This window comes from Artemia franciscana, chromosome 13 (genome assembly GCF_032884065.1).
Source record: "Artemia franciscana chromosome 13, ASM3288406v1, whole genome shotgun sequence".
NCBI classification, from domain to species: domain Eukaryota; kingdom Metazoa; phylum Arthropoda; class Branchiopoda; order Anostraca; family Artemiidae; genus Artemia; species Artemia franciscana.
Window position 1 is genome coordinate 33,578,189 of NC_088875.1, and position 113,967 is coordinate 33,692,155.

The 113,967-nt window shown below is 35.4% G+C and overlaps 3 protein-coding genes across 5 annotated transcripts in view; 2 read left to right on the forward strand and 1 right to left on the reverse strand.

Moving 5' to 3' along the window:
• LOC136034834 (cyclin-G-associated kinase-like) overlaps nt 1-42,192 on the reverse strand; it is a 104,293-nt gene extending 62,101 nt beyond the window's left edge. The window contains exons 1-5 of one of the 3 annotated variants that reach the window (XM_065716287.1): nt 41,936-42,192; nt 28,021-28,082; nt 25,504-25,666; nt 18,457-18,596; nt 11,894-12,019 (exon numbers count right to left, since the gene is read on the reverse strand). In XM_065716287.1, the coding sequence (XP_065572359.1) occupies nt 11,894-12,019; nt 18,457-18,596; nt 25,504-25,666; nt 28,021-28,082; nt 41,936-42,077 (633 nt within the window). In that variant the 5' untranslated portion in view covers nt 42,078-42,192. Of the gene's footprint in view, nt 1-11,893; nt 12,020-18,456; nt 18,597-25,503; nt 25,667-28,020; nt 28,083-33,917; nt 34,034-41,935 lie in introns of those variants that run through there. The other 2 variants (XM_065716289.1, XM_065716288.1) reach the window with 2 other exon arrangements.
• Nucleotides 42,193-43,251: 1,059 nt separating this feature from the next.
• On the forward strand, nt 43,252-43,959 carry LOC136034302 (uncharacterized). Its single transcript, XM_065715439.1, has one exon. It carries the CDS (start codon nt 43,252-43,254, stop codon nt 43,957-43,959), a length of 708 nt encoding a protein of 235 aa, XP_065571511.1.
• Nucleotides 43,960-48,320: 4,361 nt separating this feature from the next.
• LOC136034836 (protein zyg-11 homolog B-like) lies at nt 48,321-103,936 on the forward strand. Its single transcript, XM_065716291.1, has 10 exons — nt 48,321-48,446; nt 76,690-77,618; nt 81,027-81,252; nt 81,911-82,087; nt 83,975-84,131; nt 88,206-88,355; nt 92,122-92,308; nt 93,891-94,020; nt 98,605-98,755; nt 100,817-103,936. Exons 2-10 carry the CDS (start codon nt 76,714-76,716, stop codon nt 100,969-100,971), a joined length of 2,238 nt encoding a protein of 745 aa, XP_065572363.1. The 5' UTR covers nt 48,321-48,446; nt 76,690-76,713; the 3' UTR covers nt 100,972-103,936.
• The last annotated feature ends 10,031 nt before the right edge of the window (nt 103,937-113,967 follow it).

The following is a 113,967-nucleotide window of genomic DNA, read 5'->3' on the forward strand; positions in this document are numbered from 1 at the left end:
TATGGGACGACAGATAGTGTGTTTATTTTAAAGGCATTAATAGATAAATATGGAAAGGGTAAAACTTGTCTTTATGTGGGATTTCTGGATCTCCATAAGGCTTTTGATAGTGTCGACAGAGAGTTATTGAAGGATGCCATGCTAAATATTGGCCTTCCCCATTCATTTGTTAGATTGATAGTGAGCATGTATACTTGTGTGAGTGGAATCATTCAAGTTGGTAATAGGTTTTCGAAGCTTTTTGATATTAAGCGGGGAGTAAAACAGGGCAGCACCCTTTCACCTAAGTTGTTTAATATTTTTATTAATGATGTTGTTAATTTTCTAGAGAATAGATGGGCTCCGAAAGTTAGCCTAGGGACTCAAAAACTATCTCTCTTATTATTTGCAGATGATATTGCTTTGGTGGCTAATAAACCGCAAGATCTACAGACTCTTTTGAATCTCATAGAAGAATATTTGCATATAAAAAAGTTAAGGCTGAATACTGAAAAGAGCGAAGTTGTTATTTTTAAAAAAAGGAAGGTTGGGGACGATGAAAAATATACGTTTAAATTTAATAATAAGGAACTATTTATAAGTAAAAGAATAAAATATTTAGGCTTTATCTTATCGGAAAATGGAAGCCTAAGGAGTCATGTTGATGAAATAATTAAGAGAGGTAGGGTGGCCATGTCAGCTATATTTAGAAACCCGACTATAATGGGGATCAAAAACCTAAAAATGCATAAAAGAATATTTAACACAAAAATTTTACCCGTAATAGAATATGGAGCAGAGATATGGGGTGGAGAAACGGTGCAGCAACTGGAGTCCCTTCAGCTCCAGTATTATAAAAGAGTGTTTGGTTTACATCAGACAACTCATTCACAGATTCTGAAAGGTGATATGGGCCTGTTTTCTTTAAAGCTACGTAGGTATATTTTAATGCTTAGATTCTGGTTGAAGTTAACTAAGAGTAATGAAGATAGACTAGTAAGAGTGGCATATGAAGAGATGTTGAAATGTGTTTAAAAACCTCGTGGCCATCCCAAATTAAATCATTACTAGAAAAAGTAGGAATGCCTTATTTATGGAATAATGGTCTTTGCTCTCGCGATGTACCAGCAAATTTAGAAAGCCAGGTACGATTTATATTAGAGAGTCAGGAAATTCAGCATTGGCAAGGGCTGGTTCTTGATTCTACAACCCTACAACATTATAATCAGGCAAAACCTAGTTTTGGGGAGGAAGTTTATTTTAAACTTAATTTACCGGCTATGATTCTACGTCGTTGGATTCAGCTTAGGGCAAATTGTCTTCCAATCCAGAACAGGCAAAAAACGTTCGACAAAAATAAAATGATAGTTGGTCCTGATAGGCGGTATCTTTGTCCTCTTTGTAAAGATGATGATGAAGACTTGGATCATTTTCTCCGGGAATGCCCGGTGCTCTTGGATTTACGGGAAATTTATTTGCATGGGATTAATTTGATGCTTCCGGGTATTCTACAAAATAGTAACCCAACCACAATATTTCGAGTGGGAGTATATATAGAAAAATCTTTAATAAGAAGAAAAAGTTTTATATGATTAATTTCTTTTGTAGTTAGATTAGGTACTTTTTGCGTTGAATTCTGTTTTTTTTTGTGCGTGTTCGTACTGTTGTTAATTTCCTTGCTTGTCTGTTATTTATTTATATTTTGTGTGTATATGGCCCACGGGTTTTTGAAATACACTTATCTATCTATCTATCTATATAGCAATCGCAAATTCTGTCGGTCTGTCGATCCCGATTTTGCTACTTTAGGCACTTCCAGGTAAGCTAGGACGATAAAATTTGGCAGGCATATCAGGGACCGGACCAGATTAAATTAGAAATAGTCGTTACCCGATTTGACCATCTGGGGAGAGTGGGGGGCCCATTAATTCGAAAAAAATAGAAAAATTGAAGTATTTTTAACTTACGAACGGTTAATCAGATCTTAATGAAATTTGATGTTTGGAAGGATATCGTGTCTCAGACCTGTTATTTTAAATCCCGATCGGATCTGGTAATATTGGGGGGAGTTGGGAGGGGGAAACCTAAAATCTTGGAAAACACTTAGAGTGGAGGGATCGGGATGAAACTTGGTGGGAAAAATAAGCACAAGTCCTAGATACATGATTGACATAACCGGAACGGATCCGATCTCTTTGGGGTAGTTTGGGGGGGGGGTAATTCTGAAAAATTAAAAAATTTAGGTATTTTTAACTTACGAAGGGGTGATCAGATCTCAAGGAAAATTGATATTTAGAAGGATATCGTGTCTCGGAGCTCTTATTTTAAATCAAGACATGATCTGGTGACATTGGGGGGGGGAGTTAGGAGGGGGAAACCTAAAATCTTGGAAAACACTTAGAGTGGAGGGATCGGGATGAAACTTGGTGGGGAAAATAAGCACAAGTCCTAGATAAATGATTGACATAACCGGAACGGATCCGCTCTCTTTGGGGTAGTTAGGAGGGGGGGGGGGGTTAATTCTAAAAAAATTGAAAAAATGCGGTATTTCTAAATTACGAACGGGTGATCGGATCTCAATGAAATTTGATATTTAGAAGGATATCGTGTCTCAGAGTTCTTATTTAAAATCCCGACCGGATCTGGTTACATTTGGGGGGGAAAACCTAAAACTTGGAAAACACTTAGAGTGGAGGGATCGGGATGAAACTTGGTGGGAAAAATAACCAAAAGTCCCAGATACATGATTGACATAACCGGAACGGATCCGCTCTCTTTGGGGTAGTTGGGGGGGGGGGGGGTAATTCTGAAAAATCAGAAAAAAATGAGGTATTTTTAACTTACGAACGGTTGATCGGATCTCAATGGAATTTCATATTTAGAAGGATATCGTGTCTCAAAGCTCTTATTTTAAGTCCCGACCGGATCTGGTGACATTGGGGGGGGGATTTGGGGGGGAACCTAAAATGATGGAAAACGCTTAGATTGGAGGGATAGGGATGAAACTTGGTGGAAAAAATAAGCAGAAGTCTTAGATACGTGATTTATATAATTGGAACGGATCCGCTCTATTGGGGGGGGGGGGGGTTAATTCTGAAAAATTAGAAAAAATGACGTATTTTTAACTTACGAAGGAGTGATCGGATCTTCATGAAACTTCATATTTAGAAGGACCCCGTAGCTCAGATCTCTTATTTTAAATCTCAACCGGATCCAGCGTAATTGGAAGGGGGGCAGTTGGGGGGTACCGGAAATCTTTAAAAATACTTAAAGGGGTGAGATCACGATGAAACTGGATGAGAAGAATAAACACATTTCTAAGATACGTGACTGACATAACCGGACTGGATCTTCTCTCTTTGGTGGAGCTGGGGGGGGGGGTAATTTTGAAAACTGAGGTATATCTAACTTACGAAAGAGTGACCAGATCTTAATGATATTTGATATTTAGAAGGATCTTGTGCTTTAAAGCTCTAATTTTAAATTCCGGCCAGATCCTGTGACATTGGGGGGATTGGAGGGGGGAAAGCGGAATTCTTGGAAATTGTGAAAATTGGGGTAATTTTATCTTACGAATAGGTGGTCGGATCTTAATGAGATTTGATATTTAGAACGAATTCATGTCTCAGAGCTCTTATTTCAAAATTCCGACCAGATCTTTTGACACTGGGGGGGAGTTGGAGGAGGAAATCTTGGGAAACACTTTGAGTGAAGGAATCGGGATGAAGCTTGGCGGATAGAATAAGAAAATGTCCTTGATACGTGACTGACGGAACCGTACTGGATTCGCTCTCTTTGGGGGAGTTGGGGGGAGGGGTTCAGTGATTTGGCGAGTTTGGTGCTTCTGGAGGTGCTAAGACGATGAAAATTGGTAGGCGTGTCAGCGAGCTGGACAAATTGACTTGATAAAGTCGTTTTCCCAGATTCGACCATATATATATATATATATATATATATATATATTAGCTGTTAGGGTGGCGCTTCGCGCCACCCCAACACCTAGTTGGTGGGGGCGCTTCACGCCCCCCCCCCCCAAGCCCCCCCGCGCGCGTAAGTCGTTACGCGCCATATTAGTTACGCGCCATTGTAGTTGTGTCCCTATGTCCCACCTGTGAATAGAGATAGATATAAATATATGTTTTTAACTACGTAAAACATGCGAATATACAACATTCTTCGCTGTCCCATTGTCTGTGCATATAAATAGATTGTCAGGTTTACTGACTCTTGAACATGCAACATATAATTGTCCATGGGAAAAACAATCCGTATTCAGATCTATACCTCATTATTCTAATGATGTGTCCCTGTGTCCCGGTCGTCATTTATATTCCCTGTGTCCCAGTCGTCATTTGTGTCCCGGTGTCCCAGTTTGTAATTTCTCTTTGAGAGTCCCGGTCGTCATTTATATTCCCTGTGTCCCGGTCGTCATTTGTGTCCCAGTGTCCCGGTCTGTAATTTCTATTCGAACAATCCCTGTGTCCCGGTCGTCATTTATATATCCCGCCTGTGCCCCCGGCGTCCCCGTTGTAGTTGTGTCCCTATGTCCCGGTCGTCATTTATATTCCCTGTGTCCCGGTCGTGATTTGTGTCCGGGTGTCCCAGTCTGTAATTTCTCTTTGAGGTTCCCGGTCGTCACTTATATTCCCTCTGTCTCGGTCGTCATTTGTGTCCCGGTCTGTAATTTCTCTTTGAGTGTTTTTTCTTTTTAGTTTTTTTTTTAGTTTTTTACCTTTTTTCTTTTTTCAGTTTTCTTTTTCTTCTTTATTTTTCAGCGTCACTATGAAGTACATATCGACGAACCTTTGTTTTTTTAACTTAAATCTGGTAGGCATTGATGACCTTATCCAAGTCAAAATCCCAAACCCAATCATCATCGCTATCATTTTCAGTTTTGATATGTTTTGACTCTCGCTGTCCAGGTGGATTTTCATCTAACTGCGCGGTTTTGCGTTCTTTAGCCGCAAGCCTGTTTTCTTGCTGTGCTTGTGATTCCCCGGCACGCTTTCTTTTCTTACTTTCTCTATCAGCTGCAAGCCTGTTTTCTTGCTGTTCTTGTGATTCCTCGGAACGCTTTCTTTTCTTACTTTCTCTATCAGCAGCAAGTTTTTTGGCATAAACTCTTTGAGCAGCTTCCTCGGCTGTTGCCATTGTAGGTTCTTCAGTCATTTTACAATTAAACATTTTTCCGTGAACAAATGTCTTAAATACCGCTAATGACGTCACCGTCATAGCAAAAATGACGACAACTAACTTCATGACGTCAGTCGACACAGAAACATGACGTCACCTGACAGATAGACAACTTATTTTTATATATATAGACTAGCTGTTGGGGTGGCGCTTCGCGCCAACCCAACACCTAGTTGGTGGGGGCGCTTCGCGCCCCCCCAAGCCCCCCCGCGCGCGTAAGTCGTTACGCGCCATATATATATATATGTTTTTAACTACGAAAAACTTGCGAATATACAACATTCTTTGCTGTCCCATTGTCTGTGCATATAAATAGAATGTCAGGTTTAACGACTCTTGAACATGCAACATATAATGGTCCATGGGAAAACAATCCGTATTCAGATCTATACCTCATGATTCTAATGATTGCCCTTGAGCTTTGTTGATGGTGATTGCTAATCGACGATTCCCTGTGTCGCCATCGTCATTTATATATCCCCCTGAGCCCCCCGGCGTCCCTGTTGTAGTTGTGTCCCTGTGTCGCGGTCGTCATTTGTGTCCCGGTCTGTATATACATTCGTTTTTGAATTGGTCTTTTTTTAGGTTTTAGTTTTTTACCTTTTTTTAGTTTTTTTTCTTTTTTTTAGTTTTGTTTTTCTCCTTTATTTTTCATTTTTTTTCCTTTTTCATTTTATTTTCTTTTTTAGTTTTTTTAGCTTTTTATCTTTTTTAGTTTTTTTAGTTTTTTTAGCTTTTTAGCTTTTTCAGTTTTTTATTAGTTTTTAGTTTTTTTTTTCTTTTTAGTTTTCTTGTAGTTTTTACCTTTTTTTTTAGTTTTTAATTTTTTTTACTTATGTCCTGGTCGTCATTTATACTCCCTGTGTCCCGGTCGTCATTTGTGTCCCGGTGCTTTGTTGATGGTGATTGCTAATCGAACATTCCTTGTGTCCCGGTCGTCATTTATATTCCCTATGTGCCGGTGTCCCGGTCGTCATTTGTGTCCCGATGTCCCGGTCTGTAATTTCGTCAGTCGAAAACATGACGTCAGTCGACACAGAAACATGACGTCACCTGACAGATCCACAGACAGACAACTTATTTATATATATATATAGATATATATATATAAATATATATATATATATATATATATATATATATCTTTTTAGTTTTTTTGTAGTTTTTACCTTTTTTAGTTTTTTTTTCTTTTGTATTAATGCTAAAGCCAAGGTTCAAACCTGGAGCCTCTCGGACCTAGAACCTGAAACATAACGCTTTACCAACTCAGCTACTTCGGCTTGAATACATTCGTTTTGAGCAGCTTCCTCGGGTGTTGCCATTGTAGGTTCTTCAGTCATTTTACAATTAGAAATTTCTCTTTCAACGGTCTTCTTACAATTAAAAATTTGTATTTGAACGATATTCTTAAATACCTGTGTCCTGGTCGTCATTTATATTCCCTGTGTCCCGGTCGTCATTTGTGTCCCGGTATCCCAGTCTGTAATTTCTCTTTGAGTGTCCCGGTCGTTATTTATATTCCCTCTGTCCCGGTCGTCATTTGTGTCCCGGTCTGTAATTTCTCTTTGAGTGTTTTTTCTTTTTAGTATTTTTTAGTTTTTTACATTTTTTCTTTTTTCAGTTTTCTTTTTCTTCTTTATTTTTCAGCTTTACTATGAAATACATATCGCCGAACCTTTGTTTTTTTAACTAAAATCTGGTAGGCATTGATGACCTTATCCAAGTCAAAATCCCAAACCCAATCATCATCGCTATCATTTTCAGTTTTGATATGTTTTGACTCTCGCTGTCCAGGTGGATCTTCATCTAACTGCGCGGTTTTGCGTTCTTTAGCCTCAAGCCTGTTTCCTTGCTGTTCTTTTGATTCCTCGGCACGCTTTCTTTTCTGACTTTCTCTATCAGCAGCAAGTTTTTTGGCATAGACTCTTTGAGCATCTTCATCGGCTTTTGCCATTGTAAGTTCATCAGTCATTGTAAACTTAAACATTAATAGATTTCTACGTGAACATATATGTCTTAAATATCTTTAATGACGTCACCGTCATAGCAAAAATGACGACAACTAACTTCATGACGTCAGTCGACACAGAAACATGACGTCACCTGACAGACAGACACACAGACAGACAACTTATTTTTATATATATAGACTAGCTGTTGGGGTGGCGCTTCGCGCCACCCCAACACCTAGTTGGTGGGGCGCTTCGCGCCCCCCCAAGCCCCCCCGCGCGCGTAAGTCGTTACGCGCCATATTAGTTACGCGCCATTGTAGTTGTGTCCCTGTGTCCCACCTGTGAATATAGATAGATTTATATATGTGTTTCAAACTACGTAAAAATTGCGAATATACAACATTCTTGGCTTTCCCACTACTGGGAGCTTTCCGTTTCCAATTGCCAGCAATTGATCTGAAAATGTTTGACCAGAGTCATCGTTTTGCAATCGGACACGCATATTTGTAGTTAATTTTAATATTTTTACGTGTGCCCATAAATTAGAATTTTTCAGGCAAGTATTCATTTCGTCTGCAGGAGATAAACTACGTAAAAATTGCGAATATACAACATTCTTGACTTTCCCATTGTCTGTGCATATACAAAGCCGTATGTACTAATAATGACGTCATATGCAAACGCTCTTTTTACAAACAAACAAACATGCATACACACAACTCGTTTTTATATAGATAGATAGATACAATACAAATTAACTGCGTAGTACTTGCGAATATACAACATTCTTCGCTGTCCAATTGTCGCTGCATATAAATAGATTGTCAGGTTTACCGACCCTCGAACATGCAACGTACAATTGTCCATGGGAAAAACAATCAGTATTAAGATCTATACCACATTTTTCTAATGATTGACCTTGAGCTTTGTTAATGGTGATTGCAAATGCTAATCGAATTGGGAATTGCAATCTTTTAAATTGAAAAGGCAGATCCGTTGGAATCATGGGAATGCGAGGAATAAGAACAGCCTCATCCTCAAAAGGCCTTGTCAAGATTGTGGCCTCTATTAGGTTTTCCATTGTTTTTTTTTTTTACGACAAGTCGCGTGCCATTGCAAAGCTTTGGTGGGTTGATATTTCTTAAAAGTATTATTGGTACGCCTATTTTTAGTAGTAGCACGTGTGGTGGAAACCCTGAAAGATCTATGGAATTTAAAAATTCAGATGGATAATTAACCGCTTCATTTGGTTCCAAAACTGTGTCGACTGACTTGTAAAGGACTGCCTGGTCTCGAATCTTGGTCAAAACAATATTGTTGATTTCGTAGACGTCTATATTTTTGGGTGCGAGAATCGCTCTTTCACTTAGCCATTTATTATTTTTATAATTTTTTAGAATATTCGGAAACACTTTTTCAATCAATTCATTTTTGGACGTCACTAAATTACAGAAATCAGCAGGTAGTTGTATACGTCCTGAAATTGAGTCTACTGGGAGCTTTCCGTTTCCAATTGCCAGCAATTGATCTGAAAATGTTTGACCAGAGTCATCGTTTTGCAATCGGACACGCAAATTTGTAGTTAATTTTAATATTTTTACGTGTGCCCATAAATTAGAATTTTTCAGGCAAGCATTCATTTCGTCTCCAGGGGTTGATCTAGGTATTATAGGTAATGTTTGCCTGAAATCTCCCGCAAGCAATATTAATGTGCTGCCAAAGGGTTTCGACTTCCCTCTCAAATCTTTCAAGCATTGATCCAGAGCTTCGAGCGATTTTTTGTGTGCCATTGTGCACTCATCCCAAATAATAAGTTTGCATTGCTGCAATACTTTACCCATCCCAGATGATTTGGAAATATTGCACGTGGAAGTTTCTGTAGAATGCAAATTCAGAGGCAATTTCAAAGCGGAATGAGCAGTTCTTCCACCAGGCAGCAATGTCGCGGCTATTCCGGACGACGCAATTGCCAACGCTATATCATTTTTTGATCGAATTGATGCCAGAATCAGTTTTATCACAAACGTTTTACCAGTACCTCCTGGCGCATCCAAAAAGAAAATTTATCCAACGTTGTTATCGACACAATGCATTATCGTATCACAAATGTCTTTTTGTTCCGACGTTAACTTGGAAATGTTATTTTGTACATACGACAATAGATCACTCGTACTGTAACTTTGTTCACGATCCAATTCTACACATGTCGAAACAGCAGCGATACGGTTAGGTGAAGGCATTCCCAAATCCTGAAGAGGTTTGTTTGCCATACGTACGCACAAATCTTCTATAATAACTAAAGTGTAGTTATAAATTTCTGATGTAAAATCAAAAGTCATATCTGACGTCTCTAACTGTTTTCGATGGAGTATATCTTCGGACATTTTTGACTTATATTTTTCCCATAACTCTGTAGGAGCTGATGGAGAGCAAGTTGTTAAAATGATGCCAAACAATGCACGAATTTGACTTGGGGTTGACGTTTCGCACGCGTCATTGATGCAGTTATCCCAGTGTTGGTCATTCTCCAATAAATTCAGAGCTTGGCATGCACTACGGTAAGTGTCATGTATAGTACCGTTTACAGTTCTCAAATACTCAAAGGATGTCGGACCGGGTACATTCACCAAAAGCAGGCGTAGAAAGAAGCATTCATGTTGATTGGGGTGAACGGTGTAGAGAAGAAGCATTCATGTTGATTGGGGTGAACGGTGTAGAGTCTTCCTATCGTGGTATCTTTGAAGATGGTAGGTTGGCCGTCGACTGACTGGCTTCACTATGAAATACATATCGCCGAACCTTTGTTTTTTTAACTAAAATCTGGTAGGCATTGATGACCTTATCCAAGTCAAAATCCCAAACCCAATCATCATCGCTATCATTTTCAGTTTTGATATGTTTTGACTCTCGCTGTCCAGGTGGATCTTCATCTAACTGCGCGGTTTTGCGTTCTTTAGCCTCAAGCCTGTTTCCTTGCTGTTCTTTTGATTCCTCGGCACGCTTTCTTTTCTGACTTTCTCTATCAGCAGCAAGTTTTTTGGCATAGACTCTTTGAGCATCTTCATCGGCTTTTGACATTGTAAGTTCATCAGTCATTTTAAACTTAAACATTAATAGATTTCTACGTGAACATATATGTCTTAAATATCTTTAATGACGTCACCGTCATAGCAAAAATGACGACAATAAAATGATGCCAAACAATGCACGAATTTGACTTGGGGTTGGCGTTTCGCACGCGTCATTGATGCAGTTATCCCAGTGTTGGTCATTCTCCAATAAATTCAGAGCTTGGCATGCACTACGGTAAGTGTCATGTATAGTACCGTTTACAGTTCTCAAATACTCAAAGGATGTCGGACCGGGTACATTCACCAAAAGCAGGCGTAGAAAGAAGCATTCATGTTGATTGGGGTGAACGGTGTAGAGAAGAAGCATTCATGTTGATTGGGGTGAACGGTGTAGAGTCTTCCTATCGTGGTATCTTTGAAGATGGTAGGTTGGCCGTCGACTGACTGGCTTCACTATGAAATACATATCGCCGAACCTTTGTTTTTTTAACTAAAATCTGGTAGGCATTGATGACCTTATCCAAGTCAAAATCCCAAACCCAATCATCATCGCTATCATTTTCAGTTTTGATATGTTTTGACTCTCGCTGTCCAGGTGGATCTTAATCTAACTGCGCGGTTTTGTGTTCTTTAGCCTCAAGCCTGTTTCCTTGCTGTTCTTTTGATTTCTCGGCACGCTTTCTTTTCTGACTTTCTCTATCAGCAGCAAGTTTTTTGGCATAGACTCTTTGAGCATCTTCATCGGCTTTTGACATTGTAAGTTCATCAGTCATTTTAAACTTAAACATTAATAGATTTCTACGTGAACATATATGTCTTAAATATCTTTAATGACGTCACCGTCATAGAAAAAATGACGACAACTAACTTCATGACGTCAGTCGACACAGAAACATGACGTCACCTGACAGACAGACACACAGACAGACAACTTATTTTTATATATATAGATGTGTCGGTGTCCCGGTCGTCATTTGTGTCCGGATGTCCCGGTCTGTAATTTCGTCAGTCGAAAACATGACGTCAGTCGACACACAAACATGACGTCACCCGACAGACAAACATGACAATCGCAGACAAACGGCAATTTATGGTTTTGAATTTTTCACCATATTGGACTTGTCAAAAATACATTCAAGTTCCAAAATAAGATTTCCACTACAAACAGATCGAAAAATCAAAACTGTGTAATACACAAGGCCGTATCCAGGAGGGGGGATTTACCCGTTTTGAACTCCACCCTCCGAAATCTCTTTCCAAATTGTACAAAAGTAACAAAAATGCATATAAACAAATTTCTGCAAACAGTAACCTTGATAATACTAGAAGTACACCTAAACAAATAAATGGAGAAACTCTAGAAGACTTACTTGGAAGTGCAAGAGGTGTTTGAATAAAAAGTTTCAGGATTCTTAGGGATTTATTTTTTAAAATAGGAATTGGCTTAATATAGCTTTTAAATATAGATAAATATACTAGAGAAGAATAGTTAATATTAGAATGAATCAGAGCAAAATGAATGCTTAGTAATGAAGAGTATTGTCAGTAATGGTTCAACCTTCACATTCAACCAACACACTTTGAAATCATTAAAGGTATTTTTTGAATGTGTGTTTTGAAAGATAAGCTTTAGTCAATTACAAGTCCAAGGAACTTGATTCTATCCATTTGCAGTCCCACCAAAGTCAACTAACTAACCTCATCTTCCAGAAGTGCTCTTTTTTGTGAGTTCCATGTCACGTCAGGTGTGTATGTTTCTGTCATAGCACTGCCAAAATCACACAATTTTACAAAACCATCAGCAGTTAGTAGCAAGTTTTCAACCTAGAACATAAATTCATAAGAAATATAAATTCCCAAAAGATGCGCGTTGTAGATACTTCTATTTATCTAAACTTCACAGAGTACAAGAAAACAAAAAGTTTATGTGAGGAGCTCATACCCACTGGAATTCAGGAATGATATCAGAAACTTGTCCCCTCCCTCCTCCAAAGCAAGTTAAGAGGCTTGCATTTAAATGTAACATAATTCAGGACGTTCGAGACTACGGTTTTAAAAAGATTTAATAGATTCATACCTTACAGATTTCCTGATCAAAGATACTATTTAAATACATCAGCACTAAGGGGGAGGGGGAGTACCATATTAAGATCTATCCAAAGCGTTTTAAAAGAAGAACTTAATATTTGGGAGTAGAAGCTAGTCTTGGGCGGATTCACCCATGTTTCCCCTTCCATGGAAATCCTTCAGTCCCCTTCCAAAAATATTTGCATAAGTATAACTGAATAAAGCAGGATTGAACATCAAAATCAGGAGCTTGCTCCCATTTTCAAGGACTGGGTTTGAAGTAGGTTTCAAGCGGGGTCGACAGAAATCGCTTTCAGATTCTCCGTTTTCAACCCTGCGAAATTAAAGCGTTTTCATCTAAGGGCTCGAAGCATGTTCGACATGGGTACTGAAAATTAGAAAGCCCCAGAATAGAATGGTTGGGAACGGGTTCTGAAAAACCTGAACGCTTCTACCCAAAATGATAGTCAGCACAACCCGTATCCAACTCCCTGTTGGATGTGGGCTCTTGTCTCATAGCTTCTGACTTACCTTACGAAAAATATCATCTCTAGATCAGCTGGATCCTTTACAAATTGATTGATGCAAATTTTTGGTAGTTTATATATGACTCAAACATGTCCATATACAGATGAACTACTAGATCAAAAAAGAACGAAACAAATTTGAACCGTTAGCTGTGAGGGGCCAACCAGTCAAGAGTCCAAAGAAAAGGGTGTAATGTCAAAATAGACTGGTCTATATCTATTAGGTTCCGCTACAACGGAGAACAAGTACGTTGTGCGCACAAATGTTAAATTAGACTTCTGTATGCAAAAGCCTAATTTAGACCAAAACACCAAAATTTCACTCTAAATAACGCCCAAATTTCATTTGTGTTAGGCACTTAAAAAAAAGTAATTATTAGAATTTTGCAAGAAGCTTTCGATACATCTTAGCAGTGTTCTTGATAGTAAAATCGTTTTGGAGAGCTTTAGTTAGACTCAAGATCATCAAAAATACAAGATACTTTTAGTTTTTTCTTTTTTTGTACAATCCTAATAAGGGGGTTAATGCCAGATTTGCCTCTCATTCAATCGGACTTGTCTTGGCTTTTTCTACAATTAACCATGGCTTGATGCCCACAACTATTCGATTTTAATTCAACGTAAGGAAAAATTACTCCAATTAAAAAAGAAACGTTTTCAATCAATGCATATTTAAAATATTAGATTTAATTTCGTGCACTATTAAGCAGAGATGAATGACAAGTAAAGGAAAATCCTGAGGTAGATAGTGATTTTAAATAAACAGTAAGACATATTTAGCAAGGCCAGAGACTGCACATTTGCTAATAAACATGATACAAAAGCACCTATTGGATGTCTTCTTTTTTCTTAGAAGAATTAGATATAAAAATTATCAACCAGATTAACTGTACTATATACAAAATGCCTTCTTCATCCATGAACAGCAAAATGATGCAAATGATGTTACGTAAGAGAGAGGGAACGAAAGAGAGAGCAGTTTTCTTAATTTGTTCTTGTGTTGCTCCCTGAAGGTTTTGGACAAGTTTATTGCAGTCAATAAACTATATATTGCACTAATATGTACTAATAAATCATATACTGCACTAATATATTGTAGTCAATGGGTCATACGCTGCGGAACTTGTAATTGTGAAACGGGAAACAGGAAACATAAACGGGTCACAAGACAGTTTATTTTGTCAGTTCAGTTCGACTTTGTTAAGAGAAGAGTGATTTGAAAAATGAAAAGAAAACGTGATATAACATAGTTTTCGCTCCTAAGCAAAGAAGGTTAGTTATTTCTAATAATGACGTTGGAGGGTCGTCTGCGGATTATTTATCTGCCCCTGCGGGCTTAAATAATATGGAAGTGGTTGATGATGCTTAGGTTAAACTCTAGGACGCTAGACGTGATTCACGTTCCAGTCCACTCGGAACACTTCAAAGCACAGTATTACCCAATCTGATTTGGTTCCAAACGACATCAGACGGTCGTCGTCCCTCGACACAGCGTCCAAACTTCGTCTGCTAAAGAATCCTTGGACTCCAGATATTGCATATACTTTTTAAATATCTGGGAAAAGGAAGTTTCAGTTGGGTCGACTAATTACTTTCAGCTGGTTGTCCTATTCGTCATCTGAGGACGGTGCTTTTGTCGATTCTGTCTTCTTTTTTCGTTCAAAACAACTCGCAAAGGCAGCCACCATCACTTAGGTAGCCTTGTCAGCAAACCCTTCAGAAACTTGAAGGGTGCAATTGAATGCTACACAAGTCACCAATAAACACAGTTTCACAAATATACTTTAACCGCAGACAACTTCATTTCTGTTGCGGAGAAAAGGCAGGGTAACATCATCAACCAGAAAGACACAGCAAGGGCAGTGAAGGTTCGGGAAAATCGTCAGAAACTGAGACTGATTGTAGAAACTGCAATATTTTGTGGAAGGCAACAGCTTCACCTTCGCTGTATGAACTGATCATCTCAAAACGATGACAATTTCTGAGCTCTTTTGCGATTAATAGAGGATACGGCGATGAAAGTCTGGTGAAACATCTTCTTCCGCTGCAGCAAATGCCACGTATGTTTCACCTACTACTACTACTACTAATAACTCACTGCAGCACCAAGCCGCCTGAGGCCAACACAGCTACGCACGCTCCTCCTCCAACCTAATCTATTTAAAGCCTCCCTCTTTACACCCTCCCAGGAAGTTCCCATTTCCTTTAAATCCTTATTTATGACATCCTCCCAACCCAGACAAGGACGACCTGCTTTCCGTGTAGCCCCAGACGGTTGGCCAAAAAGGACAATCTTCGGTAATCTGTCAACCTTCATCCGTAGAACGTGGCCTAGCCATCTCAACCTTTCTTTCATTATAGCCCCAGAAAGCGGGATTGAACCACACTTTTCGTACAACCTACTGTTTGAAATACGGTCAGTCAGCCGGGTACCCAGAACAATCCGTAGGCAATTTCTCTGGAAAACATCTAGTAAATTTTCATCTGCTTTTCGGAGTGTTCATGCTTCAGAGCCATATTTGACCACTGTCATCACTGTAGCTTCCAATATTCTAATCTTGGTTTGTAGGCTTATCTTTCTATTCTTCCAAACTTTTTTTAACTGTGAAAAAACACCCTGAGCTTTAGCTATTCTACTTTTAACATCTTCACTGCTCCCACCATCTTTACTAATAATACTACCAAGGTAACTGAAGCTCCCAACCTGATCAATCTTTTCGTTACCTAAGGTCACCTGTTCATCTTCACTTATTCCTAGCCTTAGTGACTTAGTCTTCTTAACATTAATTTTCAAGCCTATTTTAGCACCCTGAACTCGTAAAACCTCTAAAAATTCATTCATTTTGCTCACACTTTCATCTAATATGCTTAAATCATCAGCATAATCTAAGTCCAGGAGCGTTCTTCCTCCCCATTTGATTCCATGGTCTCCAAATGCCTTTCCTGTGCTCCTTAAGACGAAGTCCATCAAAATGATCCATATAAAGGGGGATAGAACACAACCCTGCTTAACTCCTGATTTAATACAAAACCAGTTGCTAACCTCATTTCCTACCTTAACCGCAGCAGTATTATTCTCGTACATAGCGCAAATCACTTTAATGTATTTTTCTGGTATACCATATAACGATAAGACCTTTGTTAACGCTGTTCTATCAACAGAATCGAAAGCTTGCTCATAATCGATAAAACTAAGGACCAAAGGTGTTTGACAACGAAGGGACTTCTCAATTATTAACCTAAGAGTGAAAACATGGTCGACACATCCTCTACCTTTTCTAAAACCGCATTGTTCTTCCCTTAAAACTTTGTCTACAGCATGTCTCAGTCTAAAAAGTATCATATTACTCAGTATTTTGCTACCTACAGAGACCAGACTAATGCCTCGATAATTACGACATTCACTCTTGTCACCTTTCTTATACAGTGGTTTAATTAAGGTTTTCCTAAAATCATTGGGTACTTCCCCTTTTTCAAAAATCATGTTCATAATCTTCAGTAGCTTATTCCTAACCTCAGAGCCACCATATTTAAGGAACTCATTAATCATACTATCAGCAGCTGGGGCCTTATTATTTTTTAATCCTTCTAGTACTGTCGCTAATTCTTCCTCACTAAACAAATCTTCCTTCACATCCAAGGTATCACAAACTTTTTCATTTTCATCTATATCTTTTCCTGCAACTGTATCTCGGTTTAGCACATTCTCAAAATGTTCCACCCATCTTTCTTTAACTTTTTCCTTATCACTAATTGTGGCCCCATTTCTATCTTTAACTGGGACTAGTCCGGATCGGCTACTCCCTTTCATTTTATTAACATGCCAGTATAATATTTTACTATTATGCCGTCTAGCCGCATCTTCCAGATCCTCAGCAATTTTATCCATCGCCTCCATTTCACATCTCCTTAGTTCATATTTTAATGCTTTCTCCACTTTCTTTACATTCATTTTGTTTTCATACGACCTATCGCTCAGATAATTCTTATACAAACCCCTTCTACTCTCTATTAAACCTAAAGCTTTTTCACTAATATTCCTAGTTGCTGTCTTAGCACTCTTCCCTAGGACACCATCAGCAACTTCACAAATTGTTTTTCTGAAATTATTCCATCCATCTTCCACATTGTCAAATTTTAAACCCTCAAGTTTAGTACTCAACTGTTCCTGGAATTTTTTTCTCAAATTTTCATCCTGAAGTCTACCAACATCATAACTTTCCGGGAGGGAGTTACTCTTCCGAAATTTCAGCTTCAAATTAACCTTAGACACTACTAGATGGTGATCTTTACTTTTAACATCAATAACGGCACTCCTATACACCCTAGTATCTTGTATTGATCCTGCTAGTCTTCTGTTTACAATAACATAATCAATAAGGTTTGCTGTCTTACCATCACGTGAATACCATGTCAACTTATGGGCCATTTTGTGACCAAACACCGTATTGGTTATAACTAGGTTGTTATACCTACAAAATTGCAAAAGCCTATAGCCATTACTGTTTTCTTTTCCTACACCAAAATTACCTAGGCTAGGATACCATCTATCCCTATTTCTACCAACCTGGGCATTAAAATCTCCTAGCAAAAACACCATATTTCTACCTGGTACCCTGTCTATTTGCTCCTGTAACTGTAAGTAAAATTCATCTGAGTCACTAGTATCTCCATCAGTTGGTTCAATGGGGGCATATACTACTATAACTGATATAACTGATATACTATAACTGAACTACAACTGATATACTATAACTGAACTACTATAACTGATATACTACTATAACTGATATAGGGTATAACTGATACCCTAAACTTTTTAGTCATAAACATTACATAAGTTAATAATCATTAACCTAACATTAAGAACTAAGGACTCTTGCCGGATTCACGAAAACAGAACCAAAGAATAGCAAAATGATACAAATGATGTTACGGAGGAGAGAGGGGTAGAGAGCACGAGAGAGAGAGCAGTTTTCTTAATTTTTTCGTGTGTTGTTCCCTGAAGGCTTTGGACAAGTTTAAAAGTATTAACGCATCTGTTGATCGATTTTTTCCTAAAACGCCACATTACCTCCAAAGTCGTAAAAAAAAAATACTTTTTGAGACTCCGTAATAATTCTTTTTCACCAAAATTCCAGGCTCCAAACTTAGTCTAAGAAGTAAGTAGCAAACCGGATTTGTGTGTTGATTTCAGCCAGCAAGCTGAACCCAAGAATCCTTTTCGCTACTGTACAAACCCATGAAAAGTCCCCTTACAACAGAGAATTATAAAAAAGAATCATTTTCATTTCTAGTGCTTTTAGAATAATAATAGCAAGTAAGTTTGACATAATTTTTTTTTAAATAATTATCGTATTATTTTTTATTAGTTTCTTACTTTTCTGTGCATGTACCTGACAACAAACTCTGACTATTTTTTTTTTTACATTATCATCATTTTTACATCAGCAGCGTTGATTAACAAGTAAAGAGACCTACGATTTTGGCTCATTCTACTAAAATGCGATGCTAAAAGCGTTATGTCATATATCATTTTAGCAAAAAGCGCTATACAAAATTTATACGAAGTTATCTAACCCTAATATCTCAAATTAACCTAACTTTTACAACTCCTCAGTCTTCCTTAGAAATCTCTCCTTTTTTACACACGCATAACTACATTACCTTTAAATCATAATGCACAACAGGAGGCGATAAAGAATGCATAGCCTTAACAGCTTTGCAAGTCTGAAAGAAGACTGAGCTCACTTCATCTGGATTAAGTGCACAGTTTCGCTGCCTTAGTCTTTCCATTAAACCTCCTCCTAAAATAGGTAAACGCTATTAATAACTTTCGGAAGACATCATTAGTGATAGGGCTAGAGATCTTTCCAAGGACAGAGCATATTATAGGCCTTCATTGGACCAAAAGATTCATAGACAGCAGAGTCATTCTTTGAGGAGAATGAGACCTCTCTTCAGCTCTAATACTATTTAGACTCGTGGTGATTACAATTCTTTGTAATTTCTTCAGACTCTTAGACGCAACCCCACTTCCTTTGATTAATACACAAATAATTATGATCCAAAAGGTTTGATAAACACTAAAAAAAGATGAAAAAATAATAATAAAATTAGGTCCAGATAATTTCAATTAATGGAAGCACTTCAATACATAATATCTCAACCTATACTAAATAACACTCCTTTGGGGAAAATTCCTTACCTTTAACAAAGCCAGTTCATTGGCAAAGCACAAGGAACACATCTGCTCATTACAAATACTTGAAAGAGATAAACCCAAGAAATAAAAATGACTCCATACCAATTGGAACAAAAAAAAAAACTGAATAATTTTTTTTAAATATGCTATCAGTCAACAGTACAAAAAAAGGGTTCAAACAGTTGCTTTAATGTTGTTGACGTATTGCTCGTCTTCTTTATACCTCGTTACATATTTTATAGCAATTTTTTATTTTACTTTAACAAGCGTGGATTTTTCTTTTTTGCATTAGCCCCAACCTGAGCTAAAAGGATACATCACCTTTTCTTCCGAAAATACGGTAAAAAAAAATTCATTTCCCCTGCCTAAATGAGAATCTGATATAATCTTGTTTGTTGTATACCAGGATAAAGTCATATTATTCAGGTAAGCACTCTAGTTTTTGAAGATTGACATGTATACACAAAATAAAAAACAGTCCTAAAAGGCTCATACTTTAATTCTAAAAATAAACACCGATCTCCCCATAAAGATCATTATACTCATTTTCACTCTTCTGTAACAGTATGAAAACTTGATAGACTTCTTTTGATTTTGAACATAACGAGTCCTTAAGTCCTCAAGAAAAGATCACTAAAGTTACTTTGTTAAAAAAAAGAACAAAATGAGGAGCTAAGGGCTGATAAGCTCAAATATCATCAGTCCAAGAGTTTTAACTTATTAAGCTACATTATTACAAACAATAAGTTAAAATTTTTAAGATAAAGTGTTGTCAATAACTCAAGAAAAAAATCGCGAGGCAAACAATCTAAAAATCACTAAAATAAAATAAAATTCTCCAGAATATCATGTTCCTTAGATCCTTAATAACGTTTTTTTAGGAGAAGACTCTAACATAAAACAGAATACTCTAGCGAAGCTTACCAGAATCAAGTGGAAAACGCCTTTTTCGTAACACTAAATTACGCTAGTCCAAGTGTATTGCGCAATAAGTGTAATGTTGAATTTGATTCAAATTATAAAAACACACAATAAAAACGATCCTTTTTTATAGAAAAGAATCCTTATCTTAAGTAGTGTTTTTTGGAAGAATAGACTAACAACAGAGAAAAACACTAAATACTCTAGCAAAGCTTACCAAAACTAGGCGGACTATCTCTTCTTTGTGACGTTATTCGAACTATAGGTTTATCAAACATAAAATTAACTTTTAGAGTCATTTCCCATCTTTCTATAGTAAAAAAAAACCCTCGCAGTCTGCAACTTATTGAAGGATAGATTTACGCATAAGATGTTAAATTTAAGCACACTATCTATACTTATAAATGGGTGTGAGTATAGATATCAAACAGTTCATGGTAACGAACTGTAGTAAAGAGCGACCCGGCTCAATAGTAAACAAAACTCTGAAAAATTTAATTTTGATATCAATAGCTACATCAAAAGAATCGCATTTTGATGCTGATTTTAAATATATAAGTTTCATCAAGTTTAGTCTTACCCATCAAAAGTTACGAGGCTGAAAAAATTTGCCTTAATTAAGAAAATAGGGGAAAACACACCCTAAAAGTCGTAGAATCTTAACAAAAATGACACCATCAGATTCAGCGTATCAGAGAACCATACTGTAGAAGTTTCAAGCTCCTATCTACAAAAAAGTGGAATTTTGTATTTTTTGCCAGAAGACAAATCACGGGTGCGTGTTTATTTTTTTTTCCAGGGGTCATTGTATCGACCAAGTGGTCCTAGAATGTCGCAAGAGGGCTCATTCTAACGGAAATGAAAAGTTCTAGTGCCCTTTTAAGTGGCCAAAAAAATTGGAGGGCATCTAGGCCCCCTCCGAAGCTCATTTTTTCCCAAAGTCAACGGATCAAAATTTTGAGATAGCCATTTTGTTCAGCGTAGACGAAAACCATAATAACTATGTCTTTGGGGATAACTTACTCCCCCACAATCCCTGGGGGAGGGGCTGCAAGTTACAAACTTTGACCAGTGTTTACATATAGTAATAGTTATTGGGAAGTGTACAGACGTTTTCAGGGGGATTTTATTTTGTTTGGGGGTGGGGCTGAGGGGAGGGGGCTATGTTGGAGGATCTTTCCTTGGAGGAATCTGTCATGGGGGAAGAAAAATTCAATCAAAAGGGCGCAGGATTTTCTAGCATTACTATAAGAAAACAATGAAAAATAAACATGAAAACGTTTTTTTCAAATGAAAGGAAGGAGTAGCATTGAAACTTAAAACGAACAGAGATTATTACACATATGAGGAGTTCTAAAAATACTTTAGCATAAAGAGCGAGGTATTTAGGAGGAGATATATACCTCGCTCTTTATGCTAAAGTATTTTTAGTAATTTCAACTATTTATTCTACGGCCTTTCTGATTCAGGGGTCATTCTTAAAGAATTGGGACAAAACTTACGATTTAGTGTAAAGAGCGAGGTATTAACGAGGGTAAAAACCCCCTCGTATACATAATAAAAATATAAGATTATAAAAGTTTGTTACGTAAGTTAATTCTTAAGTTACGTATATTTTTTACTAATAAAAACGTTCGTTAAAAATTAAAAGTTCTAGTTGCCTTTTTAAGTAACCGAAAAATTGGAGGGCAACTAGGCCTCCTTCTCCAACCCTTATTTCTCAAAATCGTCTGATCAAAACTAAGAGAAAGCCATTTAGCCAAAAAAAGAATTAATATACAAGTTTAATTTTAATAATTTATGTGCGGAGAGCCAAAACCAAACATGCATTAATTCAAAAACGTTCAGAAATTAAATAAAAAAAATAATTTTTTTAGCTGAAAGTAAGGAGCGACATTAAAACTTAAAACGAACAGAAATTACTCCACATATGAAATGGGTTGTCCCCTCCGCAATCCCTCACTCTTTACGCTAAAGTCATTGCCAATTGTGGCAGTCTTTGCCACAATTCTACTTTTTAAAACAATTAAAAGCTTTAGCGTAAAGAGCGAGGGATTGCAGAGGGGACAACCCATTTCATATACGGTGTGGGATGCCTGGTCACATAACTTCGTCGTTTTCCGAGTTTGTGCATTTTTTTTATTTAATTATTTATTACAAATACAAACTGTACAAATAGTAAACATCAGTAAAAAATCACGAGGTCAGTTTTTCTCTTTGCAAGAGAGTGCTCTATTCTCGCAGATTCCAAAATCTGCTCTCTTTCATTTGTTTTGGACTTCAGAGCTCCTTCGAGCAAACAGCTAGGGCCGTGTCTATGGACCTCTTGGACTCGGCAGCCTTCTTCATTCTGTCGGTCGCATCCTGAAGTAGAGTATCTGCTACTGTTCTCTTTTCTTACTCTTATGTTCTAAGTTTTTTCTTTTTGCTTTCCAGATCTTCTATTTCTTTTTTTTTGTCGTGGATCTCCTGCAACTTCTGCTTGTTGTCCTCTTCGAAAGCTTCTTCTTCTCAGATAGCTCTTCTTTTTTTCTTTTCGTCCAGATATTGCTGATACGGAGACCGTGCAGAGCGTGCAAGATTCAACAGCTCTTTTGTAATTACAAACCGTTCTGGTTTTCCTCCATATAGCCTCAACGTGTCATATACCATGAGTCTCGCATCCAGATGGCGTTCAGACATTAACACCTGGTCTTCACCAAGAATCCTATCAGAGCGCGATAACCCACACTTAACAGCTGCGCTTCTATGCGACAACGTCAGAACTGCTTTGATAAACTTGGTAATTTCCGGGAACTTGCTGTCCCCACGCTCATTCACGAATCCAAAATAATGGCTCCGAAAATGATCAATCCGAATAATGTCCTCAAGGGGTCCAGTTTCCGTTTGCAAAAGCATCCACTCAGCCAAGGAAACGTCTGAGCTTACTCCAAGCGTAATCTCGCGTGCCATAACCACTATGTCTGCAATGCTTCATGAATCATTCATGTTGATCGTGCAGCGTAACAGCGTAAAGCCTCTAGAAAATCATCTTTTTCTAGAGGACATTAGTTCAAAATATGACGAATACCCGCAATAAATGTTTTCGCATATTGACATAGAAAATGGCTTTGTCTTTCAGTGTTGCTTTTTCACGGAAAGCTTGTTCCACGTTTCTGAAACTATGGGCTTTTTTGTAAATTTTTCAGCAAGGTTCAACATTTCTGGTGAGAAATTTTCGGTCTCGGTTACGAAATCTGGAGTAAAGACCCGTCCGTAAAGCGTCACAACTAGTCTTTTGATCTCTGTGCAGAACATGAATGAGAAGCTCTTCTTTCCAGAACAGTTGGGCGAAACTCATGAACAGTTCTGCTGAGGCTAGAACAAACTCGAATTGGGGCTTCATCATTGCACTTCTGATATAAGCCACAATCTTCAGAAATTTGGGAGTGGACAGAAGATTCTTCAGTTTTTCTCTCTCGGCACGAAGTTCAGGAAGTCTCTAAGATTGCCAGTCACTGCTGCATGATCCTAGCAAGAGCATGTCCGATCGTCAGCCAGCGGCTTGGGACATGCTTTATGAAAGCATTCTCTAGCACTCTCACTTTCTTCTGGAACTTTCGATTGTCTCACAACGCTCAGGTCAGTCGTCAAAAAATAAATGCACAAGAATAACGAAGTCGAAAGTTTCTTCTCCGAACACCTGAAGACCTTTCAAGAAAGCTTTATGGTTCATACGGATGTTGCAAGTACCAACATTCAACATTCCCTTTCCCGTTTGGCATTGAACTTGTTCCAAACACTTCAGACATCCATATTCCAACATCCATACTTCAGTTCGTGGTCCGATACCATACAATTATCATTTCTTTATCAGATGTGGAATGGAAATTTTGTCAAACACTTTGAAAAAGTCAATATAAATACAATCAAACAAAATACCATTATCCGCCACCAATTGAAAATCACTAATCACCTCTAGAAGTTGCGTATTACAAGACGGAACCTATTCTGAGCTGAATACCATAAGTTATTTTCTTCAAAATATACCTGGATTTTGCTCACCAGAACTTTCTCCATTATACGTGAAAAGATAGAAGCATCTGAAATCGGTATGTAATTTTAAAAATGGGAACAATTCTTGTACAACGGCCTAATGATTGCTTTTCTCCACGGTGAAGGACATTCATCTGACAATAGGCAAAGATAAAGAGATATGTGAGTGGTTCAGCAAGCACAGATGCAAGTTCACGTAACATCGTATTTGAAAATCTATACATATTCAGCGTCTTTCCATGAACAAGATTTCGGAGTGTTTGATAAACCTGTTGGACCATAAAATCTGAATCATCAAATTCTTATGTTAAATCTAGAGGAGTAAATTGAGCACGCGTTTCTGTATTTGGGTAAAAATTGAACCAAATACCTTATTGAAAAGTTGTGATATTACATAATTATCATTTATATGTGAAAGAGTTTCAGGATCTATAAAGGAAGTGGATGATGAAGATTGTGAAACTCGATTCCTTCTTACATACTTCCTTTTTCAAAAATATTTTTGAGCAACTTTGGACTGATACAATAACATTCGCCTCAACCTCTAGACGATATAGACCAAAGGAACCTAAGGAACAAAGTTGCTCTATTTCTAGCTCTTTTATATTTTGACCAGGAATCAGAGGTTTTAATTTTTACGTGGTCACGCAGCCTATCACCTTTTTCTTTTAGCATCTGTACAACATATTGAAGAAGGATCTGTCTGTTTTTGGAAAACTGTTTGCTAGTAAATATTGGTACTTATCGTTCTTTTCCTTCTTTAAGGACCTGCTTAATAAATTCGGAGGACACATCAGTAGTAGCGTTACACTGCTGTAACTCCTCTAAGATAGAAAGAGGCAAAATATAATCAGAAAATGCAACGTAATTTCGCTCTACTATAATCATATTTGGGAGAACTATTTGGAATATCAGCAAAACACAAAAACCAATTTAGTGATATTACCAATACCGTATCATCGCTTTTTCCTAGTGGTGATAAAAACTCAACACTAGCAATATCATCACGTGATTTTGTAATTGCCCGATCTAATACTGAAGGGGTTGAATTAGCCCGCAAACGAGTAGGGTTTTGAATGTGCTGAAGCAAGTAATGCTTTTGTAACGTTTGTAGGATTTGATTTCCTACAACTTTATTTTCATCTTTTTGAAAGCTATTGTATTGAAAAACCAAATAACTTTTTGAAAGCCATTAAACTGAAATTTATTGTGGGTTTTCAACTTTTAAAAACTCTTATGCTTAAAAATCAGTCCAATTCCCTTTGTTTTCTCCTTTTGCATCGCGAGGTGGTGTGGAGTTTAACAGCTATAAAATTTTCAGCCTCTTGAAGGCTACTCTGTTGAAAAGTCAGTCTACTTCCTCTCACCCCCCCCCAAAAAAAAAAAATATTTTTCGTTATGAACAGGAACCTTGAACAGGTATTATGAGTCTTAAATACAGAAAAACAATGAAAAAAAGGGAACAGGTTTTAATTTCGTTACTTACTTTAGTTCCAGAATTGCTTTAGTTGTGCTAATAATTAGAAAAGGTAAGAAATAAAACTAGAACGAACCTTTGCACAATTCAATAAGAAGATAAAATTCTTTTCCACCAGAGACATCTATACAAGAAGCATTGATAAGTTCAACAACATTCTGATTTCCTTTGAGTAGTTTCATAAAATTCAGCTCTTGAATTATTTCTCGCTCTGCTTTTGAGTCAACAGCAATCAATCTCTAAAAAAAAATTCATTCAGCAAAGTACAGATGATATACTCCAATGGCAGTAGCAGAGAGGAGGCCAGAACACAACAAAATAGTTTAGGCCATAATTACAGTGGGAAAACTTTTAAACCAATATCTCGAGGAAGAATACCTCTCCCTTGTATGCAGGTATGGTGGAACTTGTAGATGCAGCTTTTGATTCATGCCAAAACTTAATATATTTTTCCATTTAATTTACCCGTTTCATATATTTCCCACCTGTTTGGCCGTTCTCTTTATATCCTCGCCCTATGTACTAACATCCCCCCCCAGAAAAAAACAATTGCAATATCCCAAGGGGAGATGGGTAGGTGAGGATTATACGTTAAATGTTATTTGAAGAATCAAGTATCTTAAATACTTGTGCATACTTGAATACAAGCATCTTGCAAAAGACACTTCAGCATATTCCTCAGTTTATGCCACCAATGTAAATCAGGATATTTATGTAGTTTAATCCTATTTCACGTGTTCCTTAAAATAAACTGTGTGTATTTGTGTCTTCAAGTCAATATTATATTCATTATCACTGAGTTTTTTTTTTAATCATTAAACTTTTTCGATGTTTGCATTAGTTTATCAATTAACTAAAGTACATCCATAACTAGAATATCAGTTGTAATGAGTCAAATGGCACTTGTGACGAGGTCAGAAGAGCCAAGAGCTCATATGGCATGAGCTCTAGCAAAATTCTAAGAATCAATACATTAACTTATAAGGAAAATCAGAGGCTTAATGCCGGTAGGGATTTAAAATAAGACCTCTGAGACACGAGGTCATTCTAAATATCAAAATTCATTAAGATCCAATCACCCACTCGCAAGTTCAAAACGCCTCATTTTTTCTAATTTTCCCTCTCCCTGCAGCCCCCCCCCCCAGATGGTCGAATCATGGAAAACGACTTTATCAAGTCAATTTGTGCAGGTTCCTGATACGTCTACTAATTTTCATCGTCCTAGCACGTCCAGAAGCACCAAACTTGCCAAAGCACTAGAGTCCCCTAGCTTCCCTAAAGAGAGCGATCCAGTCCGGTTACATCAATCACGTATCTACGATATTTGCTTATTCCACACAACAAGTTTCATCCCGATCTCTCCACTCTAAGCGTTTTTCAAGATTTCCAGTTTCCGCCTCCAACTCCCCCCAATATCACCAGATCTGGTCGGGATTTAAAATAAGAGCTCTGAGACATAAGTTACTTTTAAATATCAAATTTCATTAAGATCTGGTAACCTGTTCTTAAGTTAAAAATACCTCAATTTTTCTAATTATTCCGAATTAACACCCCCTCCAACTCCCCCAAAGAGAGCGGATTCACTCCGGTTATTTCAATCATGTAACTAGGACTTGTGCTTATTCTTCCCAAAAAGTTTCATTCTTATCTCTTCACTCTAAGCGTTTTCCAAGATTTCTGGTCCCTCCCCCAACCCCCCCCCATGACACTGGATCCGGTCGGGATTTAAAATAAAGTATCTGAGTTACGAACTCTTCTAAATATGAAATTTCATTAAGATCTTATCACTCCTTCATAAGTTAAAAAGACGTCATTTTTCTAATTTTCCAGAATTAACCCTCCCCCCCCCAACTCCCCCAAAGAGAGCGGATCCATTCTTTTTATGTCAATCACGTATTTAGGAATTGTGCTTATTTTTCCCACCAAGTTTAATCCTGATCCCTCCACTCTAAGCGTTTTCCAAGATATTAGGTTTCCCACTCCAACTCCCCCCAATGTCACCAGATCCGGTCGGGATTTCTAATAAGCTCTGAAACACGATATACTTCTAAATATCAAATTTTATTAAGATCCGATCACCTGTTCGTAAGTTAAAAATACCTCATTTTTTTTAATTTTTCCAAATTAACCATCCCCCCCACTCCCCCCAAGGTGGTCGAATCGGGAAAAAGATTATTTCTAATTTAATCTGGTCTAGTCCCTGATACCCCTGCCAAATTCCATCGTCCTAGCTTATCTGGAAATGCCTAAGCTAGCAAAACCAGGACCAACAGACCAGCCAACAGGCCAACAGAATTTGCGATTGCTGTATGTCACTTGCTAAATACCAAGTGCCATAAAAAGTAGTGAATTAATTGATTCACGAAAATGTACATTTGATGTAGGCTGCAAAACTTACAAGGATAATACCAAATCAACACACCATTAACAGGATTATTTGAGTGATGTATAGTTTGCACCTTAACAAATCAGATTGGTATTGTCCAGTCTTGAAACACTAGGCGTGTGTATATCAACATACCGAAAATTAGTTATTTAAACAGGAATACTTTGCGTGGAGAGAAAAATTTTTCTTAAAAATAAAATTACTTACTTTTAAAGCATATTCCTTTCCAGTTAAACTTTCAACTACCAGAAAAACATATGCAAATCCACCTAAAACAGATTAATCAAATTAAAAATATCATTTTACATGATGATTTTTAATAAAAAAAGGGGGGAAGAAATAAACAAGAGGTATGCATAAAATAAAATAAATAATATAGATAGGCATCTGCACACAAGGAAGGAATCTCTTGATACTGGTACAAAGAACACCCCAAACAATAAAAAATTGCTGCATGTAACATTCCCCATTTGATTGTGTACACCCCACCCCTCCAAAAAAAAAACCTCGTACCCACCCTTTTCCCCTAACAATTGGACTTAAGCATCTTTGTATATATGGATAAAAAATTTCAGTTCCATGGACAGCAGAAAAACAAAATACAGTAATCAGAGGCAATACTATAGTGTTGCCTATAGTAAAGGCCATATGGCTCAGATGTTTCAATATTTTTTTCCTGAGACATTTCATATGGAAGGGGTCATCATATAAGCCTCAAAGGGGCACATTCGATTGGAAAATGGGGGTTCTAGTGCCCTTTTTATAAGAGTCAAAATTGATTAGGGAGAAACTAGCCCCCTCCACGCCTATTTTCCTTAAATATATCTGATTTTGAGATAGCCATTTTATTAAAAACAATTCAAAGATCATAAACCAGAAACTTCGGGGTCAACACAACCCCCAGAGCTCGAGGGCAGGGGTTGTAATTTATTCCCTGGGGGCATACATGGTTCTTAAAGAAGGGATGCTTGTATAAACTTCAGAGAGGGCTCATTTGGTTGGAAATTACAAGTGATAATTCACTTTTTTCAGAATCAAAAGAGATTGGAGGGCAGCTTGCCTCCCACAAACGCTATAAACCAAAAACTTCGGGGTCAACAAGACCCCCCAGGGTTAGGCGGCAGGCGCTGTTAGTTATGCCCTTAGGGCATATATAGTTCTTAAAGAAGGGATGCTAGTAATAAACTTCAGCGAGGGCTCATTTGATTGGAAATTACAAGTTATAATTCACTTTTTCACAATCAAAAGATATTGGAGGGCAGCTTGCCCCCCCCCCCCCGAGCCGTTTTCCCCCAAAGCCGTCCCATGAAAATTTTGAGATAGCCATTTTGTTAAAAATAGTTTAAATATCATATAACTGAAACTCCAGAGTCAACAAAACCCTCAGGGCCTGGGGACAGTCATTGTAAGTTATGCCCAGGGGACATATATAGTTCTTATAGAAGGGATGCTTCAGAGAGGGCTCGTTTGATTGGAAATTAGAAGTTCTAGTTTACTTTTAAAGAGTCAAAAGAGATCAAAGGGCAATTAGCCCCCACATCCTTTTTTCCCCAAACCCATCCAATAAAATTTTGAGATAGCCATTTTGCTAAAAAAAATAGTTCAAACATCAGATAATAAAAACACCAGGGTCGACAGAAGCCCCAAAGCACAGGGGCAAGTTTTTTAAGTTATGCCCTGGGGGCATATAAGGTTTTTATATAAGGAGAGGTTATATAACTTCAGTGGTGGCTCATTTGATTGGAAATTGAAAGTTCTAGTTACCTTTTTATGAGTCAAGCAGGATCTGAGGGCATTTACCTCCCCCCACAAACACACCCTTTTTTTCCCAAATGCATCTGATTAAAATTTTGAGATTGTCAGTTAGATTGAAATAGTCAACATACCCCCCGCCAGAGTCTTGAGGAAGGGTTATGTCCTGGGGGCATATAAAGTTTTATGGAAGAAATGGTCATATTCACTTCAGAGGGGACTCAAATGATTAAAAATTGAAAGTTCCAATTCCATTTTTAAGAGTCAAACGGTATCCAATGGCAACTAGATTCAACCCCCTGCCAACCCTTTTTTCCCCAAATGCATCTGATCGACATTTTTATATAGACATTCTGTCAAAAACAAACCAAAGAATATATATCAAAGATTCCAGCATAACACAGCCCACCAGAACCTGGGGTAAGTGTTATAAATTATGCCCTGGGGTAATATAAGGTTTTTATGGAAGTGACGGTAGCATAAACTTTGAAGAGGGCCCATTTGATTGTAAATCAGAATTTATAGTACCCTTATTAAGAGCCAAATATGATCATTAGCCCCCCCCCAAGGCCAATTTTCTCCCAAATGCATCTGATCAAAATTTTGAAACAGCCATTTTGTTCAAAATAGTTTGAAGATCAAATAACAACAAGAGCTATGAGCTCATATGGCACTTGTGACGAGGCATGAAGAGCTAAGAGCCAAGAGATCATATGGTATGAGCTCTAACAAAATTCTATGAACCAATAGTTTGATTTAAAAGGAAAATAAGAGGCTTAATGCCGGTGAGGATTTAAAATAAGAGCTCTGAGTCACGGTGTCCTTCTAAATATCAAAATTCATTAAGATCCGATCACCCACTCGTATGTTAAAAATACCTAATTTTTTCTAAATTTTTCCTCTCCCTTTAGCCCCCCAAATGGTCAAATCTGGGAAAACGACTTCATCAAGTCAATTTCTGCAGCTCCATGACACGCCTACCAATTTTCATCGTCCTAGCACGTACAGAAGCACCAAACTCACCAAATCACTGAACCCCTCCCCCCCAACTCCCCCAAAGAGAGCAAATCCAGTATGGTTCTGTCAATCACGTATAAATGACATTTGCGTATTCTATCCACCAAGCTTCATCCCGATTCCTCCACTCAAAGTGTTTTCCAAGATTTACCCCTCCAACTCCCACCAATGTCAAAAGATCTGGTCGGGATTTGAAATAAGAGCTCTGAGACATGAATTCCTTCTAAATATCAAATTTTATTAAGATCTGATCATCTATTCGTAAGATAAAAATACCCCAATTTTCACGTTTTCCAAGAATTCCGGTTTCCCCCTCCAATCCCCCCGATGTCACAGGATCTGGTCGGAACTTGAAATTAGAGCTTTAAAGCACAAGATGCTTCTAAATATCAAATTTCATTAAGATCTAGTCACCCTTTCGTAAGTTATTAATACATCAATTTTCTAAATCCCCCCCCCCCAACTCCACCAAAGAGAGCAGATCTGGTCTGGTTATGTCAGTCATGTATCTCAGACAGGTTTTTATTCTTCCCGTCCAGTTTCATCCTGATCAGACCGCTTTAAGTATTTTCAAATATTTCCGGTACCCCCCCCCCCCAACTGCCCCACCCCAATTAAGCTGGATCCGGTTGAGATTTAACATAAGAGATCTGAGTTACGAGGTCCTTCTAAATATGAAATTTCATTAAGATCCGATCACTCCTTGGTAAGTTGAAAATACGTCATTTTTTCTAATTTTTCAGAATTACCCCCCCCCCCCCCCAATAGAGCGGACCCGTTCCAATTACGTCAATCACGACTGTAAGACTTGTGCTTATTTTTCCCACCAAGTTTCATCCCGATCCCTCCAATCTAAGCGTTTTCAATTATTTTAGGTTCCCCCACCCCAAACTCCCACAATGTCACCAGATCCGGTCAGGACTTAAAATAAGAGCTTTGAGACACGATATCCGTCTAAATATCAAATTTCATTGAGATCTGATTAGCGGTTCGTAAGTTAAAAATACCTCATTTTTTCTATTTTTTCAGAATTACCCCCCCCCCCCAAACTACCCCAAAGAGAGCGGATCCATTCCGGTTATGTCAATCACGTATCTAGGACTTGTGCTTATTTTTCCCACCAAGTTTCATCCCGATCCCTCCACTCGAGTGTTTTCCAAGTTTTAGGTTTCCCCAAGTTTTAGGTGACAATGTCACCAGATCCGATCGGATTTTAAATAAGAGCTCTGAGACACGGAATCCTTCTAAATGTCAAATTTCATTGAGATCCGATCACCCGTTCGTAAGTTAAAATTACCTCATTTTTTCTAATTTTTCAGAAATACCCCCCCCCCCCAACTACCCCAAAGAGAGCAGGTCCGGTCCGGTTCTGTTAGTCACGTATCTTAGACAGGTTTTTATTCTTCCCATCCAGTTTCATCCTGATCTCACCGCTTTAAGTATTTTCTAAGATTTCCGAATCCCCCCAACTACCCCCCAATTACGCTGGATCCGGTTAAGACTTAAAATAAGAGATCTGAGTTACGAGGTCCTTCTAAATAAGAAGTTTCATGAAGATCCGATCACTCCGAACGTTAAAAATACGCCATTTTTTCTAATTTTTCAGAATACCCCCCCTCCAATAGAGCGGATCCGTTCCAATTATGTAAATCACGTATCTAAGACTTCTGCTTATTTTTCCCACCAAGTTTCATCCCAATACCTCCAATCTAAGCATTTTCCATCATTTTAGGTTCCCCCACCCCAAACTTCCCCCAATGTCACCAGAAACGGTAGTGACTTAAAATAAGAGCTTTGAGGCACGATATCCTTCTAAATATCAAATTTCATTGAGATCCGATCACACGTTCGTAAGTTAAAAATACCTCATTTATTCTAATTTTTCAGAATTAAAGCCCCTCCCAACTACCCCAAAGAGAGCGGATCCGTTCCGGTTATGTCAATCATGTATCTAGGACTTGTACTTACTATTCCCACCAAGTTTCATCCCAATCCCTCCACTTTAAGCGTTTTCCAAGTTTTAGGTTTCCCCCTCCCAACTCCCCCCCCACTGTCACCAGATCTAGTCGGGATTTAAAATAAGAGCTCTGAGACACGATATCCTTCTAAATGTCAAATTTCATTGAGATCCGATCACCGTTCATAAGTTAAAAATACATGATTTTTTTTTCAGAATTACCCCCGCCTCCAACTACCCCGAAGAGAGTTGATCCATTCCGGTTATGTCAATCATATATCTAGGATTTGTGCTTATTTTTCGCACCAAGTTTCATCCCGATCCCTCCACTCTAAGTGTTTTCCAAGATTTTAGGTTTCCCCATCCCAGCCCCCCCCCCCAATTTCACCAGATCCGGTCGGTATTTAAAATAACAGCTCTGAGACACGATATCCTTCCCAACATCAGATTTCATTAAGATCTGATCAACTGTTCGTAAGTTAAAAATACTTCAATTTTTCTATTTTTTCTGAATTAACAGGCCCCCCACTCCCCCCAGATGGTCAAATCGGGAAAACGACTATTTCTAATTTAATCTGGTCCGGTCCCTGATACGCCTGCCAAATTTCATCGTCCTAGCTTACCTGGAAGTGCCTAAAGTAGCAAAACCTGGACCAACAGAGAGACAGACAGACAGACAGACCAACAGAATTTGCAATTGCTATATGTCACTTGGTTAATACTAAGTGCCATAAAAACTCAGGGATAAACACAGCCCCCAGAGCATAGGGGAAGTGTTGTGTTATGCCCCAGGGGCAGATAAGCTTTTATGTGAGCGATGGTCAATAAACAACCAAGTTGGATCATTTTATTGAAAACTGAAATTTCTATTTACCTTTTTAAGAGTCATCAAAAGTGATTGCCAGGCACCTTTTCCCCAAATGCAGCCAATCAAATTTTTAGATAGCCATTTTGTTTCAAATAGCCCAACGACCAGATGACAAAATTTCAGGGTCAACATACCCCTCCCCCCAAAAATACAGGGAAAGGGTTGTAACTTATGCCCCTGGGCCATATAAGGTTTTTACAGAAAAAAAAAACAGAAAAAGGGTTGTAACTTATGCCCCTGGGCCATATAAGGTTTTTAAGGAAAAGGTGGTCATATAAACTTCAGAGGGGACCCAAATAATTTAAACTTGAAAGTTCTAGTTCCTTTTTTAACAGTCGAAAATAGCGACGAAGACCACACTGCCTTTCCATAACAAACAAATACAACGTAGAAACAATAGGGAAAGTTTTTTCAAGACAATGGAAATTATTTATGTAGATATTTCGGCCCTATGTCCAAGGGCCGTCTTCAGCACAATACAATACTATATATATATATAAAAGAACTTACATCAAATTGTGAGAATTAAAACTGAATATAAAAACACTTATTAAAACAATTTTTTTTTTAAAAATATAGCCCTAGCATCCTTACTTCAGCGAAGTTCAACCAGGACTGGCGAAAAGAATGAAATGAAGAAATATAAACTCATTCAAACTAAAGAGAATAAAATGATTAGATGCAATTTCTTAAAGCTAATCTTGCTTGTTTAGCAGCCTGTCTCAAAGGCCTTTTCGTAGTTGGTTCAGTACTATTATAAATTGGTTTAGTAAAATATTTTGTTAGATCATTTTTAATTAAATTTGAGTATAAAGAATTTAGTGAGTATTCCCCCAAGTCCCTGTTCAAAGAAATATTTTTATTTATTTTGAGATTAATTTCAATTGATTCTCGAACCACCTGTTTTATTCCCAAATCATTACTAATAAGTGAAGAGTTTTCAAAAAGTATCATGTGGGACGGATTATTAAATATATGCCAACCTAGAGCAGAATCAAAGGAATTGTTGGAACCATTTGAAATTAAGGCCTTGTCTATGTCATTTTTATGCTGTTGTAACCTTTTGTCTAGATTCTGATGGGTCCTGCCGACATAGTATTTTCCGCAATCACAGGGTATTTGATAGACCCCTCTTTGGCGAGTAACTGGGGTCTTATCTTTACCCGAATTTAAGAAATTGATGATTTTAAAATTATTAGTAAAAACTACGTACAGATTACATCTTACAGATCATCTTAACACTTATGACCGAAATTTGCAGTTCACCCTTGAAGTTGAAATTGAAAATAAACTACCGTTTTTAGATGTATTAATTATTCGTAATGCTGATGAACTGGTTTTTACTATATATCGAAAGCCAACACAAAACAATAGATATCTTCACTTTAATTCAAATCACCCCCCACAAGTTAAAAGAGCAGTTGTAATTTCCCTCATTGATCGTGCCCTAAATATTTGCTCCCATTCATATATAAATGCAGAAATAAATTTTATCAGAGATATTCTTTTTGGTAATGGATCCCCCATTCCTTTTGTAAATAAAATAATTAGCCGTAGAATAAAAAGACATTCTTGTAAAATCGAAGAAGATACTTCACAATGTGAGGCTATTGATAAGCCCTCAAATATTGTCTATCTTCCGTATATCCCAAAGATTACAACAAAATTAAAAAATATTTGCACAAAAAATAAAATCCAAGATTCACTCCTGGGCCTGCTATCGTTAACCTCTCTTCTAAAACATTGGAACCCCAGGAAATCGAAACACTAGAAAAAGGTCCAAAATTTTCTTTTCTACCGAAACAGGTTCCTGTGGCAGATATAGTTTCCTCTCTAGAGTCCGCTTTGCATAAACACTATCCTTCTGTCTCTAACCCGGATGAAGTTAGATCTGGTCTAATAAATATCCTCTATAATAGCCAAAAAAAGTTTAAGCCTCCTACTAATTCCACACCGGAAAATTTGCATGACATAAAAATACTATCTAATCTCCGAAAAGATCCTTCTATTATAATAACTAAAGCAGACAAAAGCAATTCACTTGTTGTCATGAATACAACAGACTATGACAACAAAATTTTTTCGCATTTAAATGACACAATTACATATCAAACAATAACTCATGATCCTACTGATCAGTTCACTAATAATATTATAAATGAATTAAAGCAGCTAAAACAAAATGGTAAAATCACCCCACAACTATACAATAAATTTTTTCCCCGTGGTAGTTTCTGTCCTAAACTCTACGGTTTACCAAAAATACATAAACAGGGTATTCCCTTACGACCTATTGTAGCTTGTACTAAAGCTCCCGCTGCCAATATTGGAAAATGGCTTTGTGCAGCTTTCAAACCTTTATTGTATTCTCATTCCATGTATACAAATATAGATGTAACTATTTCAGAGGAATTATTAAAAAACAAAATAGAAGAAAATTACCACTTGATCGAGACTTCAGCGACAGGAATTGATTGTGAAGTTTTAATGACTCTTGTTAAAATTTGTAATAAGTTTTCTATGTATTTTCAATTTCGCCATTCTTTTTATCAGCAAAAAAATGGATTACCCATGGGGGCACCTTTATCCGGGCTACTAGCAAATATTTACGTCGAGAATCTTGAGAATTGGGCATTGAATTCTTATTTTCTAAAACATGTCTATTGGGGTCGTTATATGGATGACGTAATTTCACTTTGGAATTATGGGGAAGCTGAACTTCGGGGCTTCTTAGATCATCTTAACACTTATGACCGAAATTTGCAGTTCACCCTTGAAGTTGAAATTGAAAATAAACTACCGTTTTTAGATTTATTAATTATTCGTAATGCTGATGAACTGGTTTTTACTATATATCGAAAGCCAACACAAAACAATAGATATCTTCACTTTAATTCAAATCACCCCCCACAAGTTAAAAGAGCAGTTGTAATTTCCCTCATTGATCGTGCCCTAAATATTTGCTCCCATTCATATATAAATGCAGAAATAAATTTTATCAGAGATATTCTTTTTGGTAATGGATACCCCATTCCTTTTGTAAATAAAATAATTAGCCGTAGAATAAAAAGACATTCTTGTAAAATCGAAGAAGATACTTCACAATGTGAGGCTATTGATAAGCCCTCAAATATTGTCTATCTTCCGTATATCCCAAAGATTACAACAAAATTAAAAAATATTTGCACAAAAAATAATCTGTACGTAGTTTTTACTAATAATTTTAAAATCATCAATTTCTTAAATTCGGGTAAAGATAAGACCCCAGTTACTCGCCAAAGAGGGGTCTATCAAATACCCTGTGATTGCGGAAAATACTATGTCGGCAGGACCCATCAGAATCTAGACAAAAGCTTACAACAGCATAAAAATGACATAGACAAGGCCTTAATTTCAAATGGTTCCAACAATTCCTTTGATTCTGCTCTAGGTTGGCATATATTTAATAATCCGTCCCACATGATACTTTTTGAAAACTCTTCACTTATTAGTAATGATTTGGGAATAAAACAGGTGGTTCGAGAATCAATTGAAATTAATCTCAAAATAAATAAAAATATTTCTTTGAACAGGGACTTGGGGGAATACTCACTAAATTCTTTATACTCAAATTTAATTAAAAATGATCTAACAAAATATTTTACTAAACCAATTTATAATAGTACTGAACCAACTACGAAAAGGCCTTTGAGACAGGCTGCTAAACAAGCAAGATTAGCTTTAAGAAATTGCATCTAATCATTTTATTCTCTTTAGTTTGAATGAGTTTATATTTCTTCATTTCATTCTTTTCGCCAGTCCTGGTTGAACTTCGCTGAAGTAAGGATGCTAGGACTAAATTTTTTAAAAAAAAATTGTTTTAATAAGTGTTTTTATATTCAGTTTTAATTCTCACAATTTGATGTAAGTTCTTTTATATATATATATATAGTATTGTATTGTGCTGAAGACGGCCCTTGGACATAGGGCCGAAATATCTACATAAATAATTTCCATTGTCTTGAAAAAACTTTCCCTATTGTTTCTACGTTGTATTTGTTTGTTTTTAACAGTCAAGTGATCAAATGGCAACTAGCCTTCCCCCACCAAACTCAAGGTCACAAGGCTCTAGTTTTTTTTCCCCAGAGGTGCTTCATAATGAAGAGATGGCCGTATAATATTTGGAGGGCCTGGTTAAACAGGAAATCAGAAGTTAAAGCACCATTTTTAGGAGTTAAAATTGATTGGAAGGTAAATAGCCCCCACACACATTTTTCTCCAAATGCATTCAATAAAAATTTTAATCTTAGTTCAAGGATTAAATAACAAAAACTCTGGGGTGAACACAACCCCCTAGGGGCAGGTCTTGTAAGTTGTGCCCTGGGGGCATGTATGGTTTCAAACAGTTCATGGTAACGAACTGTAGTAAGGAGTGACCCGGCTCAATAGTCAACGAAAGTCTAAAAAAACGGAATTTTTATACTAATAAAAACATCAAAAGAATCGGATTTTCATGCTGATTTCAAATATATAAGTTTCATTAATTTAGTTTTACCCATCAAAAGATACCTACCTGAGAAAATTTGCCTTATTTTGGAAAATAGGGGAAAAACCTCCTAAGAGTCATAGCATCTTAACGAAAATCACACCATCGCATTCAGTATATCGGAGAACCCCACTGTAGAAATTTCAAGATCCTATCTACAAAATGTGGAACTTTGTATTTTTTGCCAGAAGACTGATTATGGGTGCATGTTTATTTATTTTTTTTTTCTTTTTCCCAAGGGTGATCGTATCAATCCAGTGGTCCTAGGGTGTCACGAGAGGGCTCATTGTAATGGAAATGAAAAGTTCAGTGCCTTTTTTAGGTGACCAAAAAAATTGGAGGGCACCTAGGCCCCTTCCCATGCTCATTTTTTCCCAAAGTCAATGGATCAAAATTTTGAGATAGCCATTTTGTTCAGCATAGTTGGAAAACCTAATAAGATATCATTGGGGACAACTTACTCCCCCCTAGTTCCCAGGGGGGGCTGTAAGTTACAAACTTTGACCATTGTTTATATACAGTAATGGTTATTGGGAAGCATACAGACGTTTTCAGTTGTTGTTTTTTTGGTTGAGGGGAGGCAGCTGCGTTGAAGGATCTTTACTTGGAGGAATTTGTCATGGGGAAAAAGAAATTCCATGAAGGGGGCACAGGATTTTCAAGCATTATCAAAAAAACCTGAAAAAATAATAATGAAAAAGTTTTTCAACTGTTTCCATGGAAATATGCACTGGGGGCATTTAAGGTTTTTTATGTAAGGAGTGGTTATATAAACTTCAGATGTGGCTCATCTGGTTGAAAATTGTAAGTTCTATTTACCTTATAAAGAGTCAAAAGTTAACCAAGGGCATCTACTACCTTCCTTCACACACACTCTTTTCCCCAAACATATTTCCAAACAAAAAGCCCAAATAGATACAACCAGTATATTAATGAAAATCAGATTTAGAGGTCAGGCACCTGTTTTGAAGTCAGATAAAGACATAAGGAAGAAAGGCAGAGGGTCAAATGTAGTGTTTTTAAAGAGGAAGAGAAGACAGAAAGCTTGCAATCACTGAATAGCATGATAGACAAATTGTGATCTTCAGATCAAATTGTAAGGCCACAGAAGAGGAGACAACATTGGATAGGTGGGACAAAAAGCAAAAGAAGAAGGGTTACTATTTCTTGCCCAAGAGCAGTAGGAGATTATAGCAAGTACACAAGTGAGTTCAACATGGCTGATCACATCATCATCAACGAAGACTTGCATCAAGGACTAGAAAAAGGACTTAAGTTCATTTGCCACATTTTAGTTTGCTCAAATGCATTCACAGAAATACAATCCCATGAAGAGAAAAGCATACCTAGCTTGAATAAGTTGATTCTTTACTCATTTCGTGTTGTCAAGTATCTTCTCTATAAGCCAAACCAAGGGCCTTATGTGGAAAAATATTGTGATGGTGACACTGAATGCTTTATTCAATTTGAAAAATGCTGACCACTCTGTCCAGAATACGTCAGAAAGGCAATTCATCTACCACAATACAATTCTCTTAAAATGCTAAAGGGTGCCACCTTTCTGGATGTTCAATGTAGACAATGAGGTGATATGGCAAATACAATGCTTTTTCTTTGCTTAGCTAATGATAACAACTGCTTTTTTTCATTTCACAAGTTGTTTTGTCATTCAATTCCTCTTATATTTGCTGCTAAATCAAAATGACATATAATTGAAGTCTCTGTCCAATTTAGATGGCTAAGAGCTACTGTCTACTGGGCTGGACATACACTTTTGGGGAGGGAAAAGGTTGTAAAAAAAATTGTTATATGGATTCTGCAAGTTTTTTCATGCACCAGGAGTAAACATTACACAAGTACACCAGCTTCATCCTTGCTGGCAGTCATGTTGATACAGAAAGGGAAAATTAGACCACTAGACTTGGGTAATTTTTTTTTCAATTTTCATAATATTTGTGTAAAATTAATTTTACTATCCAGACAGCATTCAATAAAGCATAATCATTGGACTTATTCAATAAATATTTACAATTAAGGTGCATACACATTAGTTAGCCACTTCTGAAGGAAATATGCTTAACACATATAAGTGTTGTTGCTAATCTTAAGCTGAAATTCTCAAACCAACAATTCTTGTCTGATTCCATTAACATTTTTCCTCTCCTCTACACAATGCACCACTTGAGATGGAAACTATTTCATTTACTGTTACAATGGTTGTAAAAGAACTTTCATTCATTAAATATAATAAATCTGCTAATCCTGACTGCATTCATCCTTATATCCTGGATGAATACTGAGCAGTCTGGTCCTAACCATGTCCCTTCCAATTCAAATTATTGTTGAATCTTTCCAAACTACTGTTTGACTATGAAACTGATTATATTACTTCTATTTTTAAGAAGGGTGGTACTGACTGTAAAGTTAGATTCAATTTAATGGTTTATTACTCTTCTAGTAAAAAATTGATGGATCTTTGATCTGGAGATTAATTTTGGTGGCTTCTTTGAATGTCCTCTTGTGATAATGGCTGGTACTGTGCTTGCCCCTTAAGATGGTGGAGTTTTCTTTTTGGAGTTTATAAGTCAGCATCATATCACTATGCATGTGTCTGTAGAAAAGGGTAGATTGCTTGGGATGTTCCTCACATAACTCCCAATACTTCTCAACTATATTCTAAACTACAAACTGATGGAAAACCAACACCCTCCCAGTATTCTTGCCTGTTGTTGGTTCTAATTAAAGAATCAATGTAGATCAATGCTTGATCAAAGTAGAATGTAATTCAGCTAGAATGAAAGTTAATACATCACTTGATACTTTATAATGCTTGATGGCTTTTTTACAATTAAGTAATTACTTTGGGGAGGGGGAATTACATTTTGAGTCCTTAATGTGGCCCTGAAAGATAAAACAGTCTGTAGCTACCAAAATTTTTAAAATATATTTATAAAAAAATGCCTAGTGAGATAAAAGTGTTGTTTGTAGCTGATTCAGGAATGGTAATTATTATTTTCCTTTATCTTAATAGTAAGATGTTAGTTTGAAAACAAGTTTTAGCTATTTATATAAAATTGGCTATTTTAGGTAAAACTTTACTTTCATCACAAGTTGTCTAAACTGGAAATTATGTTGCAAAGCAGCAAAGTTTCCACACTATAGTACTTTGAAATGCTAATTGTGGAAGCATATCCATTTCTGGTTGACCCTCCTCCTCCATGGGCAAACTAAAAATGCATAAAGTGGGCAGGATTTTCAATCTGAGGGAAAAGTCCCCCTCCAATCCTTCTCTCTCTAGAGTGCCCTGAAATTTGCCTACATGACAGGTCTATACCTATTTAAATTTTGACAAAACAACATTTTACCTTAATTTTCAGTCTTTAGTTCTGAAAATGCAATTTCTGCTATTTGAGTAGAATTTTGAGCCATATCAATGTTTTATTTCAAAATTTAGGAAATGTGTTTGCATATCATTAAAACCTTATAAAATGGAACTGAACAAAATTATGAAGTTGAAAACAATTTTGTTGTACTCCAATTAAGCAGAATATCTATTTTTCAAGGTTTCACTTTTATAACACACATATTTTTAAAGGTCATCAAAGGTCAGGGCCTAAGGTAAAGATATTTCCTTATTTACTGGAATTTCATGCAAAGATACCCCTAATACTTGATGTTTTTTCCTGCTTTTGCAGCCATCAACAATGCATTTCCCAAATGTAATTACCCTGTGATCTGATTGATTGCAAAGTAGCAACTGGAACTAAGGCTCTGACATATATATTCAGTCTAAATAGTCTAAACATGCTATGAAAAGTGTGTCATGTTTGGAGAAAGATTTTGCTACTGCTTTGTATCCTTGTAATGTGTTTCTAATGTAGACCTAAGCTAACAGTGCTTTTGAAAAGGAAGAATAGTGTGTTGAACTCTCTGTAGCTTCCAAATCAATTTTGTGCTAACTGCATATATCTGAGTAACAACATAATAAAAGAGACAAACTTACCTTCAGCAATTAATTTAGAGACTCTGTATGCTTGGTTGCCAACTGTAATTGTTTTCCCTACAAACCCTGTAGAATCAATTGTTGAACTTACAGATGATGGTGAAAACCAGCTATCTGTGGCTGACTTAAAGAGATCCACCATTCTAAAGTAGCTTTACCTTCTCAGTAGCCAAGGTTATATGCATTAAAAAAGAAGAAAGCCATCCATTTGAGGCTAATAAAAAATATTTCTTTTTTAAATGTAACACTGCTGAGAGAGACACCTAGGTTCTAATAATTGCTGATAGCGAACATATCCACCTCCTTATGCCTTAAGATCGCGTTTTCATCTGGCGTTTTCTGGAAAACTGGTGATTTGGATAGGGAAGACCTCTACTGCGGATCCGGTTTCATGTTTCTAGGCAGAGTAAAAAATCACACCAGAAAATTAACAGGGAGTGAAGATGGGGTCTTCCCTTTTTTTGAGTTTTATTGAGCAAAAATTTCAAAATGATTCAATGGGGCTCGAACCTTTTAAGACTTACTAGAGATGGTAACATGAAGGGACTTTCTCACTAATCAAACAGTTAGTAGTAATGAACTGTAGTATGGAGCGACCCGGCTTACTAGCAACCGAAACCCTAAATAATGGAATCTTGATACCAATTGTTACATCAATAGGATCATATTTTTACGCTGACTGAAAATATATAAGTTTCATCAAGTTTAGTTTTACCCATCGAAAGTTACGAGCCTGAGAAAATTTGCCTCATTTTAGAAAACAGGGGGAAAATCCCTAAAAGTCAAAGTATCTTAACTAAAATCCCACCATCAGATTCAGCGTATCAGAGAGCCCTATTGTAGAAGTTTCAAACTCGCATCTACAAAAATGTGGAATTTTGTATTTTCTCCCAGAAAACATATCACGGATGCGTGTTTATTAGTTTTTTTTTCTTTTCCCCAGGGATGATCGTATCAACCCATTGGTCCTAGATTGTAGCGAGAGAGCTCTTTCTAACGGAAATTAAAAGTTCTAGTGTCCTTTTCAAGTGACCAAAAAATTCAAGGGTACCTACTTTTCCCAAAGTCAACGGATCAAAATTTTGAGATAGTCATTTTGTTCGACATAGTCAAAAAACCTAATAATTTTGTCTTATAATTATGTCTTATAATTATGTCTAATAATTATGGCAAAAAAGATTTGCCATAAAACCGCCTAGTTTCGAGAGCCAACATGATACTGGCAATGTAAGCTGCTGACAAATATGGACCACCCTCGGACACGATTTTTCCGAGTGAATTGTCTTATGAAACTTGTTTTTTGGAACGTGAGAACCATGGCCCAACTTTCAAAAACAGAACAAGTTGTTAATGAGATGGACAGATATGGCATCGACATCGTTGTTCTTTCGGATGTCCGTTGGACAGGTGAAGGCGGTCAAATCCTAGAAAAGGGTGTGCACAGTGGCACCGAAAAAAAGAGAAAAGCAGGTGCTGCCATGATACTGTCCAAATCTTCGTCTAGAGTTTTAACTAGCTCGACACCCATAAATAAGAGGATCATCGAGGCACGGCTCACAGGTCAACAAGCCAAACTAACAGCAGTTACATGTTACACACCAATTAAGGACGCAGATAATAGCATAAAAGGCAGTTTCTACAACACCCTACAAGCTGTCGCCAAAGATATCCCCAGCCATGATCTCGTCTGTTTTGTTAGCACCTTCAATGCCAAAGTGAGGAGCGACGAGTCCTACTGTCCTGAAGTTCTTGGCAGTCATTACCTCAGTGAAGTCAATGAGAATGGTTCTCTGTTTGTTGACTTTGCTCTAACAAATGATGTCATCATCGGTGAAATTTTGTTTCAACATAAAAGAATCCACAAATACTTATGGAATTCAACGGATGGTCCAACTCATAATAAGATAGACCATATCCTAATCGGCAGAAAGTGCAAGTCGAGCCTCCATGATGTTAGGGGCCACAGAGGAGCTGATATCACCTCAGACTATGCCTTGATGATTGCAAACTCTCCCTCAAGCTGAAATCTCCACAGAAGTCAGAATCCAAAGAAAATCCCCCCTACGATTCAGAAAAATTCTCAAACGCAGTGGCTCGTAAAAATTTTAGTATCTAGCTTACAAATAAGTTTGAGACCTTACCCTTATATTTCAACTATTAAGGAAGTGTGGAGTCGTTCTGGAACATTTTAAAAGAAGCCTATAGCCAGACAGCACTAGAAACGCGTGGACACATAAAAAAGACCCAAAGATAAATAGCTATCTGATAAGACATGGATCCTTATTGAAGAACGTTGGAAATTAAAATAATTTCTTCTTAACAATGGAGATGACTGCGATAAAGTCTTGGGTAAAGTTTTGGTTGCGATAAAGAAAAAATCTTGGGGGGCCTAGGGCTCCCCCCCGGCCCCGCTAGTTCTGCCAGCGATCGTCATGTCTTAAATAGCTGTAAAACACTTGGCTTAGAAACTTATCTCGTAGGAAAAGGTATCGGTTACAATAATTGATTATAGCCCTTGCCAAAGACAAAATAGAATTAACTTTTCACGACGTCGCCAGGGAATCCAAATCAACGAATAGGCTGACAAAATGGCATGCCACGGCAATTCAATAGTCTTCCTAAATCGAGCGAAATTCTGCATTCACAATGCTTAAGAATAAAGTGAGACATTGAAATTACAAGGCACCTCGCTAAAAACCATTAAAGTACATCTTCATGGAGTGCAAGGATAACTTGATATATTTGAAGGTCAAGAGTCACGTGATGATTCTCAGGATGAAAGAACACCTTTAGACCTAGCACCCCAAACCTTCTTTTTCACCAATGCGCATCAACAGTAAAACTGTTCAGCATATCCTGTTAGAATGCTTAAAGTAAACAAATATCTACCAAGCTCACCAGGACCACCAAAAACGAAAATCCGGGAAGATATCAAAATACTGCTAGAAGAAGACCTCCCAGCTCATAAAGAGAGACTGAATTTTCAAAAAAAAATAGCTGAATTCTTGCAGTCTCAATATTTTAATATATATTCTTTAAAATTTTAACAAGAATGACTAAGAAGCCGAAGAAAGGGGGGACCTGTGGCAAAATATTAACAGTAGTAATCAGTATCATACTCTTAAATTGTGGGGGACAGGTAGTAGAACTTTACACTTCCCTTGTTTCCCCTTCACAGAGAACCAAAAGGTGTCTTCAAAGGCTCTAGAAGAACGAAAGACAAAACTCAGTGCCTTGGAATTAAATATGTGAAGACGGCAGAATTTTCATGCAATCAATTTTGAAGCGATAAGCGCCTTTTATGATGAGAGTTTGAGTGCTATTTGCTAATTGATTGATAGGCTTGAAAATTTCATAGATTTTTTGTTGGGCCAAGAAGACCTCAGGGCATCAAAAAAAAAAGCAGGTTAATATATATTGACCAAGTTAGAAAAAATATTTTTTTTTTTCGTTTCGAGTTTTACGGATAACACTCTGTCTCAATTTATCTCAAAGGTTTTTCAAAAAAATTTACCAGTCCTGATTTCTCTATCAATGCTATAAGAAATAAAACTAGTCGTTCTGTTTTGTTGCATAAATTAGTATTGATATCGAACTTAAAATTCACCAGCAATTTTTCCAAAAATAATTCTTTTTGATAGAAAAATTCTTTCAATCCTGGTCAACAGTTTTTGTTTTGACTGCAGTGTTAGAAACATTTTTAGTAATCGTTTTTTTTTTCTGGGTGGCAGAAAAATCCTTGCAAAAAGCAAAAGCTGAAGAAATAGAAGAAAGACAGATTATCCAAATTGGGTGTGTTCCAGCTGAGGGTTTTTCAGTAACTGCAGTAACTGCGCGGTAACTGCCCATTTCTAACTGCGGTAGAGCCAGTGGGAACGGCACAGTAAGCTGACTAGCAGTAGCGTCATTTTCGAATTAAATGTACGTGTTTAAATTTAAGGGGCAGTTTAATGCTGATTAGTATAATTTTTTTATTCCTTCTGTTTCATAGCATTTAGAGAGGTTCTAAGCCAACCATGGGCATTTGGCTGTCACAAATGATTTTGCTCAAATGAGCTAGTGAGAAATAAATAGATCATATACTTTTTCTCTTTTTTTATTATTTGAAGACTAGAATATCACATAACTAAGCATTCAAATAGCTTGATTGTATCTTGAGCATATACAATCCCTGATGGAGTTTTGTTGATACCTGTCTTAAATTGATTTGTCTAAATAAAATGGGCCTATAGCATTTACAGGATAGTAGTGGGACAACTATAGCAAGTTTTTTTTTCAATATTCTACTTTTTTTTAAATAATTATTATTCTCTGGTCAAATTTGTGTCCCTTGCTAAGTGGTAGGCACTCTGGACTGGAATGCTTTGTCCAAGGGGTACAGGTTTAATTCCTGGCATTGTCAGTTTATTTTGTTTTGGATAGGGGTTGGTGATATCTCAGCTAGAGTTGGCCTAACTTTAAATGAATACAAATGGAAATCTAGGGACAGTAAGAAGGAAGGGCATGCAAGAGCATAGGCTGACTGGTCCCTAGCTTCCTATTGCACTACCTGGCTAAAGGACCACCAGGTCCTTTACTGGCCTACTGACTTAGCCATAGAAACATTCTTTCAAACCCATTAAATATAAGTAAAAATGAAGAATACCAGTATGATGGTCCTTTTATTTCCCTGAAATGTGGATGTATGGACAAGAGTGTGGGTCATGAGAGATAGCTTGTGAATGTAATTGGGTTGAATATTCTGCAAGATTTAAAAAATTTATGACTGTTGCTCAGGTTGGCAACTGAACACAGAAGTATAATTTTGTTATTTGTTTTTCTTTGTGACTATCATGCTTATTTAATGTCCAGTATTTTAAAGTTAATCTTCATTAATTTGTCTTTAATTGCCATGGCCCTAGGGCTTAAATACAATAAAACCTACTTATATCCATTGATTTTCTTTAAATAGATAGTAGCTCTATGTTTCCTAGCTTCAGTAAATTTAAATGTAATTGTGAGACCAGGGATTACAAAGTAGGTGAAAACTTGCAAATGAGCCTCTGGTATCAATACAAATTTGTAAGAAATGGATATCGATTTGAAGATTAAAAAAATTGTTAGAAAACAAAGAAGACAAATGAATAAACAAAAGTAACCCCTTTACAACCATTTAATGAATTGTCACAAATATAGGTCACCCTTAAGATTGAAATGAACAAAGCTTCAATTATGAATCCATTTTCCTTTAAACAGACTGAAGGGGCAAACCTCCAAGCTTTGACAAATTCAATCTCACTTTTGGGCATTCTCACCTTTCCTTTTCAAAGAAAACTTTCTTTGGATGTTTCCCACCCAACTAAAAACAACACGGACAGAATCAGGTACAAGTGACCTTCTACTTAGCCTACATACACAAGGGAAAAGCATGCATCTCTATACTATAACTTACCTCCGACCTGCCTAATGTGCAAATATATAGCCAAAATTATGTAGTTCCAATGTATTCTGTCACCTGTTACCTTTTCCCCCATTGTTGCTTTGTTTACAGTTGCTTCAATTAACAGGGAGTTAAAGGTTGAGGGATAGATTGGCAGAATCAATGGGAAACATGTAACTTCAGCTATAAATATTTTTGGAGGTCATCAAAGGTCAATGCCCTCTAGAGCAAGAATGAGTAGAGATGTGTCCTTTGAAATACCTTCCCAGGACATACTTTAGCCTGTAGACCCATCCCTGAAAGTTTTATTTTCCTAACCTAACCCATTTCAGTGATAGCAAGAAGTCAATCAACTAGAATTTTACTGGATAAAATTACCATCCTTTGGAATAGACTCTGAATAGTCTACCCTAGCCTACTTCTTCAATAGGATTAAAGACAGTCTCAGAATAATGATTTGGCAGCCCATAAATCCTCAACTTATCTGTAATACTTCACCTAGGCCTGTTTACATAGCCTAAAAGGAGTTAATGCTTAAAATGCTACCATGTGGCAATTTAATGGAGCCTCAATGTTACCTGGAAGAAGTCAATCCTTAGAATGAGTCCAAATGGCAATTTAAGGTAATAATTATGCCTGGATATGCCAGAAAACATGGAAATCTTTAAATTAAATAATAAGTTTTTCATTGATTTAACCTACTTGCTAATAGATAGCCTACTACTCAGGGTGTCCTTTAATGTTGATCCCAAAATATGGTGGTTTACTAACCTGGCTCAGATCCCTCTTTCTTTTGCAAAATCACTGTCCCACCTTCTTCCAAGCAAATAACTTCATATTCTATTACTTCATTCTTGTCCATATTTATTTTTTGTTGAATGAGATTTTTGTTGAAGAAGGTGAATTATGTACTTACTGCGCTAACCATTCTTTTGAGCACGGTAAGAAAATCACTTACTGCGGTTACTGCCGGCAGTAACTATTCTCGTTCCCAGTGAGTTGGGCAGTAACCATTTTCCCGCTAGGAACGGAAATAGTAACCATTCGGTTACTACAGTAAGTCCCTGGAACACACCCATTGTTTAGGAAAGGGTTAAGGCCTTTTAGGCCTTTTTTCGCGTCAACCAAAGAGACTGTTTGAGCTCAACCACTCGGTGTGGTTGAGCTCGACCGCTGTTTTTGCGTGAAACAGTGACAAACCAGGTTGTCATGAAAAGTGATTTTGCGTGAAACAATTGACTGGTTGAACTCTAATTTAACCAGAACTGTCATTGTTTTTAACCGTAGGGTTCTACCATTCATAATTGTTGGTTGATCTTTTCAGGCGTAGATTTCGAAAAGAAGAATTCGTAGGCTATAAATAAGTCTGTATAAAATAAGAATTATAAGCTGACAAATAGAATTCTAGCCACGCAAAAGTAAGGTTTAATTTTTTTTTTTTTTTTCGTATTAGGGCTATTTGGATAAATGTTGGGTTATATCCTGCAATTTGATTCACATAGGCCTTAATATAGGAAGTCAAGAGTTTGAATATGCTTTTGAAAACTTATGTAGATACTTGGAAATCTTTGTTTCATCCTTTTGATGCCCTATACTTGACCTTAGCTTGGTAATTTGGCTTCAGAGATAAAACCTTGATGAAGCAAGACCCTAGTGGTTATAAAGCATTGTTAATCCAATTACTATTCTTACTAGATGCTTCAAGATGTGTTGCATCTTTGTCAGAACTCTTTACATTTCAGCCTTACCCTATAGGGCCATGGACAAATTTTCAGGTCAAACTCTAGTTTGGCTACTGTTTGCTATCTTAGAAATGGGTTAAGTCAGGAAAATAGAACTTCCAGTAATGAATCCAAAGCAAAAAATATGTAAAATTCTAGTTTAGCTAATTTTCATTATCTTGGAAAGGGAATAGGTTACAAGAATGAAACTCAGTAATTAATCCAGGGTCAAAAACACTCTGGGAAGGTTCTGCCAGGCTTCTATGTCAACCCTTTTCTGATTTCTAAGTCTTAGATAATTGCTTACTCAAAAGGTCTATACCTATAGTATTGAAATTTTGACAAAACAAGATTTACCTTAATTTTTAATTATCAGTTTCTTTTTCTCTGGCTTTAGCTCTTAAAATGCAATTCCTTTTATTTGAGTAGCATTTTAAGCCATATCAATATTTTTTTTTTTCAAAATTTAGGAAATGTCTTTGCATATCTTTAAAACTTTATAAAGTGGATTGAGGAAAGCTGTGAAACAGTTTCTTTGTACTCCATGTAAGCAGACCTTCCCAGAACATACTTTAGCCTTTAGACCCATCCCTGAAAGTTTTTTTTTCAATCTCACCCCCTGGTGCTCTTTTACACATTGTATAAATTGTGAAGAAATGCCTGCCCCCTTGCTAAAAGTCTTAGAAGTATCTTATATCAAAATACACCTGATACAGTTTAATTTTTTAGAGATGACACAGAATAGCATTAAAGCTGAGTATTTGCTTTGCAAGAAATGTGTCCCTTCTGCTGTAAAGCATTTTGGATAGACACTAATCTAACCATGGGCGTATTGCTGTTGCAAATGGTTTTGCTTAAAATGGTTTGGAAAACAAATAGCAAATGTAAATTTTTTTTTTATCATTATTTAAGACTAGAATATCACAAAGCTATGCAATCACATTGCTTGTTGTATCTTAAGTAAATACAATCCCTGATGGAGCTTTGTTGATACCTGTCTTAAAATTAATTTGTCTAAATAAAGTATATTGTTTATGGGACAGTAGAGAAAATGGCAACAACCATGAATTGAGTTTTTTTTAATATTTCTTTTTTCAAATAATAGTTCTCTGGTCACATTTGTGTTCCTTGCTAAGTTGTTGGCACTCTGGTTTGGGAATCCTTTGTCCAAGGGGTACAGGTTTAATTCCTGGCATTGCTAGTGTATTTGGTTTTTACCAGCTAAGTATTCACCATGCTAGTTTGCATCTTAAGTAAAGCAATCCCCACTGGAGCTTTGTTGACACCTGCCTTACAATAACTTGTCTAAGTAAAATACAATGTGTATTGAAGATTAGTGAAAATGGCTGTAAATCCACCTTGGTTATTTTTTTCAATTTTTTTTTTTTTAATAGTTGTTCTACTCTGGTTGTAATAATGTTCTTGGCTAAGTGGAAAGCACTCTTAGTAAGAAATCCTTTGTCCATGGGGTACAGGTTTGATTCCTAGTATTGCCTGTTTATTTGTTTTAAATGGGGGTCAGTGATGTTAGACAGATCTAAACCAGCTCTAAATAGGCAAATGGAGAAATATGCAAAAGGTAAGCAGGGAGGGTGTACAAAAGCACAAGATTTCTGGCCCCCAGCCCTTAATTGCAATTCTTGGCCAAAGGGTCACAAAGTGGAAATTAGCACTGCCAGTTTAGACCTTGATGTGTCAGTGCTGCCATGCTTACTTACTTGCATATTGTTGTTGAGTTTGTCCACATTTTATCTTCATTACTATCTAAAATCATTTAGACATTCAGCAAACTGTCTCAAAGCACAACTAGTATTGAATAGTTTTTGGGCCTTACTGATTTTCCCTTTATAGCAAAGGTTTATTGTTGTGTATAATGTAGATATTTTAAAGTAATCAATCATTAAGAATTCCCTTTTAGTTTTATCAAGTTTTTGAGTAATAAACCTTTTTAATTACCTTAAAATATTTATTCAGGTCCTTTACTATTGGCTGCCCTTTATATTACAATAATGATTTAAATATATTGTGGTAACTAAAAATTTGGATAATCCAACCTATTTTACCATCTTAAGGTTGTTTACAAAGGTGTATGAAATATTTAAGTACTGACTTAGCTACAGAAAACTTCTAGATATAATAAAATGTAAGCAAGATGGCTCTTACTTTGACCATATCTGTGGAAGCACTAATGAGAGTGGGTCATTTGATGCATTTGTAGGATTGAGTGAGATGAGAAATGAAGTGTAGGTTTGATGAGAGATGGCTGGTGAATGTGATGAGGGATGAATGTTTTGCAAGATTTTAAAATTTTGGACAATTTCTCATGTTGACAGTAGAGTGCAGAAGTAAAATTTTGTAATTTTTTTTTCTTTGTTTCTGTTATGTTAGACAATGTTGAATATTCTAAAGTGAAGTTTCTTTTTTGTTTGGAATTGTGATGGCCCTAGGGCTTTAGTGCAATACAAATTACTAATGTTTATTCACTTTCTTTAAACAAACACAATGTCTATGTCTCCTAGCTTTAACAAAGTCAAATGTAATTTTAAGACCAGGGATTTCAAAGTAGGTCAAATGAACTTCTGGTAAAAATGAGCAATTTATGAAACATCTAGATTAAAAAAAAGTCTTTTAGACAACAAAGAAGACAATTGAATAAAGAAAAGTACCTTATATCATAATTGTTGTGCACCCTTAAGATAGAAATGAACAAAGCTTCAATTAAGATTCTGTTTTGTTTAAACAGACAGAAGGGACAAACCTCCAAGCTTTGACAAATACAATCTCACTTTGTGGCTCCTATCTTTTCAAAGGGGACTTTCTTTGGATTTTTTCTATCCAACTAAAACTGAAAAGGACAGCATGATATACAAGTGATCTTCCAATTACCCTACATAGCAAGAGAAAATCATTAAGTTAGGCTATGCTTTATCTTGATCCCCCTCCCAATGTGCAGAAATATGGCTCAAATTTCATATGTTCAATGCATTTAACCTCCTGTCACCTGTTTTTCTAGTTATTGTTTGTCACATTTGTTTAATTTACAGCTACATGGGATGAAGTTAGAGAGACAGATTGACAAAACAAATGGAAAATAGGAAATTTCAGCAATACATTTTTATATTGGGAGGATTGAGGGGTAAAGTAGAGCAAAGTTGAATGTAAAATGTGTTACCAGCTATTATCTAAAAATTATGAAGCATGAATTTTTTTTTTATTATGTTTCTTTCTCTTCAGGTCCTTCTCTAGGGCTTTACCAAATCAAACATTCTATGCCCAGAAAAATTAGCAACAAGGTATAGTCTATATACAAAGGCTTATGTTATTTAACTATGAATATGGAATTTATATGGCAACCAGGAACTAAATACAGGCTAAAGCAAGTAAAAAAGAAAGAAAAAACTTCCCTAGTTAGCTCAGGAGACTTTTAATAGATTACTCTTCAGATAATTGCCTATGATACATAATTTAAATATTTACCCCTGTACAGTAGGGCATTAAAACAATCTATCACAATGTAAGATACAGTATATTTAGATATGATGCTGATTTACAAATTCCAGGATTCTTTGTTGTAGTTTTCATAATTTTGTTGATAAAGTTTTATATATTCATCATATTTTATTTTATGTCATTAACATTAGCCAAACTAAACTTCTCAATAGAACTTGAACGTGGTGGCTATAATGCACAAGTACTGCAAAATCTTACAACACATTATGTGTTATGGTAACTGTTCAGTGAGAAAAAATTTTTTTTCCCAGTTTAGCTTAATTTGTTATATTTTTGTGCTTATCAGAAATATTTTGTTAATTTTAGGCAGCTGTCCCCCCTCAAAAAATTCTTAAACATTTGCTGGTTTATACTTAACTAGTATTCTACTGAAAACAAAAATTAATATATATTTTGTATTGAAGAAATATAAAGCCCTTTGAATTTTTTTTTTTATTCAGATTAAGCAGTTTGCTATTTTCTTTTGTTAGGCTAAGCCTGTAATAGTGCTTTATTGTGAAGAGTCAAAATTTGTAGGGATTGCAAAGGCTAGCCTGAACAATATGTTATTAAAAATTCTTAGGTTAAACTTCTGTTTGGTAAAATTCTAGTTTAGATAAATTTGTATTATCTTGAAAAAGGTTTAGGTTAGGAAAATGAAACTTTTAGGGATGGGTCTAGAGACTAAACTATATCATGGGAAAGTATTTGGAGCATCTAACTCTACTCTTTCTCTCTCTTAAAAATGTTTGCCTTAAATTACCTTAAATCACATTGTCTAATGAAATAAGGATTAAATCCTGTAGAATTGCTGGTTAGTGATGATGACAGTTGGAAATCTCAATATTTGGTCCACACCTTTAAAAACGCTTGTGTTATAAAAGTGAAACCCTTGCAAAATAAATCTTCTACTTAAATGACAAGAAAAAAGCGTTTTTAGTGTCATAACTTCGCTCAATTTCAATTTATGAAGTTTCCAAGATTTGGAAACTTTCAGGATATACTTGTGAAACTTGTGAAAAATGCTTGTGTTATAAAAGTGAAACCCTTGCAAAATAAATCTTCTACTTAAATGACAAGAAAAAAGCGTTTTTAGTGTCATAACTTCACTCAATTTCAATTTATGAAGTTTCCAAGATTTGGAAACTTTCAGGATATACATTTCCCTATATTTAAATACAAAACACTGATATGGCTTAAAATTCTACTCAAATAACAAGAATTGCATTTTCAGAGCTAAAACCAGAGAAACAGAAACTGCTTGCTGAAAATTAAGGTAAGATGTTGTTTTACCAAAATTTTAATAGTAACAGACCAGTCCAGTATGCAAAATTCCCAGATTTAAAAACAGAAGAGGGTTATCACATAAGCTTAGCAATAGCTTCTTAGAGTATGTTTTTAGCTATGGATTAATCACTGAAAGTTTCATTCACCTAACATAACCCCATTCAAAGATAGCAAAAAGTAGCTAAACTGGAATTTGACTGGAAATTTAATCTATAGCCTGGTAGGCTAGTAGAATTCCAAATCAAAACAAAAAGAAGTCAAACTAGAATTTTATCCTCTGTTTAGGGTAGCTCAACAAAGCTAAAGTCTTATCATTTAGGACTTTTTTATATGTAATTTTGCTTTTACAGTATGAATACAACATTTTCCAATATATTACCTGAACAATTTAACCAAAGATTCCACTAATTCAGACCCTTCCTATCTCTTCAAATATACCAGAGAGTATGCTAGATCATTTTTCAATTCTCTCTGACCTCAAACTAATGTGAAATATATCAAATCCGGAGGAAATTAAGCCAGTGCTAAATCATTTAATTATAATAGAATGACACTCTTAACACTATACGGATGTTTTATGTTTGAAATTTTTTGCCCAAACCGACAAGTAAAAAGAGTGTTTTCGCGAACCAGTTTTGTTTGAGCTCAACCATATGTAATTTTTTTCCGTTTTTGCGTTAAACATACAAGCTGGTTAAACCAAAGCTGTCATTGGTTAAACCAGCTGGTTGACGCGAAAAAAGGCTATTTTTCGCGTCAACCAAAGAGACTGTTTGAGCTCAACCACTCGGTGTGGTTGAGCTCAACCGCTGTTTTTGCGTGAAACAGTGACAAACCAGGTTGTCATGAAAAGTGATTTTGCGTGAAACAATTGACTGGTTGAACTCTAATTTAACCAGAACTGTCATTGTTTTTAACCGTAGGGTTCTACCATTCATAATTGTTGGTTGACCTTTTCAGGCGTAGATTTCGAAAAGAAGAATTCGTAGGCTATAAATAAGTCTATATAAAATAAGAATTATAAGCTGACAAATAGAATTCTAGCCTCGCAAAAGTAAGGTTTAATTTTTTTTTTCGTATTAGGGCTATTTGGATAAATGTTGGGTTATATCCTGCAATTTGATTCACATAGGCCTTAAGACAGGAAGTCAAGAGTTTGAATATGCTTTTGAAAACTTATGTAGATACTTGGAAATCTTTGTTTCATCCTTTTGATGCCCTAGGCTTGACCTTAGCTTGGTAATTTGGCTTCAGAGATAAAACCTTGATGAAGCAAGACCCTAGTGGTTATAAAGCATTGTTAATCCAATTACTATTCTTACTAGATGCTTCAAGATATGTTGCATCTTTGTCAGAACTTTTTACATTTCAGCCTTACCCTATAGGGCCATGGATAAATTTTCAGGTCAAACTCTAGTTTGGCTACTGTTTGCTATCTTAGAAATGGGTTAAGTCAGGAAAATAGAACTTCCAATAATGAATCCAAAGCAAAAAATACGTAAAATTCTAGTTTAGCTAATTTTCATTATCTTGGAAAGGGAATAGGTTACAAGAATGAAACCCAGTAATTAATCCAGGGTCAAAAACACTCTGGGAAGGTGCTGCCAGGCTTCTATGTCAACCCTTTTCTGATTTCTAAGTCTTAGATAATTGCTTACTCAAAAGGTCTATACCTATACTATTGAAATTTTGACAAAACAAGATTTACCTTAATTTTTAATTATCAGTTTCTTTTACTCTGGCTTTAGCTCTTAAAATGCAATTCCTTTTATTTAAGTAGCATTTTAAGCCATATCAATATTTTTTTTTTCAAAATTTAGGAAATGTCTTTGCATATCTTTAAAACCTTATAAAGTGGATTGAGGAAAGCTGTGAAACAGTTTCTTTGTACTCCATGTAAGCAGACCTTCCCAGAACATACTTTAGCCTTTAGACCCATCCCTGAAAGTTTTTTTTCATTCTCACCCCCTGGTGCTCTTTTACACATTGTATAAATTGTGAAGAAATGCCTGCCCCCTTGCTAAGAGTCTTAGAAGTATCTTATATCAAAATACACCTGATACAGTTTAATTTTTTAGAGATGACACAGAATAGCATTAAAGCTGAGTATTTGCTTTGCAAGAAATGTGTCCCTTCTGTTGTAAAGCATTTTGGATAGACACTAATCTAACCATGGACGTATTGCTGTTGCAAATGGTTTTGCTTAAAATGGTTTGGAAAACAAATAGCAAATGTAAATTTGCTTTTTTATCATTATTTAAGACTAGAATATCACAAAGCTATGCAATCACATTGCTTGTTGTATCTTAAGTAAATACAATCCCTGATGGAGTTTTGTTGATACCTGTCTTAAAATTAATTTGTCTGAATAAAATATATTGTTTATGGGACAGTAGAGAAAATGGCAACAACCATGAATTGAGTTTTTTTCAATATTTCTTTTTTTAAATAATAGTTCTCTGGTCACATTTGTGTTCCTTGCTAAGTTGTTGGCACTCTGGTTTGGGAATCCTTTGTCCAAGGGGTACAGGTTTAATTCCTGGCATTGCTAGTGTATTTGGTTTTTACCAGCTAAGTATTCATGATGCTAGTTTGCATCTTAAGTAAAGCAATCCCTGCTGGAGCTTTGTTGACACCTGCCTTACAATAACTTGTCTAAGTAAAATACAATGTGTATTGAAGATTAGTGAAAATGGCTGCAAATCCATCTTGTTTTTTTTTTTCAATATTTTTTTTTTTAATAGTTGTTCTACTCTGGTTGTAATAATATTCTTGGCTAAGTGGAAAGCACTCTTAGTAAGAAATCATTTGTCCATGGGGTACAGGTTTGATTCCAAGTATTGTCTGTTTATTTTATTTAAATGGGGGTCAGTGATGTTAGACAGATCTAAACCAGCTCTAAATAGGCAAATGGAGAAATATACAAAAGGTAAGCAGGGAGGGTGTACAAAAGCACAAGATTTCTGGCCCCCAGCCCTTAATTGCAATTCTTGGCCAAAGGGTCACAAAGTGGAAATTAGCACTGCCAGTTTAGACCTTGATGTGTCAGTGCTGCCATATTTACTTACTTGCATATTGGTGTTGAGTTTGCCCACATTTTATCTTCATTACTATCTAAAATCATTTAGACATTCAGCAAACTGTCTCAAACCACAATTAGTATCGAATAGATTTTGGGCCTTACTGACTTTTCCTTTATAGCAAAGGTTTATTGTTGTGTATAATGTAGATATTTTAAAGTAATCAATCATTAAGAAGTCCCTTTTAGTTTTATCAAGTTTTTGAGTAATAAACCTTTTTAATTACCTTAAAATATTTATTCAGGTCCTTTACTATTGGCTGCCCTTTATATTACAATAATGATTGAAATATATTGTGGTAACTAAAAATTTGGATAATCCAACCTATTTTACCATCTTAAGGTTGTTTGCAAAGGTGTATGAAATATTTAAGTACTGACTTAGCTACAGAAAACTTCTAGATATAATAAAATGTAAGCAAGATGGCTCTTACTTTGACCATATCTATGGAAGCACTAATGAGAGAGTGGGTCATTTGATGCATTTGTAGGATTGAGTGAGATGAGAAATGAAGTGTAGGTTTGATGAGAGATGGCTGGTGAATGTGATGAGGGATGAATGTTTTGCAAGATTTTAAAATTTTGGACAATTTCTCATGTTGACAGTAGAGTGCAGAAGTAAAATTTTATAATTTTTCTTCTTTGTTTCTGTTATGTTAGACAATGTTGAATATTCTAAAGTGAAGTTTCTTTTTTGTTTGGAATTGTGATGGCCCTAGGGCTTTAGTGCAATACAAATTACTAATGTTTATTCACTTTCTTTAAACAAACACAAGGTCTATGTCTCCTAGCTTTAACAAAGTCAAGTGTAATTTTAAGACCAGGGATTTCAAAGTAGGTCAAATGAACTTGTGGTAAAAATGAGCAATTTATGAAACATCTAGATTAAAAAAAAGTCTTTTAGACAACAAAGAAGACAATTGAATAAAGAAAAGTACCTTATATCATAATTGTTGTGCACCCTTAAGATAGAAATGAACAAAGCTTCAATTAAGATTCTGTTTTGTTTAAACAGACAGAAGGGACAAACCTCCAAGCTTTGACAAATACAATCTCACTTTGTGGCTCCTATCTTTTCAAAGGGGACTTTCTTTGGATTTTTTCTATCCAACTAAAACTGAAAAGGACAGCATGATATACAAGTGACCTTCCAATTACCCTACATAGCAAGAGAAAATCATTAAGTTAGGCTATGCTTTATCTCAATCCCCCTCCCAATGTGCAGAAATATGGCTCAAATTTCATATTTTCAATGCATTTAACCTCCTGTCACCTGTTTTTCTAGTTATTGTTTGTCACATTTGTTTAATTTACAGCTACATGGGATGAAGTTAGAGAGACAGATTGACAAAACAAATGGAAAATAGGAAATTTCAGCAATACATTTTTATATTGGGAGGATTGAGGGGTAAAGTAGAGCAAAGTTGAATATAAAATGTGTTACCAGCTATTATTCTAAAAATTATGAAGCATGAATTTTTTTTTTTATTATGTTCCTTTCTCTTCAGGTCCTTCTCTAGGGCTTTACCAAATCAAACATTCTATGCCCAGAAAAATTAGCAACAAGGTATAGTCTATATACAAAGGCTTATGTTATTTAACTATGAATATGGAATTTAAATGGCAATCAGGAACTGGATACAGGCTAAAGCAAGTAAAAAAGAAAGAAAAAACTTCCCTAGTTAGCTCAGGAGACTTTTAATAGATTACTCTTCAGATAATTGCCTATGATACATAATTTAAATATTTACCCCTGTACAGTAGGGCGTTAAAACAATCTATCACAATGTAAGATACAGTATATTTAGATATGATGCTGATTTACAAATTCCAGGATTCTTTGTTGTGGTTTTCATAATTTTGTTGATAAAGTTTTATATATTCATCATTTTTTATTTTATATCATTAACATTAGCCAAACTAAACTTCTCAATAGAACTTGAATGTGGTGGCTATAATGCACAAGTACTGCAAAAATCTTACAACACATTATGTGTTATGGTAACTGTCAGTGAGAAAAAAACTATTTTCCTAGTTTAGCTTAATTTGTTATATTTTTGTGCTTATCAGAAATATTTTGTTAATTTTAGGCAGCTGTCCCCCCTCAAAAAATTCTTAAACATTTGCTGGTTTATACTTAACCAGTATTCTACTGAAAACAAAAATTTAGTATATATTTTGTATTGAAGAAATATAAAGTCCTTTGGATTTTTTTTTATTAGGATTAAGCAGTTTGCTATTTTCTTTTGTTAGGCTAAGCCTGTAATAGTGCTTTATTGTGAACAGTCAAAATTTGTAGGGATTGCAAAGGCTAGCCTGAACAATATGTTATTACAAATTATTAGGTTAAACTTCTGTTTGGTAAAATTCTAGTTTAGATAAATTTGTATTATCTTGAAAAAGGTTTAGGTTAGGAAAATGAAACTTTTAGGGATGGGTCTAGAGATGAAACTATATCATGGGAAAGTATTTTGGAGCATCCAACTCTACTCTTTCTCTCTCTTAAAAATGTTTGCCTTAAATTACCTTAATTCACATTGTCTAATGAAATAAGGATTAAATCCTGTAGAATTGCTGGTTAGTGATAATGACAGTTGGAAATCTCAATATTTGGTCCACACCCTTAAAAACGCTTGTGTTATAAAAGTGAAACCCTTGCAAAATAAATCTTCTACTTAAATGACAAGAAAAAAGCGTTTTTAGTGTCATAACTTTGCTCAATTTCAATTTATGAAGTTTCCAAGATTTGGAAACTTTCAGGATATACATTTCTCTATATTTAAATACGAAACAAAGGTAAATGGCTTAAAATTCTACTCAAATAACAAGAATTGCATTTTCAGAGCTAAAACCAGAGAAACAGAAACTGCTTGCTGAAAATTAAGGTTAGATGTTGTTTTACCAAAATTTTAATAGTTACAGACCAGTCCAGTATGCAAAATTCCCAGATTTAAAAACAGAAGAGGGTTATCACATAAGCTTAGCAATAGCTTCTCAGAGTATGTTTTTAGCTATGGATTAATCACTGAAAGTTTCATTCACCTAACATAACCCCAATCAAAGATAGCAAAAAGTAGCTAAACTGGAATTTGAATGGAAATTTAATATATAGCCTGGTAGGCTAGTAGAATTCCAAATCAAAACAAAAAGAAGTCAAACTAGAATTTTATCCTCTGTTTAGGGTAGCTCAACAAAGCTAAAGTCTTATCATTTAGGACTTTTTTATAGATAATTTTGCTTTTACAGTATGAATACAACATTTTCCAATATATTACCTGAACAATTTAACCAAAGATTCCACTAAATCAGAACCTTCCTATCTCTTCAAATATACCAGAGAGTATGCTAGATCATTTTTCAATTCTCTCTGACCTCAAACTAATGTGAAATATGTTAAATCCGGAGGAAATTAAGCCAGTGCTAAATCATTTAATTATAATAGAATGACACTCTTAACACTATACGGATGTTTTATGTTTGAAATTTTTTGCCCAAACCGACAAGTAAAAAGAGTGTTTTCGCGAACCAGTTTTGTTTGAGCTCAACCATATGTAATTTTTTCCGTTTTCGCGTTAAACATTCAAGCTGGTTAAACCAAAGCTGTCATTGGTTAAACCAGCTGGTTGACGCGAAAAAAGGCCTTTAGTATTGGGTAGGAATTATTTAGGAAGTATATCGTTACAATTTTTGTTAGATGTTCTTTCCAAAAATAATGACTAACTCTGCTTCAGTCATAATTGAATCCTCCCATGGCTTGGTTATTTAAATAAGTTTTGGCTACAGGGAATATTAGCCTAGCAGATATTATAGCACTCATAGTCTACTTACTTATAGGCCTTGCGATCCTTGAAGTGTATCATTAAAAGGTAAAATTCTAGTTAATTGACTTCTTCCTATCTCAGAAAGGGTTTAGGTTAGGAAAATGAAACTTTCAGGGATGGTTCTATAGGCTAAAGTATGTCCTGGGAAGGTATTATAAAGTACCCATCTCCACTCCTTCTCCCTCTAGAGGGCCCTGAAATTTGCCTACATGCCAGGTCTATTACCTATTGATATTTTGACAAAACAACATTTTACCTTAATTTTCAGTTAGGCCTACTAGTTGCTTTTTCTCTGCCTTTAGTTCTGAAAATGCAGTTTCTGTTATTTGAGTAGAATTTTGAGCCATATCAATGTTTTTTTGTTTTTTTTTTTTTTATTTAGGAAATTTATTTGCATATCTTTCAAACCTTATAAAATGGAATTGAGCAAAAGTTATGAAGCTGAAAACAATTTTGTTGTACTTCAATTAAGCAGAAGATCTATTTTGCAAGGTTTCACTTTTATAGCACACAAATTTTAAAGGTCATCAAAGGTCAGGGCCCTCTAGAGGGAGAAGGAGTGGAGGTAGTTGCTTTAAAATACTTTCCTGGGACACACTTTAGTCTCTAGATTCATCCCTGAAAGTTTCATTTTCCTAACCTAAACCCTTTCTGAAATAGCAAGAAGTCAATTAACTAGAATGTTACCATTATATATATATATATATATATATATATATATATATATATATATATATATATATATATATATATATATATATATATATATATATATATATATATATATATATATATATATATTAATTAATTAATTAATTTTATTTTTCACCCACATGATACATAAAGTAAATATGGTGGAGTAAGAATAAATAAAAAAAAAGCACAAAAAGAAAAACAATAAACACAAATAGTCAATGAAAAAAATGGATAAGATGGTGGTGAGGGGATAGGCGCATAGAAGCTGTACTAGAGAGTTTTCTGTGAAGAATCTCCAACTTCAAAGTTATATCAGGAACTGAGAATTTTTTAACAAGAGTCTGGTTTTTTGTCCAAGGAGGAAGATACAGAAGAAATTTGCAAATTTTGAAATAATTTATCCAAATCCTTTTTAAATAACCATTATTAAGAAGGGGGAAAAGACCTGAAGCATAAAGGACAGATTGATCACAGAAAGTAGAATAAATTTTAGCCAGCGCACATCTATTATACTTCCCTCTATTTGCAACAATTTTTGTATAACCAATCTGAATTTTTTTACTTATATCACAAACAGTATGCTGATGTAAGCTTGAAAGATTATTAGTAATAGAGATGCCAAGCCAACAAATACAATCAACAAGAGGGATATTGAAGTCATTACAGTGAAGGGGAGTAGCATTAATACAGTTATAGGGAAGAAACTCACATTTATCTATATTAATTGAAAGGCCAATATCAGAGAAAGCATCAGAAACTATAGAGACCTTATTTGAAAAATCCTTTTTGGAATGGCTAATCAGAAGCAAGTCGTCAGCATATGCAAGATAAGAAACATCTGCAAGACCAGAAAGATATGTACCTGAAATCTTAGCCAGCACACTAGAAATACAAATCTTAAAAAGCATAGGGGACAGAACACCACCCTGCCTAACACCTCTTCACATTCTTATAATAGTGTCTGGTGCAGATCCTAATTGAAGAAACGAATTTGAATACCAAAACCTAAGAAGCATTATAATAGAGAGATTGACCCCAGAATTATACAAAGAAAAAATGAGCTGACTATGGACCACACTATCAAACGCTTTCAAAAGATCCAAAGCACAAATATAAAGACCATTTCCCTTGGAAGAATTATCAGCCAAAAGAGAAGACAATAATATATATATATATATATATATATATATATATATATATATATATATATATATATATATATATATATATATATATATATACATATATAATGATATATATATATATATATATATATATATATATATATATATATATATATATACATATATAATGATACATATATATATATATATATATATATATATATATATATATATATATATATATATGTATATATATATATATATATATATATATATATATATATAGATATATATGTACAAACTATTTATAAGTAAAAGAATAAAATATTTAGGCTTTATCTTATTGGAAAATGGAAGCCTAAGGAGTCATGTTGCTGAAATAATTAAGAGAGGTAGGTTGGCCATGTCAGCTATATTTAGAAACCCAACAATAATGGGGATCAAAAACCTAAAAATGCATAAAAGAATATTTAACACAAAAATTTTACCTGTGATAGAATATGGAGCAGAGATATGGGGTAGAGAAACAGTGCAGCAACTGGAGTCCCTTCAGCTCCAGTATTATAAAAGAGTGTTTGGTCTACATCAGACAACTCATTCACAGATTCTGAAAGGTGATATGGGCCTGTTTTCTTTAAAGCTATGTAGGTATATTTTAATGCTTAGATTCTGGTTGAAGTTAACTAAGAGTAATGAAGATAGACTACTAAGAGTGGCATATGAAGAGATGTTGAAATGTGGTTTAAAAACCTCGTGGCCATCCCAAATTAAGTCATTACTAGAAAAAGTAGGAATGCCTTATTTATGGAATAATGGTCTTTGCTCTTGCAATGTACTAACAAATTTAGAAAGCCAGGTACAATTTATATTAGAGAGTCAGGAAATTCAGCATTAGCAAGGGCTGGTTCTTGATTCTACAACCCTACAACATTATAATCAGGCAAAACCTAGTTTTGGGGAGGAAGTTTATTTTAAATTTAATTTACCGGCTATGATCCTACATTGTTGGATTCAGCTTAGGGCAAATTGTCTTCCAATCCAGAACAGGCAAAAAACATTTGACAAAAATAAAATGATAGTTGGTCCTGATAGGTGGTATGTTTGTCCCCTTTGTAAAGATGATGATGAAGACTTGGATCATTTTCTTCAGAAATGCCCAGTGCTCTTGGATTTATGAGAAATTTATTTGCATGGGATTAATTTGATACTTCAGGGTATTCTACAACCCAACCACAATATTTCGAGTGGGAGTATATATAGATAAATCTTTAATAAGAAGAAAAAGTTTTATATGATTAATTTCTTTTGTAGTTAGATTAGGTACTTTTTTCATTGAATTCTGTTTTTTTTTGTGCGTGTTTGTACTGTTGTTAATTTCCTTGCTTGTTTGTTATTTATTTATATTTTTGTGTGTATATGGCCCATGGGTTTTTGAAATACACTTATCCATCTATATATATATATATATATATATATATATATATATATATATATATATATATATATATATATATATATATATATATATATATATCTATTTATATTAATTTAGTTTTAAATTTTAGTTTTTTTTTTCTACACTGAAGACACCTTGTTTTATACATGCAAAATATTTACTTGATTTCTTTTCTCTTTGTTTCCTTTACTGGTCATAGACCCATCTGTCATTCCCAGATTCGTTTCATCCTTTTAGAACAAATTCCAATTTAAGCCATGCCTCAAAAGGAAACATATTATATTATCTATAGTTTTTAGAATTTGAATGAGGCTTGCCTAAAGTTAAACAATTAATTAGGACTCACAATCAAATAGTACAAGTAACAAACTATATAGAATGAGCAACTCTTATTATAAATGAAACTTTATAAAGTAGAATTTTGATAATAACAGATACATCAAATAATTGGATTTTTGTGCTGATTCAAAATGTATAACATTCATTCAGTTTAATTTTACCCATCAAAAGCTACAAGCCTGAGAAAATTTGCCTGAATTTTGAGAAAGGGGAAGAACATCCCCCCAAAAGTTGAGGATTGTTATTGGAAATTGCTCCATTGGATTCAGCATATCTCAGAACCTTACTGTAGAGTTTTTATGCCCCCATCTGTAAAAATGTTGAGTTTTGTGTTTTTACCCAAAGAAAGATCACAGATGTATGTTTATTTATTTGGTTTTTCTTTTTTCTTCCCTGAGGTGACTGTATCAAACCAATGGTTCTAGAAGATTAGGAGAGGGCTCATTTGAATAGAAATTAAAAGTTCTAGCGCTCCCTTTAAGTGACAAAAGAATTGGAGTACTATCAGCCTTCCTCTCACACCTTTTTTCCCAAATTCATCCAATACAAATTATGAGATAGTCATTTTGTTCAGTAGAGTCGAAAGGTGCAATAATTGTGTCTTTGGGAATGGCTTGAACCCTTATAACCTCTAGAGGAAAGGCTGCAAGTTAGGAAATTTTCTTGTTGTTTAAATGTATTATTTATTATTGGGAAGTATGCAGACACTTCTGAGGGGGAGAGGATTTTTTTTTTTTTACAGAAACAATTTCCTGTTGTGATGGAAGTTTCTGGGGGAATATCCAAGGGGAAATTTAACATGGAGACAATGTGCCAGAATGAATATGCAAACTACATTTTATTTGTCTTACTTTCTCATTGGCAACCACATTTTACATGTGTAGATGCTCTAGTGGAATTGTCCATAAAAACCAAGTCTATTTCAATTGAAAGCATGCCAAGAAGTATTTTTAAGGTGGAATCATCTACAAGAAATATTCTGGAAAGAATTTGTAGCAAGGATGGAATTGTCTAGGAGTATTTTCCTGGTAAGGGAAGGATTTTACATGGGGGGGATTTTCAATGGAAAGGAGCTGGATTTCCTATGATTATTTGAAAAGCAATCAGAAATTACCTAAAAACATGTTTTGTCTACTGAAAGTAAAGAGTAACACAAAGACTTAAAGTGAACACAAATAATTCCATATATGAGGGGGGCTGCCCCCTCCTCAATATTCTTATCTGTGTGCTGAAGTTTGACCTTTTGTTCCAACTCTTTAAGAATGGTTCCTGAAACACAAGGGCCATTCAGTTAGAATCAGAACCTTTTTGAAAAGTACTTAAAAAACTTTAGCATGAAAAAAGGGATATTGAGGAGGGGGCAGCCCCCTTCATATACAGAATAGTTTCTGTTTGTTTAAAATTTTAATATTGCTCCTTACTTTCAGTAGAAAAAACTTGTTTTTCTTATGTAATTATCAAACCCATAAATTTACAAAAGTAAGGTACATTTTTTTTTCTGTATCTAGGGGTACATTTTCTATCCAATAAACATGACTCTAGCATAACAATTGCAACTAGAGAAATTAAATTTTTCAAAGAGTAATATAGCCTCTAAACCCCTTTGGAGTCTTCTTAGCAGGTACTACAAAAATGTTCTTTATGTATTTGTCAAATAAAATTATCTTATCTTAAACACTCTAAATATGGATGTTTGAACCTTCAGATTCAACAATGTTTTCTGAGTGATTGATTTGGTAATGAGTATAGCCAAGTTCTATCAGACCAGAGTAGGCACCCCATGTGCCCACCAGTCATTCATTATTGTTCAACCTAGCTTTAGAGGGACATAGTTGGATGCATTGCATTAATTTCATAAGAGCAAATGCTGTTAAATTTATTTGTAAAACCTGGTGGTCTGCTTGTTCTGATGCTGTGAAATCTTTAAAGGAGAATTAAGAAGATATTAAACATTGTTTATGCCTTTTTAGAGGAAATAAAACGCTAAGAACAAGATTTAAACCTAACAGAACTAAAAAAAGAAATATTGCTATTTAAGACTTTTGTAATTAAGGAAAAAGATTATTTCCATTCCCTTATTTAAATATAATTCTGAGAATGTATTTAACCCTTCCAATAAACAATGCAAAAGGTGAAAGATCATTCTCAGTGATGGCCAGAAACTAAAAAAAAAAAAAAAAAAAAAAAAAAAAAAAAAAAAAAAAAAAAAAAAAAAAAAAAAAAAAGATCTACATTAGGCCAACAAAAATTAAATAACTTATCATTACTTTATAAGGACTGAAGAATTAAGAACTATTGCAGAATTAAAAGCGAGAAAAAAGGCAATATAATTAATATGATTCATTCTAAGATCACACTGGAAAAATTTTTCACATAAATGAAAAATAAAATCAAGTAGGGGAGAAAACAAGGATTTTGTCAGCCAATGGCAAAACATGAAGACGAAAACGAGCAAATATTTCGAGAACAACCTCTGCCAAGTCGTCCTCAATGCTCTTAAAAAAAATCAAAAAAATCTAATCTATTGAAGTGAATCTAACAAGAGGAGAAACATGTCTTTTTAAGAGTATCTTTTCTCCTCTTGTTAGGTTCAATTTGAAAGGTTTTTCTTTTTTTATGAGCACTGAAGACGACTTGGCAGAGGTCCTTGTCGAAATGTTTGCTTGTTTTTCGTCTTCAAAAAAATCCTCGTTTTCTCACTCAGTTAATTTTATTTATCATTTATTTTATCCTTTCCTTTTTTGGTTTCATACGTAATATGATTAATCAATCTGGGTGTATTTGTTTAAGTATTGTTTTTTGTTTCAAAAAATTGTGTCTATTTAGTTTTTGTACATGTATATGGTTTTGTTCCTATTTTTACTTGGAATCTGGAAATTAAATAGAACTACCTACTATATGCTTTAAAACAAAACTACCAAACTCAAAGTATGTTTCATAGCTGAAAAATAGGCCCAGGATTACAATGTTACCTAGGGCCCGCTACTGGTCCTGCCTCAACTGTTAGTATCATGTTTCTAATTTCAATCAGTATTTACAGCTATAATTAATGACACTTATTAACCAACATTATTATTTTCAATGCGTAGCAAAAGTTTTCCATGAAAAGTAAATAACTAATTTAAAGATTTGAACAGCCAAGAATTAGCTTATGTAAGATGTTAAGCTTATAAAAGACAAAAAATTATATGAATAAACAGATAAGAGCTAAAATCCGCTAAGCACAACAAAAATAAGAGTGGTTCAATTGCCCCTAACCCCCCCCCCCCAAAAAAAAGGAGAAAGAATACAAATAAAAGCAAGCTTCTATTATTTTTTTATACCAGTATATTTGTAAAGATCAGTTTAGTTTTATTAGTCAAATATGTAATTGATTTCCACTAATGTTTTCTTTATTTTAAACCTATCAGTAAACCGTCCTGGCCGAGTGGATTGGTGCGCTGGATTCAGGATCCTTAGTCCGAGAAGACGCGGGTTTGAATCCCAGTTTACCCAATTCTTCAGTTGGGACGGGGGTCAGCGGCGTGACTCTATAAGCTTAGCCAGAGTTGACCCAGCTCTAAATGGGTACCTGGAGAAATCTAGGGAAGGTAAACAGGAAGGGTGTGCAAAAGCACAGGATGGTTGGCCCCCAACCTCCCCATTGCACTTTCTGACTGAAAGGCCAAGAAAAGGAGATCAGCACTGCCGGTAGGGACTGTAAAGTCTAATGCCGTATCCTTTACCTTATCAGTAAAGTGCAAATGTCGCTCATATCTTGGAGAGGCTGACAGGTGATAGTACCATCCTTGGGTTGATTCCTGTTCATTCTGAAGTTTTCTTCATTGTTTGTTCTATTTTCTGCTTGTTTTCAATTTTATTTCTCTATCCATGAATGAACTTGGTAGTTTTGGCTCATTCATCTTATATAAGCTAAATAGCACTGGCTTTAAACTTAATCGTAAGACTTGCTCTTTAGTTTTGACCAGAAAACATGTGGCTCCTGGGGGGAAATTGCCCCTTGTAGTCCCCCAGAGAAATTTTTGAGTTAACTAGCTTTATGTTGTCAATCTGCTTTGCTTGCTTAAGAAATACTTTTGTGAAGCTTTTGAGTGCAAACCAAGCCCTTTTTTTCTTTTAGGTGTATTTTGTTTAAACGGTTGTACCCTCATGTAATTTCCACATGCTTAATTCCATTTGGCTCATAAATCTAGTGTTAGGTTTCAAGACACGCATAAGCATTGCAATACTTATCCATTGCTTTTAGTAGAGTATTTTCAATCCAGGTTTGAATTTAAGTGGAACACAAACAAATTTCCTACTTGGCATATCTATATGTTAAAGATTGCTAAGCTGTATTCTTCACATAAAATTGTAAATCTATAAATCCTTGTGTTTTTTTCCATATGAATGGTTTTCCCAGTTTTTCCATGAGAATGGTCTGGGTGTGTGTTAATCCAATCTGACAATTTTTCAATGTTTAGCTACTATAACAGACCAGATTACATAGAAAAAATGGGTAAGCTCCAAAGCAATTGCACTGACCATCCTTGTTTTGATTTACATTGAATTCATCAAATAACATTGGTCAGAACATTCTTTCTTGTCAATGGCTTTTTGGTTATTTTGGTTTTTTTATAGTGGATTTTTGTTGTTCTTGCAAAAGTTTTAAAAGACTGAATGCATCAGTAACTGATGGATTGAGCTTTTAAATGTCATTGCCTTTTTGGTTTGCCTTTTTAGTATTTTGGTTTAGGCTACACTGAATTCATCATAGAATATTGGTCATAACATTTTTTCTTGTCAATGGCTTTTTGATCATTCTCGTTTTCGGAAAGGTGTTTTTGTTGTTCTTGCAAAGGTTTCAAAAGATTAAATACACCAGTAACTGATGAACTGATCTTTTAAATGTCATTGCTTTTTTGGTATTTTGGTTTACACTGAATTTGTCAAAGGATATTGGTTCATTGGTTGTCCCAATCCAAATCAGACTTCATTTCCAGTTTACAACTTATTTATCTAGTATTTACCACAACCAAATCACACAGAGAAGAGTAAAATAGCCTTAAAAGTCGCCAAACACTCATCTTTTGCTCACCCTGTTTGTCTACCTGACAGGCTCTATTGAACCATGTCAGAAAAAAATAATTGCATTTTTCTGTATTAACATCATCGTGATTTTAATTATATGGTAAGAAAGACGTGTTAGATTATGTAAATTCTGCTGACAGGGAAAAATAAATTCTGGATGAAGTCAAACTAGACTCACAGCAGCTCCCAGGGAGATCTCGGGAGCTTGAGCCACAATTAAAACCTTTTTTGGCCAAGTCTTTTTTTTTTAAACCTTCAGTTGTCTAGAAAAGATGTGCCAAGTAAGAAGCTCATACTGTTTTTTTTTTCAAACCCGTATAGCTCAAGGTAGTTTGGCGTAAGTAAGCTCAAGCTGCCCTTTCATTTTATGCTTTACAAGTGAAACACCAAATTAACGTCTACTTACAGTGTATTATTTAGCAAATTTTGTATGAATTTTGACTTTAAGTCATATATAATATATCTGTATGTGATAGCTTGGGACTGAGGTGCAATCCCAGCTATCGCAAGGAAATTCGATCTAAAGCCGCAAATTTGTAACGTTATTAATTTTTTTGAGCTGTCTTAGCCAAGTGCTTAGCACACTAGATTTGAAATCTGTTGTCAGTGAGGATAGGGGTTTGAGACCCGGTATTGCTGGCTATTTGTTTTGGAACAAGGGTTGTTCACGTGACTCAATAAGCTCAGCCAGAGTTGACCTAGCTTTAAATGGGTACACGGAGAACTTCAGGGAAGGTAAACAGGAATGGTGTGCGAAATCACGGGATGACTGGCCCCCAGCCCCCCATTGCACTCCCTGGCTGAAGCGCCATTAAACAGATATCAGCACTGCTGGTAGGGTCATTAAAGTCCAATGTTATGTTCTTTACCTTTTCTTTGTTACTGTTTCAAATCTTTTCTCTGTCTTCTGAATTTATCGACATTTGTGTTTTTGTGTGTATTTTTTTTTGTTCAGAATTTGGACCCATCTGGCCTGGGGATAGTTTTTTTTTTTTTTTTAATCTCATTTTAAAACTCTTACATGAAATGATTCCGCTAGTTCGAAATTCCATTTTCATGTGCTGTGCTAAAGAGACAGTTTTTATGGCACTTGGTATTAACCAAGTGACATATAGCAATCGCAAATTCTGTTGGTCTGTTGGTCTGTCGTTCCTGGTTTTGCTACTTTAGGCACTTCCAGGTAAGCTAGGACGAAGAAATTTGGCAGGAGTATCAGGGACTGGACCAGATTAAATTAGAAATAGTCGTTTTCCCGATTTGACCATCTGGGTGGGGGAGTGGGGGGCCTGTTAATTTAGAAAAAATAGAAAAATTGAAGTATTTTTAACTTACGAACGGTTGATCAGATCTCAATGAAATTTGATGTTTGGAAGGATATCACCTAAAATCTTGGAAAACACTTAGAGTAGAGGGATCGGGATGAAACTTGGTGGGAAAAATAAGCACAAGTTCTAGATACATGATTGACGTAACCGGAACGGATCCGCTCTCTTTGGGGTAGTTGGGGGGTGGGGGTTAATTCTGAAAAATTAGAAAAAATGAAGTATTTTTAACTTGCGAACGGGTGATCGGATCTCAGAGAAATTTGATATTTAAAAGAAAATCGTGTCTCAGAACTCTTATTTTAAATCCCGAACAGATCTGGTGACATTGGGGGGGGGGAGAGTTGGGAGTGGGAAACCTAAAACTTGGAAAACACTTAGAGTGGAGGGATTGGGATGAAACTATGTGGGAAAAATAAGCACAAGTCCCAGATACATGATTGAAATAACCGGAACGGGTCCGCTCTCTTTGGGGTAGTTAGGGGGGGGGGGTAATTCTGAAAAATTAGAAAAATGAGGTTTTTTTTAACTTGCGAACGGGTTATCGGATCTCAGTGGAATTTGATATTTAGAAGGATTATGTGTCTCAGAGCTATTATCTCAAATCCCGACTGGATCTGGTAACATGGGGGGGGGTGGGAGGGGGAAACCTAAAACTTGGAAAACACTTAGAGTGGAGGCATCGGGATGAAACTTTTGGGGAAAATAAGCACAAGTCCTAGATACATGATTGACATAACCGGAACGGATCCGCTCCCTTTGGGGTAGTTGGGGGGGGGGGGGGTTAATTCTGAAAAATTAGAAAAAATGAGGTATTTTTAACTTACGACCGGGTTATCGGATCTCAATGAAATTTGATATTTAAAATGATATAGTGTTTCAAAGCTCTTATCTCAAATCCCGATCGGATCTGGTGACATGGGGGGGGGAGTTGGGAGGGGGAAACCTAAAACTTGGAAAACACTTAGAGTGGAGGGATCGGGATGAAACTTGGTGGGAAAAATAAGCACAAGTCCTAGATACATGATTGACATAACCGGAACGGATCCGCTCTCTTTGGGGTAGTTGTGGGGGGGGGGTTAATTCTAAAAAATTAGAAAAAATGAGGCATTTTTAACTTACGAACGGGTGATCGGATCTCCATGAAATTTGATACTTAAAAGGATATCGCGTCTCAAAGCTCTTATTTTAAGTCCCGACCGGATCTTGTGACATTGGGGGAGTTTGGGGTGGGGGAACCTAAAATCATGGAAAACGCTTAGATTGGAGGGATCGGGATGAAACTTTGTGGGAAAAATAAGCAGAAGTCTTAGATACGTGATTTACATAATTGGAACTGATCCGCTCTATTGGGGGGGGGGGGGGTAATTCTGAAAAATTAGAAAAAATGACGTATTTTTAACGTACGAAGGAGTGATCGGATCTTCATGAAACTTCATATTTAGAAGGACCTCGTGACTCAGATCTCTTGTTTTAAACCTCAATCGGATCCAGCGTAATTGGGGGGGGGGGCAGTTGAGGGGAACCAGAAATCTTACAAAATACTTGTGAGATCCGGATGAAACTGGATGGGAAGAATAAAAACCTGTCTAAGATACGTTACTGACATAACCGGACCGGATCTGCTCTCTTTGTTGGAGTTGGGGGGGATTTTGAAAATTCAGGTAATTGTAACTTACGAAAAGGTGACCAGATCTTAATGAAATTTGATATTTAGAAGGGTCTTGCGCTTTAAAGCTCTAATTTTAAATTCTGACCAGATCCTGTGACATTGGGGGGAGTTGGAGGGGTAAACCGGAATTCTTGGAAAACGTGAAAATTGGGGTATTTTTATTTTACGAATAGGTGATCGGATGTTAATGAAATTTGATATTTAGAAGGAATTCATGTCTCGGAGCTCTTATTTCAAATCCCGACTAGATCTTTCGACATTGGGGGAAGTTGGAGGGGAAATCTTGGAAAACACTTGGAGTGGAGGAATCGGAATGAAGCTTGGTGGATAGAATAAGCAAATGTTCTTGATACGTGATTGATGGAACCGTACTGGATTCGCTCTCTTTGGGGGAGTTGGGGGGAGGGGTTCAGTGATTTGACGAGTTTGGTGCTTCTGGACGTGCTAGGACGATGAAATTTGGTAGGTGTGTCGGGGAGCTGCACAAATTGACTTGATAAAGTCGTTTTCCCAGATTCGACCATCTGGGGGGCTAAAGGAAGAGGAAAAATTAGAAAAAATAGGTATTTATAGCATACGAGTGGGTGATCGGATCTTAATGAATTTTGATATTTAGAAGGACATCGTGACTCAGACCTCTTATTTTAAATCCTGACCAGCACTAAGCCTCTTATTTTCCTTTTAAATCAATCTATTGATTCATAGAATTTTGCTAGAGCTCATACCATATGATCTCTTGGCTCTTAGCTCTTCTTGCCTCATCACAAGTGCCATATGAGCTCTTAGCTCTTGTGCTTTGTGTCTTTGGTTGTCTTTGCCTTATGCCATTGGGTTGTTTGTGCAAATTTACCTAAAATTCAAAAGAAGAAGATGAAATCTTAGTTTGAGACGAATGTAATAGAAAAATTCAATTTAGGGAGAATTGAAAATACTCCTGTCTAAAAACGTATGTGTCCATCTTCAATTCATAAATTGACCCATTGATGCCTGATTTCGTCTATGTTCGCTAGCGTTTATTGCACTTACTTGCTTCCTATTTGGTACAGTTACGTTAAAGTTTTGCCCATAAGCTGATCAGTGAATCAAATACTGGGTCCTGTTGCGGGTGGGCTGCTGCAGCTGAGGTCAACTCTGGGTCCCGCATTACCAAGCAGAAATCAATCTTATTGCAACAGCAGAGGACAAAAATAAATGCATTGTATTCATCTTAACCTTCTTCTGGTTTTACTTACTGTGGAGACACTTTTGCCAATGGAACATGTTTGCAAAAATATGGGGTTGTATGTATTTCTCAAAATATGGGGGGGGTATTTCCCCCTGTGAAATTACAAGGAAAAGTCATTTTCGATGAAAATACCAAATAAAGATATTTTTCAAAATCTAGGAGGGAGCTACCCTGAAGCATGGGTGCTTCGTAATGCTGAGAAAGATTTTTAAATGTCTTCCTGAGGAGATATCTTCAGAATAGTCGTCGTAAGTACTCATTTGACATACCATCTGTCACATCATAAGCTGTTAAAAAATTTGGTTCGATCCGTCTTTCTTGGGCCTTAAAGAAAGAAAGATTAAGATGGCTAGGCCATGTTACACGAATGAAGAGTGATAGGTGAGATATGAAATATACATTTATTAAGAAAAGAAAACAAACACTATTCGCCATTCGCCTGCCAAGAAAGGCAATAAGCTTGTAAGGGAATTAGGGGGCTTGTAAGGGCTTGTAGGTTGGCAGAAATTATGCTTCTTTGGCCAACCATCTCGGACCAAATAAAAGCTGGTCATTCCGTGAGAAGATAACATAAAGAAGGATTTAAAGGAAATTGAAACTTCATGGCAGGGGGAAAGAGTGAAGCTTTGAATGGGTTTGATTGGAGGAGTAGTGTGCTCAGCCGTGTTGGCTGCAGGCGGCTTGGTGCTGCAAATGGGTTGTTAGCAGTAGTAGTAGTTGTAGTAATAAATCTACTCTCCTGTTTGGGGGCAAGTCGAATCATTAGCGACATGACCCCTGAGGTCCTTTGAACCCGAGCAATAGCTAAAACCCTTTTGGTCTATTTTCAAGGCCTTTTTATGTCTCGGGGAGATAGTGTTTTAAGCTTACAAGTGTCAAGGTCCTTAGTCCTGTATTTAAAAAGACATTTCGTCACTGTCATGGAAGAAAGCATCAGCAGGGCAATGTGTTTTCAGTCATATTTTAATCCTCCTGATTTACATTGCTCTGCTGAACCCCCCATTGAAAACAACTTGGCAAACGGTTTTTGGCAATTATCCCAACAATTTAAAAGTGTCAGATACAACCTTTAGGGATTACAGTAACAATTTGTTAGCTCATATATACTATGATTAGGTCCGTGTGTATCATGCTCATTTCCACAGAAACCTTCTTCACCAAACGAGTTTATTACGGGTCAGTTTTATGTAGGCAACCTAATTGTATGATTTTTGCCAAAACATGGTCATTCCTTTGGGCTTTTGTCTTTGTTTTGAGAATCATATAAATAAATTATTATCGATAACTACATCTTTGAAGAAAGTTTTGGATTTGGAGTATGTGAAAAAACTAGGTTCGGTCAATATAATTTTCCCCAACTCGCAATTTTTAATTCGTGTTAGCCTAACTTTGGGCGAGTTAGAGGCATAACTGAATTTTTAAAAGTCAACAGTGGAATATTTTTTGCGCTATCTAATATCCAGATGGCGTAGTTATACATGACGAATATGTTTTACATCACGTGTGTCACATATCCGATGTAACGCATATAACAGTATAACAGGTTACATTGTTTATGTGTATGTACTCCGATAGTGTTTTAAGCTTACAAGTGTCAAGGCCCTCAGGCCTGTATTTAAAAAGACATTTCGTCACTGTCATGGGAGAAAGCATCAGCAGGGCAATGTGTTTTCAGTCATATTTTAATCCTCCTGATTTACATTGCTCTGCTGAACCCTCCATTGAAAACAACTTGGCAAACGGTTTTTGGCAATTATCCCAACAATTTAAAAATATCAGATACGACCTTTAGGGATTACAGTAACAATTTGTTAAGCTCATATATATTATGATTAGGTCCGTGTGTATCATGCTCATTTCCACAGAAACCTTTTTCCCCAAACGAGTTTATTACAGGTCAGTTTTATGTAGGCAACCTAATTGTATGATTTTTGCCAAAACATGGTCATTCCTTTGGGCTTTTGTCTTTGTTTTGAGAATCATATAAATAAATTATTATCGATAACTACATCTTTGAAGAAAGTTTTGGATTTGGAGTATGTGAAAAAACTAGGTTCGGTCAATATAATTTTCCCCAACTCGCAATTTTTAATTCGTGTTAGCCTAACTTTGGGCGAGTTAGAAGAATAACTGAATTTTTAAAAGTCAACAGTGGAATATTTTTTGTGCTATCTAATATCCAGATGGCGTAGTTCTACATGACGAATATATTTTACATCACATGCGTCACATATCCGACGTACCACATATAACAGTATAACAGGTTACATTGTTTATGTGTATGGACCCAGATAGTGTTTTAAGCTTACAAGTGTCAAGTCCCTTAGGCCTGTATTTAAAAAGACATTTCGTCACTGTCATGAAAGAAAGCATCAGCAGGGCAATGTGTTTTCAGTCATATTTTAATCCTCCTGATTTACATTGCTCTGCTGAACCCCCCATTGAAAACAACTTGGCAAACGGTTTTTGGCAGGTTATCCCCACAATTTAAAAGTGTCAGATACGACCTTTAGGGATTACAGTAACAATTTGTTAAGCTCATATATACTATGATTAGGTCCGTGTGTATCATGCTCATTTCCACAGAAACCTTCTTCACCAAACGAGTTTATTACGGGTCAGTTTTATGTAGGCAACCTAATTGTATGATTTTTGCCAAAACATGGTCATTCCTTTGGGTTTTATCTTTGTTTTGAGAATCATATAAATAAATTATTATCGATAACTACATCTTTGAAGAAAGTTTTGGATTTGGAGTATGTGAAAAAACTAGGTTCGGTCAATATAATTTTCCCCAACTCGCAATTTTTAATTCGTGTTAGCCTAACTTTGGGCGAGTTAGAAGCATAACTGAATTTTTAAAAGTAAACAGTGGAATATTTTTTGTGCTATCTAATATCCAGATGGCGTAGTTCTACATGACGAATATATTTTACATCACATATGTCACATATCCGACATACCACAAATAACAGTATAACAGGTTACATTGTTTATGCCTGCTAAAATCCAGTTACAATTCTCTTTTTTTTAGTCATTTTTTTTACGTCTGGACAAGATGCACGACTCTCCCTCACATTTGCATGAGACCTGTTTGGATTTTATATGTGAAAATATTGAAGCTGTTGTATGTGAATCAGGAGGAAAGGTTGATGAAATTTCTGATCAGCTAAGCCTAAAAGATAGTAGTGTCTATATTCCATCAGGACTTTCTGAACAACTAATTTCAGTTTTGTCGGAAAAAGGAAAGCTTAATGACAACACAGTTAGTGTGTTCTCAAGTGAAAATACTTCATTAAAACATGTTAATATTACAAACGGTCAAGGATTAACTAAAAAAGGATTGAGAGTCTTTAAGGGTCATAACATTGTTGAATTGACTACTGTTGGCCTTAGTGCTCCAGTTTGTGACTTGATGTCATCATTAAACGAATGGACAAAACACAACCTTGTATCTCTGAATATATCTGCATGTCCGTTCCGGAATCCAAACTCTCCCATTGTAAACGTCTTAGAAATATGTCGTTTGAAAAACCTTCGAGTTTTGGATATAAGTCGAACAGAACTGAATGACCATAATTTGGCAATGATCTGTGAAGATTTACCAAATTTAGAAGTCTTAGATATATCTCAGACTGAAGTTAACGACATAAGTGTTTTGAGACTTTTAAAAGAGAGACTTAGATCATTGACTATGTATGACCTCCGCTCTGTGTCTGCAGATAATTTGATATCCGTCCTCAGTGACTTGAGAAAGCTTCAGCATCTAGATATATCAGTGGACAAGGAGAGAGATCGAACTGTACCATTCCGTGTTATGACAGGAAATCAGCTCCGACTGGAGAAATTCTTAAAACATCCGGACATGTTACCATTGCTCTTATCACTGGATATTTCGGGGAAAGAAGAGGAAGTAGAAAGTGGAGATCTTAGAAGATTTCTTGGCCAGCATACCAAACTCAGGTATTTAACCATGGCTTTCGATTCAAGTTGTTATTGCTAATTATGCCCATTATATTTAAGTTTTTAAATTAGTGTTTTGTTTTTTTTTGTGAATATTCACTTGAACATCATCCTCAACCTTTAAGGAAGGAGCATAAAATGATTTTTCTTGGAGTGGTTAAAAGATACTAAAGAGTACATTTTTGTTCAACTTTGTTTTTATTTTACTGGGAAGTAGACAGGTCCTTTGAAGTAATGTTGGGAAGGGGGAGTGTACCCTACGTAGAAGCCTGATTACTTTGTATTGTGTGCTGTTGGATATGTTATCTTGAATAGTCAAAAAAATTATTAATTCCATGTTATTAAGTATTAAAAATTATTAATATTTAAAACAAAATGCGAAGTAAAATAGGTAAATACAAGTGCACACAGTAAGAGTGATTCCCCCTTTGATTATTACTATAATTATTATGGTAACAAGGTATTTGAGCTGCTTTTCAGGAGGAAACTTGATAATAACAAAATAAGAACACCACAAAATCCATATTTAATGCTATTTCCAAGTATTATCATGGCGTTTGTGACAATGTAACCCCCCCCTCCTCCTCTTGATGGTCCTAAGTATAGTCCTTGGATATATACAAAACCAAAACAAAACACTAACACATTAAATTCTTAACCTATAATATGCAGCCTGTTCCTATTAATCACATTATCATGTTACCTTTAATTGTAGCTAATATTCTCAGATCGTTTAATTAGTATTTCTATCCAACTGATCTCGAACTCATGTGCAATGTGATAGGCCCAATGGTTTTGGTTAGTCAAGAATGCAGCTAAGCATATGGCATCACACCTCCCACCTTTTCAAAAGTGAGGGGAGGGGGCCCTCTAGATACTCCTGGAGATTGAGTGAGATTTATCACCTGTCCAAATTTGGTGTGTAGTTATATATATTATGGTATTCTAATTAATACTTGTACTAGTAAAGACCTTTCATGTGAAGGCGGTCAGACTTGCTGTAGTTTGGGTATGTCAGATTTTGATCGAATTTGCAAAAAACATTTTCGGGTACAGTGAGTCCCTAAAGGAACATATAAAACTGTGAACTGGTATTGTTTTCGTGTATCAATTCCTCAAAGAATCTTTGTAATTTTGATTTGGATTAAGATTTTATTTTATTTCGACTGTGTTTATGGAAGAAAAATTGGGTACTTGGCAAAATTGAAATAATTATACATAAGTTAAAGATAAGATTAGAGGAATAAAACAATTTTATTTAAAAGAAAAACATTCCTCAGAAGCATAACTGCCAAACTTAAGTTTTATGTAAAATAAAACTGTTCAAAAGAAGCTTTCAATAAATGTTGAATTAATGTGCAAATAATAAATAATAAGCAAAACATGAATAAGTAAATTTATCAATGAAACTTGTTGTAAAAGCTAAAGGAAAAAATCTGACAAAGAATTGAAACTTTCAAAACAAAACCAATAAGCGTCTAAAAACAGGCATTTCGGATGATAAGTTGAGTAAACTATGTCCCAGTAGTAAAAAGCAAAATAATCTTAAAAAAAAAATTAGGTTTATTTGCTTTACAACATGAAATGTTGCAGGAACAAAGCTTTGTTTTTTTCCTTCGCCAACTCTTAAATGCTGTAGTTATCAACCCTTTAATATCTAGAATTTGGAGTCCTAGAAGAATTTACTTTTGAAAAATTATTAACTATTCCTTAAAGACGGTCTCAAAATGTACTCTTTCTGCTTAAAACTGGCTTTATTCTCTATTTCCTGACAATAAATTGACGCTGTTACTTTTTAAATGTACCATCTGTATGAGCTAATTCTTTATTTCTTTGTCCCAAAACGCAAAACCTAACCTATTTTGCTGTTATTGCCAAAAACTCAGCATATGCAAGATTTACCTGCTTTACTTTGCTTCAAAGCATAACGCCTACTATTTGCTTCCGACATATCGGATCGTAGCAACAAAATGGCTCTGTTTTTCACCATCACATCATCACATTACTGATAATTTCAAAACTAAGTTATAGTATTGCCTTATTATTTGTATTTTTGTATGCTTGCTTGAAGACGAATTTTCTTAGCCTAAATGGACCCTATCAGTATAGAATAAGACATAGACCATTTAGACATCTTCAATACCCTTTGGCTCTTTGAGCTGAACATGATTTAAGATTCTAGTTTATAAAGCACTCTATGATTCCGAAAAAATCGCCGGACAATGAAACATAATCCCTGGACTGTAAAGGATAGCGGTTGAAAATTTCATGGTTTTAGACTCCTCTCTTTTCAATACTTGTTTACGAAAGCTGAAAAGAATCCAGAAACATTAATACGAATGTTGGCGAAATTTAATTTGCTCTGTCCCCTTAACCAAAGTTACTTGCCTCCATAGATTGAAAGTGGACATGAGTACTTTCGTGCAAGAACTGGAGAACGGGAGTTCGCTTCGGAAAATCGTCATTTTCATTTCCTGTTGCCCAACATGCTTGCCCCCAAAATTTCAAGTCATTCGTAAAAAAAAAAAAAAAAAAAAAAACTGAAAAATTGCTGATGGGTAGGAACTGGTATTGGAGAGGATGCAAACTCTTTATGCTTCAAGTCATATTCATTGAAAAATCCTGTAAATTTTTCTTAAGGAAAAGTGAAACATGCCAAAGTTTTTGCTAAAAAGTGGGTAGGAAGATGTTTAGGGATGCTGGAGCTCAGATTTTTATCTCAAATATGTGAAAAATCAGTGCACATGTTCGACTCAAACGAGGCGGCAGATATATAGATTGGTAGATAGACCGTTAGATATACCAATAATGATATAATTCCGGTTCAAATAAAGTGCAACATGACTACCTTTGGGCTAAAAAGTTGGCAGGGATATTGGAAGGGCTTCTGGAACTCTTTAGTCTTCGATAATTTGGCTTTTTACTCCCAGCTGTGGAGCCGAGAGAGAGAGAGAGAGAGAGAGAGAGAGAGAGAGAGAGAGAGAGAGAGAGAGAGAGAGAGAGAGAGAGAGAGAGAGAGAGAGAGAGAGAGAGAGAGAGAGAGAGAGAGAGAGAGAGAGAGAGAGAGAGAGAGAGAGAGAGAGAGAGAGAGAGAGAGAGAGAGAGAGGACGGAGAATGAGTTTCCTCCCCCTACTTTATACACATCTATAATCCTTAGAAGTTCTAAAAATGCGCGTAGAAATCGGGAAAAACTCCTAGTAAAGCTCCAAATATAGAATGTGCATAGATGATAGTTAATATCATGTTTATTGGCATATAAAATGTAACTGGGTGGGAAAAGGGGTTCTAAACAAAACAACAAAATAGATTGAACAGCTGAATATTTTATCCACAGCTCCAAAAGATCTTTGAGAGCTCTTCGTTGTTTGAGAGCATACATAATCGAGTAGAATATATTTTTTTTTTAGGTTTTTAGGACTGGCTCACACAGATGTATGTTATGATGAGATTTTCATTGACTATAGAAACCCTGATCATAGGCCAGATCTAATTGTGACTGGTTCAGCTACAGAACAACAAGTACTGGAAGCATTGAAGCGATATCTTATACGACCCTCTTATGTTCAAAGAGCTTTGTATGATGTTTTTCGACTCACGCAAAGTTTTAATGAGCCAAGAGTCGATGTATTAAAGGTAAATATATTTGAATTAATAGTTCATTATCAGCTAAAAGGGGTGTGATATCATATTTTACACCTGTAATTTTTCTATCATACAAACTCAAAGGAACTCTAAAACTGTAATTTAGGAATGCGGAGTAGGGGGGCTTGAATTCAGTTCTCTTCTTGAAGTTCTACTTCTGGTAACTGTTCCTGTTTAAAAATCAACTTTAAACGATTGTAGATATGGTTATAGATACTTTATTGAGAACTGCTCAGGTCCCAGTTTCCTCCAACAAACATAGAGCTGGCACTCATGCACTGGACATTCAGTATCAAGACATACTTACAAAAATTTCTAGCTCATTGCGTTTTTCTATAAAGTAATATTAGTATGAGGCGTAGCTTAAAGAATCCAAGTAACTTAGGATTAGAGCTTACGTCTTTTAGATAGGACAACATTAGTTTATTGCTGTAACAAAAACTTACGGGAATGTATGAAGTATTTTGCTTTTGAGTTACCGATACCTCCGTCCCTTTGGATCAAGTGCTTTTACCTCTACACTCAACAAAAAAAAATATTCCCACAAAACTCTTCAGGACTGTATAAATCTTATTTTTCCGTCTCCTGTAAACCTATGTGAATATGATTTGCCTTTGACTTTTTATTAGACAGTTGTTTTTTTTTTCAGCTTGTATTAAGAGGGATGAGCCTTCATCCAAGCAAAGTGTCTATTCAGATGGCTGCAACAGCATGCTTATATAATTTATCCAAAGGTGAACTTGGGCAGAAAGTGCATCCACATGTGTTACAAGACGTGGTCTCCAACACTCTGTCGGCGATGGAAACTTATCCGAAACACCAACAAGTAAGGACTCATTTCGGTCAAATTTTACATTTAGCAACACATTCAGGAGAAAAAAAAATACTAAACATACTGCCCCACTTGTGTGATGAGAGAACAAGTAGAAGAAACAAAATTTAGCCTTATAACCACGGGCATATCTTTATTTTTCCTAAGCAAACGCCTGGAAAATTTTATGTATTTTTTATATCTGAATTGTGAATTTTATAGAACAGACTTAAGAAAAAAACAACAAAGAATCAAAAGAAAAGTCAAAACTTTTTTTTGTGTATGTAATTTGCGGAAAACATCGTTATCGCGTCTGGCACATTTCTCAAAAGTTTTCTGGGTATGAAATATTCTAAAAGTTGGGCCTATACATAATACTAAACTGTATTTATCAATGCAAGTTGTAGTTTCTTTTCATTTTTTTTTCCTTATTAACTACAGCAATATTTGAACAGCATGCCATATGTGAGAAATAAAATGTGTTAGCCATCTTGTTATGCTTGTATTTATTCTTTTTGTCTTGAAACTCGTTACAGACTATGAGAAACGTAGGTAAAATTTTACCATACATGCGCAATGCGATCCCTAAGTCGCCCACAGTAGGGGGCTTACGAGAGATCGAGAACGAATTCCGACTTTGTCTTTTGAGGCTATCATGAAAAATGTAACGAGATCAATACAGGCTTGACGCAATTGACAAGTTTTGGGTCTAACAAAAGGAACTGAAAATGAAGCAAGATGTCAAACACATACTATACAGTAATTTCTTGTGAAAATTTCTATTTTTGTCCCCTTGTATAATTGCTAACATCCGAATGTTTCAAATGGAATCAAATAATTTTTCTAGGGTGGGGGAGGGGTCTAATGCTTCGGTAAGTTGTGTTAATTTTGTTCAATTTTTTGCATTTTTCTCTGCAAAATTTCTCAACACCATAGGGGTCCTGTGACAGATCATGGATGTGAGGGGTCTAGAATAGATCTTAGGGTTGAAATTTCCAGACCTTTCCGTTATCATAGTGTACAGGAAATTTTAAAAGGTATTTTAAAACATTCAACATTTATTATTAAAATGAATTACATAAAAAAAGACAGTATTACATAGTATCCTCACCATCTACACGGTGGCTCTGGTGCTACCTTTTTTTCTGAATTTCCTTTGCTTGTTTTATCTTGTTGAATGTTGTAGGCTACTATAAAGTGATATGTTATGTGGCAGAGTGGAATTACTTCGTCCCCTGCTGCTGGACATCTTGCTTCTTCTATCCAGGATTCATTGTTCATTTTCTTTTTGTTTTCTTTGTTGTTCTTTTTTGTCATTAAACATCAGCCTGTTGAGCAAATTGACGCTTTCTATGCAAATAATAAAGCAAGCATTAGAAAGACAGTATTGTCTAACTTTTTATATTGCTGGGGGATTGTGTTGCTTTGTTACTTTTATATTGTAAGATATCATTAAGGCCCCATATGTCACTAGGTTCATTGTATTTATCAGCATGGCCTTCAAGTGAAAGTCATTGGGGTGACATAATTAAAATGTCCCAAAACAACTCTTTTTTTGGAAAAAGCTGTACCATACCGGCATGCAAGGGGTGTGGTATGGACGTCTAAACTGAACGGAAGCTTGAATACTTAGGCGTGAAAATATTTTTTTTTTGTGTGTGTGTGTGTAGAGTACTCCTCCCTTCATGGAAAATGTCTGTATATATCTCTAGAAACGAAATCCCTGATACATTTCCTGATCAATTTTTTATTTTATTTTGTTTTTAGGCTTATTTTTGTTTTATATGATTTATTCGCTGACAATATTAGTATTAGTATTAATATTATGGAAATATTTCTATTATAGAAATCGAATATAAATTTGAGTTTTTAAGATATTTTATTCATTTTATGCTTTTTTAGCTTCAAAAAAATACTCTGTTGACATTATGTAGCGACCGAATTCTTCAGGATGTGAGTTTTGACAGATTCCGCTGTGCCAAACTTGTTCTGGACTCGCTTTGTCAGTTTGACGACCCCTCCATGGGTAGAATGAGTGTCGCCATCTGCTCTATACTTGGTAGGTCTTTACTGATAAATTTGCTACATTATTTAACATACCATCTATGAATAGTTAAGGAATAAGTGTATGTTTATGTATTGGTACAAAAAAGGACAGTGCAAGAGTCCTTATGGTCATTTGTATGGAACAAGGAATAAACAATTGTAAATTTTTAAAGTAGTTAAGTAAATTTAGCATGAATTGAGTAGATTTAATGGAGTAAGGAATAAACATAAATTTTTGTGTGCGTTAAGTTTTGTTTCAATAATTTTTGTTTTTAAAGGAAAATATGTTTTTTGAAAGTGGAAAAAAAAACAACACTAAATGCATTTAAGACTAAATTTACGCCACCTAGATTTTTAAGAAGTCAATATCATATATATATATATATATATATATATATATATATATATATATATATATATATATATATATATATATATATATACCTAGTTTGGCACCAATAAATGGTGGCACATTTCTTTTGCAACAACAATCGTGAAAATTTCAATTTCTATAGCTCCGTGATGATATTTTGTTTTCGCACTTTTTTTGCTGAACACACGTTCTTTATTTTCAAACTTGGCACCCGCTAAGTTCTGAAACTACATGACGGCCTCAAAAATGAGGCCATCAAAATCTCAAAAAATGAGATTTTGGGTTTGCCTAATTTTGAAGACGTAGGCCTATATTGTTGTGTAGTTTTCTTCTTAACCAGTTTATGTAATCAGATTTTATTTTTTTGTCTTTGGAACTTTATAGTGTGTGTTTTGATAACAGAATATCACCAATGGTGTCTTGTAGAGGCATAAACAAATAAAACAGAGTTGGTAACGCAGAAAAAGAAAATTTTATAAGTGTAAAATAATATTTGTGTAAAATTTAACTGTCATGATCCATAACGGGCTGAGCTCATACTTCGATTTGAAACGACCACAGAAATGTTGAAACAAAATTAAATACAGCCACGCCAAGCAAAAATTCAAACGGATATATAGTAGTCGAGTTAAATAAAATATCTGGAAATTATGATAAATTATCTTCAAATGATAAAAAATAATTACGATAAAAATATCAGTATTGCATGGGGGGGGGGGATCAAGTACCATGTTAGGTATGGCTTCCAAGCTTAAGTATTTAGATAAGGCGCATGTAGAACCTAATGCAGAACCAATGGTGTATTGCAGAGCCATAAAAAAAAGCAGAATTAGTAGTACAGAAAAAGCAAATTTTACGGGTGTAAAATAAGATTTTCGTAAAATTTATCTACCATGAGCCATGACGGACCGAATTCATATTCGGTTTGAAACGACCACACGAAAACATTTAAAACTAGATCTACATTACATGGGCAACGTGAGGTGTTGCGGCAACCTTTGTTCGGCTTCACATAGTAAAGCGTTGCGAGAAAAAGACTTTGGTTTAGCTTCCTCGCTTTGATTACAGACTGAAGTTGTTAATCTGTAAGGATCTTAAAATAAATACTTGGTACACCAACTCGCAAAAGTTGCAAATCCCTCATTGCATCTAGCAAAAGTTGTAAACCCCATCATCACTGAAGATGATGGTAGCTTAACAGACGACTATTACTTACAAGTCCCCTACATGTCTTACCTCTGGAACCAAATTGGTCTTACCATCAAATACACCGGAAACAAATAATAGGTACACCAACTAGCAAACGTTGCGAACCCCTCATTGTCGATGATGATCATGAACTAACAGCCGACTGTTGCTTAAAACTCCCCTATATGTCTCACAGTTGGTATCGGCCTATTTTTGGCATCAGTGTGTACCTTACTGCTGAAGTTGTCAACCCCTTTAAACTTTCAACCTGGTATATCTCATGAAGGAATTTTTCTATCAAAAAATGGATGACATATATTTTGATCAACTCATCAAGAGCTGTCGACTGCCATAAAAAAAATCTATCTGTCTTAGTTCAAAAGAGGACTTTTTTGCCGTAGGCCAAGATTCTAATGTCATCACTTAGAAAGGAGCAAAGGATAAACTCTAATTTCTTTAACAATGAGAGAACTTTTAAAGTTTAAGAGGCACATCTGATACCATTTCTGTATCGTCCTATTTTTGGTTTCAGTGTGTACCTTACTACTTAAGTTGTCAACTCCTTTAAAGTTTCAGACTGGTATATCTCATAAAGGAATTTTTCTACCAAAAAAATGTATGACGGATGCTTCGATCACCTCATCAAGAGCTACCGACAGCCGTCGGAAAAAAAAGTCTATCTGTCTTAGTTCAAAAGTGGACTTTTTTGCCGTAGGCCAAGACTCTAACGTCATCACTTAGAAAGGATCAAAGGATAAACTCCAATTTCTTTAGCAAAGAGAGAACTTTTAAAATTTAAGAGGCACTTCTGATACAATTTCTCTAACGCAATCCCAAGTGCGAAAAACCGAATGATAAACTCAGCTGAAATCACGAACAGAAATGGGTAAAAAATAGATGGCAGCAGTTTCGGACGTGTGGGAAAATGCCACTTTTTTGTTTCTGTAAATTTTTCTATTTATCACTCAAAGAAGATATATTGGTTATGGGGCTGGGTAACTGCCGCATGTATTTAACACTTGTAGATTTTAGTCCATCTTCAATTTGAAACTGGTGCCTGTCTGCTTGCATACTAGAACGGAGCTTTCCACTCGAAAGCAGAAACATGGTTTGATCTGGCAAGAGATCTACGAAGCTCTCCAAAATGCAAAGTCGCATTTATCAATTCGGCTTACGGTCCACAATTTTCGTAAAAACCGCAAAGGTTAAACCTTTACCACTTTCTGGGAATAAGCTGAAATTGGGGTTCTAGAAGCAAAAAAACATGACAAAACCAAAGTGTTGCTCTCGCATCACAAATAGGACATAAAATTAAGCACGGGCACGCCAAGAGAAAGTCAAACGAATATATAGTAGACAAATTAGACAAAATCATATAGAAATTATGATAAATTATATTCAAATGACGAAACAAATTATGATAAAAATATTAATATTTGATGGTGGAAGGCAAGAATCGTGCAAGGCAAGCTTGCAAGCTTAGGTATATAATTAAGGCACTATCTTTTCCGCAGTTTTAAAGTTTTAACAGGTGTTTGACTAAGATAGAGAGAGAATAGACAGGAAAGGTAATCATTTCAATAAGTACGCAGAGATAAAACGTTAAGGCTCTTCGGACGTATTTAAAGGGTATAATGTTCAAACAGTTTCCATGCTCCATGCAAAAGTTATTTACCAATACTCTGATCCAAGCTCCATAATATCCATGTCAAAAATAATTAAGACATTGAAAGACTAAACGACTATAATATTCACTTTAGGAAAGCTGTGCTTTTTTAATTTTGACTGAAAGCTTTCCTGCTGTCTTTGATTTTTGGAATGAAGATTTAAGGTTTTTTTTAATTTTCGGTTTTAGTGGCACAATATGATTGAAAAAACATATAAACTATGAGTACATCCTCCCTCAGTTTTTAAATAAGCGGCTGCATCTCGTCAAATCGAAAACTGATTTTGAATCTGCTAAAGCTATAAAATATGAAAATTGTTAAATATGGCCTTGGTACATAAACTACATCATGGACCATAAGGCACAAGGTATAACTCAACTAAACATGACTGGATTAATGCTGTCATTCTTGAGGCTGGAAATTAAAAGTTCTAGTGCCCTTTTTAAGAGTCAAAAGTGATTGGATTGAAGTAAGATGCACTTTTGAAATTGTATTTTTTTTGCTACTAATCGAAGCCACCTCCTTGGTCAATCTTTCAAACGTAGGAATGAGTGACTCCGTAAAGACACTGGCCGCTTTACTTTTGAAATCGCGCCGTAGATGAATGGAAAGCCCAACCGGAATAGGTTATGACCTCCCCTTCCATCCAGCCTTTAAGAATAGCTTGGGTAGCTTTTACAGTTAAAAAATGTTAAACATCTATAAATTTAGAGGTATTTGCCTTATTTCTCAATATAATATTATTATAATATCTCTTGGCTAAGTCGGGTTTTCAATTTTGCAACTGGATGTTTTTCAGAACTGTTCACTTTGTGAATGTAGTTTTTAACTTCTTTTTTTTCTTTATTCTTGGTATTAGCGGCAAAAATATCGACCGAAGAAACATCTCGGCTTGGAGCACAACCTCAATATATGAAGAAATTGCTGCAGATCGTCAAGTCTAAAACCGACTCCGAAGTTGCTGATATCACACTGAAGTTCACGCTCAGTGCCCTATGGAATCTAACAGGTGCTCTTCTGATTTACTATTTAAATTTGCTATTCCTTGTAGGATTTCAAGTTGACACATTTTTGAATTGCTGGAGAATCCCTGTGCCTATCGCAGTATCTTGGAAAAGAATATATATATATATAGGATGCTTTTTGAGCCGGGATTATTACACCTATTTTCAAAAAGGGTAAAGATAGCACCGATTGCCAGTCGTACGCCCAATCACTGTATCTCCTGTGTTATGCAAGCTATTGGAATCCCTTGTGATCAATATGTTCAATCAGACTTGCTCCACGCCAGAAAATCAGTTCGGTTTTAAAAACGGTCTTAGCCGTGAGCACGCCCACTCCATCCTTGCAAATGTTATACTCGAAACTGCCTCGTCTAAGGATCCACTGTTTCTTGCCGGCCATGATATCAGCAGAGCTTTTGACTCTGGAATCCACCCGCAACTTTTACTAGCGGCTCTTCTTCGTGGTATGAACAGTTCTGTAATAGCTACCCTTCGAAACACATATCGGAGATTAAATGTAAAGGTTAAGTCACTTTCTGGTAAAAACTCGGATTTAATTGACAGGTCCATTCCCATACATAAAGGTATTCGACAAGGTGCTACAATCTCACCACCGCTATTTAACAACAGTGTTATCGATGCCCAGAAGAAACTTGAAATGAGCTTTACTTTTTGTGGCTTGGACCTATCGCTTTTGAAATATGCTGACGATATTCTTAATTTGAGTAGAACCCTGGCTTTAATAGAGAAGAATTTTGCAAGTTTAAGTGAGGAGCATAACGGTATTGGTCTAAATTTCAATCCGAGTAAAAGTAAATGTATTAAGTTCGATTCTAAACGATCAAGTTCTGATAGTATCACGGTCAGTTTGGGTGATTCTGACTTCGAACTTTCGTCTTCCCTAACTTATCTGGGTTTACCCCTTGGTACTGACCTGAAAAGTACGTGTGCAGGGCTACTTGGGCATTTCAGCACGAAGGCTAGAACAGCTTATGGATTACTAGTCAGTGCTAAAACACGTTACAGTAAGAATATTTTGGCTAGGCTCTATAACGCTTACACAATCCCTCATGTCCTAGCCCTAGCTCCTTTTTTGGAAGCTATTTATCATAACTGATTTACCGACAATCCGTAAGCTATATTAAAAGTATGTGACGTATCTTCTAAGTCTTCCTCTTCGGCCTCGTAACCGCAAAGTTACGCAACTATATGGTGTTACTGATCCATTTTTAGTTGTGGACCAACGACGTGCTGAATTTGTTCAATCTCTAGACCGTAGCCATTCATATTATAGTGCGTTTGTTTAGTATTGTTTGTCATAGTCTGATTTTTTTTTCTTTTTTTCTCTTCTCTTTTTTTCCTTTACTCCATATGGGCACTTTCGTGTCATTTTATATGGGTCAATAAAATAATTGATTGATTGATTGATATATATATATATATAGCCCAGCATCATTAGATGGTTTGCATAACTGCTTGTTTTGATAGAATATGTTTAACCGACCCTTATTTAGTCAACTTCATAGTAGCCACGATTAATCCCCCCCTCCCTGTATTGCCTCCCATTCAATCCTCCAAGATCCACCAAAGAACCCAGGAAACTTCGTTGGATTTCTTTTAACCTCCCTCGCCCACTTCTAAATGTAGGACCAGAGGTGAGTGCAGAATTGATAATTGGGGACACGATCGGAACTTGGGCTCCCCCATTGGTACTTTTGCTGATCGACCCTTGTAATTTTGTAACGTTTGGGCAGAGGGACACGTGCCTCATAACCACCCCCTGGTTCATTACTCCGAGGTTTCAAGACCAGTTTACTCCTATACCTTTTAAAAGGCGAAACGCAGAAGAGGATCGAGAAATAACTTATTTTACAAGTACGTCAGTCCGACGATTAAGTATAAAAGTCGTCTGAGAAAAAATAATACTTTATTGATAAGTAATTATCACAAGCTGTTAAAATCCAACAAACAAGAATCATAAGTATAAAGCGAGTCAATATTTGGTTAAAACTGAGAAAAAATTAGAAACAATTAATGACTAGAAAAATAGCACGGGTCAAAGAACAAGAATGAAAAATAGATGCTTGAAAGAAAAAAAGATTGCGTCGCAAAAGGGCAGAAATTCGGAAAAAAATGCCTGTAAAACAAGTGACAATACGCTTTATTTATTGTGACAACACACAAACAATTGACACAGAGACAGAAGAGCCTTATTTAGTTTACGACATATATGAAGAATTATTAAGGTGCTCTACGATGACACAATTTCGAAACTTTTTGGTAGCAGCATAAATCGACGAATAAGTTGGGACTGCTGAGAAGGTTAAGCGGGTGATACACGGTCAGGCGTGGATGCAAAAATCAGTGAAATTGCATCCAGTACGGGTAATGGAAATGGTGGACTAAGCAAAACTCAAGAAAAGAGTATTCATCCTTTCTTGGGTAGTGGTAAGGGGTGCAGACCTAACGAGGAAAGAGAGTGGGATTTTACCGAGCTTGTGAATGAGCCTGAGCGAGTCCTTTCGGACCTACTCAATTTTTTTGGTGAGTTCACTAGAAAGATGCGGATGCCAGACTAGACATGCATATTCCAATAATAGTATGACAAGGGATAAGTAAACACGGAGGGAATGTATCCTTCGGCAACATTTATGCGTCGAAGAATAAAAAGAGATGAAGATTTCAGGGATACTGTGATTGGGTAGTATATTAGAAAAGCAATAAAAAAGGAATATATTAAAGAAAAAAAACTAGAATAAACAACGAACCGCAGTTTAATTTGGGACTGGGTTGAGTATTGTGCTATCCATTGATTTTCAATCAAAATCAAGTAGTTGTGGTCATAAAGCCATGGCTAATTGTAGAAAAAGCCAAGACAGATAGTCCAATTTAGTTAGAGGCAAATCTGGCATAACCCTCTTATTAGGATTGTATAAAAATGATGTTAGTTCATTTGTCAATAGTTAATAATTAACGATTGTTTTGCTGTCGTTTTGTTTTTTTTAGTACTTTGAGGTTTGTGTTAAGGAAGACCGTGTTTTTTGCCAATACTTGAATTGTAAATGGATTTTGAACTTTGTTATGCAAGTTCCCCTTCGTAGGCTCGTGCACTTTAAGAATTTTATTTTAAGAACTTTTCACGGGTCTTTTCATTTACATAGAAATCAGGATACCCTCTATTGTAGCTGTTGATTATTCTATTTTATTGTTTCTTAGAAAACCTAGTTTCGGCTTCATTCATCATGAGTCAAAACCGTCAATTCAAAACCCTACGTTAGCTAAACTTACCATAATAAAAGGATGCCCATAATAATATCAGTGGTGTTTCTCGCCTCTCTCGCGCTCGGAGTAGAATCTTGATTAGCCCCCATCCCCTGTCTCCGACAAGATTTTCAGACTAATTTTTAACAGAATTTTCATTTATAAATACAATTATTTTCAATTTATTAATCAATTACAAGTTTATTCATTTTTAATTTATTATTTAAATTATTTAATTGTTATTATTTTTTGTTTGTTTTTATTGATTAATTAATACTTTATTGATTATTTCTGCTTGATTATTACTCCCTCTGCTAAATTTTAATAAAGATAAAATTTCAAAAATTCCAAAATGATTATAATCGTTAGATTATTCACTTGAAATTGGCGCCTCCAAAATTTCAGCGACCGGGCCAAGTGCCCCCTCTGTCTCCTCCCCTAAAACCGCCTCTGAATAGTGTAGAAGGTCTACCAACAAAGCTCATAACCTTTTTTTTGTATTGCTTATAGATGAATCTCCAATTACTTGTGAGAAATTTCTCCAGCATAATGGAATGGCCCAGTTTCTGACAGTCCTCGAGACATTCAAACACGAAGCAAGTGTTGAAACGAAAGTCCTTGGGCTGATGAACAATATTGCTGAAGTCCCAGAGCTGAGGCAAAATTTAATGGTTGATGATTTCCTTGTCGTTTTAAAGTAAGTTTTACTGTCATTATTTTTCTTTTACAACCTCCAGTAAAACAATAAATTTTATACAAAGTGGCTTTCTCCCCCCACCCCCCATTAAGCTCGTTCTTTTAACGTGAATAACTGTACTGTTAAAATTTAATGCCATTTCTTCCACCTGTCTCCTATCTATGACAAAACAGTAATTATATTTTATACATTTCGTTACTTTGACGCCTTAAGACCCATATCTGACGTCATACTTCTGAGACCATTGCCAAAAACTCGTTGCTAAGCTGTTCTCGAAGGGAAGATCAGCAGGGTTCCTTTACTAAAACTAATATCCTCTTGATCTACTCTTCCTGGCTGATTTTTTTTTTAAATAAAAATGGTTTTTGGCAAGTCCTCGGAAGTGTAAATTATTAGACCCGACTTTTAGGTGTGATAGAGATGATTTACTAATTTTATTTACTTTTTTTCTCTTTAGTCTCAACACAGATGTTTGATATTGATCGTTTGAAATCTGGTGGAGGAAACGGGCTAATTTGGTTCGAGTAATTCTGCGTTTTATCTACAGGCGTTGTTTGATTCGTTTCGTGAAAAAAAAGCATCTGTGTGAATCCATGGTTAAAACAATGCTCACGACGAATGAAATTTCAATTGGAACTTTAAATTCTTCAGCAAGCGAAGAAACAAAACAAATGAATGGGTAATTTTGCCAACAATGGAACAAGCAAAAAGAAACTTTCAGACATTTTGATACTATGCTTGACAATTGTAATCATTGGATGAATCAAACAATAATAAATTTAAAAGTACCCTAAAATGAAATATGCCACTGCTTTTATTAAAATAACCTGTTGTAGCACAGTGGATTGATGTTCTTCCTTGGGAATATGGGACCCAGGGTTCGATCCCCGCCGCAGCAAGGTTGGGCGACAAGCTTGCTACTTGTCCCTGTAAAAAACACCACGCAACTGAAACGCCGATTCGACGCCCTATGTGCCAGCAATGACTCTGGAGGATCTTTATCCTTATCCTTTATCCTTTTATTAAAATAAAACATGTCCAGCTATAGCTGCAGCTACGAAAGCTGCCTGTATGCAATCTATATTATCATAAATACTCGTTTGCCTTTAGGCTTCAGATACCTGTCGCATAGCGTCACATAATTGTTTTCAGATTAGTAGCCGGCTGAGAGTTTCCAACGTCGGCAATCCTGTAGGTAGGGATTAGTCTGCTAAACTGTCTTTTAGTGATCCTTCTTTGTTATTCCTGCTTACGTTTGCTATTTTTTTGTGCTCTTTTTCTAGTCCTTATCCTTACTTATGGTTTGTTGATAAGCAATTTCCTTTACGCTGAGAAAGAAAAAAATCATGTAACAAGAGCTGAGTCACTAGTACCATTAGTAATCTTCAATATGGTTGAAATGTCATTGCAGAAATAATTTCGTTAAACATACGGTGTTGTCATTTTAAGCTTTTTTTGGACCTTTTTACTGCTCAATACTATAAGTTTTGCATCCTGTAGAAGATATTGCGGATATATAAATTATTGAGTTCTATCTAATTTCCGGTCATCTTTGTTCTATGTACTAATTTACTTCTTTCAGGCGACTCCTTCACAGTACTCAAATTGATGTGAGTTACTTTGCGGCCGGAATTATATCTCATCTGGGTAGCAGTGGCACTGAAGCCTGGGTTGCTGAAAGCGTGTCAAGATCGGCTCTTCTTGATGAGCTCGTAAGTTGGACTATTTGGTTTTGTTTATTATTATAAAATGATTGTGTTGGGCATCTGGATTTTACTTGGAGCAGGGGGGAGAAAAAAAAATCACGTCATAGAAATGGTTTGAATATAATTTTAGAATCAGCAAAACTGCTTTATTAAATTCTCATTTGACTCGAAAAAAAGTTCAGATTCCTTGAAATGTTTTTTTTTCTTTTATTATTCTTCTTATACTGAGGACAGCTGAGCAGAGGTATTGGCTGAAATAAAGTCAGGTCGACAATCACCCTCCCCTCTGCAGATTTTTAAAAATACCTTCTTTTGCTATTTTAGTTGAAAAAGTCTCTTTTTCTGTTTACATTGAACAAATTGAACAAGCAACAAGATGGGATGGACATGAAGGGGAGATATACTTGAAGTGTTAAAGTCTGAACTTTTTTTTTGCTTTTTTAAATCTGAAAAGGCACAGGAATGTGTCTTCGTAGATATTTCTGAAAACTTTTGCTATTTTTGTATAAAAGAAAATATTGTTTGGTTCGTCACTCCTATCGAGGAAAATTGTATTTTACAGATTTTTAATTTTTGCCATGTCAATAAAGTAAAGATCAAAGGTATAAAAGCTGAACAGGATCAGGCTGGGGAAATCACGCGTATGTATTCGTGCTTCGATCTATTTACGACTCTTTTTTGTCTTCTCGCGTTTGGCTCTCTGAAACTAAACTAAACGCGTTTTGTTGTGCATTTCGTCCATCTGTGCATGTGACAATTATCATAAAATTTTGACTATAATCAGGGTGCAACTGTTGGGTTTGAAAGTATGACTGTCAGATATATATCAGAAACTTGTTTGTTTTTAGGAAATCCTACATCATTCAGAAATGCGTGTATGTAAAGTTGAGATAAGCTTATTCAACAAAGAGTAGTGCAGTTATAAAGCTGTACGAATTTATACAACTAATCCAGGGGAAAACTGAAAATCCAATGTGGATAAAGTTAATCCCAGAAAAGGAAAAGAGATTCAATGCGCATGTGTAAAGTTGGTTGATTCGATGCTATTAGGGGTTATAGGGATCAATGTCTCCCCTAGGTTTCATGGACGTTTTATCAAAGAGAAGCTTATGCACTGCAACTTAGCTGGTCCTCACTTGTAAGAAGAGTAGTCAAACAGTTCGTGGTAACGAACTGTAGTAAGGAGCGACCCGGCTCAATAGTAACCAAAACTCTAAAAAATGAAATTTTGATATCAATAGCTACATCAAAAGAATCGCATTTTAATGCTGATTTTAAATATATAAGTTTCATCAAGTTTAGTCTTACCCATCAAAAGTTACGAGCCTGAGAAAATTTGTATTATTTAAGAAAATGGGGGGAAACACCCCCTAAAAGTCGTAGAATCTTAACGAAAATGACACCATCAGATTCAGCGCATCAGAGAACCCTACTGTAGAAGTTTCAAGCTCCTATCTACAAAAATGTGGAATTTTGTATTTTTTGCCAGAAGACAAATCACGGGTGCGTGTTTATTTTTTTTTTTCAGGGGTCATTGTATCGACTAAGTGGTCCTAGAATGTCGCAAGAGGGCTCATTCTAACGGAAATGGAAAGTTCTAGTGCCCTTTTTAAGTGACCAAAAAATTGGAGGGCATCTAGGCCCCCTCCCAAGCTCATTTTTTTCCCAGAGTCAGCGGATCAAAATTTTGAGATAGCCATTTTGTTCAGCATAGTCGAAAACCATAATACCTATGTCTTTGGGGATGACTTACTCCCCCACAATCCCTGGGGGAGGGGCTGCAAGTTACAAACTTTGACCAGTGTTTACATATAGTAATGGTTATTGGGAAGTGTACAGACGTTTTCAGGGGGATTTTACTTTGTTTGGGGGTAGGGCTGAGGGGAGGGGCTATGTTGGAGGATCTTTCCTTGGAGGAATCTGTCACGGGGGAAGAAAAATTCAATGAAAAGGGCGCAGGATTTTCTAGCATTACTATAAGAAAACAATGAAAAATAAACATGAAAACGTTTTTTCAAATTAAAGGAAGGAGTAGCGTTGAAACTTAACACGAACAGAGATTGTTACGCATATGAGGGGTTCTAAAAATACTTTAGTATAAAGAGCGAGGTATTTAGGAGGAGATAAATACCTCGCTCTTTGTGTTAAAGTATTTTTAGTAATTTCAACTATTTATTCTACGGCCTTTCTGATTCAGGGGTCATTCTTAAAGAATTGGGACAAAACTTACGATTTAGTGTAAAGAGCGAGGTATTAACGAGGGTAGAAACCCCCTCGTATACGTATTAAAAATATAAGATTATGAAAGTTTGTTACGTAAGTTAATTCTTAAGTTACGTATATTTTTTACTAATAAAAACGTTCGTTAAAAATTAAAAGTTCTAGTTGCCTTTTTAAGTAACCGAAAAATTGGAGGGCAACTAGACCTCCTTCTCCACCCCTTATTTCTCAAAATCGTCTATCTGATCAAAACTAAGAGAAAGCCATTTAGCCAAAACCAAACATGCATTAATTCAAAAGCGTTCAGAAATTAAACAAAAAAAAATTAATTTTTTTTAGCTGAAAGTAAGGAGCGACATTAAAACTTAAAACGAACAGAAATTACTCCGTATATGAAATGGGTTGTCCCCTCCGCAATCCCTCGCTCTTTACGCTAAAGTTTGACTCTTTGCCACAATTCTACTTTTTAAAACAATTAAAAACTTTAGCGCAAAGAGCGAGGGATTGCGGAGGGGACAACCCATTTCATATACGGAGTAATTTCTGTTCGTTTTAAGTTTTAATGTCGCTCCTTACTTCCAGCTAAAAAAAATTAGTTTTTTTTATTTAATTGCAAATAAGAGCAGTCTTCAAATATCAGGTTTCATCCTATTCACTATTGGGAACAGTAACAATGAGAAGAGAAGGAAACAGTAATAAAGAGAGGAGAAGGAAAAAGATAAAGAGAATAGAAGGAAATAGTAATAAAGAGATGGGAATACCACATTTTCGCTCCAAAAGAGGAAGACTTTAGAAGGTGTTCCTTTTTGAAGGAAAAACAGTCATCTAAAACCTTATAAAATAACTAGCGGCAAATTAGATATTTAACTATACCTGGTGCCGCGAATTTAGGAATAAATAAAGAAGCAACTTTGTTTTCCGTATGTATATGTTACTACCACCACTAATAACAACTCACTACAATAATCTTTCCTTACGACATTCTCCCGCCCCATCCGGGGACGACTTATTTTTCTCTGCGCCCTAGACGGTTTGCCGACAAGGACAATATTTGGCACTCTGTTCCCCCTTCATCTGCAGAACGAGTCCTAGCCATCTCAATCTTTCTCTCATTATAGCCCTAGAAAGTGGGATTGATCCACATTTTTCGTACAGCTTACTATTTGGATACTGTCAGTCAGTCGGGCGCTCAAAACAGTCCGTAGGCAATTTCTCTGGAAAATATTTAGCAACTCCTCTTCTGTTTTTTGGATTGCCCACACTTCAGAACCATGCTTGACATCTGTCATCACTATAGCTTCCAACATTCTAATCTTGGTTCGCAGACCTATCTCCCTAAGCTTCCAAACTTTTTTTAACTGCGAAAAAATACTCTGGGCCTTCGCTATTCAACTTTTATTATCTCCGGTGCACCCGCTGTCTTTACTCATTGTACTACCGAGGCAAATGAAGCTGTCCATTTGATCAGTCTTCTTGATTTCTGATATCAACGGCTGTATGTTGTTAGCGACCAATTTGTCCTCTCGAAACACAGCTGTGGGAATTGCATCTGAGTACATTATTGTCGTCAGTACGACTTAAACTTATCTATGATTTTGAAATGAATCAATCTAGAAGTTTTTTTCTCATAATTTGAAGTTTGCAGTCAATTACTTGAAATCCACAAAAATCTAACTATATTTTGTTGTTGTTGATGATTTTGACCTTTAGTTAAATAGTAAGTATTACGAGTAGCCACAATTTCCTCAGTAAATGATTATGCGAGCAGGTATTACAATATTTTTTTACCCTCAAAAAAACAATTTGATATGTTCAATTTTTTTTTGTTCATTAATGTTTCCAAAATGGCTTTTTATTTCGATATCAGTATCTCGTCTAGTTATTGAAGATCCTTATAATATTGTCAACGACAGAAACAATGTAATACGACAGCAGAATAACGATATCGATATAATACTAGTAAGGATTAGGCTTTTCTCTTTCGTAATTTGAAGGTTACAGTCTATGACTTGAAATCCCCAAAAAAAGCTCTATATTTTTTCTTGTTGATAGTTTTGAACTTTAGTTTGCTAGTAAGCATTACAAGTAGCTACGATTTTTGAGCAACTGATTGTACGAATAGGTTTGATTATGATTACGATTTACGTTTTATTTGTTTTCAGCTTCTATAGAACAGTTTAGTTTTCATCACTTTTTTATGTTTCACCATTAGCATTCACAAAAGAATGTGAAGAAAAAAACAATATTTTCGATAATGGGTTTTTATTTCGAAATCAATATCTTGTCTAATTAATCGATATGTCTAATCGATTCTTGTAATATTATTAACGAGTTTTATTGTTTTTACTAATTAAAAATTGTTTATTGAAGGGTGAAGAGGTAATGCGGTGGGAAGCACCAGAAGGAGAAATGGTGGCGTATCGGTCTTTTAAGCCATTCTTCCCGCTTCTAGCTTGTGATGGAGACTACCAAGTCCAGTTGTGGTCGGTTTGGGCGATTCACCACGTTTGTACTAAAAATGGCAAGTTTTAGTTCAACTTTCGTTCTTTGTTTCTTTCTTTAAATATTTTTTTTAATTGTAATGTTTACATAATAGCTATTCTAAACATGGAAATAGTTAGTCATTGTGGCCTTGTGTTTTTCTGGTTTTTATTAATAGTTTCCTATTAGATTGTCTAACCATTATTTAAAGTTGGTCCGAACTCTAATTTGGTTGTAGGTACAAGTGTTGACTTGGTCTTAAAGCGAGTTTATTAGTTGATAGAAACGTTTGCTATCTTATTGATAAAACAAAAAGAGAAAATTAGATTAGCTTTATTTCTTAACTAAAAGCAAAGCCTTCGGGTGGCAGGCAGATAAAAAGAAAAAACGTAGTATATACTCTTTTGCGAGGGTCGGAAAAAATCCCCCCTCCCCCTAAAAATAAATCCGTGAAAGTTTCAACCGGCCCCCGAGGTCTGTGATATTTCGGAAAAGAAGTTGAATGCCACCACTATAGCTTTGAATACTCATTTTGTAATAAAAAAAGCCCCCCTCTCCTTTCATCGGATTTTTTATCCACGTACACGCGTAAAATAGCTCATAAATGGGACTTACCCATTTATGGGTATAAATAAAATAAGGCATAAATGGGACTTACCCATTTATGGGTATAAATAAAATAAGGCATAAATGGGACTTTGCGATCAAAAAATAGGAACCTATTTTCAATATTGTACTTCTTACCAATGGAGAAAAAAAAAGCCCAACACTGATCTAGAATGCGCAACCTAAGATTGGGATTTGGATAACCTTTCTACTGAACTAACTGGGCTTGTTAGTTTGTTTTTGCATGTTTGGTATTTTATTTGTAAAAATAAATGGGTTTTCTCAAGGGTAACATACACTTGCAAATTATGTGGGTTGATTGAAATTAAATAGCCTTTTCTATTTACTAAAGAAATTATCAAGATCTGTCACGAAAGAAGGCAAAAAGTATCAAAATGTGATTAAGGAAAACCGACCCGTAACATTTGTCGGTTGTTACCTATGTACCTTGAAAACCCAAAGGCATGAATAAAAGCCTTGTTTGCTGAATACATTGCTATAAAAACACTAAAATATGCAAAATTTTGATATTTGGGCCTAACGTTGGGATGGTCAAGTATTTATATGGTTATCATAGATAGTGTTCCAAACACGTGTCCAAGATCCACCGAAGGACCCAGGAAACCTAGTAGGATTTCTTTTGACATCCTTCGCCTAATATCTTAAGACAAGACCAGGGGCATATACAGAATTAATAATTTGGGGCACCACTGAAACTTGGGCTCCCCCATTGGTATTTTTGGACAAACCATTCCTGCAATTAGTACAATTTTTTAACTTCTTGGGGGGGATTTATGCCCCATTAGTCACCCCCTGTGTCCATTTCTCGTAGGTTTCAAGACCTATTTAATCCTATATCTGTAAAAGAAGAAACGCAGAAGAGGTTCCAAACGCGTTGGAACCTCTTATATGAATCACCATTCATATTGGCTAATATTTCCTGATTTGTTCCAAAACAGTTTCTTGGTCTTGTAGAGGATCACCGAGTTCATTTTACTTTTGTGTATCTAATCACAATAAGTTGAATTTGTTTTCTATGTTAGAGTCAGGTCTTGCATCCGTTGGAGTCTCAATTAACCTTTCAAAGTGTGAGTTTATGTGTCCTAGTAGTCTTAACTAATCAGCCCTTTAGATTTTGACAATACGTTTCTTTTGCTTATTCGTTTCTAGTGAATAGGGCAGCATACAGAATAATACGGAAAGAGTCTTTACAACCGGAGAGTGTCGGTAACTTGCGAGAACTGAAACTGGCGCTAGCGTAAAAAAAAAAAAAAAAAAAAAAAAAAAAAAAAAAAAAAAAAAAAAAAAAAAAAAAAAAAAACCATGTAGCATTTGGCGTCTATTGGCATTTTCTTCAAACATTTTCGTTGGACTAAAAATTTCGGGGGGAGAGGGTTCAAACCCTTTACTTCCCCTGGATACAGCCTGGTCGCTAAGTGAAATTATGAAATAAGAAACACTAGAACCTATTGATTAATAAGAAATTCTTTTTTAGCCAAAAGGTATTGTCCTATGCTTGTAGCAGAGAACGGCGTGCCCATTTTGAAGCAGCTGGCAACTCGTCCGTCAACCCATTTTCTTGTCAAATCTCGTTGTGATGAAATTCTTGAATTGCTTCGATTGTCTAACATTACTTCCCGTTATGCTTAAATTGAAATTAGTTTTTTCGTAATAGTTTGCACGTCTAATTATTTTCTTGTTTTAGTGCTCGAATATAAACGTAACCTTCTTTTTTTTTCAAAATAAGGCATCTTAAAAAAGAGTGAGAATTAAAAGAAAGCTTTCTAAGAAATATGCTACATCTACTACTAGTAACAGCACGTACTCTGAGGTCAAGCTTTCTGAGCTTTCTGAGGTCAACACAGCTATGCACGCTCCTCCTCCATCCCAGTCTATTCAAAGCCTCCCTCTTTACACCTTCCGAGGAAGTATCCATTTGCCTTAAATCTCTCTTTACGACATCCTCCCATACCATTTGGGGACGACCTTCTTTTTGTCTGGCCCTAGACGGTTGGCCGATAAGGAAAATTTTCTGGCGATCTGTCATCCTTCATCCGCAGAATGTCTTATAGCCATCAGTGATAAAAAAAAATCTTCAAAATTTTTGGGAGTGAGTCAAATTTTTAAGCTAATGAGTCAGTTAAATGTAGCATAGGTTAATTAAATGAATGAATTATGCCTGTGTACATAAGGACTCAGAGAAATTGCCCCTTGGAATTGGTCTCCACAGAAATCATTGATTTTTGACCTAATTGATTAATTTACAGTCTTAAATATGGTCAACCCAATTATTTCCCCTATAAAATTGAAAAAGTTTGTCTTAAAAGGGATCCTTTTTATTCCGATTTTGAAGTATATTCGTTGGAAAATCCTCTCTATTCTTTCACATGTACCCTGTATATCTTTTTGTCTCTCAATTGTAGCTTTGTATAAAAGTAGAGAAAATACAATTAAGAAATTTGCGATTTATTTCTATCAGTTCTCACTGTTTTTTCAAGAAGAGATATGTAAGTAGTTGTAAACTTCTCTGAGTAAAATTTCTGTGGAATTGTGGCCCTTTCTCCTTGTCCATGTATTGTTTGTTGACACAGCATAATTTTGATGCTATTCATAAGCCGTCCTATCCAAGTGGTTAGCACGGTAGACTTGAAAGATTTTGTCCACGATGACAAGGGTTCGATTCCTGGTATTGCTGGTCATTTGCTTTAGAATGGAGATCAGTGGCGTGACTCTGTAACCTCAGCCAGAGTCGACCCAGTACTAAATGGGTACCTGGAAAAATCTTCGGAAGCTAAAGAAGAAGGGTGTACGAAAACACAGGACGGCTGCTCCCAACCTCCCATTGCACTTCCTGGATGAAGGGCCGTGAAATGGAGATCAGCACCGCTGGTAGGGAATGTAAAGTCCAAAGCCGTATTATTTACCTTTTTAATCAGTGCCGACCAAGGTTGCCACTCAGTGATTTATCACTATTTCTAGTGAAATCACTAAATTTATTGAAGAGAATCACTAAATCGACAAAAAGATCACTAAATTCCAGTGATTTTTTCATGGGGTAGCGACTCTGACGTTGACGTTCTTGATTTTGAATTTTACTCTTGTACAACTGTTTTTAGGGTAATTTTTGGATATTGTGTTTCTTAGTTGAATTCGCGTTGTATATTTTGTGATATTATTCTAATCATTAGTTTCTTATATTACACTACTTCCATCCTTATTTTTAGATTAATATAAATGTTTTCTTTGACCTAAAATTTCATAGCCAGTGGCTTATCCATTTTGGTATTTGATGCAAGTAAATCAAGTCTCGCAAATACATGGGTGAATTTTAATATTATGACAGAAATAATTCAATAGATGACGTTTTTTTTTAGTTACTCTTACAGCTTTGCTATTAAGAATTTTTTCGTTGGCCTTGTTAAGCTTTCACTTTTCACGAAATATAGGTTCATGTAATGTTAAAATAATAATAAAATAGTGAATAGTATAGTAAAATATATAGTAAAAATATTACAGTAGATAGTAAGAATATAACAATATAGTAAATCAATATGAATATAAAGCAAATATAGGAATATTAGCTCTTATACTTCAGACTAACTTGAGCTAAAGGTATAAACTGACATCGTACATTAGGCAAACAAGCCAAAAATTTCATTATGTATTGTCGTCACTGTCTTTTCTCTGTTTCTCAGCTCAAAAATCTTTCCTTTTTTGTTCTCATTCTGTTAAGATTTGTTCGCACTTGTTGTTTCTTTCTTTTTTCTCTCTTTTTTTTGTTCTATTTGAAGGATAGTTTTTTTTATAGAATGGTCGTAGTTGCTGCTTTTTTTGAAAACATTGAAACAAGAAGAGGAAGAAAAAGAAATAGGGAGCATGAACAGAGGGTGTGTTCCAAAACTCAATTAAAATTAATAGTAACTATTTTTTGTTATTATTTCTGTTAAAAGAAACCAGATCACATAAAATTATATGCAATTTATGGCACAATAAGTGCTGAACGAACTACGTTGTTAGCCCTTTTTATGTAATCCTTTTTTTGTATTTTAAGCATTCATTTGTTCATAAGCATTTGCCAGTCTTCCTTTTTTCACCTGCTCTCAGACAAGGCTTTCGCTAGTAGTGGGTAAACATGGAATTAAAAGAAAAGTGTACTGGGTAAATTCGTATACAGGGGGGGGGGAGGTGTGTTTGTTTGCCTGGTTGTTTAAAACATCAAAAGAATCCAAATATTTCAAATTGACCTTTTTCTTTTTTTTTTTCCTTTTCATTTTTGTTCTGGTTAAATGCAGGATTTTAGTTTTGTATATCATGCTTTCCATAGATGTCGTCATGATCGAAGTTTTTGTGAGTTTTAATAAATCTTCAGTTGTTTTCCATTATCCGTTCTTACATGCAATTCTTAAAATTGTCTTATGAACATAGCAGCTCGGAAATACGATGTAGCCTCAAAAGTATTTGATTGTCTTGCTTCTTTCTTCTATTATTTTCTTGTGTTGCGTAATAATACAAGCATTTTCTTTGTCTTTTCTATTGTACGTTTTAATTGTATTCAAGTGTGTCTTATGACGATGAAATTTGTGCATATTATATAAATAAAATAAGGTATTGAGTATATCATTGTATGTTTAAACAATAGAACCATATCTACTGATCAGCTTTAATTACCATATTAAATTATAAAGATCCATCAAAGGCAATGCTTGTGCATCTGGCGTTGTCAGTTGTTGACGTTTCATTTACCTGGTCTTTTTTACTGGGAAAGATCACTAGTTTAAGGACAGTTTAATTGACAGATAATCTGTCAACCTACCTTGCGACAGCTGAAATCAAACCCTCGACCCCGTATCGCCAAGCAGAGATCAATTCACTATTCTACCATATGTCTGTTTCTTCCATCGTGTTCGCCATTCACTGCTCTTCTACTGTGCTCATGAACTGTGTTTTGATTGAGAGGTAAAAGTCGTTGAAATCACTTCTTTCTTTATGAAGTTGAACTGTTCCCTGTATCATTTGATGCAGTCACTTTTATCTGTACTGATACAATACGGTTTCATTCTAAATTTCGAGTTGGCTAGAATTCGATAGATAGATAAATTTGTAAATAAATAGATATTTATTGGAATGGAAGCCGTTTTGGACCATAGCAAAAAACGTCACAAAATAATATCACATGATAATAACATACATAATAAAACACGGTACATAACAATAACCATGAGAAAACATAACAATTGCAAAACAAACATAATGAAGCACATAATATCAAAAACTAACTCACATTATTTAATACATTAAATTTCACACAAAAACTATTGAATTTCTGTTCGTTTTAAATTTTATTTATACTTCAATAGTAAAAGATTTTTGTTCATTTTAAGCTTGATTTGGATATTCAATTTAAGCTTTACCGTTTTAAAATTTATTTATTCATTTATATTAGTACCTCTTGTACTAATACAAGCTATGTTGGGTTGCTATGATGGGTTATTTAATTTCTGTATGTTTTGGATTTCATTTTTACTTTAATAGTAATTTCTGGTCATTTTGAGTTTGAATTATTGTAGTTTTTATTTTTTCTGATCTTAAGTTTAATATGGCCTTTACTTTTCTTTGGAAAACTTATTTTTTGGTAAGTTTTTTTAATGAATGTCTTATCGTTTTTGATTGCCAAAGTTTCAAGTTTTTCAAAAGTTTAAATATTTAAATATATATGATTGTGTTCTAGTGACGTTGTACATAGTACAGAAGGTTAATACTCTTACATTGCATTAAAGGTTAATAATCTTAGTCTTTTCGAACGCACCCAAGATCAAACAATCATGCGTGTTAAAAATGGGCGAAATTTGAAGTGATTGAATGAAACAATAAATTGATTCGATAGATATGACAGAGGTTTTCGTAACTGTGATTCTTCAAATTACTTTATTGGTGAATTAGAAGGGAGAGAATTACCTGGACTTGACCATTATTGGATTTATTTATATATTGCCGAAATTAATTTAACATTTATTGCAAAGTAAGCATTTTAATCTCAATCAGTCATTTGTTTATTATTCACATATGCATGGATATGTTCGTCTTCCCATGGGAAGACGAGCTCGAAAAACTAGGCCTAGACAAGATAAAATAACAACTACTGTACAAAGATTAACGCAATGACAAAGATACAATAAAACAACAGCAATATGAAAGTAGCAGTTTGCTCAGGATTCATAAACAAATATTGAAAATTTCAATATTATCAAATACAAACTGATACTATAAGATAGCTGAGAGGCCCTTTTTCCACCAGAGCAACAACCCATACAAATAACTTTAGATTATTTGATAGACGCTGAATTTAACATAAGTTAGAATTAAATAAAATTTAAGATTTTTACTGTCTGACAGAGAGACTGTCTGACAGACCGACAGACCAGACAGTGATAGAAGTAATTTATCAACAAGATCCTTGTGAGCATCCCAGCACTGGGTTATTGAGACAAACGGATCTCTCAGTATTATGCCTTTTAGTGTAGATTCTCCTTTGTCGATTGAAATAATTATGCAAATCTTGTAATTGAAAGAACAAACTTTGATTGAGGTAATATGGTGGTAATTCCTTAATGCCATAAATAAATTTGAAAAGAATTGCTCCAAAAGTAAATTGTTGAGAAACTGGAAATATACCTAGATAAATATATAGAGGTACTGTATGAGACTTATTTGGAAGTGAAATAGATGATAGGTCATCTTAAGTATGTCTGTTCTGTGAGAGAATAATAAAATCTCGAGTTCGGCAATTATCATTATTATATATCAAATATTTAGTTTAATTTTATTAGTTCTTTCCAAGACTGTTTTCTTGAGAAGGCATAGGGGTTGAGAGTGCTAGTTAAGTTAGTTTCTGATCGTTTTGAACTTGAATCGGTTATTTATTGTAGTTTATGTCTATTTCGGGTTTCATTTATTCATTAATGCTGGTTTGTGGCAGTTTTACACATGGTAAAACTACCACATTTGATTCTAGTTTTGCTCGTTTTTGATTTAATGGAGCTCTTAACTTTCCTTTGAAAAACTTATTGCGTGGAAACGGGTTTTTAACTAATTTCCGCTCATTTTATATTGATATAGTCTTTTCAGGACAAAAGAAAATAATAGTTTAAATCTTATCGGTTTTTTCTTTCAGAATTTGTAGTTTGGCCTGCAATTAGTATGCTGGGGAAAGTTTTTCAACAATTTTTAACAACATACACCCTTTTGAAAATCTTGACACGCATAGTAGTATTTAATTTATTTATACCTCCTCTAGTTGACCTGAAAAATAAAACTTAATATCATCCCAAAAAAATTCTACCTATGTTCTTTGACAGCTTGGATACACTTACACCCTTTTGATTTAGTTAAATTTTGAGAGATGAAGAAGTATTAAAAGTATAGAAGTTTGAATAAAAGTTTAAACGTAATATCCTCAGTTTTTCTTGGAATATTGTTGTGATGTCTTATTAGTAAACAGCATACACAGTCCGTTTTGATTTAATTTAAGGCAACGTTAAGTTTTTAAGCATAATGGATTCAAATCACATGTTTGTGGGGGGGGGGGGAGCGGGTGGACTTACCCAATAACCCTAGATATATAGTTACTAGACCGTTCACCTATGCTGAATAAAATGCCTGTTTTAATATTTTGATTGAAAATTTTTAGAAAATTATGAGCTAAAGAGGAGGGCTGATCACTTTTGACTTGAAAAGGGCTATAACTTTTAATTTCGAATCCAATTAGCTCCTTTGAAATATCAGTGATATTCCTTGCTATAATAGAGCAGCACTGCGCATGATATTGCTTATGCGCCCTTTTGATACCTGCATGCATAATGTTTTTCTTTTGTTTAATTGAGACTCCCCCTAAACTTTCCTTAGAAGTTTCAACTTAGTGCTCTTTAGTGTCATTAGTTACAGTAACCGAAGAAGCAGTATTAAAAGTATACACATAGCTTGTTCTGGCTGGTTCAAAATCCGCAACAACTTACCCTGAAAGGCCTAGCTTAATAATGTAAGCCGTTATTATGATATTGCTTTGTCCCCCTTTTGACAATCTGCATGATCAAAGTTCATTTTTTATTTAGTTTAATATCGACTAAATATTCCTTGAAAGCTTCACCTTAGTACCGTTAGCTTGTATAGTAGCAATAGTTGTAGTAGCAGTAGTTGCATTAGTAGCAGTACTTGCATAGCATCTTTGTATTTATTCAACATCCCTTTAAACATGACGAAAGTTTCAACTTAAAACCATCAACCGTTTCTGAAGCTTTTCTGATACGTCCTCATGACAATCTATGTGAGCATGGAGTGTTTCAATTTTGTTCAATACAGTTTCAGTATTGTCCAAATTTTTCGCCTTAATACCGTTAGCTTTAGCTGCGGTAGTAGTAGTTTTAGTAGCATTTTCAGTAGTAACGGTAACAATAATAGTAGCAGTAGTAGCAGGTGGAGTGGAAACAGTAGTATTATGATGCAAACGTTGTCTTTTGATTAGCTCAACATTCCCCAAAACAAGCCTTGTAAGTTTTAATTTCACACACAACACTGTTCCTAAGATATTATCGTTATGCCCTTTTGACAACCTGCATACGGATGGCGACTTTTGATTCAGTTTACCTTCCCCTTGAAATTCTCTGAAAGTTTCATCTTCATAACCTTAGGTGCAGTTGTAATAGTAGTCACAGCAGTAGTATTAGTACTTAATTTAATACAATCAACCATTGCTATGAAATTGCCGATATTTCTTTGAATTACCTGTATTTTCATATACTTCTTGAAATTTTCATCTTAATGATCTTTGCCTTACAAGTAATTGCAATAGAAGTAGAGCAATAGTAATAGTAGAAATAGTAAATATAGCAGTGATAGTAGTATTAGTGGTAGTGTGCACATATTACCTTTTTAGTCTTCCCCTTTCAGCATTCTCTGAGAGTTCTAGCATACTACACAAATCAATTCATATGATGTGCTATTTTGACGACCTAAATGCACATAGTTTCTTTTGTTAGTTCGGATTTGCCATCAATATTCTCTCAAATCTTATCTTTATAGCCTTAATAGTATTAGTGTCAGAGTAGTTGCGATGGTAGTTGGAGAAGTAGTTACAGTGTTAGTGTTGCATTAGTAGTAGTAGTAATACTAGCAGTAGCAGCAGCATTGATTAGGGTAGTAGCATTTACGTCTTGCCTTTTGGTCAATTGAACATCCCTTGATGATACCCTGGAATTTCACCTTGACACGGTAAGCCGTTCCAAAAATATTGATGATGTGTGGTTTTGACCCCTTTTTGACACCCTTTCCACCTTAATACTCTAAGCCTTGTAAATTGTTGCAATTGAAGCAGTAGTTGGAGTAGTTTAGTAGTAGTAGTAATATTAGTAAAAATAGCAGTGGTAAAAGTGTTAGTAGTAACATGCATACATCACGTTTTTGTCAATTTATCTTTCACTTTAATTATTCTCTGAAAGTTTCAACTTAATACCCAAATCAATCCTTAAGATACACCTTTTTGACAAACTGCATGCACATAATGTGTTTTAATTTAGTTCAAATTTTACTTCAAAATTCTATAAAATTTTCATCTTCATATGCGTAGCTTTAATTGTACTAGTATCATAGTAGTAGCAGTAATAGTGTATTATTGTTAGTAATAGTAACAACAGTATAAACAACAGTAATAGCGGGTTCATTTTGCCTTTTGGTCAACTGAACATCCCACTTATAATGCCCCTGAAGTTTCCTCTTGATACGATAAGCCGTTCCAAAAATATTGCTGATACTCCCGTATCAGCAATCCATATGCCCAAGTTACGTTTTGATTTAGTTCAACTTTCCCCTTGATATTTCCTCAGATGTTTATTTCAATATCATCAGGCTTAGTAGTATTCGCTACAGAATTTTAATGACAGTAATGGCAGTAATAATAGTAGTTGTGGTAGCAGCAGAAGCAGTGGTAGTTGTAGTAATAGTAGCGTGCAAATATTACCTGTTTGGTCAATACATCATCTCTCTTATCATAGTCTGAAAGTTCCAAATTAATATACTCAACGATTCCTAAGTAACGCCCTTTTGACAACCCATATGAACACAGCATGTTTTGATTTAGTTCCACATTCCCTGAAAGATTCACATTGATGCCCCTCGTAGTTTGTGAAAGTAGAAGTCAAACATGAATACTTTTTCTCAAAAACATATCTATCTATATATATATAAAAATAATTTGTTTGTGTGTTATGTCTGTTACAGCATGTCTGTTACGCCAGATTATATCTTCTATATATATATAAAAATAAGTTGTATGTATTTTTGTGTTGAGGGTTTGCATATGACGTATGAAAAATTAAGAAGAAAAAGAAAACAAACTAAAATGTAAAAACTGGGAATTGCATAAATATTTCGAAATATTTTGACAATAGATTAAAGTAATTCGAAAACCTTAAAACATATACTTAAAATTTTGAGGTTTATTATAAATTGTTGAGCTTTAGCAAGCTTGGCACGTGAAGAGGAATTTTTAGTATAGATCTCAAAATGACAGAAGAAACAACCGAGGAAGCTGCTCAAATAGTTAATTCAAAGAGAAATTTTAGTATAAATCCTACAATGGCAGAAGAAACAGCCGAGGAATCTGCTCAAAGGGTTAATGCCAAAAGGCTTGTGGCTAAAGAACGCAAAACCACGCAGTTAGATGAAAATCTACCTGGACAGCGAGAGTCAAAACGTATCAAAACTGAAGATGATAGCGATGATGATTGGGTTTGGGATTTTGACTTGGATAAGGTCATCAATGCCTACCAGATTTTAGTTAAAAAAACAAAGGTTCGGCGATATGTATTTCATAGTGACGCTGAAAAATAAAGAAGAAAAAGAAAACTGAAAAAAGAAAAATGGTAAAAAACTAAAAAGAAAAATAAAAAAAATTAAAAAAAGAAAAAACGTAAAAAAAATAAAAAAGGTTAAAAACTAATCTATCTATATACATAAAAATAAGTTGTTTGTGTGTTATGTCTGTTACAGTATGTCTGTTACGCCAGATTATATCTTCTATATATGTAAAAATAAGTTGTATGTATTTTTGTGTTGAGGGTTTGCATATGACGTCTGAAAAATTAAGAAGAAAAAGAAAACAAACTAAAATGTAAAAACTGGGAATTTCATAAATATTTCGAAATATTTTGACAATAGATTAAAGTTATTCGAAAACCTTAAAACATATACTTAAAATTTTGAGGTTTATTATAAATTGTTGAGCTTTAGCAAGCTTGGCACGTGAAGAGGAATTTTTAGTATAGATCTTAAAATGACAGAAGAAACAACCGAGGAAGCTGCTCAAATAGTTAATTCAAAGAGAAATTTTAGTATAAATCCTACAATGGCAGAAGAAACAGCCGAGGAATCTGCTCAAAGGGTTAATGCCAAAAGGCTTGCGGCTAAAGAACGCAAAACCACGCAGTTAGATGAAAATCTACCTGGACAGCGAGAGTCAAAACGTATCAAAACTGAAAATGATAGCGATGATGATTGGGTTTGGGATTGTGACTTGGATAAGGTCATCAATGCCTACCAGATTTTAGTTAAAAAAAACAAAGGTTCGGCGATATGTATTTCATAGTGACGCTGAAAAATAAAGAAGAAAAAGAAAACTGAAAAAAGAAAAATGGTAAAAAACTAAAAAAAAACTAAAAAGAAAAAACTAAAAAATAAAAAAAATTAAAAAGGAAAAAACGTAAAAAAAATAAAAAAGGTTAAAAACTAATCTATCTATATATATAAAAATAAGTTGTTTGTGTGTTATGTCTGTTACAGTATGTCTGTTACGCCAGATTATATCTTCTATATATATAAAAATAAGTTGTATGTATTTTTATGTTGAGCGTTTGCATATGACGTCTGAAAAATTAAGAAGAAAAAGAAAACAAACTAAAATGTAAAAACTGGGAATTGCATAAATATTTCGAAATATTTTGACAATAGATTAAAGTAATTCGAAAACCTTAAAACAGATACTTAAAATTTTGAGGTTTATTATAAATTGTTGAGCTTTAGCAAGCTTGGCACGTGAAGAGGAATTTTTAGTATAGATCTTAAAATGACAGAAGAAACAGCCGAGGAAGCTGCTCAAATAGTTAATTCAAAGAGAAATTTTAGTATAAATCCTACAATGGCAGAAGAAACAGCCGAGGAATCTGCTCAAATGGTTAATGCCAAAAGGCTTGCGGCTAAAGAACGCAAAACCACGCAGTTAGATGAAAATCCACCTGGACAGCGAGAGTCAAAACGTTTCAAAACTGAAAATGATAGCGATGATGATTGGGTTTGGGATTTTGACTTGGATAAGGTCATCAATGCCTACCAGATTTTAGTTAAAAAACAAAGGTTCGGCGATAGGTATTTCATAGTGACGCTGAAAAATAAAGAAGAAAAAGAAAACTGAAAAAAGAAAATGGTAAAAAACTTTAAAAAAACTAAAGAGAAAAAACTAAAAAATAAAAAAATTAAAAAAAAAGAAAAAACCTAAAAAGAAAAAACGTAAAAAAATAAAAAAGGTTAAAAACTAAAAAGAAAAAAAACTAAAAAAAGCTAAAAAAAAGAAAAAACTAAAAAAAAATGGGAATTGCACAAATACTTCAATATATTTTGACAATAGATTAAAGTAATTCGAAAACCTTAAAACAGATACCCAAAATTTTGAGGTTTATCATAAATTGTTGGAGCTTTAGCATGCTTGGCACGTAAAGATTTTTCCAAGTATCAATAGTAGAATGAACATTGACAAATTGAAGAAAACAAATCAATAAAAAGAAGAAACTAAAAAAAAAAGAAAATCTAAAAAAGAAAAAAACTAAGAAAAGAAAAAAACTAAAAAAGAAACTGTATCTATATATATAAAAATAAGTTGTATATATGCATGTTTGTTTGTTTGTGGGTTTGCATTTGACGTCATTATAAGTATATAAGGCTTTGTGTATGACGTCATTATAAGATAACACTACAGACCGGGACACCGGAACACAAATGACGACCGGGACACAGGGAATATAAATGACGACCGGGACAGAGTGAATATAGATAACGACCGGGACACTCAAAGAGAAATTACAGACTGGGATACCGGGACACAGGGAATATAAATGACGACCAGACAAAGGGACACAACTACAACGGGGACGCCGGGGGCACAGGGGGATATATAAATGACGACGGGGACACAGGGAATGTTCGATTAGCAATCACCATCAACAAAGCTCAAGGGCAATCGTTAGAAAAATGCGGTATAGATCTGAATACGGATTGTTTTCCCATGGACAATTATTATGTTGCATGTTCAAGATATCTAACTATATTCACAGGTGGGACACAGGGACACAACTACAATGGCGCATAACTAATATGGCACGTAACGACTTACGCGCGCGGGGGGGCGCGAAGCGCCCCCACCAACTAAGTGTTGGGGTGGCGCGAAACGCCACCCTAACAGCTAGTACTATATGTCAACAATGAATAAATTGCCTAACTTACCCTGAAGCATAAGGGGGTGGTTGACATCCCCAAACGAGGGTTACAAGGGGGGGGGCTGTAATCCTCAAAGACATAATTTCTGGACCCTTGAACTACTCTGACAAAATTGCTATTTCAAAATTTTGATTGGATTTTTTCGGGAAATGATGGGCGTGGGGGAGAGCTGGTTGCTCTCAAATCACTTTCGACTCTTAATAAGTGCACTATAACTACTAATTTCAAATCAAACGAGTCCAAACTGAAGTTTATATGACCACCCATTCTATAAAAACCTCATATGACCACAGGGCATAACTTAAAAACCTTGTCTCAGGGCTCTGGTGCGTAGCGTCAACCCTGAAGGCATTTTTATATGTTCATTTAGACTATTTTGAACAAAGTGGCTATCTCACAACTTCAATCAGGTACTTCTTTTGAAAATAGGGGTAGTCGGGGGGGGGCTAGTTTCCCTCCATCCGACTTATAATCAATATTTGTGTAGGCTATGACATCTATGTGGTTTTACGCCATATTTTGTTGGCGTCGATTATTGTTATGGCGTTGTTCTTCTAACGTAACATTTCTTTCCCCTTTACTTTCATTTTTGACTCGTTCTAATTTTTGCTGCCACTTATCTTCTAACAGCGCAGTTCTGTATTTTTCACTTCATTTTTGACTCGTTCTAATACTTCATATCACTAGTAATTGTCGCTGCCACTTATCTTCTAGCTGCACATTTCTTTGTTCTAGCTGTGTCGTGTGTTTTAGCCGCATATATTTTTATGTTCTCCATTTTTGTTTTTGACTCGTTGTAGTTGTCGCTGAGGCAACTATTCTAACTTTGTATTTCTTTGTTGTTCATTTTCCTTTATCTTACTTTAGACATTTTTTCAATACCCTTTACCTTAGCTTTTCGGATTGCTCTTAACACATTCAATGTTGCATCCGTCAAAGACATTAACGATACGTTCACTCCTGGTCAGGGGGGGGGGAGCAGAAATGACACAAAGAAGAAATGGCACAAAGAAAAAGAAGTTGGGAAACTAAGAAAATAAATGCGAAAATTGTCGACCGTCTTCCAGGAGAGCACAAAAAATATGATTATATAACAGACAAAGAAAAAGA

Excerpts from the sequence above, each read along its gene's own strand:
- LOC136034302 (XM_065715439.1), top strand. The coding sequence starts at position 43,252 with ATGGCCCAACTTTCAAAAACAGAACAAGTTGTTAATGAGATGGACAGA.
- LOC136034836 (XM_065716291.1), top strand. The coding sequence starts at position 76,714 with ATGCACGACTCTCCCTCACATTTGCATGAGACCTGTTTGGATTTTATA. Across the intron at positions 77,619-81,026 it reads GGCCAGCATACCAAACTCAG|GTTTTTAGGACTGGCTCACA; the intron begins GTATTTAACCAT and ends TTTTTTTTTTAG. Across the intron at positions 98,756-100,816 it reads CCACGTTTGTACTAAAAATG|CCAAAAGGTATTGTCCTATG; the intron begins GCAAGTTTTAGT and ends ATTCTTTTTTAG.